General features: G+C 37.9%; 11 protein-coding genes, 3 long non-coding RNA genes and 1 other non-coding gene across 21 annotated transcripts in view; 8 read left to right on the forward strand and 7 right to left on the reverse strand.

The window, feature by feature from the left end:
• The first annotated feature begins 9,422 nt into the window (after positions 1–9,422).
• LOC147504582 (uncharacterized) lies at positions 9,423–10,143 on the forward strand. Its single transcript, XR_015220422.1, has 3 exons — positions 9,423–9,545; positions 9,772–9,876; positions 10,061–10,143. It is a non-coding gene; the product is annotated as an uncharacterized LOC147504582 (long non-coding RNA).
• A 17,580-nt stretch (positions 10,144–27,723) lies between these two features.
• LOC147504583 (uncharacterized) lies at positions 27,724–31,543 on the reverse strand. 2 transcript variants are annotated; one of them, XM_086557388.1, is made up of 4 exons: positions 30,550–31,543; positions 30,068–30,205; positions 28,397–28,636; positions 27,724–28,006 (listed from the first exon to the last, which is right to left on the reverse strand). In XM_086557388.1, exons 1-4 carry the CDS (start codon positions 31,390–31,392, stop codon positions 27,917–27,919), a joined length of 1,311 nt encoding a protein of 436 aa, XP_086413514.1. In that variant the 5' UTR covers positions 31,393–31,543; the 3' UTR covers positions 27,724–27,916. The 2 variants fall into 2 exon arrangements, with proteins under 2 accessions (XP_086413514.1, XP_086413513.1); XM_086557387.1 differs by lacking the exon at positions 28,397–28,636 and having other exon boundaries at positions 30,550–31,535.
• A 14,630-nt stretch (positions 31,544–46,173) lies between these two features.
• On the forward strand, positions 46,174–50,539 carry LOC147504584 (Leucine-rich receptor-like protein kinase family protein). The gene is made up of 2 exons (XM_086557389.1): positions 46,174–49,517; positions 49,827–50,539. The coding sequence occupies exons 1-2, from the start codon at positions 46,664–46,666 to the stop codon at positions 50,207–50,209; spliced, it is 3,237 nt and encodes a 1,078-aa protein (XP_086413515.1). The 5' UTR covers positions 46,174–46,663; the 3' UTR covers positions 50,210–50,539.
• A 1,468-nt stretch (positions 50,540–52,007) lies between these two features.
• Positions 52,008–56,968, forward strand: LOC147504585 (nucleolar protein). The gene is made up of 3 exons (XM_086605275.1): positions 52,008–52,274; positions 53,183–53,254; positions 56,661–56,968. Exons 1-3 carry the CDS (start codon positions 52,061–52,063, stop codon positions 56,870–56,872), a joined length of 498 nt encoding a protein of 165 aa, XP_086461401.1. The 5' UTR covers positions 52,008–52,060; the 3' UTR covers positions 56,873–56,968.
• Positions 56,969–58,697: 1,729 nt separating this feature from the next.
• LOC147504586 (uncharacterized) lies at positions 58,698–61,285 on the forward strand. Its single transcript, XM_086604074.1, has 4 exons — positions 58,698–58,823; positions 58,897–59,167; positions 60,015–60,281; positions 60,903–61,285. Exons 1-4 carry the CDS (start codon positions 58,773–58,775, stop codon positions 61,106–61,108), a joined length of 795 nt encoding a protein of 264 aa, XP_086460200.1. The 5' UTR covers positions 58,698–58,772; the 3' UTR covers positions 61,109–61,285.
• A 260-nt stretch (positions 61,286–61,545) lies between these two features.
• On the forward strand, positions 61,546–61,617 carry TRNAQ-UUG (transfer RNA glutamine (anticodon UUG)). The gene has a single exon. It is a non-coding gene; the product is annotated as a tRNA-Gln (tRNA).
• Positions 61,618–62,027: 410 nt separating this feature from the next.
• LOC147504588 (uncharacterized) lies at positions 62,028–63,208 on the reverse strand. The gene is made up of 3 exons (XR_015220423.1): positions 62,904–63,208; positions 62,456–62,556; positions 62,028–62,316 (listed from the first exon to the last, which is right to left on the reverse strand). It is a non-coding gene; the product is annotated as an uncharacterized LOC147504588 (long non-coding RNA).
• Positions 63,209–81,980: 18,772 nt separating this feature from the next.
• Positions 81,981–85,613, forward strand: LOC147504589 (polyadenylate-binding protein 8-like). The gene is given in 7 exon segments (XM_086557390.1): positions 81,981–82,094; positions 82,097–82,755; positions 82,842–82,919; positions 83,186–83,275; positions 83,729–84,016; positions 84,555–84,740; positions 85,030–85,613. Coding segments are annotated over 7 exon segments (1,692 nt in total). The 5' UTR covers positions 81,981–81,991; the 3' UTR covers positions 85,318–85,613.
• A 1,017-nt stretch (positions 85,614–86,630) lies between these two features.
• LOC147504590 (GNAT acetyltransferase (DUF699)) lies at positions 86,631–100,585 on the forward strand. 2 transcript variants are annotated; one of them, XM_086557391.1, is made up of 26 exons: positions 86,631–86,932; positions 87,013–87,104; positions 87,176–87,347; positions 87,435–87,557; positions 87,664–87,891; positions 89,210–89,320; positions 89,443–89,576; positions 89,671–89,764; positions 91,244–91,342; positions 92,378–92,514; positions 92,710–92,819; positions 93,715–93,838; positions 93,922–94,009; positions 94,093–94,192; positions 94,290–94,342; positions 94,973–95,149; positions 95,239–95,276; positions 96,626–96,719; positions 97,115–97,294; positions 97,406–97,514; positions 97,595–97,664; positions 98,120–98,264; positions 98,549–98,677; positions 99,475–99,600; positions 99,868–99,933; positions 100,033–100,585. In XM_086557391.1, exons 1-26 carry the CDS (start codon positions 86,825–86,827, stop codon positions 100,252–100,254), a joined length of 3,129 nt encoding a protein of 1,042 aa, XP_086413517.1. In that variant the 5' UTR covers positions 86,631–86,824; the 3' UTR covers positions 100,255–100,585. The 2 variants fall into 2 exon arrangements, with proteins under 2 accessions (XP_086413517.1, XP_086413518.1); XM_086557392.1 differs by having other exon boundaries at positions 100,036–100,585.
• Positions 100,586–102,045: 1,460 nt separating this feature from the next.
• On the reverse strand, positions 102,046–103,443 carry LOC147504591 (uncharacterized). 2 transcript variants are annotated; one of them, XR_015193066.1, is made up of 3 exons: positions 103,305–103,443; positions 103,122–103,191; positions 102,046–102,185 (listed from the first exon to the last, which is right to left on the reverse strand). It is a non-coding gene; the product is annotated as an uncharacterized LOC147504591 (long non-coding RNA). The 2 variants fall into 2 exon arrangements; XR_015193067.1 differs by having other exon boundaries at positions 102,115–102,254.
• Positions 103,444–108,906: 5,463 nt separating this feature from the next.
• Positions 108,907–112,724, reverse strand: MGP1 (MALE GAMETOPHYTE DEFECTIVE 1). Of its 2 annotated transcripts, none has more exons than XM_086557396.1 (7): positions 112,434–112,724; positions 111,978–112,071; positions 111,551–111,695; positions 111,148–111,258; positions 110,843–110,989; positions 109,842–109,964; positions 108,907–109,239 (listed from the first exon to the last, which is right to left on the reverse strand). In XM_086557396.1, the coding sequence occupies exons 1-7, from the start codon at positions 112,473–112,475 to the stop codon at positions 109,176–109,178; spliced, it is 726 nt and encodes a 241-aa protein (XP_086413522.1). In that variant the 5' UTR covers positions 112,476–112,724; the 3' UTR covers positions 108,907–109,175. The 2 variants fall into 2 exon arrangements, with proteins under 2 accessions (XP_086413522.1, XP_086413521.1); XM_086557395.1 differs by having other exon boundaries at positions 111,978–112,074; positions 112,434–112,651.
• A 3-nt stretch (positions 112,725–112,727) lies between these two features.
• Positions 112,728–117,124, reverse strand: LOC147504593 (DUF1995 domain protein, putative (DUF1995)). The gene is made up of 9 exons (XM_086557394.1): positions 116,740–117,124; positions 116,565–116,652; positions 115,921–116,034; positions 115,490–115,572; positions 114,778–114,892; positions 114,060–114,151; positions 113,571–113,636; positions 113,365–113,458; positions 112,728–113,010 (listed from the first exon to the last, which is right to left on the reverse strand). Exons 1-9 carry the CDS (start codon positions 117,027–117,029, stop codon positions 112,900–112,902), a joined length of 1,053 nt encoding a protein of 350 aa, XP_086413520.1. The 5' UTR covers positions 117,030–117,124; the 3' UTR covers positions 112,728–112,899.
• Positions 117,125–119,241: 2,117 nt separating this feature from the next.
• Positions 119,242–122,553, reverse strand: CPISCA (chloroplast-localized ISCA-like protein). Of its 3 annotated transcripts, none has more exons than XM_086557399.1 (3): positions 122,334–122,552; positions 121,142–121,357; positions 119,242–119,570 (listed from the first exon to the last, which is right to left on the reverse strand). In XM_086557399.1, exons 1-3 carry the CDS (start codon positions 122,506–122,508, stop codon positions 119,428–119,430), a joined length of 534 nt encoding a protein of 177 aa, XP_086413525.1. In that variant the 5' UTR covers positions 122,509–122,552; the 3' UTR covers positions 119,242–119,427. The 3 variants fall into 3 exon arrangements, with proteins under 3 accessions (XP_086413525.1, XP_086413524.1, XP_086413523.1); XM_086557398.1 differs by having other exon boundaries at positions 121,142–121,360; positions 122,334–122,551; XM_086557397.1 differs by lacking the exon at positions 119,242–119,570 and adding an exon at positions 120,274–120,594 and having other exon boundaries at positions 121,142–121,360; positions 122,334–122,553.
• A 16,871-nt stretch (positions 122,554–139,424) lies between these two features.
• LOC147504595 (uncharacterized) lies at positions 139,425–140,351 on the forward strand. The gene has a single exon (XM_086604075.1). The coding sequence runs from the start codon at positions 139,457–139,459 to the stop codon at positions 140,231–140,233; it is 777 nt and encodes a 258-aa protein (XP_086460201.1). The 5' UTR covers positions 139,425–139,456; the 3' UTR covers positions 140,234–140,351.
• Positions 140,352–142,824: 2,473 nt separating this feature from the next.
• Positions 142,825–144,179, reverse strand: part of LOC147504596 (ras-related protein Rab7) — a 3,841-nt gene continuing 2,486 nt past the window's right edge. Inside the window, exon 7 of the mRNA XM_086557400.1 lies at positions 142,825–143,190. Within this exon, the coding sequence (XP_086413526.1) occupies positions 143,124–143,190 (67 nt within the window). The 3' untranslated portion in view covers positions 142,825–143,123. The remainder of the gene's footprint in view (positions 143,191–144,179) is intronic.

Genomic DNA, 144,179 nt, shown 5'->3' on the forward strand with positions numbered 1-144,179 from the left:
TCGACCTACTCTATACATTGTTATGTTCCCCCCTTTTTAGAGTTTCGTTGGGTCCATGGCTTGCTATTACATGTTAATGAGGGGCAATATTTTTTGGACACTCCTAGGTTTGTAGAAGTGATGCTTTTGTTTCTTAAAGTGTTTCAAAGCCTTCTTGAATAGCTAGATAGATAATTTTTATTGTGGTTCAATGTGTTGTGTAGGGTATAAGTTTGATGGAGGGAAAAATAAGAAGGCCAAAAGAACAACTCCCTAATCAGATGATCATGCTCACGTCAAGCTCCTCATCAAGGTAAAAACTTAAAATTCCACCATCCATTTTCTCATTTGTTCAACTTGTTACTTCCTTTAGGTGGATTTTCAAAATTTTAATTAATTACATGAGTTTAATTAGTAATATTGTATTTCTGAGTTCATTATTTGTTTTGTGAATTTTTAGGAATTAGATGGACTTTGTGGAGCCCCACTAGCTAAGATTTATAGTGAGTGAAGCCATCACTAATGCTTGGTATTGCAAAGATTCGGGATTGCTTGGAAAACCGTATCAAAATTTGTAACCCTTCGTTATTATTTGTAAATATGAATTTGTAACTCTTAGAAAATATTTTGAAGTTATACTATATATATGATTCAACGAATATCCTACATGTTTCAGCCTTTTACTTGGGCTTGCTATTACTTACTTGCAAGGTAATGGGGATATGGATAAATTCATATATGGATTTGAGATGTTTATTTCAATATAGAACTAGTAGTGTCATTTTTGCAGGTTAAGGGCGTCCCAATATAATGAGAAATATGAGAAATTATTTTTTTGCAGGGTTTAACAAGAGGGGCATTTTTTTGCAGGTTTAGCTAGTTGCTACAAAATATGAGATTTTTTTTTATTTGCAACCCATCAATAACGGTTCATAATCGTTACAAATTAAAAAGCGTTGCTAAAGTTTTGTACGAAACAGGCATAACTAAGCGTTACAAATAATATTTGCAATGGTTAAAAACCGTTGGAAATTTTTTTTTGCAACGGTTAAAAAGCGTTGCAAATATTTCTAACACTTTACCCACGCTATATTTGCAACGCTTAAAAAGCGTTGCGAATATTATTAGCAACGGGTTTTTGCTGTTAGTAATAGCCTGTTATGGTGTAATGGATGTGGTTGCCATAGATGAGACCGAGCTTCAATTCCCATAACCAACAAAATGTTTTTGAGAAATTAATTATAATATTTCGGACTTGGGCTAGGAATCGGTCATATCAACTGAGAACACTGATATCTTGGGCTAATGAGAAAAAATCATCACTGATATTATCATAAACCAAAGTTGCCCACGACTGAATGCCCTTCGTCTTCTCCTCTAAAAAAATTCAGAAAGAGAGAGTATCTAGATAGCCACTAGAGGGGGAAGAGAGATAGATAGAGAGAGAAAGAAAAAGAAAAATAGAGAGAGGAGGAGTTGCTTCAAAATTGACGAGGAGCTTGGCGGCTTGGAGGGGTTGAAGACAATAGAAAATTGGAAATTCTATTATAAGATTTGATGTAGTGCTACCAAGGCCAGTTATGCAAAACTAAATACATTGGGTATTCTTTGGTACAAGAGAAGCTAAGGCCCATTTATACTCATTTATGTTAAGACGGTGTAAAGGCAGTAGCTAAGGTCCATTTGTGCTTGTAAATTGCTACTTTTACATTAAATATTTGAATGAATATGGGATATATTATGTTTTACGTACTAATTGTTTCTTAATTATTATTGGACTTAATGTTGGTTACTATTCTATATTTTGAGGTATAATTGTATATTTGTATATAATACTATAGAGCCGATTAAATCACCGATTAACTGATTAATCGCGATATAAACTTCATAGGCCGATTATCGACATTACGAAAACCGATTTTAATTGAGACATAAATAAGGAAATAATAGTTTTATTTCTTAGTCGTTGTAGTATATATGAAGTTTGTGAGTACCTTCACTGGAAAACTCTCACGAGGCTATAACTTGTCCACTAGGGAATTCCTAGTGGTTTAAGGCCTTGTTGCATATGGTCAATGCAATTGCACTCGGTGAAACGAGATTAGTAGAACTCTATTTTTGGTCACTTATTCTAATTTCTCATATTTGCTTGAGGACAAACAAACTTAGCTAATAGAATAGAAATGAACTCTGATGTGGGTCCCACTAGAAAAGAAAAAAAGGAAGTAGAGAGAGAAAAAAGATAGTATTTTTTTTGTGTGGCCCTACGTGCAGATGTGCAATGCACGTGCTTTTTGCTAGTAAATGAAAGTGCACTTGTAAGTACTAAAAACAAACACCCTAATGGCTACAACCAATTTTAGAATTTTGGGCTCCCATAAACTGGAGGGTCAGTAACTTCGCCTAATGAATTCCAATTTTGTCCTATAATCCCTAGAAGATCATTTATCTAAAAAAGAAGTATTATGGTTTTTTTATGTTCTGCCGTCCATGGAATGATTACTTTTTGTTTTCCTTATGATTTCTACTCGGAGACCTGCCAAGGTGGGCCATATTGCTCGACTTTAGTCTCCTTCAATAGACATTTGAATTAGGTGTACCACAAGCCAATCAAATTGATCTGATGCACCATTTTACTTATTTGCTAATCATTTCAAGATGAAAAAACTAACATAATTAATTTAATCCATTGAATTTTTATCCAAAATTACCCAAAAAAGGTTAAATATATTTACAAATCACAATGATCTCAATGGAATTACATTATAACATAAATAAATAAAAGATAAAAGTAAGACATAACAAAAGAAATTCGTGCAATGTGTAGTGCATGCACACAAACTAATACATGTATCTAAGTTATATTTTAATTAGAAGGTTTGGAAATAAACTTTTAATCTATTAAATATGTAGATTATCCTAATGTTGTGCAACTGGAATAAACATGATCCGTTTTACCATCCCCCGCCATCAATATCAAAAAGTACATCATGATGCGCCTTTTTTCTCATGATTAATGTAGAACGAGTAGAAATTTAGAAGAAAGAGATGCAGAAATCTCGATTAGAAAAGAAGTGAAAAAGAAAGATAAGAAATATAAATGTATTAGAACAATAAGTAAGAAGATGATGAAGCTTTAGAGTAGAAATATTGATAATACCAAAGATAACTCAATTGAGAGATTCTTGAATAATAATCAAATCATAATAATCATAATGGGTTGATTCTTACAAATACTAGAGAAGCCATATTTATAGATATGGTTTCTTGAACTTTAAGCAATGCAATATAGCAACTACTTCTAATTCTAATTCGACCACAAATAAAGAAATAACTTAACTACTAATTAGAACTTTTCTAGAACCATATATAGGTATCCTATCCTACATCATTCTCTTCTTCTTTGAAACAACTCGTCTTTGAGTTGAAGTTAAATTGGAGAAAACAACCCGCGCGTTTAGAAATTAGGTTCTCACAATATTTTTCTTTAAAAGAACTCGCCCTTGAGTTATGCATGGGAATTATGAGAGCTTCATTCCTAAGATGCTTAAAAATTATGTCTCTTTGAGCTTTCCATCTCTTCTTGCATCTTATTTTCTTTTCCTTCTTGGACAACCGTTCAAAAAGTTTAAGAACATGTGGAAGTAGAATTCTAAAGTTTTGAATTTGAAAGTTTGATCTTCCAAGAAAGTTCTTGATATCACCACTAGTAACAACCAACTTGTTGCAGTATTCAACAAATGGGTCTTCAAATACAAGATGTTTCGGTACAACTTTAACCATTGTAGTCTCCTCTTCAAAAAAAGAACTTGTCTTCGAATTGTCATCATGCGGTGAATCTCTTTGTCTATCAATATCCACTTCAAAAGGTTTCTTCTCAACAAAGTTTTGATTTTCAATAAAGCAATTATGGACATATTTCTTAGCATCAACAGTGATTGCAACGATATATTTAGAGGGTGGAGGAATTGGGTTGGAAATTTTAGGTGGTGGTGTAGGTGACATATAGGTATCGATATTGGTGGTGGTGTAGGTAATATAAGTGTTGAAATTGGTAGTGGTGTAGGTAATATGAGAGTTGATATTGCTAGTGGTGTGGGCAATATGGGTGTTGATATTGGTGTTAGTATTAGTTGTGGTGTAGGTAATATTGGTGGAAATGTTTTGGGAAGCGGCGGTGGAGGCTTAAATATACTAGAATTTTCAGCTCTAGAAAGAAAACACATCTTAATATATCTGTCATGCGATGCCAACAATAAATAAAATTATATCGATTATTGTTCATGTTAGTCCAAGCATGTCCAACAAGAAGTTCATTAACAATAATTGTTTTGGATTTATCTTAACAGGGTTTTTGTGACTGTTTTAAAATGTTATTTGTGATCGTTTTAATCAAACGGTCACAAATGGCGAAAAAAAGTGTTTTGTGGATTTGTTTTAAAAGTTTTTGGACGAATGGTCGAATCAGAAACTGTCACAAATTTTTTTTTTCTAAGTAAGGGCATATGTGTGGAGTAATATTTGTGACCATTCTACTAAAACAGTTACATATTCCCCCCTGCCTTTATGTGATGACCCATCCATTTTTGGTCCCGCCCACAACTCCAGCTCATTAAAAAACTACTTAAAAAAACACGCCCACGTTCACTCTCACTCACTCTTAGGTGCCTCTTATGAACACCCAAAAAAAAAAAACCTCAATCTCTCACGACTCTCTTTTCACTCACCCTCCATCGATTGAAGCATTCTCTAGTCCACGATCTACATTCTCAAAAATGTTCACTCACCACTCTCAAAACCGAAGTAAACCGCTCTCAATCCAAAAACTGTATCATCACATCTTTAATTGATCCCTCATTTTACTCCCCAACCAAAGAAGAACTATCATCATCTTCAGTGTGACACTACACCATAACATGATATTTGTAACACACATCTTTTTTTGTTTTGTAACACTCTTTTGTGGTTGGTAAGCGTCTCACGCTAGTTGAGTGTTACTTTAATTAGGTTGATTTTCTAAAATTAATTTGTAACACTTATTAATTGCACCAAACCGTGTGGAAAGGGTTGCAAATCCAAAACCCATAACAACTTCGAAATTCGGAGAACACAAAATCGCTCTATTAATTATTTTCTTGGACCGGATCTCTTTCTCACACTTCTTCTTCTAAACTTAGGTTTCCTTCTCAATGGTCTCTTTTTGACGGATTTGTTCAATCTTCTCTCTCATCTTTGCCGATTTAGTAAGTACCTATTCGAATCTTCAACTTTCACTTTCGAATTATGTTTTCCGTGATCCTAGGGATTCCATTGCTAAACTAGGGTTGATGCCAATTCGATTTTAATTTTCTTGCTTCAAAGGTGCAATTTTTTATTTTGAATTTACTTGGTACTGCCTTCATTCTATTAGTAATTAAGAGTCCTTTTTGTCGATTCAAGCTAGAACAAAAGGAAATATTTAACTATACCCAAAATATATTGAATGTAACCATAACTAATTCTTGGTGGTTCAAGTGGTGATCTTTGGATCCATCCTCACTGTGATTATGAGCTTCACTATAGAATTTACGAGGATCATTTAGTTCCTTGGGGTATATTCCGGACTCCAAATTTGCTTCGGATTAAAATGGTAAGCCTTCCTTCTATGGTTGCACTCAAAGACAAGGAGGACTACCAAACCGATGGAATTCGTTCATACACAGTTTTGTGGTTCCAAATGAGGTTGGGTCGCGATCCATCTAGGATCGAGGGTAACGACCGATTATCAATTGGAGTTTGATTCCTTTGCAAAGCCATCCTACATTGCTCACACCTACTACCATTCCCTTTGAAACCATTTCGAGGGTGACCAAGATTAAGCGGAAAACCACCACTCTCACTAGGTATTGTTCCAATTTGGAACCAAGACCACATTATCGACAAAAGGTGACCGATTATCAAATTGTGGCTGTGGTTGATGACTAAATGACTGCCTCCATATCCTCCTCCGCTGAAGCCCTATCGGTAAACTCCCCAAATCCCATACGATATCGACCCGGAAGGCGGAGAAAGTTGAAACTTCGGGCACACGCCTCGCGATCATGGCTTCACCACCATGATGCCTAGGCGAAATAATACCCGAGGACTCGAAGGAGCTTCCATTTCACTATACCTCTCGACTATGAGGTTGTTGAATTTGCCTGAGACCATAAATGCGGAATCCTAAAGCGTAGAATTAAACTAAGGCATTAGGAAACAATTTAGCTAGTCACTTGCTATGGGTGTATTACGAAATAGATTAACCTACCATTTGAGAATAGGGAAACAAAAATAATACAAAAATGAAAGAGGTAAAATATGAAAAAATAAGTCTTTATCATCACTATTCCAAGTTACTAGCTTGTTAGATTTTCTTGCAACATGGTTTATAATTTATTCTGACTTTCTAAGGGTCTAGCTTTTTTACTCGTAACTGGAGCTAAACTCTTTTATTGGTTCAAAGGGTGTATATCTTTGTTTTATGTACTTTCGCATGAGACCAAATTAGAGGGTACTATAATAAATTCAAATTCTACCAAGGAGAATCTGATGGATGTATTTGTAATAGTTACATTGTAGGCATATGGTCCGATATAGGGAATCACGAACTAGCTTTCGGCAGTCTTTTGGGCTCTTTGTCTTGTTCATATCCTTCATGCCTTTATCATGTTGTCGGGCACTTGCATTCTTGACACTATTTTTCCAAATGAACCGATTATTGCTACCTTTGTCTCCCCTCGTCTATATCTTTATCATGCCTAAAGTTGCAATGAGAAATAAGCACCAGCTTTGATTCAAGTTTCATTTCCCTGATTACTTTAAGAGATCTCTCATTGGTGACCCATTAATTAAGTTTGACCTGGTTCATGAATGTGCCTGAATTGGGCAATCAAAATTCTGTAAAACATATAAGTTCAAGGAGGAAAGTGATGGAGAGAGTTTGGTGCAATGACTAATTCGTTGCTACCACAACCTTTTTATCGTGCATGCGGCTTTTCTTAGGATCATGCCATTTGGCACCCTAGTTCGTCTATTGGTGTTCCTAAGACAAACACAAGAAGTTGAATTTGTTGAAGTAAAATGAAGTGTTAGCAGGAAAACCTTGGAAAGGATGGGAGGTTTGAATCACAGAACACGATAAGCGAGATGTATAATTTGTTACCCTTCCTGTATATTTTGTTGTTCGATCCATTGTCGGTTTAAAGAAGAGATGTTTTCGGCTTCCTTCCGTTTATTGGCTCATGACTTTGGATTCTGATCTCACTTTCTAGGTCGTCATTTGTTCATATTTCATTTACCTAATTTAGTAAATATATTAACAAGGACTTATGTTGGGTGCAACACCGATATAAGTAGCAATGTAGCCAAATCAGAAGTTACGGAAACCCAACTGCAGTGTTATGTTTACCTCTACAGGTGTACATTTTTTATTTTTATTTCTTTTAATTATTTGTTGTTATTCATATCTTCGCATAGATTAATTGGTGTTAAGGATGCAAATGTGATTGAATGGACTTGATAATTTGATACACATTACATTCATAAGAAAGTCTAATAGAGGAACTGTTAATTTATGAAGACATTAAGGGCCCTGTATTTACATTTAAAGTAACAATTCTTTTGGGAATGAAAATATTGATCTATTTCTTTGTAAAGTCTCTTCTTTTTGCATGCCTTTTTGAGTATCTTTTCATTGTGCTCACATTATTTGACCCCCACTATTAATTAATGCATTACAATTGTTTTTGAGTAGCTTCTCTTTGTATTATGTTAGTTTTAAAAGTCAGATTACTACCTTTTTTGTTCAACCGACGGGTTCCTCGAGCAAGCTAGTCTTAGTGTGTCATTTGGGATGGGATTTGTTTCAAGGGAAAGGAAGTTTAGGACCGGGTCGACATTGAGCTTTTCCCGTAATTAGTGAGAGTCGAGCAAGTGATACATTGCTTAGGTTTTTGATACTTGTGCAAGCTACAAGGTACCACGGTTTAGAGTAATTTCTTTTTTGGTGAGAGTGATTACATTCTAATTTAATATAAGCAAATTGGCTCTAAATTCATTTGTTTAACCTAATCACATAATTGCGAGGATTACTGGGGAAAAACCGGGAACCCCTGCGGTTGAAAACTGAAGGAACCTATTCTAGATGAAGTTACCTCGGCTTTTGAAGCGGTACCACTTAATATTACAAGACATGAGACTTCTTCACTTTGTGGTTTACGTGCAAGCAAGTGAGTTAACATATAATATAGGTCTAGATATTTACGACTTTCATTAGCAAAAAATTGTGCAAAACGGATGTCTTATTTTTCTTCTTCCGAATCTAGGTAAATGAACTATCATATTTCTAGGCTTCGTTGTAATGTGCCATACTAACCCCTACGTTTCTCCTTTGACGGGAAGCATCTTTGTTGAACACAAACCATCGAGCTTGTGGACTCCATTTTCCCCCTTTATGAGGTATCCGTATTTGACAAGGATATTTATTTCCATTTTGTGTACCACTTGTTTTTTTATCTTTTGTTTGTTTGTTTATTTGTTTGTTACTTTATGTTTCTTTTTCTTTGTTGTCATACACTTTGCTTCGAATGAGCATCCGAATCGAAGTCTATTGTTTTCAAAGCTTGGTGCGTATCACCTAATATTGCATTGAGATCTGTCATTTGGCGAGCCCTTTTAAGTCTCTAGGTTCGCTACATGGTGAATTCGTGGTCTTTTCAATTTTTCCAGAACTTACCTAGCTCATGCAACTTGGTGTATTACCTTAGTCCTATTTTTTTTGGCTGTTTTGAGATTTGGTCTGTACCTATAAACCCAGCTACATTTTCAGTTGTCTACTTCAGTATATACTATAGTTTTGCAATTGTGCTAGATTGTGTCATTGAAAATAGAGGCTTCATTCCGGTGGATTCTTCTTTGATTCTTTGACTATTTTGTTATGTTCCTTTTGTTGCCATGTTGAGAGGCTCTCACCCTCTTTGAAAGGGCAGATGCGTAGGCCCTCCCTCTCTTTCTATTATCAAATAATTTTTTGTCTTAATATTGTTTTTCTTTTCATGAAAATGTTTGTGCATAAAAATGGCATGATAGTAAGCTCATTCAGTCCGTATCGTCAAAAATATATTTATTCATTCAATACGTATTTCGTGAATGGGGTTCTGGTCGTCATCGTAACGTTGGTTATTTAGTATTCATTTGATAGAGGCAAGACCCTGACATGAGCATTTATGTGCTGTTGTTCATGCATTTTGGTTCAACTATTGAATATCACTATTCTTTCTTTTGCTTCTCATGTCTCATTTATTGCTCCTTTTTTTGTTTAGTTTTGTATGGGCTTATGCTTAGTTTAATTGTTTTGAATATTTTTCTTGCTTTTAGTATATTGTCGATGAGAATTCGATGAATATACATATTTCTCTATTGGAGTGGGACGGATGACTTGGAAGTATTTATATTGAAGGGTTATGGGAAATCAATAAACTACCACATGGGATTACCATTGCTTCAAGATGTCGTTAGATCCATGGGGCAAGCTATAAAGGCTAAAGAAGGTATTGTATGTTGTCGCAGATTGTACGATTATCTTAATAGGAAATGGATAACAACTTTCCCCACTTTTTTGCAATTTTAAATGACATACCCAAGTGTAGTGTTGCGTTAAGGCTGTGTTTAGGCATCATAGTACCATGATCTTGTACTTTGTTTTTGTGTACATTTGTTTATCCACAACGATAGAAGAATTGCTCATAGCTGTTTTTCCTTTTCTTGTTTTTGTAGAACACCATACTCCAGGATCTTATGAAAAGGCTAGACTTTGATTTGCTCATGCTGAAACTGTTGTACCTTTCTCTTGTCTGCTTGGCCTCTTTCTTGATGGAGCTGGTGAGCTTTTATCATGTTTGGCTTCTCATGTGTTCTGTTTGTACGTAGAAAACATGTTGACATGCATGGTTAAGACTTGCATCTCCTCTGCATCTACTACTGCAGTCTTGAAAATGAGATTTAGTTATAGTTTCTCTAGAAGTATAAATTTCTTCCTATACTGATGTATACTTTTTGAGTTCAGAATTTGCACAAATACAACGGGATGAGGCTCTGGAATTACCATTAAAGCCTCCACACAAAAGAAATTGGAGGGAAGCAACTTTGTGGCACCTTTTCTTTGGGAATAATATACTTGTTCTGTAATTAGCAATATATATGAGTGTTACTTGAAATTTAATGGATTATATTCAGATATGTAGTTTATGAGTGTTTGCAGGGCCCCAATTTTGGAGGTTTTTATATATATTCACGTATTTTTTTTTTTATTTTTTTAATAAAAGAAAACAATATATACATATCACTGTTTTATCCAAACCGTCATGACTAATTGTGCTTTTTATGACCGTTAGAAAAGATAAATGCGTAACCGTTTATTTAAAACCGTCACAAATTATATGATTTGTTGTGACGGTTTTTGAGCAGTTGTTACCGTTTTTTATGGTAGAGAGAGGCTAGTCTAGAACAAATATTTGTGACGGTTTTGGAAAAAAAATAAATGACTCTCACTCCGTCACGGTTTTGGGGAAAAAAAAAACAGTGACAAAAGACTTTTTGTGACTGTTTTTAACAGTGATATAAAGCCTTTTTTCTTGTAGTGAAGTAGAATTCTAAAGTTTTGAATTTGAAAGTTTGATCTTCCAAGAAAGTTCTTGATATCACCACTAGTAACAACCAACTTGTTGCAGTATTCAACAAATGGGTCTTCAAATACAAGATGTTTCGGTACAACTTTAACCATTGTAGTCTCCTCTTCTTCAAAAGAACTTGTCTTCGAATTGTCATCATGCGGTGAATCTCTTTGTCTATCAATATCCACTTCAAAAGGTTTCTTCTCAACAAAGTTTTGATTTTCAATAAAGCAATTATGGACATATTTCTTAGCATCAACAGTGATTGCAACGATATATTTAGAGGGTGGAGGAATTGGGTTGGAAATTTTAGGTGGTGGTGTAGGTGACATATAGGTATCGATATTGGTGGTGGTGTAGGTAATATAAGTGTTGAAATTGGTAGTGGTGTAGGTAATATGAGAGTTGATATTGCTAGTGGTGTGGGCAATATGGGTGTTGATATTGGTGTTAGTATTAGTTGTGGTGTAGGTAATATTGGTGGAAATGTTTTGGGAAGCGGCGGTGGAGGCTTAAATATACTAGAATTTTCAGCTCTAGAAAGAAAACACATCTTAATATATCTGTCATGCGATGCCAACAATAAATAAAATTATATCGATTATTGTTCATGTTAGTCCAAGCATGTCCAACAAGAAGTTCATTAACAATAATTGTTTTGGATTTATCTATATATCTATTCTTTGAAAACTATTATTCAACTATTATTCAAAGTATGAAAGCTTGAATTTTGGATGTAGTTGAAAACCATTCCAATATTGATTGTCCTTGAATTTTGCTTGATCACAAACAAGATCTCTATGTAGACGAGGTTGAGTGACAAAAGCATTAAAAATCTTGAAGTCATGCTTAGTGTACCACAAATTAGGGTGTGATAAAGAGTGGGTAGGAGAAGATTGTGGTGGGATAGAAGAACTCATCTTTATTTATTTTTTCTTGCCAAACTCGAAATCAGTCCAAATCTAACACCTTGGATGAAAGCTGATGTATCTTTTGACTCCAATATCGAAATGTCAATTTTTTTTTTTCTTAGAAACTAGACATCCATATATTTCCAATGGTATATAACACGACGTCTAACTCCAAGTATTGTGATCGGTATACTTTTCGAAAAGATGACATTATTTGTGGGGATTTTTTTTTTTTTTGTAAGTGGAAGGGGAAAGTGAGCGGAAGCAATTTAATGATGAAAAAAAAACTAATGGTGTGATGAAGTGGTGGGAAAATAAAAATAGGGTGGTGATGGATCACTTTCTAGATAGGAATCGAGAAAGTGTGGCTCTGAATACCAATTAATGTAAAACGAGTAGAGATTTAGAAGAAAGAGACATAGAAATCTCGATTAGAAGATAAGTGAAGAAGAAAGATAAGAAATATAGATGAATTAGAACAATAAGTAAGAAGAAGATGAAGTTTTAGAGTAGAAAGATAGATAATAACAAAGATAACTCAATTGAGAGATTCTTGAATAATCAAGTGAGCGGAGCGAACGTTTTTGGAAAAGGTGGGGGGTACGTGGCCCAAAATGTAGTTTGGTAGGTTTCTGTCTGTCTGTCCTCAATCTTTCGCCTTCCCTCTCTCCCTCTCCCTCCTTCATTCTCCGCCACTTTCCTTCTCGCTCTCCCTCCTTCACTCTTGGCCCCCCCTCCTCTTTCTTCTTCTTCACTCGCTCAACCCTCCTTCTCAACCAAACCCAATTCTCTATCTCCTCACCCACACAAACCCATCTCTCCCTCTCTCTCTTCTCCACCCTCCGCTCACGCCCCCACTGCTTGCAGTTATCTAGTAATCAAATCATAATAATCATAATGGGTTGGTTCTTACAAATACTAGAGAAACCATATAACCATGCATATTTATAGATATGGTTTCTTGGACTTTAAGCAATGTAATATAGAAACTACTTCTCATTCAACACAAATAAATAAATAACTTAACTACTAGTTAGAACTTTTCTAGAACCATCTATAATATAGTTATCATATCCTACATCAATGATAAACCATGACAAACATAATAGTCCAACACACGTAAAATGTAGCCCAAAATGAAAAACACATCTAATGAGAGCAGAGTTGGCTCAAGACAATTTGGGATTCTGTGTGAAAGTATAAAAAGCTTCTCTTCCAATAGGGATTATATTATTTCATTTAATGTAGCACTTCAAGGATAAAATAGGCCCCTTGGGTGTTCAAAACTCATTAAACAATCGATTAATATTAAATCATACTTTTTATATATAGTAAACATTGAAAAACAAATTGGGTCTACAAAAGGGAAATAGGTACGTGTTACACTTTTGTAATGATCGGACAAGATGTAAGTATGGGTAAGATTATCAGAACATACTGTGAGCTCATTTCCAGATCAACTCACTTCTTACGGAATGGAAGTGAAACTATAAGAGGAGTTACTAGATCTTCACAAGTGAGTACTATTGCAGCTAGTCCGAAACTCCACTTCCTAGATATGTGTCAGTACCCTCCACTCTCAACCACTCGTGGTAGACCTCGTGTCTAGACTACAAGGTGTCGTGCATATGACCTAAGGTCGTCGTCCAAACGACCCAGAAATCTAACCATTTGCAAGCTAGTCAACAACATCATTAATGACAGATCATTACTTCATAACGGAAGGAGTAAAAGCAAGTATCAAGACAACGCAAAGGGGGATCTACTATAAAAGGAGGAGTCTTCTCCATTCTCAAATAGGGGGTTCACATTCTCTCCATCTCTAACTCAATAACTCAAGATGAACCACGCCCGACTTGATTCAGTTCATCGAGAATTGGATAAGTAGGCAAACTCGAACACCGACTTGAGTTGAGTCCAAACATCTTATACAAACCCTATTTCTCGAGATTGTAAGGTCATGACTAAAATGTACCTCTACATTAGCACCATCTGCGGTTTGTTTTCTTGAGAAAAACATTCACACCATTTTCTCAAGCCCACCTAAACTTGGTAAAACTACTATGGAAGAACAAATAACATTCTTCCATTCAACTATCAATGGCGAAAGAAACGAAAAGTCAACGTTCTAAGAGATAAGTCTACATTCAACTATCCTTCATTTATACTAATCTTTAATCTTTTGATCAATTCGGATAATCTGTGCACACTTCTATGTTGCAAGATATACTTCATACTTACAGATCACTTGAAGTCGATCCAGTACCAACCTGAGGGCTGCAACTACCACCATGTCACACGTTCCTTTACGGCAAATTGGTGACAATACAGATTCAGAAATCTAGCTTACAGGTCGCTCCTTACTAGGTCAACTAAGGGGTTGGTTCAACCAATCTCAAACAGAAATTTCAGAGCATGCTAATCTATGGACCTATATCAATGAGGAGAAGCGCACACCAGCACAACTCATCACAGAGCTATATCAAAACCTCAACCAGATCTCATGCAAAGACCTCCGCCAAGTCGTCCATCAGCCTTCCATTAGTCATGTCTTCCATCAACCAGGTCGTCCTAAGCCAGGTCATCCTCAGCTAGGTCGTCCATCAGATCAACGCATCATCAACTCAGGTCAGACAAAAATAGAAAAAGATGAACTTGGAAGGGAAAATAGTGGATTTTTACCTCAAAAATGGCCACCAAGGAGCAAAGTTAGGTGGTGACAGCGTGCGTGCCGCCGAGATCTTTTTGAATTGGGCTCACATGCGTGATTCTGACAACTGTAACCAAAGTTATGGTTAAAATACCGAAACGCATCCAAACTTACTCTAATTAGCTAAAGATCACGATTATTTGCCATCTTTGCGTTGATCCACCAACTCATGATACTTTAATACAATCAATGTGCAATCTGAAAACTCAGCATCAGCTTATCCTCAGCTCAGGCCATCCTCCAGTCAGGTCGTCCTCAAGTCAGCTCATCCTTAGATCAGCTCATCCTCAATTCAGTCGCCCATCCTTACCATTCAATTCAGTCATCCTCAAGTCAGCCCATCCTCAGATCAGGTCGTCCTCAAGTTAGGTCATTCTGAGATTAGCTCATCCTTAGATTAGCTCATCCTTTGATCAGGTCATCCTCAGGTCAGGTTTTCCTCAGGTCAGGTCATCCTCAGATCAAGTCATCCTCAAGTCAGGTCAGAGAAGGTCTACAACCTGGAAGAAGTAACTAATATTCTAACTATCAGTTCAACTCGAACACAATCAGTATCAGTTCAGCTTGTACACAGGTTGTCATCAGTTCACTGGAGCTTGAATGAACATCAATATTCTAGGTCGTCCCAGACTGACCGCACCGCAAAGCTTGCATCGATGATGTCAATCAATCTAAAAAAGCTCGCTCGCCATGGAGTTATACCATGCATAAAAAGTTGTCAGCATATCCATCATCAATTGAAATAACAAATCAAAGGGAGACAATACTTTGTCTAATCAAGGAATCAACAATTCCAAACCGAGAAGCATCCAAGTGTTCCCGAATCGGATATAACAATTCAAAGCACGCTAGTTCCTCCTCCTCGGCCGGTTAAGATATACTACAAACCAGTGAGTCGCTCGAATTGCAAAATGGAATTAGCTCACTCCTTTGTAGTTTATTGCAGGCCAATCAAGTTGGGGGCTAGCCATAGCCATCTTTGAATTGGGACAAGTTATTGCCATCTAAACATGTCAACCAAGCTCTAACACTGGGGCTAAATAACATTAACACCCACAAAGGGTTGCTTCTACTACGAACTGGGGGCTAGCTATAAGCACGCCAGCTCAAGGCAACTATCAATCATAGTAATGCTCCCAAAAGGCTTACTATCAGCCAACCAAATTGGCATCTACGATCATGGTAATGCCCCCAAAAGGCTTACTAATCAGCCAACTCAAATGACATCTACAATAACAATAGTGCTCCCAAAAGGCTAGCTATCAACCATTGTGACGCTCCCAAAAGGCTAGCTATCAACCATAGTGACGCCCCCAAAATGCTAGCTATCAACCATAGTGACGCCCCAAAAAGGCTAACTATAAACAAAAATGTCCCCAAAAGGCATACAAATCAACTTAACACTAACGCCAGGGTTAAGCTTGATTCAACTGTAATTACCACTCAATGACTAATTATCAGTCAAATCCAATCCACAGTACCCCCAAAAGGACCACAAATCAACTTAAGGCCTCTGATAGGGTTAAGCTTGATTCAACTATAATTACCACTCAAAGGATAATTATCAATCAAATCTAATCTACGAACTACGATCTACACACTACGAGCTATAATCTGTGTACTGCAACGTAGGATCTACCACGTCAACTCCCAACAAAGCTCTAAGCAACAAACGACATCGAGCCTACAAATACAGAAAATTCAATTCCAGCAATCTCCATTTTCAACCAAGTAAGACCGCATTTGTCTCTTTTATTATCTTTCTTTTACACCACTATTCTACAAACGGTGATATAAAGAAAGGGGCTATGTCAATACCCTCCACTCTCAACCACTTCGTGGGCGGACCGTGTCAGATTAAAAGCGGTGTCGTGCATACGACTCTAAGGTCGTCATCGTCTAAGCGACCTAGGAAACGTAACTGCTACAAGCTAGTCAACAACATCATTAATGGCCGGATCATTGCCGTTCAGAACGGAAGGAGTAAAAGAAATCATCAAGACAACTTGAAAAGAGGGATCTCGCTTTATAAAAGGAGGAGTCTTCTCCATTCTCAAAGGGGGGGTTCACATTCTCTCCATCTCCAACTCAATCACTCAAGATGAACTATGTCTGACTTGATTCCAGTTTATCAGAGAACTGGATAGGTAGGCAGCTCAGAACACCGACCTAAGTTCAGTCAAACATCTTATACAAACCCTATTCTCTGAGATTGTAAGGTCATGACTAAAATGTACCTTTACAATATGAATTCTAAATACGAAACTATGCATCATAGTTAGTTAGGAACTCAAAGTTCAGAACTCTACTTCCTCTATGAGAAGTCTAAGTTCGGGACTTTACTTCCTAACTAGTCAAGAACTCCACTTTCCAGTTAGGCAGCAAGTACGTGCAACTCTAAAAGACCACTTCCTAGTTAGGAAGTTTGAACATCTACTACATAATTCCAAACTACTTCGAAGCTCTAACTCCGGATATGATCCAAAGAATGTTTTATATATTGATGTTTAAGTCAATGTAGGAATCCTTACTCATAAGGAGACCTATTGACTCAGGAAACATTCTTCTAGAAGAGTTTAGATAAGACTTAAAGAAAGATGGTTACCTAGTTCATTAAACACTAATTACATACTAACTCACAAGTAAGTATGGGAAACCTAATCTATTCTTATAAATAGATCTATTGAGTTCGAGTTTTGAGTTTGATTCCTCTACACAAGATACGTAAGCCACCATCAAAATGTGGTTCAACTCATTATTGTCTACTTCTCTTCTTGATTAAATACTTCTATACTCCTTTGATCATCAACAAACTATTTATGTTTCTAGCTTAAGTAAAATCATCACACAGGCTCAATAGAAGGAAAAAAGATAATATAATAGTACACACGTCATTAGAGTTTTAGGAGTTTGAGTTTAATGGGGAATTGTTTCTTGAATTTCAATGGGATTCTAATTGTGTTTCCTAATAAATTGACATTATTTACAGGATTCTATTCTAGTTTCCTTAAAATCGGCTTTTTCTATCTATCAATTTTGTGCATATGTCATTATTGGAAATTTATGGAGATTCTAATAAATTTGATGTGGAAAAATGTTTATGATCAGAATAAGTTTAAGTAAAATGCTCTAGAATTATATGGCTTAAACAAGGATTTGGTTAGAGTACTTATATGCATGGGATGACTTTCTAAATTGTACATATTAGTATATCAGATTTGATTAAGAAACTAGCTTGATGTAATAAGTACATAGTATCATCCTATCACAAGGCGACATGTGCCCAACCTTTCATCTGAATCTAATTAAGTATACAACTACGCCTTGCATGAGCTTAACTATGCTCTAATTGAGCATGACGACTTACGTTGTTACGGTGTCTCATATCTTAATCTGTCCCATCGCTTGCCATTCTCATTCAGATTGTCTAGAACTTACACTTCTCAACAATTAATGAAGATAATCGTTACAAGATCCAACATGCATCCAACATTCTATATTAGGCACAATAATTCTCCAGACCTCATGCATCTGTTACAGATCTACTAATTAATGCAATCGAATACATTTCATATATGGCACAACGTGTTACTATCTTCTATTTATGACAGTCGATCTCCACCCACAACTCACCTATAACATGAGACCCATAACTACGTTGCCTTGATTCCACTCTCTCACACAGAATGGATATGTAGGCATCTTCTGCACTGAAGAAGAACTTTCATTCCCTCATTTTCAACACCTTCTCTTCAATCTCAAATCCACCTCTAATCCTTCAATAGTGTAATATAAATTACGCATACAAGTCTTAGAAGCGAGAATCGGTATTTACACTTGATAACTTGAGCAAAGTGGTGGATCAAAAATTTTGTGTTCAGCTCATTCTATACAAGTCTACTCAAACTAAATGTTATCCTATTTTTTCTTCACTAATAGTTAAAGTTTCTATGTTTACTATGAAAATGGCACTTTTATTATCTTTTTCATTTTTTGATTATACATTTACAAAAGCAGCAAGCATCATCGAACCAATCTTTGGACGCATGGTTTATGTGTCATGTATTTATATAACCATGGGTAACTTTAGTGTTATGCATTCAATCATTTGCTTGTTCACTTGTAAATGCATTGGATCAATCAAGTGTTTTGCATACATTCTTTTGCATGGTCAATTGTTGTACATTACATCAATATAGTGTTGTAGTCATGTGCATTCATTCATGTGCACGCGTTCACTTGTAAATGAATTAGATCAATGAAGCTAGTGTTGTGCATTCATTCTTTTGTTTGTTCACTTGTAACTGCATCCAAAATTTGAGATTCTACTAGTGCTTGATATGATACTTAAACTTTAATTGCAATTTGATGTTTTAGCCTATTCATTTCAAAAGGCTACAAAACATTGATTTCAAATAAGTTAATCCATGCAACTCAAAACAATAAACACACAAAAAAAATCTTTGTATAATAACTGATAAAACTTAAATTGAAGTATGTTCTCTTCAAATCCAGCCCACCTTACACTTACAACAATAGCCGACTCTGGTCGTTGTCTCTTGCACCTATAGTCCTCGAAGCGGTTACCTGCAAAAAATTCGTTTAATTTGGACAACAAGAAAATAAATAATAAATCTACAACAGTCAGTGGCTCATCCACACAATTTTTGTGCATACAAATTATTTGCTTTAGTAATTTCACATATAGGCATATAGTACAAGAGACTGAAATTCATATATGTTAAAAGCACCTGAAACTAATTAGTTATTAATGGTGTGCTGGGTGTAACTATTTTGCTATATTAGGGCACCCTACAAGAATGCTTAGGTTTATTAGAGATATAGAGAGCATCCAAAGGAACTCCGCATAGGATCGAAACCTTAGATATGGAGTCATTGCACACTCGATAGTGTAGAGCTAACAACCCCAGCATATTCATAAGTATTCTATCCATTATACCTTCATTCACCTAAACATGAACATGCATGAGCTTGAAGGCCAATAAGTCTTTGTTTATGTTATCACTATATCCTGCCTTATACAACTGACCGTAACACAAGTGAATACGTTATATACCTTTGTTTCAAGACAATTCCTATTATAGAGATATGTATAAGTAACTAGACATCATTCATATTTGAAGTCCCATGCAATCATTTACGCTTCTCCACACTGACTAGCTTTATGAGCATTCAAAAAAGAGGTCAAATGAATTTTCCTTTTCATTGTTGTCACACAACCAACATGATGCACTAGTTTATATATATATATTGCTAATATGACCTGAGTAGGCAATTTCCAAGTAGTTGCCACGTTGTAAAAGAATGGATGGGTACTACCCGACTTACCCCATACTAGCTTAGACCATCGACCTCTAAGAAACCTCATAGCATTGTATGCAGATTTGGAACTTAACTTACCACTAGGGTAGACTCCAAACTACTTATATATAGGGATATAATCATTCATATCGATCAGTTTCAAGGATTTGTTGCTTTAATTTGAGGATTGCTTGGTTGGTTCTAAGCCTTTTCATTCCACATTCCATGAGTGATCAACTCACTCACCTTACCATTTAGACGTAATTGAATGCCATTTGCTTCAGACATTTTGAAAAAAGGATAGTCTGAACTCCATAAATCATACCACAACCATGTTTCATTTCCCAAAGCAATGTTATGCCTTATAAATCTCCTTGCCAACTTCCTAATATCCAAGATATTTCTCCATACCTACGAGTAGTCATTTGCAGGGGTCTTTATAGTCCAAAACTCTTTGTTTTTAATATGCTCCACGTCCAGTTCACCCAAAAACCGCACTCACTTCAAATAATCTTGTACACAGGCCCACAATAAGTAGATTGGCTCCAAAGTCTTAGATCCAGTATGCCTAGTCCACCTTCTTCAATTCCTTTGACAAAGCAGTGGTCTAACTACGTACTTACATGGTGCATCTTTTTCTCCATCGCATGCCCACTCCATAAAAATATGTTACATATGATAAGAGCCCAAAACTGTAGTTTTAACCCCTTAACAATCATACTTTTAGACCAATTATGTGAGTAATAAATAAGAGTTAACACTGATTACGTGTTTTTATGTATTTCAGGCAGTAAAGTCAATTATGTGCAGAAATGTGCTACTTTGGCGAGATAAAGGAGCAAGGATTGGTTGCTAAGAAGTTCTGTGATAAAGGCCAAGATTCAAGGAGACAAAGCCTTCGTAAAGCCCGGTCAAAGCTGAAAAGTCAACGAGGGAAGCGATTATTGCCAAGTCGGCAGAAGCTTGAAGACCATATCTTTGGACTCGGACCACCGAATTGGGCCTACCTTATGCCAAAACGACCGGATCGGAAAGAGCTTTCCAATGGTCAAGCCTTGGCCAAATCAGAGGAGCAGAAGTGGACGAAAAGTCTGTTGAAGCCAAATCGGTGAAGAGCCCTTTTCGGTTGAAAGAATTGGATTTTGGGCCCGATTTTAAAATTTAAAACATGGCTCAAGCCCATACACGATTTTTGGATCTGAAGCATATAAAACAAAAGTTTAGCTTTTTGTAAATGGTAGCTAATTAGACCTAAAAATATAGATAATTCTAGATCTAGTTTTAATTGTTTTTAATTAAGTTTAGTTTCATTTCATTCCTTGTTTTAGATTAAACCTTGAAAATATTGTTATTGCTTGATTAGATAAATAAAATAGTAGATTTTTGTTCATTTTGATTTTGTCATTTACAATTGTTTAGATCTAAATTCCTTTATTACTTGTTATTCATTTCCTATTTATTACACGAGATTTCAATTATTGTTTAGTAAAATTGCATAAGATAGAAGTTTTTATATGATGTCTAGTTTTAATTCAATGGGAAATGATAGTAGTATGACTCAAGGCTAAGCCTCCATTAGAGGGGGTTGAAGAAGCATTGATGAAGCTTGATCCTTGTTAACTTAGAAATGAGGTGAGAGTTTATTCCACTCTAGAAGGTCGTTGATTAAGCCATGAGAATGGGTGGACTGACCTCACATGCTAGTTATTGTTTGTAGAGATGCTATGTATAATTAGGGATTAAATTACTATTTTTGATATCGAGAAGCATTCATTGATTTGGATCCACGGACAGTCTTTGTTAGTTGATTAAGTCGGAGTTAAAGGTGGATTCAATTCCCTTTAATTCTTTATCTAGATTCAAAACCCTTAGCATTCTATCATTTAGTTATTAAGTGACTTGTTAATTGAATTCACCTCGTAGTATAGAATTCCCCTAAGTAAAATCTCATTAGACTTTGGGTACGATTAGTTGACCACGAAACCATCATGCTAAAGAACTAGGAGTGGAGCGAATCATTTACTCCCCTATATCTCAATAGGATTGAGAGTAAAATTATCTTTGATAAATCTAGTAACAAAGCGTTTTAGTTTTACTTTGGTTTTAGAGTTTCATCTCTTTATTCATTAGTAAAACTATTCATTTTCACGATCATCAAATGGGCACGCTGCATCTTAGTTCCCTTTAGCATTGGTTTCATTAATAGAATTAGTCATTTTAAGTCCCATTAAACCCGCGCCCCACCCTTGTTTGATTCATCTTTGTGGTTTGTCCATTTCAGCTTAAATTTTCCTCGCGAAAATACATGGAGGCGCGCTGCGCCCAAATAGCGCTACACATTATGCTCAAACTCCCGGAAATTCATTTTATATGGAGCGCACCTGGCCCAAATAAGCCACCTGTGCTCAAAACACGGACATCGGACAAGTCTGGCGCAGCGCTGGCGCCAAAATGAAGTGCCACTGTGCCTAAAGACACGGAACTCGAGTTGTCTGGCTGGCACCTTCAAACAGCGCACTGCCCCCTCTCTGCTGAAATTGCCCAATTTCCTCGAGGGTTTGTTTCAAACTTTCCATTTCTTCAAAGTTTTAGGTGTTCTAACTTGTTATACACCTTGAGCTTAGCGCGTAAACAAGGCGTTATTATTAAAGCGAAGTAAGGCAAGGAGGCATTCTTTTCTTCTTTTCTTCCACACCTCTCATCTCAGGTTAGAGGTTTATACTAGTATATCAAGATTGTGTGGAGTGTTGTGGGTGTTTTAGACTTACCCTTGCATGAGATTGAAGTGCGGTGGGAGAAAAACACCGAGCGTAATTAGTCGTCAGCGTCAACAAACACATCTATCTAGTATACCAATCACTACGCCTCTAGCTACTATTCCACACACCACACGACGACATAATGGCTGAAGAAAAGAGGCTCCTCTCTCCGACTTTTACAAAGCCTTAGCGATAGCCCTAAATCTTGCATCGTTCTAGACCTGGTGGGGGATTTTCGACTCCCCAAACATATTTAATTTGTTATCGCACATGTGTAGGATTGAACAAGTCTTTACAACATTCCACCATCCTACGGTTGGTGCGAACAAATTAAAAGCGAGGGTATTTCCTTCACACCTTAGCGATAAAGCGTCTTGTTAAGCGCCTTGGCGCCTAATTCCCTGTGGACTTCGTGGGCTAAACTTGTTGTTTGTTTATGGAACATTTTTACCTACCCCTAAAGGCGGATGAGATGCTTTCAAGATTCATTTCTTTCGACAAAATCCTCATGAATCATTTTCAGAGGCTTGGAATCGTTCACCCGATCTCCTTATAGAGTGTCCCCATTATAACCTAGCGAAAGGCACGTTAGTTCGTGCCTTTTCAAAGGACTTCTACACCACCATAAAGAAGTCCTTGACATAATGAATGGGGTAGTTTCTAAGTAAAGGAGCCACCGGAGGCTTACAAATTTTAGAAGATCAAACTAAAGCTTAATAATAATTGGGGGTAGTGATGATATCCCCATTTCTGCTAGTTCTTCTTCCCAGATTAAAAGGCCGGTATGTTTGAGATGAAACCGATCGAGAACTTAAAAATTTGTCGAATCTCTAACTAAAAGGTAGAGGCTATTTTTGTTCAACAAAGCATATCCCGTCATGAATGTCAACTCCAATCCATGTAATTTTGTTTGAGTCGAGCACCCGACTCCTATTGTCCTCTATGAACAACAACAACAATCGAGCAAGATAATGTTTGCTCCATTAATAGCTATCTATTCCTAATGCCCCATGGAGACAAAATCCAACTTCAGTTGGGCGAAACAATCAACAAGTTACACCTCCGGGGTTTAATAACCAAAATGTTAGGCAAGCAAACAATTATAACCAAGCTCCACCTAGGCAAGGACAAGGACAAGATTTGGGGGGAATTATAATAATTATAACAACCAAAAGCGCGCAACCCACGACAAGGTCAAGCACAAGGTCAGGGTAATTATAATAGTTATAATACCAATAGAGGTATCGTTTAGGTTAACGGTAATAACTATCTGACCGCCCATAAATAATCAATGTGAGATAGTTCGATCGCACCACCACGTGACTACTACACCTACACAACCAGGATCGTATCAGCCTTTTATACAGGTTACCCAACAACTTTTCCAATCAATGACTCAATCGAACCAACAGATCTTAAAATCCGTGCTTCGGGGCATACAACAGTTAGCCCAAGAGAAATCCCAACTAAAAGCGTGTTTCGGGCCAAAAGCGATACCAAATCCTAAAACAGCAAAACACGACCTTTGAGGTAAGCGGTAATACTGAATGCGGAAACTACTGGCCGTAGGTGAGCTAAAATGCCATCACCACTCTCCATTACGGTAAAGTGGTTGATAACAAAGTAACTATGCCTATAGTTATCCCACCGATAGTCCACACGGGGATGTCGAACTAGATACCTAAATAGAAACCGAAGAGCCTACCGCGTAGAGGTACCGGTTAAACTACAACCTAAGAAACGAGATACCTAAGGTTAGACATCGGTTGAGCCACACGCTAAATATAGAGAGAAACCACCGTTCCCAGAAATTAGCCATGCTAACTAGGGATACAAACTTTGAGGAGATTAGAAACATTTTCAAAAATCTAACAATAAACCTTCCTTTTCTCAAAGCTATTAAAAGCTACCTAACCACGCTAAGTTTCTAAGAAGTTGTGCACTACTAGGTATAAGACCAACATACCTAAAAGCCTTTCTAACTAAACGGTTCCCAAACTTTATCGAGAAAATAATGGAATTGTTAAGTACAAGAACCCTGGTCATCCCATTTGAAAATGCACTGAGGGAGATTCCTACACGACAACCGCTTTATTAGACACGGGGGTGAGTGTTAACTTACTCCGCTTTTTATTTGTATAAACAAATAGGTCTACAGGAAAATGCAACCTACAAAAATGGCGTTGGAGTTTAGTGGACGGAGTCATAAAATATCCTAAGGGTGTAGTGGAAAAGCGTGCTTGTTAAAGTTCAAAGATTTCTACTATCACGCAAATTTTGTTATCCTTGATCGTAATGGAAGCTTCTGTGCGCATCATCTTATAAGTCCCTTCTTGGTAACTGCCAACGCTTTATAAATTGCGCTGATGGTAAGATGTCCTTATCTTTTGGCCATCTTTTCTGTTGAGGTAAATATTTTTAAAATGATGAAGCTTGATTACGGGGAATTGTCTATAGATGGGGAGGTTAGCATGATCGGGAAAGCTTAGCTCAAGATTATTTTAACAACCGTTTCGAAAACCATATGTATAAATTCCTTTCTTTTGGAACTTCAGATTTTGTAAATGACTCCTACTTGAGGAAGTCACCACCATCCTTGAGTTCACACTAATTGTAGACCCCCGGTTTGCTCCATATATCGAGTATGAAGACTTGCTACCTAAGCAAGTATTCATTACATAAGATAAGGACCACGATGAAACATCTATTGACATTCCTTCCACCCGATTGCTTAAACCTCTTCCCCAAAGTTGTTCAAGGATCGTCGTCCCTAGCCGCACATTAAGGAATTGAATTTAATGTTTGCACCTCATCAGATCCATAGGATAAATATGTTTGAAATTAAATTTTTTATGTCTGGACAAAATTTGTAAACCCTAAACCCAAACCCCAAACCCCCAAACTAGTTTATGATTCAAAATTTGAAAAGAAAATTAAAATAATAAGTTTATAAATAAAACAAATTATTATTTTGAATAATTAAGTAAAATTTGTTAGCACTAAAATTTGTAAAACAACTCGATCTAAACCCTAAACCCTAAATCTCAACCTAGTTTATGATTCACAATTTTAAAAATAAAATAAAAAATAACAAGTTTAGATATAAAACAAATTATTATTTTCAAATAATTAAGTGAAATATGTTGGTACTAAATTTCTAAACCTTTTGAACTCAACTCTAAACCCCAAACTAGTTTATGATTCACAATTGAAAAAAATAATAATAATAACAAGTTTAGATATAAAACAAATTATTATTTTAGATTTTATAGCATGTTTGATTACATGTAGCATGTTTGATTACATGTTTTAACTTGGTTATAAAGATACTATGTCATAACAGATAAAGAGTGTAGAGTGCATGTAGTTTTATTGATGTAATTGTGTTGTTTCTAACCCAATTTTTTAAATCGGATTTCAATTTTTCTAATTCAATTGAAATCGGTTTGAGTGCATTTGGAATCGTTTGAGTGCGTGTCCATCGTTTTGAGTGTACACTCAAACACGCGACCAAGTCGTTTGAGTGTATACTCAAATTACATGTCCAAGTCGTTTGAGTGTATACTCAAAAACTACATGGACAAGTCGTTTGAGTGTTACTCACACTAACACACAAACTACGCGGCCATATCGTTCGCGGCCATGTCGTTTGAGTGTACACTCAAACTACGCGGCCATGTAGTTTGAGTGTACACTCAAACCACGCCGCCATGTCGTTGAGCCGCACACTCAAACTACATGAACCCGCCGCTTGAGTGTATATTCAAACTACATGAACCCGGCCGCTTGAGTGTTACTCACACTAACACTCAAACTACGCGACCATGTCGTTTGAGTGTACACTCAAACCACGCCGCCACGTAGTTTGAGTGTACACACTCAAACTACGCTGCCATGTCGCTTGGAGTGTACACTCAAACTACATGAACCCGTCGTTAAAGTGTTACTCACACTAACACTCAAACTACGCCGTTAAAGTGTACACAAACCATACATGGCCGCGAAGTTTGAGTGTTAGTTGTGTGAGTAACACCGAAACTCTGCGGCCATGTCGCTTTGAGTATACACTCAAACGACTTGGTGATGTAGTTTGAGTGCACACTCAAACGACATGGCCGCCAGAAGTTGAGAGGTACACTCAAACGACATGGACGCCAGAAGTTTGAGTGTAAACTCAAACGACATGGACACGAAGTTTCAGTGTTAGTGTGAGTAACACTCAAACGACTTGTCCATATCGTTTGAGCATACACTCAAACGATTGGCAAGTTACGTAGTTTGAGTGTAACTCAAACTCAAAGTAACACTCAAACGACATGGTCATGCCATGCCCGAAAGGTAAGACTCAAACGACTTGGCCAAGTCTTTTATGTTTACACTCAAACGACATGGAAACATGTCGTTGCTACATTCAAACCATACCACCATGTCATTTGAAAGAAAACGTAAAAAACTTCTGGCCAAGTCGTTTGAGTGTACACTGCACGCATTACGGCCGCGGCCGCTTGAACAGAAACGTAAAACGCACGGGAGGGTTCGTTTTGGCGATACCGGTTGAATTGGTTGCTGGGCTTGGGCTTTGATGGCAAACTTGTAATATGGCAAATTTGTAAAAAAATTTTTTGAGAGGTTGCCCAATCCAATTTGATGAGTTCCCAATGGAATCACCAAAAATAACTAACACCTTTAAAAGAGGTGAAATTATAATGATTTGTCCTCTTGTACGCCAACGTTAAAAAGACACGGTCTTCTAAGTAGGCAACATTTGCTAGCCAAGGATAGTCAGAAAAAAAAAAACATTTGCTAGCGATACAATAATTCGAACCAAAACCATTAGTAATATCTATTTGGCATTGGCAAAAATAAGCTAAATTGAATATGTTTAACTTTGTCACCACTAGTAATATCTATTAAAAATGAACTAAATTAAATATGTTTAACCTTGTCAAAAGTTAGAGAGCAAATTTATAAACAAGCATAGAAAACATTTGCTAGCCATACAATAATTGGACCCAAAACCATTAGTAATATCTATTTTTCATTGGCAAAAATGAGCTAAATTGAATATGTTTAACCTTGTCAAAAGTTAGATAGAAACAAACATAGAAATGTTGTGCACGAGCTCACTCATCTCAATAAAAAAAACTACACATCAGTTTATCATTTTTTTTGCATTTTTTTTTCTTATCCTTTTTCTTTTAGCAAATAAAAACAAAATGAAAAAACTTTTGTTGACACTCTGTCACCAGTCTCCCCAAAATTATTATGAAATTTTAAAAATCAGCTCTTGAGACAACCGAAGAAGAAATCTTCTTCTCATTTGTGTGATGATGATCTCAATTGTGTAGAGAACATTTCCACCAAAAACCAGTTTCTAACTCATTGTATTTAGTGGTGGAATAACTTTAAGTGGAGTTCATATAACCATTCTCTGTGCATACTTCAATTTTCAAGCACCGGTGGCTAGCCAAACAACCTTAGATATCTTAGAACAAGATAAATAATATCTGTATGTGACAAATTGAAAAACACATTATGATATCGCTACTAAAGTGAATCTCCATTGAAAGAACTCAAAGAACTTATTATAGATTCATAAACTTCAATTCCTCTGGTGTACACAAAATCCTTTAGGAACTGCACAAAAGATGAACAATTGACATCAGAAAAAGAAAATTGTTGGTAAAACATTTGGGTGATGATACCAGAAGTATGGGGTTTAAATACAGCCAGTACCAAAGAGTTATTGATCTTGTTTAAAACAGACTTGCCAAAATAAATAAATAAATAATAGGGTTAACTAGTATTACCCCCACTAGATGAGCCAATTAGGATTTCCCCAACAAGACGGGAAATTAGGGTCTCCTCCCAAGCACACACAAAAAAAAATCAACTTGGGTTGACCGTGTTTTTTTTGTGTGTATTTGCGAAAAGAGACCCTAATTTCCCATCTAAATAGGGGAAATAGTGAGGATAATACTCGTTAACCCAATAAAAACTACTGAAAACACAAAATAACTTGCAAACCTCATTATGATCATGAAGTAAGATTGGAGTGTTTGTCATTGGAGAGAACCCAAGAGTTGGAATTCCCATCTGCCTCATGTATCGTGCGTCAGTTGTTGAGGCCAAGATTTCAGGTTTGGCTAGTCTTCCTCCAGCTTTCGTAATTGCTTTCTCGAAAACAGACCACCATGGGTTTGAATCATTTGTTGCAGTCATTAGAGGATGCCCCTTGTAATCTCTAATGGGGCCTTTCTCACTTATCTTCCGTATGATTAGAGAAAAAAATAAAAAATAAAAAATAACCATTAGTTTTAAAGACATCTTACTGGTCACTACAATTCAGCCTGGACGGTATTATGGAAGATGTCAAACATATAAGTAACTAACACTTCCATGTTATATAAAAACAAGGAAGACAATAGAGGGATCTAGTATATACTGTGATGATATGATCCTCTATCTGAGGAAATGAGTGATCTTGTGAATCACAATGTTGTTGGAAGAACTTTGTACTATAGGATGTACTGAATCACTAAAACCAGTAGTGGTCGGCCTAACCCCAGTTTGCACTTGCAAAAACACACACACACACACACTTCCATATTGAGGATAATAATGCAAAATTTACTATCAGAATCTCTCCTAAGTTCTAACAGATGTTTCTTGGAGGGTGCAAGAGAGTTGGAATGCAAAGCTCAAATTTGAATTGAATCACTAAAACCATTTTTAACCCCAGTTTACAGCAAAATTTACTATCAGAATCTCTCCTAAGTTCTAACAACATCATTTCCATACATTCTGTCAAGAGAGGTGGTCTGTGAGTGCCAGATTATGCGATTTTTCTCATCCTACTTAAAGGAATCGATTGTGCCACCTATTACCTATCTAGGATGTGTCCTCCTTGGAGTGATGGCTGTGTATACTGGAATTATCTGCTACAGAAGGGACTCTGCAGTATTTTCTGCAGAGCACAAATAGTAACAAAGAGATTATTTTTTCTATTTCTTCTGTGATAAACCTTTTCTCTATCTTACATCTAAGTGTATAAAGCTCGATCTGAAATGAACAGCAGAACTACAATAATTTCCTTTCTGCAACAAAAGTTGAATCATCGACCAAACATACACACATCCAAACCCGAGATCACAGAGGACATTCACGTGATACCCTATGACTCTATGAGTTCAAAACAAATGCATTATTTGCTTATTGCTCACTTTCTTAGAATCTTAGTTACAGTACAAAAGTATTTCAGTGTTTTTGCAATTCATACTACTCGTCAATTGGACAAGATACAGTCTGGGCTCTTCAAATGTTTCCTGGAAACCTCCTTTTTTGTTCAGAATTATGTTCTTCCAGTGTCAGTAAAGTGTTGAATTATTGAGAAACTATTCCCTAGATACTGTTGTTCTTCGGTAAACAGAACCTTTGCATTTGACTTACATTTAACTTCTGCATTCCTATGAAAAGTATATACACATTCTACAAAAAATAATCGTAACAATTTCACTGAAAAAATAATAAGATGGCTTGCATCTTAAAACAATATCAGTCAAGTAAAGATTTTGCTAACAGCCTAACATCATGTATCTATACGACTATACTGAGGTTCACAGTATTATTCTATAGGTCTAAGAACATATCTTTATACAAAACTGAATTTGTAAATTGTAATAATGGTGAAACTCTCACCTCGTATGTCATGTTCCGAGTAGCTGGTGCCCATTCATCAGCAAATCTCCTTTTCAACAAATCTGGATCAGCCGTAGGGGGAAGACGGACATCAAACCCTGCTTCTGCTTCTGAAGGTTGCATATTCATCACAAATCCCTGCATATCACCACTATATCATTATTATAAATTGTCTCATAACAGTACACATTTAAATCTTTCTAGCCAGTAGCCACTTTTCATGCTAAACACGTCTAGTTAGGAAACTATACGGAAATTACCACAGTTGCAGGACAATACGACTAGTTTTGGACGATTATATTTTTGCCACATATCTCCCTCAATCATTTTCATTTACAATTATATTTTTGCCAATTATTGTACGAACTTCATAACTAAAACCACAATTCATTTACAAATAATTGCCACATTCAAACTTGCAATGTAGAGTAAAGACTAATATAAATAAAACATTACAAAATAAATTGGGCAGTTAAACTCACAGTGGGGGAAGGAGTCCCAGCTTTGAGATAAACCGGATTAACCGAAATAACCTCAGAATTAGATGCCAATCCAGCCTTAACTAAATCAAACTGATTCTCTCTAAATCGCGTCATAACCTCAACACTCTTCATCAAATTCTCCATAGCACTATTATCAAACAATTTCGAGCCATGTCCCGGCATACCCAAAGCTTTAATAACCAAATGCCAAGGTGATCTATCAGCATAAAAAACTCTAAACTCATCATTCACCGACGCCTGTCCTTCATCCAACATAAACCCAACATTTAACTCCTCAAACTCTTTCGATACAACAAACTTAGCAGCACCATCAAACCCACCAATCTCTTCATCAGGAACGTAAGATATATGCACTGTACGCACTGGTACAAATTTTCTATAATGTTTCAATCTCCGAATGGCTTCTAAGTATTGCATACCAATACATTTGTCGTCTTGGGCTCCTCGGGCATATATATTTCCGTCCGAAGATCGGACAGCGGAGAAGGGTGGGTGTATCCATTTCGATGGTTCAGCTGGTACACTATCAAGATGGGAATTGAGTAGGATTGAAGGTAGTGATGGAATTGAACCTTGCCATGTTATTAGTAGAAGGGGTTTTGAGGGGGTGAATTCTAAGGTTTGAGTTTGTAGACCAATGGATTGTGCTTGTGTTTTGAGATAGGATACTGCTGATTTGTAGTCAGGGTTTGGATGGGCTGTTTTTATTCTGAGGTAGTTTTGGAAACGTGTGATTGGGTTGTCTTGTTCTTGGGGAGTTGTTGGAGAGAAGAGTAGTAAGAGTGTAAAGAGTGCTGTGAGTTTCAGGTGAGTGGTGTACATGGTGCTACTGGAAGTTGGCGACTTCGTACTAGCTGCTTAGTTTGGCACTGCTAAAAGTCATTCGGCATGATAACAAATCTGTGAAACAGTGAAAGTGAACACTCGTTTTTTCAATAAAAATCAGAAAGCAAAAACAGAAATACTCAACTGGAAATTATATTGGGCCAGGACTGAGCATTGTATGTTTAACTAGACTGAATGATTGATATATATCGGTTGTTTTGTACGATATCGATATTTCCTGTTATCCTGCCGAATATAGAACCCCGATTTGTGTTGGGTAGACTTCGAGTATTTACGATATATGGGACCGGGACCATTTTTAATATAAACCGATATTTTCAATATATTTATGATATTTTGATATTATATGTCCGATATTTCCGATATTTTTTGAACCATACACCCCCAACCAAATCGATATTTTGGGACTTGTGTTTAAAGATTGAATGATTGATGTTGTCCTGCAATCTTTGCCAGACCTGATTTGTGTTAGATAGACCGAAGTTGGGCGGGGTCTCCCATTGTGTTAAAGCAAATTTGAACCAAACACCCTCCACCCAAAACACGAACAAAAAAGAAAAAAACAAAAAATTGGCTTCGTCAAATTCACAAAAAAAAAAAAACCTACCAAAACCAAAAACAAAAATTGGCTAGTCAATTCACAAAAACCTGTGTTCAAAATTCTTTGTGCTCTCCCTCGACAGGACCCCATCTTCCAGGTGAACTCCACAAACTTCTTCTCACACTTTCAAAGGCATTTTCTCTAAAAAATTAGTTTTTTTTTTATATTTTTGCTAGCATATTATCAATCGATCGTCTTCTTCACTTGCTAATTTAATGCAACCTAAAAAATACTTTCAAAGCTCTTGTATTTCGTCTTCTTCAATGCAACCTATTTTAATCACCGCTCGTCTTCTTCACAATTTGTTCTAACAATTGCCTACCACAAATACTGGTTCGAGATCATGATTTTTGCTCTCCCTCTTTAATGGAGATGAATTTCTAAATGAAGCTGAACCTTGTTTCCAAGAAGCAATTGGTCCATCAAATCGCACGCACCACCCACCTATTTTTTGAAATGGTGGGTGATAGAACTATAGAAGAGCGAAGATATGTTTTATGACACTGGTTTGTTTGTTCCTAATGATGATTGTACAACAAAGAAGCAAAATAAATGACCATGATTAAAATAGTAGAGTTGATCATATCTTCATAGAAATTAGTCAAATTACACATTTTTATCTGTCAAGGTTCAGGAGGTGTTGAGACTATCTTTGTCACTTGCTACATTTAGATGTGCATACAATGAAGTTTCATCAATGTATTGCAGGAAGTGAGCCACTGGGAAAAAGGAAAAATAAGTTGGCCATCTTTGTCACAACTCCTAAAGTACAAATAAATGGAATATCTTGTCAGTGATATTTTAAACTTTTAATTGTTGGACTTTCTTGTTCATATTTCTTGGTTACCACTTGCCAAGGTTTAATGGTCAAAGTGGTATCACAAAAAGAACAAGGAGACTGAGTTGCAGGACTTGCACAGGGTGGGATTGTGGGACATAGAAAATGTGTGACCTCTGGAGTCTAGGCCTCCAGGGTTTCAGTGTTTCACTACAAGATGAATATGATTTTCTACCGTGTTTGTTTCCAATTTTCCATCCTAAAACATGCGAAAAAGTTGTGGTTAATATGATCGAGCCACATATCTAATGAGCTTCCAGTGTTTTCCTATAAAGCAATAAACTATTCGTGGAAGAAGCAGTTGGTCCATCAAATCCCACCACCCCACCTATTTTTTTCAAAAAATAAGGCAACCTAGCTTGGTCTTTGTGGGGATATAGAATGAGACCTATGATGCTGTTTTTGTTGTCCATGTTCACTACTAAGTTTTAGCTGTGACATTTCTTCTTTGAGACTTGCATGCATGCCCAGTTTCTAAGTCATGGATCTTTTTCAATAACTCCTCTGTTGGTGAGGCATTCATGTTTTTGCATGAATTGAAAACCCAATGAAGGTTTTTGTTTGAAACTTAATGAACTATGATGGCCGACCTTGTATATATGTTGTTTGTGAACTTTACAAATGTTTTATGATATTAATTTTTATTATTTCTTTGCTTCTTATCATTCATGGTCCCTATTTTATGGTGATTTAAAGTGTATCGGTTGTCTTCTTTATCTAAAAAAATATTGACAGTAGTTCATCTCATCTTGCAAGTTGACAGTAGGAGTTACCTCATTGCTTTCGTTGTTGCACAAGTAAAACAATGTTGCATGTACAACTTGGTGCTCATGTAGACTCTCCCCTTGTCACACCTTAGAACCTAGTTATGTTCCGAGGAACAACTCATAGTGTGAATATGCCTTTTTACGGCCCTTTTAACTATATTACAATGAACTAGTAAAGTGCTTTATCTACTTGAAAAATTGATACTTATAGTTCTATGCTCTTATTGCCTTCTCTTTGTTGTTTTTTTTTACTGAGTTTCCTTAGTTCTGACTACTTTCCTGTTTAGGTTTGCTGTGAAGCTATTGTACATGTGCCAATGTGGATTTTACGTAACATTGCCAATTTACTTATTATTCATTTATTTGGGTACTTTGTAGCAATGCCTCAAACAAAGAATGTGAAGAATGTAGCAAAAAGTGTTTTCACATGTGCTAAGAAGTTGTTAGGTGGGGGGAGTAGTAGTTCGGGTCGCAGTGACCCACCTGAGAAAAAGAGAGGAAGGGGAACAACCACCTCGGCATCAGTTCGTAGAGGGGATCGGAAAGCGGATGATCCCAGTAATGTAGTTATAAGTGGTGTAGAGTTAGGAAATCTAAAAGAGAAGAAAGGAGACAGTTCCGAGTAATGTAGATGTAAATGTAAATGTAGATTTAAATTTAGATTTAGATTTAGATATAGATTTAGATGACGATGACATAAATATGGATCGTGGGAAGAGTGTAGTTGTAAGTCATGCTGATAGTGAAGAAGATGACGAAGAGGGTGTTGATGATACAGAAGATGAGAATGACGAGGAGGAGGAAGGAGGATGACGAGGAAGTCCCTGAAGCCCCTGTACCTGTACCTCCAGTGAATATTGTGAGAAAGTCTAACAATGACTTGGAGTTCCAGAGAGGTGTTTATGGAGGTGGCCCTCGTGTGCCACATCTATTGTATGATTATGCGGTGCACGTGGCTCGCGATGTTTCGGAGGGGCAGGTAATATTATCATATAGTGTCTATTAGTATTTAAATTTTGTATTACGAAACCTTGTGCATACATTAATACTGAGTTTTTATTGTTTTAGGCGGAGCGAGGGGTGTTGAAGTGCCATGGGCACCTAAACAAGTTGGTACAATGTGATATCATCGGAGAGTGTTCAAACTGTTCTAATTTTCACGTAGAGCTTCAAAGGACCGGACTTATGTGCTCTGGTCTTAGGTGTATTCAGGCATCAGGATCATGTGTTAGTCTCTGCATTTGTGGAGAGGTGGCATCCATAGACCAACACATTTCATATGTCGTGGGGCGAGATGACAATCACGATGGACGATGTTTTCCAACTCTTAGGAGTTCCGATCAGAGGCAAAGTAGTGATTGGGGACACTAATTTGGCCTTGGAACAGACAAAAAGACTCCTCCACAAAGGTCTTGGCATACCCATGGACAAGATAGATGTAGAGATGAAATCCAATAAGTTCACTTCCAAAGTTAGGATGGATTTCTTGATGAAGCAGTTTGCTGGGAAGGTAACGGATGAATATTTACGTGATGAAAATGAGGTTGTTGTGAAGAAGGCGTTAACCCAAAAAGAGTTGCAGTTTGTTGTGAGAGCTTATCTATTATTTTTCTTTGGATGTACCGCCTTCACCGACACGTCTGGAACTGCAGTTCCCGTTTGTTATTTGAGACTACTTTTGAAATTTACCGAGATCAGAGACTACGCGTGGGGTGCAGCCTTACTGGCTTACTTGTACAGGGGTCTTGGGACTACCACAAGTGCCAAGGTGAAGGGTGTTTCAGGCTATTTCACTCTCGTACATGTATTAGTTTTTTTGTTTTTCTTTTCAATGTCAATTTTATCTATCTATTACAATGTTAACTGGGTGTCTATATTAATCTAGGCATGGATTTATGAGTACTTTCCGTGTTCAGGCCATTCCCAAATTTGGACTATCAGTTGAGCATGTCGCGTGCTCATAGGTACTCAGTCTTTTTATGCTAGCACAACAGTTGCATTGAAGCATACCCGAGCGGTGATTGATAATGTGACTTGTACCGATATAAGCATTTTTGTTTGTAAATAGTTTTATTTATTAATTGATATTATTAGTATGTGGTTAATGATTAATTTCTTCGATCATATGCTATTTGACAGGTTGAATGGTATCCCTATGCTAAAGTCCGAGCTACACGCCCGGTGGATGAAATAGCATTTTTCGAGGGATTTATATGCTTTCTTGATGATGTCGAGCAATATAATGTTTCGAGGGTTGTGCGTCAGTTGGGTCATATGAAATTTGTACCCTCAGATCCCCAAGACCAAAGACCTCGACGTGAACTACTTCCGAACGCGGGTACAATGTGAAATTTAATATTGCATCTTCCTACTGGAGTAAATGGTAGAATCACTTGATACAACTTGAACATCAAGGACCCATTCCGTCTTATCCATGGAGTGTGTTAGTAGATACATGAGTTGGTACGAAAATAATAGTCATATTCGAATGATAAACCATGATCATCCTAATCACTATTCCCTACAGAGTCTTCCATATCATAATCTGGTGAGTTAATACCTTACAACGTTAGTTTTTGTTTTGTTTTGATATTTTATAAATGTATATACTAATGTAGTTTTTTCGTTTTAATTTTGACAGCACCCCATCGTCGATGAAATTTCTCGCTTGCTCGATCAAGGCCTGCAATTGGGTGGGACTGTGATTCCAGACGATGCACGGAACGAGTTCATGGAGGCATACAATTTGACCCGGTGCAAGTTCATTGGCGGACAATATTGTGAAGAAGCATAGGTGAAGAAACAACTTATTCTTGAGCATTGATCCCAACTCTTGGAGTTCTAGTAGTATAGGGCTGTTTAGGTTGCTTTTTGTAAAGAGTGATGTTGTGATATATGTACCCAACTTTATGAATACTTGATTTTGTCGTATGTTATTTCAAAATATTATTTGATGTTATGTGATTCTCCATTTTATGTGTTTGGTTTTGAATTTGGAAGTGTAAGAATTGTTGGAATATGGAAGTTGAATTTGGAAGTGTTAGAATTGTTAGAAGCTAAGAGTCCTTGTTGGAATATAGAAAAAAAGAAATCGAGGTTCGCCAAATTTCAGTCCCAAACGACTTGGCCACACCATTTGGGACTTAGTTCAAACGGTGTGGCCACACCGGTCAAGAGGCCAAAAAATAGAACTTCATATTTTTTTCAAAGTTCAAATCTCAAACAACATAGGGGGACTTAGTCCAAACGGTGTGGCTATGTCGTTTGGGATTTGAACTTTGAAAAAAATATGAAGTTCTGTTTTTTGGCCTCTTGACTGGTGTGGCCACACCGTTTGGACTAAGTCCCAAATGTCTTGGCCACGTCGTTTGGGACTTAGTCCAAACAGTGTGGCCACACCGGTCAAGACATTATTTTAACAGAAGAGTCTCCATAACATGAATGTTACCTTGTACGCTACCAAGACATTGTTTCTCTTCATCTATGTTGGTACAGGGTTATGAGGCCATGGTGAGTCAAGTAAACATGCATAATAATCCTAATCAACCTCAAACAAGCCATACATCGAGTAGTCGCTCTTCCGAGTCCCTTTGAAGCTAAAAAATGGGCGACAAAAATCCTCCGTGACAAAAATCCTAGTGTTTCTCAAACTACTATTGTGAAATTACTGATTGTGATGGAGATTGAGAGATGCCACACTGTTTTTGACTAAGTCCCAACGACATGCCATGTCGTTTTTTGGAAAAACTAAGTGTTTTTGGCCGACATGTGTGGCCACACCGTTTTGGGACTCCCCAAACGGTGTGGCCATGTCGTTGGGGTCAAGAGGCCAAAAATAGAACTTCATATATTTTGGGATTTGAACTTGGAAAAACATGGAAGTTTTTTTTGGCTAAGTCCCAAACGGTGTGGCCAAGTCGTTTGGGACTCAGTCCAAACGGTGTGGCCACACCGGTCAAGAGGCCAAAAAATAGACTTCATATTTTTTCCAAATTCAAATCCCAAACGACATGGCCACACCGTTTGGACTAAGTCCCAAACGACATGGCCACACCGGTCAAGAGGCCAAAAAACAGAACTTTATATTTTTTCCAAGTTTAAATCCCAAAAGACATGGCTGCACCATTGAACATCCAAACCATCCAAATCAAACAAACATACATCCATACATCAAATTCGACCAAAGAATACCATCAAATTTAAGAAAATTGTATCAAAAACCAAATTACAATTCCAACTACATGAATATTAATTACATAGACTTATTCCTAGTCAACATCTATTATTGGTATTTCCATCATTAGTGTGCTCGTCTTCCAATACTAAATTGGGAATGTTTAATGTCGTAAATTGCGCTTGTCTTGCTTATAATGCAGTATCCCAACTATCTGCAATTAAGTGTCGAGCTCTACACCATATTCGCATCGGTTTTGGAATCGGACAATCATCAACAAGTTCAACATGGACAAAATGACATCCCTGTACGTAAGCGGTACCAAACACTTTCTTTACTCTTCAGGATTTGCTTGGGTTCTCAGTGGCAAGATAAGATGGCAGTACGTATTTCCTAAATGTATGAGGACGACATTAAATCTCGAAGCAAATAGATATCCAACAAAGGGCATGGTCATCCACTTATTATAGGGTGCCCAACCATATGTATGAGAAATTGTAGGTTTCATAAAACTAACCTCACTGTGAGTGTACAATGTACATTATAGGGGGAGGTTGTCATTAAGTTCTTGTAACAACTCATTTCTCATCCACGGCCACTCTTCCTGACTTCTTCCCAGTGCAATGCACATTGTTCTATACCCGCAATTGCCATCACCCACAGGGTCATCCACTTTAACAATATATTTGTGCAGTTCTTTTGGAATATCCAAACCGTAATGTTTCGACCCCCTCAGGATGCCAATGTCTAACTTTTGAGGTGATTTTTTAGAAGAGTTATTCCGTGGTGTGGTTGTTTTAGGTGGTAAAGGTGATTTTTGAGAAGAGTTATTCTGTGGTGTGGTTGTTTTAGGTGGTAAAGGTGATTTTTGAGAAGACTTATTCCGTGGTGTGGTTGTTTTAGGTGGTAAAAGTGATTTTTTAGAAGAGTTCTTCCGTGGTGTGGGTTTTTTTTTTTGTGACAAAAATGGTTTCGGAGAAGACTTCTTTGTAGGTGGGTTTGGAGAGCATATATTCGATGGTGTAGGTGTTTTATGAGAAGGCTTATAATTTGGCGTACATTCCGATTGTTGTGACGAGACCCACTTTTCATGGTCACGTTGGGAATGTTCAAAACCAGATGAATCTCGTTTTGAAGAGTTCTCATCCTCGGTTGAAGCTTTCTCTTGCAGTTACCCTTAGGCCGACCTTTGGTTTTCGCCTCCTCATGAGGTGGTTCTAGCCATGTACTTTATGGCACAACAATCTCCATAAGTTTCCTAACCATAACTCTCTGCTCTTCTTCATAAGCCATTTCATACCTTTGCATAAACATATCCATCGAAGGTCTACAATCGGGACCAACACCCACCGACACACTTGGAAAAGCAGATAGAGTTTTCCAAAAGGGATCGATAGCACTCAAAGATATGGAACGTTCTTGCTTTTTAAAGTTCAATGATTCGCGGAGCACATGACAATCCATGATCAGCGCAAATAACACCCACAAATGAACTCAAAGTCCTTAGCAGCACGTCTTACATGGGTATCTAGTTCTTCATAAAGCAAGTCCAAACATTTTCTTGAGACCAGGTTTTTCTGAGTTCATAAAATAAATGAATCCGGTGGTGGTAATGGGTTACAATTAGACTCTTCTCAAATGTACCCCTAATCTCAGACATCTGGATCTTTAAAATCGGGTGGATCAAGTAAAACATACTTAGAAAATCATGTCTGTTTGTATTTCCTAGAACACATTTCACCTGATCGAGCATGAGACCCTTCGACTCTATTGGTTGTTGTACTCCCAAAGTGAATGTGTTGATCTATCCAACAACATATGAATCGATTCTTGTAAGGCAACCAAGTCTCTTGCAGATAACTAACAAAATTGGAGTACTCAACCCTATAATGTTTTTCCAAAGCAGCAATTATACAGTTGAAGATATCCTCAATCCTCGATTTCACTACAGTGTTCCACGAGAATCGGCCTTTATCTACAAGTTCTGTGGTGGGAAAAAAATCATTGCATTTCTAAAGGACGCACATAGAGATATGCCATCTACAGATATGCTTGTGCGCGTCAAAAAACACAATATCAACGGCACTCATCAAGGCCAAGTCCCTGTCAGACACCATCACAGATGGCCTTTCTTCACCCAACAAGCCGTTAAACTAACGCAAATCCCACTCATAGTCTATCGCTATTTCGGATTGAAGCAACACTTGACAGACCGTGAAAGACTTCCAGGTTGAAGTCACCCCCACAAACTGTACAAAAGGCCACCGATACTTATTGGTTTTGTAGGTGGCATCTATGATGGAAACTTTTGGAAAAGTCCGAGCTATTTTAACACCATCCGGATGGGCCCATAACAATCCCGTTATCTCATCCGTATTCGTATCCTCTCTCACCTCCTCGAAATAATGGTTTTCTACTAACAACTCACGCAATCTCTGCATTTATGAGTGATCGTTCATATCCAATGTCCTCACCTTATGCCTGGCATTGTAGACTTGACATATGCTAGATAGGTTATCAGGAAACCTATGTCTGATGGACTTCAAAACTTCTTTAGGCTTAACTCCATTTTGAGTCATCTCTGACAAGAACTCGAATTGTAGAACGGTTATTCGAGTAGCAAATGCATGTCTTTCAAGGGTCTTCGCCAATGGATTGTGAACACCATTGAGAACGGCAATTTTCCAACTATCAACAGTGCTGCGTTGGAAAATACATCTTAACTTAAATGGACATCCACGTTTCTTGGTTCCCGTATTTATCTTATTAGCCTTCTCTATCTTTTTGTGTGAACGATACACGCCTGAACTCTCGCAAGCTAAATCCAACCTTGGTACTCGGTTCCCGTTAGCATTCTGTGATTTTTCAATTACCACAACCACATTACATTGTTTTCCCCGAGCAGTTGCCCAACCAATTACGTCATTACGCGCGTGTATAAAATACCTAAAGATATGAAAGAAAACAACAATCAATAAACTAATATAATTTCATTTAGAAAATAAAAACAAATGAAAACAATGCCTACTATGTACCTCTTCCGTAGTAAATATTTTTGTTGTATCCATTGAAAATGGTTGAACATCATCCACGTCATTCGAGTTTTCAGAGTTCTCGAAACACACCGAAAGATCCTAAATGAAGAACATTTGTTAATTGATGTCTTATGGACCCGAAAGACATAGCCACACTATTTGGCTTAAATACCAAATGCCACAAACACACCGTTTACCACTGTTTGTGTTTTTCTATGTTCAAATCCTAAAACGACATGGTCACATCGTTTGGAATAAGTCCTAAACGGCATGGACACATCGGTAAAGAAGCCAAAAAACAGAACTCTATGTTTTTCCAAGTTCAAATCCCAAATGACTTGGCCACACCGGTCAAGAGGCCAAAAAACAGAACTTCATATTTTTTCAAAGTTCAAATCCCAAACGACATGGCCACTAAGTCCAAACGGTGTGGCCATGTCTTAGTCCAAACGGTGTGGCCATGTCGTTTGGGACTTAGTCCAAACGGTGTGACCACACCGGTAATTTTTTTTTTTCTAAGTCCAAATCCCAAACGACATGGCCACATCGTTTTGGACTCAGTCCAGACGGTGTGACCATACCGTTTGGTGTGCAATACGAACGACCTAGCCGGGTTGTTTAAGTCTCGGGTGTTCGAATTTTCTCTTTCAGTCCTATATATCACTATACACATGCATAATTACTACATGCATAATTACGTTTAATTTAAATTTACCTTATTCTTATTAAATGCATCATCATCCATTCTTTTATTTTCTTCACTTTGAATTTGTTCTACATTTTCTTCTTGAATGAGGTTACTTGGAACTTGTTCTATATTTTCTTTTTGAATGGGGTCATAATGCATTACATTTTCTTCTTCATCTTCATGTTCTAAAATGGGGTTGGGCTATTCCATTAGTGTTTAATGTTAATGTTAGGATATAATTTTCTTTAGGGTTAAAGGGTTTAAGGTTTTTGATGGTGGAAGAAAAGAGAATAAAGAGAAAGGCTGAAAAGGTTTCAACAAATAAAATTCACGTTGGTTTGGGAGGTGCCTAACACAAAACAATTTTTGGGGCCAATGACACATTTGTAATAATTGTTTTTGTTTTTGGGGTCTGCCCAACACAATATGAGGTCCGGCAGTAACGAATACTTGCTGTTATCAATAGAACCCATAAATTGATATCTGGGCAGATGTTTTACGGTTTGACATGCCTATTTGTAAAAGAGTTCATATTTCAATTGCAGAAGTTGCCATTGCATTTGGTGCTTGGATGTTCACCATGCTTAATACAGAACTGTTACAGGAGATCAATTTGTCAAGTACTGTTATAGAGCTCAAGAGAAAATTGGAGATACAACCTAGTAGTATCTTTTCTTTGTGTCAATTGTGAAATGTATCTTCAGTTTTGTCAGTGGTACTGGGTTTTATTTTGCTAACAGTAATGTGTTCAAAGAAAGACAATCAGTGTTCCTAAAACGAGCTGATATGCTGCTGACTGCTGCTGCATTTGGCATTACTAGCCTTTTCATTTGGAACCCATATGCCCGCAGCCCATTATTACTCAAATCTTTAAGTTTCACTCTAAGATAGTGATTTTGATGAAGCTTGACTTAACAGTTTCTGAAGAATGAGTTCTAGACCACAAACTCAGTCGTGTTTTGATTTTGAAGGGACGTGCATGCATTACTTGTAACTTTGTAAGTTCAAAATCTTAAGAACAAAAGTACTAAACTGTTTGACCAATGCCAAAAATGAAGCCTAATATAGTAATATGTTATAAAAATGTAGTATATATATAGTATTCGGGTTTTGGACTATAATCAACAATATGATAACATTATCCTTGTGACCTTATCAAGTATTGCTCTGTTAAGCTTCATAACTACTGACATCTAATTCAAGAGCTAGTGTTGCAACTTGCTAGTTGCTACTGCCCAAAACCAGAACACTAAAATATCCCAACACGTAGAGTTGCTGCCTCAACTTGAAGGGATCTCTCTTTCTTTGTCTATATCCCAAGTTTCATATTACTAAACTCACTTCAGGAAGAGACAAAGTTGATTTCCTGAGAAAACAAATGAAGAGAATCTGAGTGGATATATTAAACTGTCCTGCAAGGCTGCAACTCATAAACATAAAGTCTAGTTTAATGTTTGGGGCTCCATGAATTAATTAACCTAACTAAAACATAATGGTCTGAAAGACACTGATCGAGAGGGTGGGCAACTTAGCTTATGATAGTAGTCGTAGTACTTCGTAGACCTCTGTGATCATTAGGGGGGGGATTAGGTTCAGTTCATTGATTAGTTCCTTCTTTTAAGCGATGAAATGGGAGTGATGATGACCAATTTCAGTTTTTTATGTGACTAAACATTAAAGCACCAGCCTCAATTTTGTCGTAGCACTTTGAACCTAAGCGAACGGCTTGTCTGCTTAGGTAGCTAGGAAAATAGAAAAAGAGAAAAACACTCACACCCTAACCAATTCAGGCCTAGTCATACACTCTTAGCATATCATAAATACTCTCTAGTTTCCACTGAACAGGTATTTAAGCATTCTACGGCTAATATGGCCACTCAAACTTGAGTGCATGCATGTAATCCTAGTGACTTCATCATAACTTAGGCCAAATTGATTCGGTTTCACTAAAAAGGAAGCAACAATGAACTAGTTTGGGCGGAAACGGTGGATCAAAAATAAAAAATGTAACGAAATAGAACTATCAAATTCAGTTAGATCTTGAATAAATGTAACTCAAAATCGGATCTCACTCTCTAAAATTCATATCAACGATTCAAATTTATTTTAACCAGATGTGATCCGTTTTCTGTGTGTGAAAGAGTTGTACTAGATTGTGGATCCATTTTCATAATACGTTTAAAATAAAACGGACAACCAAAACTATACACTTGCAACTTAGATACCTTTACTTCCAAAGACCTAATTATTTTTTCACTTAAATAACACATAAGATGGCCGCAAGATTATTTACTTTGGTGGCAGACATAATACGTTGCGTTACGTTACTTTAGGTCAGGGCGAAGTGTTACGTAATTTGAACACAAAAAAACAGACATATCCCATACAAACAGGTCCACTCTAATACTCTATAATTCTGATATCTTGGCAAGTTAAGTGCGAATCCATGATACTTGTACCTTAAGAAATGCAATCTCATTAACCTTAGGGTTCGATTTCATTAATCTTAGTGCAGTAAGTTGGCCATAGTCTTCTTGTTCTCCTTATACAAAAATCAGTATTTACTGAAGTACAAGTAGTGGCCATCCTTACCTGATCAAGAGATAGATACTTCGAGTTCCATACACTAGTTCGATGTTCGATTAAGTCCACAAAACTTAAATACTCATTTCTAGGTGTGTTCTACGTATGTTTTATATTCGTGGGCCGCCTCATTTTGATATCAGCTAGTTCTTCATCAGAAACCCCATCTGTGTACGGCCCAGTTCTTAGTTGGGTTGAATCTTTTGTTCAAATTACGAGCCATTAATACCAGTTTTGCTTAATTTCTTGGTGCTCTCCAGCAGTGATTTCTGTTGCGTGCCATCGACTAAGGTTATTACAATAAATGAGCTAACTATTAAACTCAAAATTGAACCTGATTATTGCCAGTAACTTTTTGTGGTCCAATATCTTGTAATCTAATCACTAATCATACATGTGATACCTCAATATTAAAGTCTATCAGCAAGTCAATCTACAGTCAAAACAACTTGAGTGTTTCCTTTTTCTCAAGTTCTCATGTGTTTCCTCCTCATCTTTGGGACAATGATAAAGTTGGAATAGAATTGCTACATTCATGTTACTTGGGAGGAGGAGACAGAGAGTTTTACATTCACTCCTTGATTACCATGGACGATAAAACAGAACTCAAAACCTCATCCACACTCTCAGAGTCCTTAACGAGTATAAAAATATCATGGGCCTACAAAGTTTGCTAGAGTATGTTGGGGTCCATATTATCCATCACTTTGACTAAATGTGTTGAACAGAAGCCCATGAAAACATAAACTCAACAGTCAAGAGTCGAGATAACATTTTTTTTTTAAGCGAGGGCTTGGATCATTCTAATGACCAAATCAACATCTAAAATTCCATGGAATTGATGAGAACGTCTCGTTTACAGATGATCATGAGAATCAGTCAAACCCTAAAACCCTAAATAAAACCTTCACAAAACCCTAAGTCGTGAACTGTGAACATAATTTAATTCGAACTCATGTGTCTTTAACATTTTCTTTCTTCCCAACTCCCAAAACACACCCACCATTTCTTCCTCGGTAATATAATAAGTTAATCTAACTATTTTACCACCTAACAGTAAAAAACAATAAAAATTTAACTAAAGCTGCATGTACCAAATTTACCCTCATAAAATGTATCAATAGAATCTCTTGTAGATTCACAAACTGCAACACTAATCAATACTTTAGTCTTATAATCATGTTTGAACATAATTTAATTCTGTGTAGTTTTAGTTTAGAAAGAAAAAGACATTGGAATTGGTTAACTTTCACACTCTCCTAAGCTGCCTCACTCTCATATCATCAAATCTACTCTTCCCTAGGCATGGTGCCAGCACCCTTTTCAAATCTTATATTTGGATATTATCTAACACACTCGAACCCGGAAACTGATCCACACATCATGTTGGTCATGCTGACTATAGTCTGACTTACTCGAGTTTTTGGTGCTGAAATGTATTTTTGTTAAGAGTCCGGTTCTTCTATACCCATACACACATTTGTGGAAATACAGAACTCGACTTTGATATATGTGTTATGTATCTCGGCACAAATTTAACTGTGTAATAACATAAATTTATCTCTGTACCAGGTTATAGAGAAACCGGACTCTTTCGTTAGTACGAGCAAAACTACTAGCTTCCAAAAACACTAGGTGAATTTTTGTTGCCCGATCCATTACTAAAAGTCTAAAATTGACAAAAATACGTATGAAACTGTTACAAATTTTACGAATATGCGGTAAAAATCCGTGTATCCATATTCAAAATATTAATGTCGCGTACCTGAATATCCGATAGATAACAATATTTTCGGCCAAAAAAAAAACAACGATATTTTCGGCCATTTACTCAAGCTTACATGCTCTATATAATCAATCATTCATCACACATCATCAATCTTGAACTCAAGAACATCTGCTTTGCCGGATCTCAGGAACACTGTGGGTCCAAAATAAAATTGAGTTGAATTTTCACATATGTACCCCCCAAAAAAATGAGATAGGAAAATACAAGAAGAAAAAATACAGTCACAGAAAGCATATTTAAATGGTACAAATTACAAATGGTCACAATAACGACAGAGAACTTAAAACCAGAGAGCTTAAAACCTGTAGCTTTGTTGCTCTATACTTCTACAGCCTCCCTCCTCTCACCACCACCAAGCCTTCCAGCATAATTGCTCCAAATCATATCTCAGTTTATTGGTGAGCAACTGAGCATTGTAAACCACCTTCTCCCACAAGTTGTATAAGCAGAACTGTAAATCCGGTGCCACACTCCTACCAGCTAGCTACCACCACTATTTTCACATAGTTCTTAGCAAAGGCTTCAAGTAATAAAGGTAACCATATTCAGACTTCGCCACTATCATCAAACTACATGCACTGTCTCCACTATATTCATCACAGATTTTTAGATTTTATTTCACATGTTAACTTCTACACTTAGTAGTGTGAACTTTAAGCATCACTACCACCCATATCTCCTTCACATGCATGTTGTCCCTTAGAGTGGACTTTAACCATATCCACCACCACCATTTTACTGATCTTCATCAACACCCACATCAGTTTCTCAAATGGAGAAAAACACTTTCGTATTCATTGTTTCTCTTTTCTTCTTGATCTTTAGCGCTACTCCTTTTGTTTTCTCTTTGTCTTCTGATGGACAAGCTCTTCTTTCACTTCTAGCTTCAGCTGATACTTCTACTAGTACTTCATCTTCATCTATTATTTCTTCATGGAATCCTTCGCATCAAACACCATGTTCATGGCAAGGCATAACTTGTTCACCCCAAAACAGAGTTATTTCACTCTCTCTCCCAAACACATTTCTAAATCTCTCTTCAATACCTCCTCAGCTTTCTTCACTAACTTATCTTCAACTACTCAATCTCTCTTCCACCAATATATCTGGTCTTATACCTCCCTCATTTGGCCACTTTACCCATCTACGCCTTCTTGATTTGTCGTCTAATTCTCTTTATGGTTTCATTCCATCCGAACTTGGTTCACTCACTTCACTTCAATTCCTCTTCTTGAATTCAAATCACCTTTCTGGTCGTATCCCGCAACAGCTTGCTAACCTTTCCTCACTGCAACTGTTCTGTATCCAAGACAACATGTTAAATGGCTCAATACCGTTGCAGTTTGGTTCCTTGGTTTCGCTTCAAGAGTTTCGAATTGGAGGCAATCCTTATCTGACTGGAGAAATACCAGCCCAGTTAGGCCTACTTACCAATCTCACCACATTCGGTGCTGCAGCCTCTGGACTTACCGGAGTTATACCGTCTACGTTTGGGAACTTAGTTAACCTCCAAACGTTGGCATTGTATGATACTGAGATATCCGGTTCGATACCACCTGAACTGGGAATGTGCTCAGAGCTGAGAAATTTGTACTTGCACATGAACAAGATCACGGGTCCAATTCCACCTCAGTTGGGTCAACTACAGAAGCTTACAAGTTTGCTTCTCTGGGGCAATGCAATATCAGGACCTATACCAGCTGAGCTCTCAAATTGTTCATCTCTTGTAGTTCTCGACACATCTGCCAATGATATATCTGGTGAAATCCCTGGTGACATGGGGAAGCTAGTGGTTCTTGAACAGCTTCATCTGTCTGACAATTCGCTCACGGGTTCAATTCCGTGGGAGTTGAGCAACTGCACTAGTCTCACTGCTCTTCAGCTTGATAAGAATCAATTATCAGGTCCTATTCCATGGCAGGTTGGTTATTTGAAATATTTACAGAGTTTCTTCTTGTGGGGCAATTTAGTATCAGGAACTATACCATCTTCTTTTAGTAACTGCACTGAGCTTTACGCTCTCGATCTTTCAAAAAATAAACTTACTGGGTCAATCCCAGAGGAACTTTTCGGCTTGCAGAAGCTAAGCAAGCTTCTGCTTCTTGGGAATTCATTATCAGGTGAGTTGCCTAAGAGTATCTCAAATTGCCAGTCATTGGTGAGACTGAGACTTGGAGAGAACCAGCTCTCTGGGAAGATTCCTAAGGAGATAGGCCAGTTGCAGAACCTTGTCTTCCTTGATTTGTACACGAATCATTTCAGCCGTACATTGCCTTCCGAGCTTGCCAATATAACAGTTCTTGAGCTATTGGACGTGCACAACAATCACATAACTGGAGAAATCCCATCTCAGTTAGGGGAGCTGGTAAATTTAGAGCAGCTGGACCTCAGCAAAAACAGCTTCTCTGGTGAAATTCCTTCAAGCTTTGGAAATTTTAGTTACTTGAACAAGCTTATTCTCAACAGCAATTTACTAACAGGAGCTGTCCCAAGATCAATTCGGAACTTGCAGAAACTAACTCTACTTGATTTGAGCTTCAACAGCCTATCTGGTGCAGTCCCTCCTGAAATCGGTTATGTGACGAGCTTGACAATTAGTTTGGACTTGAGCTCAAACGAATTCACAGGAGAAATACCCGAGGCAATTTCGGGCTTGACACAATTACAGTCACTCGATCTTTCTCGGAATATGCTCTATGGAAGTATTGAAGTTCTAAGTCTTCTAACGAGTCTCACTTCCTTGAACATCTCCTATAACAACTTTTCAGGTCCTATCCCTATAACTCCATTTTTCAGGACTTTATCTTCAAACTCTTACGTGGAGAATACAAAACTCTGCCAGTCTCTCGACGGGTTAACTTGTTCTTCTGGTTCTGCTCGAAGAAGTGGGCTAAAATCTGCCAAAACGGTAACCTTAATCTCAGTTACTCTTGCTTCCTTTATAATGGTTGTTCTTGCTTCGTGGATAGTTATAGCTAGAAACAGGAGGTACTTGGCAGAGAAATCTTTAAGTTCATTGGCCTCTTCATCAGGGACAGAAGATTTTTCATATCCATGGACTTTCATCCCTTTCCAAAAGTTCAACTTTACGATTGATGATATCTTAGCCTGCCTTAAAGATGAAAACGTGATTGGGAAAGGGTGCTCTGGGATTGTTTATAAGGCCGAGTTGCCTAATGGGGAATATATTGCAGTGAAGAAACTCTGGAAGACAAAGAAAGAAGAAGAACTAGTGGATGCTTTCGCCTCGGAGATTCAAATTCTTGGACACATTCGTCACAGGAACATTGTCAAGCTCTTAGGTTATTGTTCAAATAGAAGTGTTAAGCTCCTACTCTATAACTTCATCTCAAATGGGAACCTGCAACAGCTATTGCAGGGAAATAGGAATTTGGAATGGGAAACCAGATACAAGATTGCAGTAGGGTCTGCCCAGGGTCTTGCTTATCTTCATCATGATTGTGTTCCGGCAATTCTTCACAGAGATGTAAAGTGCAACAACATTCTTCTGGATTCGAAGTACGAAGCTTATTTAGCAGATTTTGGACTGGCCAAGCTCATGAACTCTCCAACTTATCACCAAGCAATGTCCAAAGTTGCTGGCTCTTATGGGTATATTGCCCCAGGCAAGTACTTGAAGCTACATCTCTTTACTTACAGTTATCTCTTCTAAATGTAAATAGATACTCGCGGGAACATTGGATTATTTGAACTTTGCTGCATGAACTGGGAGCTTTATATGCCTAACTTGTTTGAGTTCCTATAACAATTCAATACCACCCTGTGCATTTAATTAGATTCTGCTGCTAGTGACAGTTATTTGGTCTAGTTTAGGTTCACTTTGTTCTTCACAGTTGTTATGCAATAGTTTGATATATTATTTCGTCTTTATAATAGTACATTACTAAATTGTGACTCTTTTTTACGATTTTCAGAGTACGGCTACACTATGAACATAACAGAGAAGAGCGACGTCTACAGCTATGGGGTGGTGTTATTGGAGATCCTCAGTGGCCGAAGTGCGGTTGAACCACAGATTGGTGATGGACTCCACATTGTTGAGTGGGTCAAGAAGAAGATGGGAAGCTTTGAGCCCGCCATATCGGTATTGGATTCTAAACTCTGTGGCCTGCCCGATCAAATTGTTCAAGAGATGCTCCAGACACTTGGCATTGCCATGTTCTGTGTCAACTCATCACCGTCAGAACGACCAACCATGAAGGAGGTGGTGGCGTTGTTAATGGAGGTGAAAAGTCCGCCTGAAGAATGGGGGAAGACATCTCAACCCTTAATAAAACAGTCATCAAACCAGAACTGAGAATATATTTCTTTCTTTATTCCACTACAATCTCTCAATGAAAGGTTTACTTTTCTCTGCCAAGAGGAAAAAGAGGGAGCACATTTAGTGGATGGTACATGTGAGCTTTGGGTGGTTCAATTGTTGGGTGTTGATGCTGGTGTGAGTTTGTTGTACAGATCATAACAGGCTAGTTAGTCGTTTTGCTTCATTTTTCTTTCCCTTCTTTCTTGTTTTTCTTCATTGAATTAAACCCTTTTCACCATTACTTTTGTAGTAGTGAAAGATAATAGGCATTTGAATAATAAGAATCAATAACGCAAACAGAATGACACGTATTCAAAAAAACTATTTACAGGCTTGTGAAGTCATAGATAAGAATGTAGCGTCTGCATTGTGTAATCATATAATGAGGCCTTCAAGATAACACGATACATGCAAACTGAGATAGTTGGAAAAATAAACATCAGCTTGAGAACCAAAGGCTAAGAAAGCAACTAACCTCATATCTGATTTATAGGCCATGCTTTGCTAGTTAATAAGAGACAGAAAACAACACACCATGCTTCATCTCCCCTAGCCACATGCATTACAAGATACTAACTTGTCCCTCTCTTTGAAGACAAATCTTCATTTGGCCCATAACTTACCCTTTTGAGACAATAAATCGTTGACCAGAAAAAGATTTGAGATAGATACAAATTGGATAATTCATATGTTCCTTCTAACAAGTCATTATAATGTCCCCATCATTTCTACTATCTAACAATATGTCCATTTTCTAGGCAGCATAGAGTCTAAGTACAGAGCATATATATCAAGGTCCCTAGCTCCATGGAAGTAATTCCAAAAAAAGATAAACATGCCATGGTCACAATATGTCACGTCCTTTCACTCCTTTCTAATTGTTCACTCTCAATTTATTCAAAAGAGTTCCACTCATTTTTCTCTTTCAATACCTTAGAAGATATAAAATGAGAGGCAAGCTAAAAAACACGATATATAAGATATCCACATTCATATGTATAAGGCTATAAGCTTAGTTACAAACTTACAAGCCATGGAGCAAGCCAATGGAGATTAACGGGATTCTTGGAGAAAGATGGGCTGAATGTTGGGAATTTTAAAGAGTTTGTAACTTTGTGGACTGGCGCACTCGATATGCCAAGATCCAACAGTCATTTGGCCCATGAACAATCTCCATACTCCATAGGCACTAGAAAAAGATCAGCTGGTACTGTGTAGGTGTGTAGTGTGTACTACTGTGTAGGCTTGTAGCTAAGCAGTATATTGTTGCTAAAGTTGTAAAATGAAACTGACAACATATATGTTTCTTCATTACTAATACTTGCATGTAATTCAATTAAGATGGTGTATGTTTTGATTTGGCAAGTCAAAGAAAAAAAATGTAGGCTCGTGGCCTCTTTCAGATCTAATTATCTTTGATTAGCTAGCAAAGATCATTCAGTGGTTTTTTTGTATACGATTCTCCAGGAGTTCAGTAAGCCTATGCAAATCAGTATATCTATCTTTCTTTTAGACGTAACGGCTGTGTATTTCTTTCTGAGCCATATAACCATATTGGTATCTGCTTAAATCATTCTCTATCATCGACTTTCACCTGATGATCATGAATTTATTTATAATTTTCATATCTTTCAAGCAATTTCACCTACTTTATGGAGGTTTGGACTACCGAATGCACCATATAACCCATGTCGTATAATTTATAATACAAGAGTTAGGAAGCAAGGCAAACTTAACCCCAAAGTGATTCAACACCCATGACCCAACCACTCCATTTTCAATGAAACTGACTACATAAGGCAGAAGTATCATACATGAAAGGAGTACCATCTTTAGAGAGTTGTCATGGTACGCTATATTCACTTGTTGCTCCCCCAAACAAGCACAACCCAAATTGGCCTAGGCACCACGACCCTATTTCTATGTGTCATTGCGCTGACCATGTGTGCCTCTCATTCTCTCAGATGGCGTCGTTGGCGTGGATGTGGCTCGTCGTCATTTGAACCTATCATACAACTCAACAATGAAGGAATGGTCCTAAGAGCATCTCTAGGTGGACGTATCCGTGGTCGCATTCTTCAAATTTGAAGAAATGCGTCCGAATTTCCCCGAATTCCAACTCTAGGTGGTCGATTCGTGGTCGTGCATCACCGCTTGTTCAGATTCTTGTTCACAAATTTGGCAATTTGATGCGGATGCGGGCGACAAAATAATGTCGCGCGCCATTACTAATGTCGCCAACTTTATTGACTTTGACCATTAAACAAGGAGGGCCTGTTTGGCCGCCGCCACTCTACGCTAATCTAATGGCAACGGGCAAAATGATTTCTACCTTCTATATCTACACTCATCTCCTTCTTCATTGTACACACACTCAACTCAAACATTTGTATCAAACAACTCAACCATTTCACATCAATGGAAAAAATGGATCATGAAGTATATGAGATATACTTTAAGTCTTCATCTTCATCTTCATCTTCATCGCCGTCTTCTTCTTCATCTCCTCCAAATGGAAGACTTCGGTAGATAGTCTTGATGAAGAATTTGTTAATGCCATGCCTCTTATGAAACACACTTTTTTTGTAATACTTGCACAAGCACGCAAGTACATGCTCAAGGCACCACATGGTGGTTCAAAGAAGGGTCTAAAAAAATTAAACATAGAAAATATGCTCGACTTTGGAAATCTTGAAGAACAACTACTTGCCGATCGTCTCATCTTTCCGAAGAGGATTTCAAACGGCGCTTTCAGTGATGAAAAATCTTTATTTGTTCACATCTTCAACGATATTCAAACTCATTTTAAGTTTTTCAATTAAAGTTAACAATGCCGTAAAAAATATGATTTTTGCGTGATTCTTGGTTATTATTCCGATCAACTTGACGATCAATTATACATTTCGAGCAAAGTGGAAACCAAAGGTTGAGGCATTTTTGATGCAATTATCAAATTGTACGGTTCAGTCTACTTGCGAAGGCCAAATATTGCAGATACAGAACGCTTGCTTGCACATTCTGCCACACGTGGATGGCCGGGTATGTTGGGAAGCATTGATTGTATGCATTGGGAATGGCATAATTGTCCAACCATATGGTGTGGATTCGAAAACCATCCGTTATTCTCATTTGCAACCGAAGACTTGTGGATATGGCATTCTTTCTTTGGGATGCCAGGATCACACAATGACATCAACGTGTTGGACAACTCGCCGATATTTGAGCACGTGATCAATGGTACTTCTCCACCTATTTCTTTTGATGTAAATCAGCATAACTATAATATGGGTTATTATTTAGCTGATGGTATCTATCCTGACTATGCCGCATTTATACAAACAATTTCAAACCCTAATGCTCTTAAGACGAAGTGGTTCGCAACGATGCAAGAAGCTGCAAGAAAAGATATTGAAAGAGCTTTTGGGGTTTTGCAAGCTAAATTTAGTATTTTGGCAAAAGCTTGCAAATTATGGCATGTGGAGACAAATTATGAGAGCATGTATCATATTGCACAATATGGTAATCGGAGCTAAGAATAAAAATTATGAAATGAGGAGGTACATTCCTGATCCAGAAGGGCAACCACAGATTCCACCTACTCGGGAACACTACATTGAAGGGACTCTACGAGTTCAATCAAAGACTATGCATGATAGACTTAAAATTTACATTGTCGAAAGCATCTATGGAGCATTAGGGGTGACCGACATTGATTGTTGTAATCTTTTATTTATTTATTATATAATTAGAGTAACTCTAGTAGTATGTAATAAGGGTGATATGTAATAGTTATCTTTTATTTATTTATTTTTATTTTATGTGTTTGCAATCATGTATTAGTTGTCGTTCTATTAATAAAAATTGTAATTCATTTGCTAAATCAAATGAAGTAAACACATATGAATCACACAACATAATAATAACCACACAACATATCACACAACATAATAATAATGACACAACATATCAAAATGATCAAATGAACAATTCTAAATCACACAACATAATAATAATCGTTATACAACAACCTCCTAGACTATCCTACATACGCCTCCTCTGCCGTGAACTCCTCCTCGACCGTCTCTTGTCTTTGAACTCTCCGCCTGTCGTCCATGCCGCGGATGAACTCACCCTTAATGCGATCAATCTGAGCTTTAACTCATCCGTTGCAAATCGTCATAATCCACATGAGCCGGGAAAGAAGTCTCTCTCTCTCAACACTGTAGGCGAATACCGATTGCGCAAGCCATCATTTACATTTAATGCTTGTCTCATATCTCATGCGTAGGTCATCCCGAAATAATTATTCATTAATAATTTATGACATTTTCATAATAAACCAAAATAATAAAACAAAACCAATAAAAATAATTACCGAGATAGATGTCCAAGGTCGCTCTAACAGACGACGAAAGTGGCATCAATAGAAGAAATGGGCTGGTAAATCGCCCGCCACTGGATCGCTTCAAACTGAAAACCCAAGGCCACTCGACCGAGGGGATTGTCTTTGGAACAAATGTGTGCAGGTCCATGCTGAAACGGTCGGTTGACGGACGGCCGGGCTAACTGAATTCACGCCCGACACCCAAATTGCTAACCGTGATGAATGTTGCAGTCAGACGACCCCTACCGGGAGCAAATGACCAATAGACACCTCGAACCAAGAACGGTAGTATTGCTTCATAAGTCCGCAATGTAACTAATTAAGTCCAATGCACGTTACTCTCGATGACTTGCTCTAAGGTCATGTCCTTAGCCTCGATACATGGGTAGCGGATCGGGAGGGATACCAAAATTGGTTGTAACATCTATCTCCTAAATACCACTCCATATCACTCCCCACAAGTGAATACCATCCTCCTATGAGAAATGAACAATGCATATCTATACCATTCGCCTAGCATGATGTCCTCCAAGGCCTCCAAACAATAGAAGTGTGCTAAGCTCGACCGGGTTCGGAAGTTATGTTATGATCGATCTGCTTTCGACAAGGTCCGTGCCAAGCCCCGAGCCTAGGCCTCTCATCGGTATACATATGGAGGATAGGATTTGCAAAGACGGAAATACTCATAAAACCATACCTCTAAGAGAATGACAAACCCTCCCATCGGGGACTACCGACAACACCAAGATGTCGAGGACCCTATCTAAACAACGCAACAAATGATGAGATATGGCTCCACCAAAATCAATACCGCCCAACTCATGCAAGTGCTCAAAGTTAGCTAGAAATCCCAAGTTAATCGTGGAATGGCCGAAGGAAAAAGAAGACACCCATCAAATACATACGTAAAGCTCTTACATACTCATCAACATGTGTTTGACCATCATCGAATCAAGTGACAAATAATCTATCAAAAACCGCAACGAATCAAGAGTCAACGGTGTAATGTATGCAGCCTTGATACCGTAAAATCCTAACACCAAAGATCGGCCATAACGACTTGGGTCGGACAAAGGGAAGAAAGTCATCATTTGGGCACAACTCGAATTCATTGCTACATCTCAACGGATTACCTAATCCTATACTCAAACCAGATATCATGCAAAAATCTAATGGAGTGAAGCCCAACTCTCCTCGAGGGAAGTGAAAAGTATGTGTACTATCCCACCATCTCTCAACTAAACCATTAATAACTCCCGAATGTCGGGTCTTTATTGTAAGGGATGTCAACTAGATGAGCAAAAGGAGTCGCTAAAATTGCATCTCTAACATGGTCAAGTGCACCGACTTTCTTAATATCATCCCACCACTTCCTAAAACGTGGAGTGCAATCAACCCGATACATAACACATCTCGATGTAATGCATAAAATGAAACTAAAATTAAAAATAAAAATAAAAATATCGATTGTATTGAACTACTAAAATTAACTACTACTACTACTAATTTATGAAATTAAAATACATACCGTTGTTCAAGAACAACTCTTGAGACATGCCTTTCATGAAACCTCTTAGACACCGCCTAAGATGGTTGAAATCAATAGCCTCCGCAGAAATTCAAAATCAACTTGTCGATATTGAATCAAGAATGGATCGTCGACCTCGACTCCTTGATTTCCAACTCCGAAGTGGTTGGTTCATCATCTAGATCACCACTGGGATTATCCCAAATGTATGCACTGTTTTTTCTTCCTCACCGCCACCACTCCATCGTGGTTTGGTTATTATAGACGGATTCGTAAAATTCCGGAACTCATTTTTTCCTACTAACTAGAGTGAATGAGTTGAAAAAAATTGTAAAATGACAAAGTCCGATCGTAGCGACATTAAATAAAACAAAAGACGCCGACATTATATTAGACTAATGTCTAATGTCGGGTGGGTCCCCAATAAATTTTATGACCATTTAATTTGCACCACCTAGAGTTGGTCGAAATTTGCTATCAAATGTTGTGGTAGCATTCTTCAAATTTGAAGAGTATGCTACCACCACCTAGAGATGCTCTAACAACTAAAAGCAGGGAGCACCAAAATGAGCAAAATAGTGGTGCTATTGAAGGAGGGCCTGTTTGGCAGAAAGGCATTCTCATGGGCAAGAAATGTCAGCTACCGGATTATTCTGGTATCATTACATACGATGCTGATGGAAATCTTACAAGTCAGATGGAAAATTCCAAATTAAGACAAGAAATAGTCATTTGGAAAAAATAATTTTTTTTTATGTGTATATCAATTTTCATGTATGAAAATATGAATGGCCGTTGATTATTATTATTATTATTATTATTTCTTTTTTTGTTTGTGAGCAAGAGGGAGTTTGCTCTTAAAAAGGGTCGACTCCATAAAATTACAAAATTACATATTTGATGACAACTCAACTAAGGACCATACGTGCTGAGAGCTACCTCTAAAAGCAACAGAGTTTAGAGTCCTACTAACATAATATAGTAAAGTTCACACTCAACTAATTTAGCTAATAAAGAGTATATATCATGAGTTATAGATGATGCCCCAGACCTCTGGTATCATCACCCAAAAATTTTACCGACTTTGCTAGTCGGCACCTGCATACAGTCTGACAATATTGCTACTTTATTAATTTGCAACCGCTGTACTAACTTCAATCCTTCAAGGATAGCTCTGGCTTCAACCTCTTTTGTGTCCCTAGCTTTAGCTCTGTCATGTCCTGCACCAATGCATACACCAGGAGAGTTCCATAAAGCAAAACCAAGGTCTGTTTCGGTGTAATTGTTCACCCAAGATGCATATGTAGATATATAAGACAAATTTGAGCCTATGCTCGGCTAATTGGTACTCCTGATGATAAGTGGTTGGTTGTTCTTGGTGATGTAAGTACTTGCCCTGAAGAGGATAGCAGTGATAGAAGTTTGCTTGTTGTTGAAGGTGAGATTATTCCGGTTGATCCATATGGAGTACATGGTTGTGGCTACATAACTAATCATGTTTATGATATCATGCTTATTATTGTATCTATTGATAAGACTACTCAAGATGGAGCTAAGATTATCACTCGGGTTCCAATTTTTAGTTCTTTGGCCAAGACCAGAATCATACCAAATACGCTTGAGCATAGTACATTGGAATAGAGCATGGGAGGTTGACTCCACCTAATTAATTATTACATCTCGGACATATAGATGACTAGACTATATTCCGGTAACTCAAAAAAAAATTTGTCGACAAGACATTTTTTATTGCTTTCCATAAGAAGAGCTTTACGAGTTGAGCAGTGTCGAGGTGTCAGATGTAATTCAAAAAAAAAATGTGAATTTTCTTGGTAATCACTGCTAAGATACACTGATTTAACTATGAGTTCACCATTATTCAATCCCAACCATCTGATAGCATAGTACAAAATATCAGGATATGAGTATTTATCGATATTCAATTTCTGGATATGTATCGTGGATATATCCTCCTCTTTGGAGATATTTGACATTGTTTCATATGCAAATATCGTAGATATATCCAAAATATCGACAAATATTATGGATATTGGATATTGTGGATATTTATTGATATATCATGATACATTATTTATATTTATTTAAAATATAATGATAAATATTAAATAAAATTATTATATACATAAAATATCACCAAATATCTCTAAATATCACAAATATCGTCGAAATATTACCGATATTTGCAGTCGTATATATCTCTGAACATATCGTGATATTTATATATCTTTTTCTAAAATCTGGATAGATATTCCCAAATATTACAATATATCGGGATATTTTGTACTATGTTTGATGGTATCGTCATGAACAGTCTGATTGAGTGGGATCTTAAGAATTTCGTCTGCCAGTACGGATATGAATAACTCGTTTATAATATCCAAATTCCATACCCTGGAATGGCCGTTGATTGATATAATTTTTTTAAAAAAAAAAATGGCATATGACAAGTGGAATTGACATTCTAACAAATAGGTGGGCTAAAATTTCAGGCCCAGCCCAAAATGAAAATAAATTTGGCGCCAAAAACTCAAAAGAAAAAAATTGGGAAGAAAATTTTCATTTCTTGTATCACAAATCGAAGAAAAAGAGGGGAAGGAAAATTTGGAAACATTCTGCAACGAAGAATGCAGATCGTCTTCATCGCTTTACAATGCGTTCAATGCTCAACAATGCAGGCATCTCTCTTTTTATATAATTATCTCACTTCAATGCTATTTGTTTTATTAATGAAGTTAATTGTAATTGCAGGTGAAGCAGCAGAAGAAAAGTAGTAATAAATGGACATGTGTGATTTGCAACACGAAACAATCAGTAAGGAAAGTATTTGCACGAGGGTATCAAGCTAATGATGTGAGGAAATTTGTTCAGGGTTTTAATATGGCTAGACAAGTTGCTGATGAAACCCTAGTTTCACAACAAGAAGAAATCAATGTTGATGTTGATGAAGGCAATTTTCATAGCAATAGTAAGAGAAGAAATGATTGGACTGAGTATTTGGATTTAGAACAAGAGGGGAATGGTATGTTTAGTTCAATTTTATAATCCCCAATTTTTAGATTATTGAATTGTTCAATTTAACTTCTATTACTGAATTATCTGAAAGGAGTAGCTGGTTATGATTTTGGGCTATTTTGATGATAATGGAGAAAATTGCCCACTTCACATATCAACTAGTTTCTGGATATATTCAAATTTAAGTGCTAGTTCTTATTTTGTTGGTAGATAAGATTTTTTTTTGTTTTTCTGCACCGACTCACTGTGTGTGTATATATTATTGTATGGAAGAGAGGATAAGTGCATTGCGATCACACATTTTGAATATTATTTCTACCTTAGTAATAGAAATTTGGAAATTGTAGTGCTCAACTGAATTTATTTATGATTGCTAATCCAAGTAGTGTAATTTAGTCCTATGTAGTCTCAGCCTCTCAGGCTCACCAAGGCTCTAGACCAACCCCTCGTGCGTGCGTTACAATGCGCTTAGGCTCTCTTGCATAGCCCTTAAATACCTTAGCCTAAATGTTACTTTTGTTACTGAAATTTTCATGGCATCACACAGACGAGTGGAAGTTCGAAAAACTTATGGCAACATGAAACACATGGATAGTAATTGACATGTACAGGATGCGGCGTTCTCCATTATTGTATTTTGGGTGAACTTCAGGGAAAGTATTTGGACTTATGTTGACATACCATCACAATTCACAAGATGAAATGTTGAATATTGCATCCTGTATATGTTTCTAAATGAAAGTACTCCACTTAGATTAGTTTCCTAATGCCAAAACTTAAAATCAGTAGTGTAGGTTAATTGCCTAGTTTATACTTCCTGCTGCAATGTATATCAATATACTGTTACTACACAGGAGGTGGATATGAACCAGAGATTGCCACAGAATTGCCTAAAGAGATGTTTAAGAAACCGAGACTGAAGAATTACTCCACTGGAATGAATAAGTCTGGGGGAAAGAAGCTGTACAGTCCCACTTTTGCAAAGAGAAAGACAGATAGCAAGCCAAGCAACTCTCAAGTGAAAAGTTACTCTGCTGAACTGAACAAGCCCAAGGAAACGAAGCTGTATAATCCCACTTTTGCAAAGAGAAAGAGCTTTAATAGTCCAGCCATCACCCAAGGTAATCAAGCTTGGTCACGGTTTCAATCTTCAGTCTTTTGTGCTTGCCATATGATTTACTTTCTTGTGGAGTTATTTCCCTTCCCTTCTATGTACTGAATAGCTATTTTTTCGCGATTTCAAAGTGATGTTTGAGTTGTGTATATTAGATTCAGTGTTTGATAGGTTTCTGGTTGTGCATTGGCTTAGATCATGGAGGTGGAATCCATCAAAACATAGTAACTAATTGTGTAGTTGTTTTACCCTTTACTCTTGGCAGTGGGCCTTCTACCATTCTACCAAGACATGACAAAAACCCTTTTGTTTCCAACACAAGTAACCCAGATTTGAATCTTTCTCAAGTCTTAACAAAGCAAGGCCAAAATTTGAATTGCATTTGTCAGTTGCACACTTTTTTGCTTCAAGCTGGGCAATGTAATCGCATATTCTGACCATTGTAACAAGTCTAAAGTCAGCATGGCCTACATAAAAGATTGGGATGAAACTTGATCTGTATAGTTTTACTAAAAAATCAGTTAGTCAAATATAAGAAGCTATGCAGGCACCTTTTTGTTTTTTGTTATTAAATTGAATTAAGTAAACTGCAGCATTTTACTCATGATGTAAGTTTGGAAATTTGCAGAGCAAAAGGGAACAAGGGAATTTCAGCCAACTATGGCACAAGGACCTTCCAAGTGGAGTGATTACTTGGCAGAAGATGAAGATTATTTGTTGTTTGGAACAACTGGAAGTTTGGATGATGCTCAGGCTCCGTTCAACCATAACATGTTCGAGACCAATTTCAATGATCAAAGAGTAGAAGATGAAGTCCACCCTGACTTTCATTGATAAGTTCTCATGTTGATATGTTAGTGTTCAGTGCTGTGATTCAGGTTTATGATTTTTGTCATTACAAGTGCTTGTGTTTGTAACTTTGACCAAATTACATTCTAGAACTCTCAAAAAAACCATGCGGTAAAAAGCAGGAGCTCTGGATAAATAAAACTTTGCTTACCAATTTTATGATGTAGTTTCTTGAAATTTTAATCTCTATATGGAATTTTGGCTAGAAAAAATAAATAAATAGGCACTGTGAAAGTTATAATAATTTTGATTTTTGAAAACTTTGATGGTGAAATGGCAGATACGCAATACTCAAAAATCAAAATCATTTGCTAAAGTGCGTGGGCTCGTGGAGGTTCGATTTCTTTTCCAATGAATGGCAAATGGATTCAGATACGAAATGGGTACGTAAATAATATAATGTGTTCTTTAGATACCAAATGGGTTCTATGGTGTAGTGGTTAGCACTCTGGACTTTGAATCCAGCGACCTGGGTTCGAATCCCGGTAGGACCTCATTGCGTTTTGCTTTTTCCCCCTCCATTTCTTCTTTGAGTGCCCCAAATTTTAATAAGCTAGAAGGAATGCATGCCAGGTTTGATAAAATGTATTGACATGATCATTATGTGGTATTGGTATTAGACATAAAATTCTGCTAGTTATACAAATTAATTTTCTGCAAAGTCTTTGTAGCGAGAGTGATGAGTGATCAAAAGTTCAACTTTAAAATTGTTTTATCTATTAATTTTGTCATCCCAATCTTAACTACGCTCCATAGATAGTGATGATGCGATGAGCATTTTTGCATCTCATTAGGGAATAATCTAGGTATAGTCATGCCGAAATCAACACTTTAATAATCAAAATAGCTTTATCTTTGTTGCATCAATCTTTAATTATAGAGTTAAGTAAGAAATGCTGCTATATTGGCTTTTATTTTGAACTGTAAAATTACACTTGTAGATACTATGGTAGATTAAAAGTAAAAGAGTTTCTGTGATGTTGGTATGTTCATATCTGAGGGCTCCATGAACCTAACGGAGACTCTAAGTTGCCTTCTCCGGCCTCTGCATAACACACATGTTTAATATCGTCTCCTTTGGCTTTTCAGATAGCGAACCGGAGGAGGTAGATGTCTGCAACCTCTAGGTGTACGATCACCCGGCCCATATGTTTGTAAGAATTGCAGACGTAGCTCTTGAATTCCTCATAATCCTACAACAAAGAAAAACAGTTAAATTGAAATCTTGATGAACTATGAGACTGGACGTACTGCATTTCTTGTCAACTGGTTGTCGACATGGAGAAGAATAAGAATTTCAAATTAAAGGATATATTGATGAAGCGAACAAACCTGTGCTGCTGTGCAAGTGGTTGATCATCGGAGATAACCCAAGGTACAAACCTATGAGGAGGCTTAAGGCTATCAGTTTCATTTCCATATTGTCGTTGAAGCTACGTACAAAACATATATGTTCAAGCTTATGCAGTTATGCCAAACCAATGCAAGATCTATCATAATAATGGAAAACTATGAAGATGCCACTAATAATATTAAGTTACATTTCACAAAATTTAAACAGGAAGAAGATTGTATATATAAGATATGCTCCAATTCATTTACAAGGAAAATTTAACAATTTGAGTCACTTACAGCTATAATTGCTTGAGAAGATTTTTTTTTTCTAAGTTAGCAATTGCCGTATTCATATGAAAAAGGTATGTGTTACAAGAGGTTGGTTTAACTAGCTAGGAGCAATTGCTTGAGAAGAAAGTGCATAACAAAATTGTATGTAACAAACCTCTTTTCCTAGTCCACTGCCAAGGCAATCATCAATAGGTTCCCGGGATAACCCTGTTGTCACGATATTGAAAATGAAATTACTACACCCAGGACACAGCGTTTCCTAATACACTGCAACCTTAACTTTCTTAGGAGCAGCTGAAACATTGAGTAATATAAACAATGCAAGGTAAGCCGGAAGAGTATGTACGAATGTAACCAAGCAATGATTTTATTATGAATAAAACAGGGTAAGGGACTTCTCAAAAACCCTGCTTGCCTTTCAAAAAAAAAAAAAAAAATGAATGTCGGAGGAGACCATAAGAAGCCATTCGAATTAAGCTTAGAGTTTTGAGTATAGTGTTACTTGGATGATTAGACATGTGAATATGTGATACGATTGAGCTTCCTTAAACTACAGTCTTATATACTTCCAACTCAACCGCCCAAGGGCCTACCACGTACGTGGTTGTTTTGAAACTCAATATGTACATACTATTTTGATCTTATTCAGATGAGTCTGGTTTCTCACCTTGTCCCATTTGTAGACAATTGTTTATTACCCATCATTTTCAGTTCCCATACCTTCAAAACCAAGACACTCTCGTGTGAGTGTGTAGACCTCCAATATTTTATTTTGCCATCTCAAGAAATAGTATCAGAGATGTGATTCGTGTAGGGGAGTGATATTCTCTATCCAGCACACGCTTAACATGGTGGAACTAATGCACCGACCTATGGTCCCAGGTCGCATCCATGAGCCAACATCGCGCCACAGGACAGATCGCAACATCATGCGAACTACGCCAGGCAGTGACACAGACCCCCTATCCATAAGCAATCATGACTGAAGGTGTACTTGCACTCATCCTAACTGTCAGTCACTGGTCACGACGCCAAGCTACTTCGCCGCATCGCCACTCCTCATCATCACGCCAGACCTATGTAGATATTTCTCGCGTGCTCCGACGATCCACACCCCACGTTGGTGACATCCTTTACGTGGAGGTGAGGATACACTTTCAATCTCTATAAATACCACTCCTATGAACTACGCCAGACCTGATTCTACTCTGACCCCGAGAACCAGAGTAAGATACGTAGGCAGTTCGCTCCAAAAGCCGAACTCGGTCTCACCCATCCATCCATATCAGTCCCCCAGAGACTGTGTGTAAGGGAATATCACATCACACCTTTACATTGGCGCCGTCTGTGGTCTCGATTACTTGAGAAACCAAACCACTTTCACACTAATCAGTAACAAAAACCAAATCAAAAAGATTCTCAAGCCCACGAAGCATGGTAAGCCTCGGCTCAATTCAACACTTTGGCCGGCCGGTAGGAACAATGAGCGAACAGATTGCCCAACTTCGGGCAAGAAAAGCGTCACATTCGTGCACAAGTAGATACACAAAGCCCACTAGTCGGGTAATGGCAGACGGCGGCGTCATCAGCGTCGGTCAGCGGATCACCGAGCTAAACCAAAGGCTCGACAAGAATCGCGGTCAAAAAGATTCTACCCGGATAGTGCGAGAAAATGTTGAAAACCTATCGGCAGATCTCCATTTTCTCTTGAAGTTCTTCATAAGATCTCACCTCCAGATTTTGTCCAACCACGGTTTCCATCAGATGATGATGACATGCATGCCGGGCCGATATAGCACGATATGCTCAAAGCCTCGCGCTCTACAGCGCGCCAGAGTTCGACCATCTCCGCTGCAGACTCTTTCCAGCCAGCCTAAAGGACGGCCCACTCGACTGGTTTTTCTCCCTCGAGCCCGACTCCATACGAAGTTTTTTTGAGCGACTCACTTAGGCACGTTCGCGAAACCAAGACGATACCACAATGACGCGCAAGAAGGGTGATCTCAATTCACTCTTCCAGCTCACAAAGGCGGGAGGAAACCTCTGATTCTTTCTTCTTTGCCGGTTCAAAACAGAGCTCCCGGACATGGAAAGCGGCCTCAAAGAATCATTTGCGCGGTGGCTTTCACAACCGCTGCCGCACCCGTGAAACCGACCTAACCTGTGTCGCTCTTGAAAGACCAACCCGAACGTTGGCGGTATGCGCTTTCGAGTGGATAAATACATCAAGCTGCAAGAAGCTTTGCTAAAGCGTAAAGCGAGAAGAAGAAGAAGAAAGCCAGAGGGACAGGTTTACGGAAGTAGCATCATCCTCTCAGGAAGGCGACCGACAACAAGGGCAACCATCCGGATCCAAAACCAAGAAATGATCGAATTCGCCGTGCTCACTAGATCTCCTAGTTACATACTAGAAAAGATCAAAGCGTGCGGCGTGATTCTACCGACCGAGATAAAGGCAGCCAACGGATCGCCGGACACCCGCCTACTTGCGCTTTTCGCGGCGCCAATTGCCCGCGAGGACCGGCGTCTGGCTGGGGGCTTAAGCATTACTTGCAAGACGATCGAGCGAATTTGGGCACATCAAAGCGTTACACTAATATACGACGGCGACTGCGCCACAAACTCATAGCTCGCGGGGATACGGCGAGTCCCCACCCGTGACGGAGCGCCTCGAGGTCTCAAAGTCGCCCTCACAGCGAGGGCGCTCGAGCGTATCCATCAAGATCGCCGTCCACCGTCAAGAGGTCGCGCGAGCACGGAGAACCATACACATGATCACTCTCCAAGATGATTCCGTCTCAAGCTCACGGGAAAAGAAGCGGCGTAGTGCCCCTCCATGAAGTATACAATTTCTCTTCACAAGCCGCGGCCAGCACGCATTCAGGTATTAAGAAGAGGAGATATCACCTTCTCGAGGTCGACCTCAACAAGGTCTGCCTCCGCGATAACGATGCACTTTCGTGGTCCACGCGTCAAAATCGATTATTTGGACCGGACCGTCAAGCGAAGTTTTGATCGACCGGGCGACTCTTGCGATATTTTGTTCTACCACACGATCCAAGAGATGAACTTACCAAAGTCGGTCTTCATAGACCCCATTGCACCCTCTTCGGATTCAAGCGGTTCCAGAGCCGATCCAATCGGAGATATCATCCTCGATCACCGGTGGGATCGGGAAGACAAAGTCGGCTTCAACACGCGGCAAGCGTCCTAGATACCAAGTCGCCCCACAACGCCATTCTAGGGCGGCGTTGGATACATCGGATCGCGAGGCCGTACCATCCACACCGCATCGTCATCCGTTTTCCGGCCTAGAGGGGAATGATGGAAACCGAAGCAACCCATTTCGAGGCCCATCATTGTAACGGATCATTGCGGTGACCAAGACCATGCAACCTCCCATCTCCGTCGAACGAACCTACCAACTATACAATGGCCAAAGATTTAGTGGTGGAGGTGAGAGCTAGCAAAACAAAAGCGAGGGGGGGCAAAGAAGAGTCTCCACTCACGGGCCCGATCTCACCCACTACCGGCAAAGGCGAACCAACCGGTTCAAATAATGGAGGTCGCCCAATTGAAAAGCATCACGAACAAGCAGAGTCTCGTGATACCACCACCGCCTCCCCTCAACGGAAGGATGGCGGGGAACTACCGATTTCTGTTGTCACGCCTAACGCGGTCATTTCGACCACGTTGACATAACCACGAGGAGGGCGTCCAGTTCATCGACTACTCCGGCCAACCCGACATACCCGGCCGCAAAGTCGGCAAAGAACAACCCTCCGAGGCGCCGAGAGCGCCACGAGAGCCAAGCACCGACTCAAGACAAAGCGACAAGTGAACCTCGGAACCGAAGGCGACCCTAAACTTCGTCTATGTGGGGAGCCAACCCTCGACCCACACTTAAGGCTCAACTTGTAAATTTTCTATCCATGAATAAAGATGTGTTCGGCTTTGGTCGTATATCGATGTGTACGGTATAAACCCTAGTGTTGCATGCCATCGTTTAAACATCAACCATGGTGCCAAACCCGGTTCGGCCGATCTAGAAGATTGTCCTTACGCTTTCAAAAAAGCGATCAACGGCGAAGGTGGATAAGCTCAAACAAGTAGGTTTCATCCGGAAGGTCGACTACCCAGTGCCAGCTGGTCGCCAACATAGTGGCGATCGAAAAAGAATGGCCGCGATCCGTTTATCGTCGACTTCACCAACGTCAATCGAGGAAACTCCGAAGGCGGCTTCCCCTACCAAGAATCGACCAACTAGTCGACCCGGGCGTGTGGAGCACGAGCTGCTATCATTCATGGGCGATATAAGCGGGTACAATCGGATACCATTAGCTGAAGAAGATCGAGGAAGACATCGTTCATCACCGAACAAGGAATTTATTGTTACAACGTTCTCCGTTTGGACTAAAGAACGAGGGAGCGACCTATCGGCGGCTAGTAACTAACATGTTCCGGGACATGTTAGGCGATACCATGGAGGTCTACATAGGCGATATGGTAGTCAAGAGCAAAAAGCGGTGACCACCTCACTCACCTCGAGCAAAGCGTTCTCGGACTAAGGCGAACCGGAATGAAGTGAATCCGAGAAGTGTCTTTTGGAGCGTCCTCCGGGAAAAATTTCACCGGATATCGGTCAAGCGAGGCATCGAAGCAAATCCGGACCAAATTGGCGTTCATCGACATGCCCGACCATCAAGCAAAACAAAGAAACAGATACAAAAGTTGTCGGGTATGGTGGCTGCACTCAACCGATTCATATCTAGAGCATCGGACAAATGCCGGCCGTTCTCTACAGATACTAAAAAGAAGGGCGAGCAATTCTCATGGAACGATCAATGCCACCAAGCATTCGCCACCCTTAAGGAGTACCTCATTAACTCCTCCCGTCCTCGCCAAACCAACCGGCGGAGAAACTCACGGGGCTCTACGGCGGTATCCGATTCGCCATCGGTTCGGTCCTATTCAGGGCGAACCAATTCAGAAAGCCGATCTACTTCACAAGCAAGACACTCACTCCGGTGGAGAAGAACTACTCTTACATAGAAAGAGCCGTCCTTGCTTTGTTATACTTTCGGCAAGGAAATTCGACCGTATTTCGGGCTCATCCAATCAAGGTGCTTAGCGATCTTCCTTTGAAGAGGATTACGCACAAAGAAAACAAGACTACAAGGATGGCATTATGGGCGAAGAGTCGGGCGAACACCACATCGACCGTCCCCGCTGCGATATCACGGCGGGGGTCAGTCGCGGGCAGATTTCCTAGCTGATTTCCCCGGTCGGCGACCTAATTGGGGTCAAACAGGTCGCACCAAGAAAGCGAGCATGCATTAATCACGGTCTCTATCGTCGATGGTTCCAAAGAACCACGGAGGCGATGGTATGGGAATCGTTTTAGTCTCCCCGAGGGAGCTATGGTAGAGAAGGCGGTTCAGATAGATTTCGCGAACGCCCAACAATGAAGCGACGAAGCACTAATAATGGGAATCGCGGCGTTGCGATCCATTTCGGAGTAAAGGAGATCCAAATCTTTAGTGACTCGCGAACGGGTCGTTAGCCAGTTGCAAAAGAGTACACTACCGGGAAGGTAACCTCTCCAAATACCTTCAAGTTGTTAACAATTTGCTTCCGCCATTTATAGAGCGACGATACACCATTTTTCGCGTGGCGAGAACCGCCACGCAGATAGCTTGGCATACTTAGCCACTCGGACGCGCGGTCCCCTAACAACCGATTATCGAAGTAGTAGACCGACACGCTACCAAGCGGACCAAGTCTTGACAATTAGCGACTGTTCCCTCTCTCGAAGATCGACGAAGTCGCTCCCGGATGCGACCTATTATACAAGATATCAATCGACGCGCACACTCCCGAGGGCGCACTAAAGCCATGAAGGTTCCACACCAAGCACGTAGCTATTGTTTGGTGAGCGGCAGATTATTCCGCGAAATCCGCGGGGACCCCATCCGAGATGTATCAATCCGAGCAAGGCCGGCTAATTTATGCTTTGAAATTCCGCGAAGGAGAGTCGCGGCAACCACGCTGGAGGTCGGTCACTAGCCCACAAAGCGATCTCCCAAGGGTACTTCGGCCTCATTATGCGGATCGATGCTAAAGCGTATGTCCTCAAATGTGTCAAATGCCAAACATTTGGTCACAACATCATACAACCAGCTCGCTGAACCGATTAACATCGCAAGTCCTCGGCGTTCCACATGTGGGGCATGGACATTATGGGACCATTCATCCACCGGAAAAGAGCATCGGCTTCCGCTTCGTCGCTGGCGCCCAGATTACTTCACTAAGTGGGTTGAAGCAATTCCGTTAGCACACGTTAAAGAATCACATGTCGAAATTTCATTTGGACTCATATCATCACCGGTTTGGCCTACCGTGATATAACCGGTGATGGATAATGGCTCAGTTCAAAGGGCAAAAGCGATCAAAGAGTTTTCGCCAAATGGAAGATCGTTCATGCATTCTCTACACCACAAGACGCTTCAAAGCAATGGACAAAGCAGAGGCCAGCAATAAGGCCATTCGAGAATTTGAAAAGAAAATTGAAAGAACAAAAAGCCCGGTGGCCCAATCAATTTGGAGAACATACTCCGGGCTCATCGCGACTACTCGCTCAAGCACGGGCGAAGTCACCATTCTCCTATGCTATAGCGCGAGCCGTCATACCCACCGAGCTGACAATCCGACAACCCGATCTGAACTTGTCACACCTCGAATTTCGTGAGTCGAAAAACCTTTATTTGTTCCCGACTCTTCGATTTCGAGGTGTGACGACTCTCTACTCCCAAAAGCCCATAAACGGTTTAAAATATGCAGATAATTAAAACCAATAAAAATTTTAACTTAAACAAAGTCATCTTCATTATAAAACAATTTACAAATGAAAATGCAAATAATATTATCTCGGTGAAAATCTATATCACCTCGAGGAAAACAAAACACAACACGAGAGATGATGCTAACGCAAACCACAAGCAAAGAACCAATCTTCTTCATCACTAAACTGTCAAAACTTATCAACTATGTTCATTGAATGAACACACCCGATAAGCAAACATGCAAATCGAGTTGACATTATAAACAATCCGGGTGTGGTAGCCCTAAAATACAACATATAATTACACATATATATACACAATCCATAAGGCGGTTAGTTCCTCCACCGAGGCCTTTTAACTTTCAACGACTAATACAACATTCTTAAAGTACAATAATCTAGGCGGTAGTTCCTCCACCGAAGCCTCTTTAACTTCCCACTAACCACACAACAACTATACTCATAATAAATAAGGCATGTAGTTCCTCCATCGAGGCTTTTAGGTTCTAACTAAACTATAACCATCCAACCATATACAAATCATCTATCTAGAGATATATCATTTACCAACATATTACCATAATTAGATTATTTGGGGCTTTCTTTTTGTGTGTGTCCCTAAAATCCGTCAGTATCTATGTCTTACCTAGTTTCCCGGCTACCACAATCGCGAACCCAACGCCCGAACATGTACATCCACATGCCTCCCCTTACATAATGAGCCACTCCGTGCGTAACCACCTGGCGGGATGCCGACACCGTAAATCCTCACACGGAAGCCAAATCTATGTAAGCAGCGCCACTATTCGGCATAAAATATTAGCATCATCGTTCTATTTTTGCGAACGGAATAATCAAAGCCACTATTCGACTCGCCCGGGGAGGACGCCGAAGGCCATTCAAATTTTAAGCTGAACGCGGAAGAAGAAGAAGGGGCGAAGGCCATTGGATTCGCGAAACGCCCGGCGGCCAATCACATGAGTTGTGGTAGTCGGGTTCTAGGATTTTTCGTTATGTAATTTATTCGGTGTCATACATTAATGACTCATAAACATTTCTACTATATCAATGCAAGGGTCAATTACCTTATTGCACTAAGCCATAATATCTAGAAATATCTCAATTATATCTCATAGTCACTTTCATTCTTTCCCGTGCCAATATATTATCGTGACAACGCCACACTCCGTGTAAATGAAATATTCACCGATCTATATACTAGCATCTCACATATAAAATAATGGAGTGTATATACATTTCTCCAAGATATTGCATCAATATATTATAACGTATTATATCATGTCATGTCACAATGCTTCCGCGTGATCGCATACATTATTTATTATAGCGATATTAGAATATAATGTCTCCTAACATCTCAATATCGTCACGTGTCAAAAATACACAACATCATCATCAAATCTTTCTTAGGCGGTGACTAACCAATTATGCGGGGTTTCCGTACCATTTTATTTTATGGCTTGTCCATACAATATACAACATAAACGCGAAGACAATTAGGCGGTCAAAAAAGTCTACAATCAAAGCCCAATATTTATATACTTTACACACTACTCACGTCAAATCTTAATTAGATAATGACCAACCAAGTTATATAATATCAACAATATTTTCTTACTATATATATCCATATGATCAAATATGTGAAAAACTGGAAAAGTCAACGGTCAAAGTCACCGTCAATGGTCAACGGTCAACACGTCATGGTCAAGGTCAAAGTCCACATGTCCTGGTCAAAAGTCAAAGTCCACATGTCCTGGTCAAAGTCAAACTATCCTGGTCAAAGTCAAACTGTCCTGGTCAAAGTCAACCGGTCCTGGTCAAAGTCAACAGGTCCTGGTCAAAGTCAACAGGTCCTGGTCAAAGTCAAACTGTCGTTTTCGTGTTCGACAAGTCTAGGGTCATAGCTATGGTTCATGGCTTGAGTCGAAAAGTACATGGCTCGTGGGCTCATGACCCGCGGTCCCTGTTCGACCCAGTGGCCAAGCCCAAACCTTAGAACCCGAAAGTCTAAAAGTCCACTTATTTATTCTACCTGACCCAATTGGATCTATTTTAAGTCCTATGGACTGGCCTCAGACAATATTAGAAACGGCCCAAAATAGTTAAGTGATCGGGCCCAAAGGAAACTAATCAAACTGGTCCAACACACAAATGGTTCGGCCCATCAATTTAACTGAACTGGTCCACAAATTACAAAACAAATAGAAATGGCCCAACCACTTAAATTAGATTTCGGCCCACAAAAATTAAAACTGAAATTTCGGAGTTCCTCCATCGAAATTTCGGCCAAGCCACTAATAGAATTTGGCCCAAACCAACTTAACCTTGCTAAGACCCAAGGCCCAAGCCCCCAAGCCTCAAGCCCGATTCGGTCCACAGTTCTTCTTCTTCCCTAGTTCTCCTCCTCCGACCACCAATCTCCGGGCCACCACCATCTCCCATTCCATTAAATCGGTTAGACTCCCAAACAAAACCCTCTAACATTAATGAAAGCGAAAACGTAAATTGTTCCATCCAACCCTCATCAAACTAGATCGAGAATATTCCGACCGCCATTAATGGCTTCCACCTAGCTCTAATCGGCGACCCTATATACATCCCCACACTCACACTTTAACAAAACAATCAACACAACAATCAACAAAAGCAGTTCAACACGAAAACAAAACAAAAATCAATCCTTCGATAGAATACGGTAATGGGCGTTTTACAAGGGGAGGAGGTTTGGGCTCGCGCCTCCCTTTCTTGCCTTCCCAAGCTCCCCGCGGCCACCCCCCGACCCAAATCACAACCCAAAAACGAGTTCAACCCGCCCGCCCGATGCGGTTTCACCCACCACCATCGATGCGGTTTTAAAAGCGAACGAAGCTTCGCTTTGACGCGACATTATTAAGCGCCATTAGCGCCTATTGAGCGTGAGCAGAGCTACCACAGTCAAAACCACAACTATAATAAAAATCGGTTAAGTTCATGGAGCTCGCGCCTCCATTAACAGAGCTCAAGCTTGAACCGTTCAAAGGTTTTAATCAAGCGGTTTAACAGTTTAACCAAAATATAAAGCGTAAACCTATACATCGATATACAAAACTATAACTTTCGGTGAAATAGCAAAATAGCTACTCACCTGTATTTATGAGAGCTCCTACGAATTTCTCGAGTCCGATTAAGGCGCTCCACCCTCCAGCAAACCAGCTTCTCTCTCTGCCTCCATTTTTAATATATTATTTTTCTCTGAACCCTATTTTCTAGAAAAATGTGTTTATATACTTGGGTCCGAAACCCAAGCCCAACACCGACTCGGGCCCAAAAACCAGGCCCACGTATCCCGAGTCCAATCCGACGAATTTTGAAAATAAATAAATAATTAATTAATTAATAAAATAGAAAAATAATATTTAAAAATCACGAATTCTGGCGTTACAGAACTTGTCGAAACAGGCCTTAATGACTCAGTTCTAGCTCGAGAGATCGACCTCCTCGAGGAGCAGTAGCGACCTAGCGGCCGTCCGAGTGGCCGCTTACCAATGAGTCCTCAAGAGATCTTACAACAAACGAGTACATCCACGATCTTTTCAACCGGGGATCTCATTATTGAAGAAAACTCAAGATGACGCTTAAGCTTCGCACCAACGTGGGAAGGCCCTTACATATTAGGGAACGTCGTTAGGTAACGCTGTATTGGATTAAAACCAAGAAGGAAGGATCTTTGCCACGACCATGGAACACATACTTGCTAAAGCAATTTTACCAATAGTTGTATTACGGCTTTGTAATTCTGTTCCCGTGCACAACAAAGTTCAAATGAAAGAAACTCAAGATGGTATCATAAATGGCGGACCTACTCACATCTCCAAACCACACCTCCCCATACCTAAATACCTAAACACGCAGCAAAGGCGCGCTCTCGGGGGAGCTTTTACGGGCTCAGCGCCTCTCCGAAGTCTCGCTAAGTTGAGGACCTATACTTCTAGGATCAACTAGGGCGAGAACGCTCTCGAGGAGAAGCGCTCGGGGGCTAAGCAGCCATCATGCAGCTAAAGGCGGCTCGGGGAGCTTACAGGCTCAACGCCTCTCCGAGTCTCGCTAAGTTGAGGACCTATACTTCTAGGATCAACTAGGCGAGAACGCTCTCAGGAGCAGAACGCCCTCAGGGGCTAAGCACGCGCTCATACGCGCAAGACGCTCTCAGGAGCTTACAGGCTCAACGCTTCTCGAAGTCTCGCTAAGTTGAGGACCTATACTTCTAGGATCAACTAGGGCGAGAACGCGAGAGCGTAACGCCCTCGGGGGCTAAGCACGCTCATACGCAAGGCGCTCTCGAGGAGCTTACGGGCTCAACGCCTCGAAGTCTCGCTAAGTTGAGGACCTATACTTCTAGGATCAACTAGGCGATAACGGCTCACCGAGAGCGCGCCCTCGGGGGGCTACTTGGCGGCCATAGCGCAAAGCGGCTCTCGGGGCTTTACGGGCTCAGCCTCTCGAAGTCTCCGCTAAGTTGGGGCATACACTTTTCGATTCAACTAAGCGAACGCTACCGGAGGAGCGAACGCCCTCCGGCAAACTCTCATCCGAAAGCGGGACGATCTAGAGAGCTTAGAGGCTCATAGCCTCTTTCATCCTCACTAGACAAGGACCGATACTCCTAAGGTTAATCAACGAAGAGCGGCTCGGTGAGCACCATAGCCCACGAACTTACACGGGGGCAAAGCCCGTTTTAGATCCTAAAAGATCAAAACGCTTACATAGCGTGTTCCCATACATTATCATAGCGATAACATGTAGCAAGAATACATTTCGGAAGCAAAATCGCATTACAGAATCAAAGCCATGAACAAGTCGGACCAAAACATATCGGCGATTGTCGGTGTTCACCAAAAGAAGCACACATATCGGACCCGGTGAAATCATCTCGGAGCACCGACTCTTTGGTCTACCCGAGAAAATCCAGTCGGTTACCAAGTTACAAAATACCAAATGGAACGAAGCGCCACTTTCGTGGAAACCGGTTCTCCAAATCAATAGAAGCCGGTCGGTTCGGGCAAGCAAGCCGAAAGGGCAGCTCTAATGTTTAACCCTCATAGGCAAAGAAAACGCTAGCGGTCGGATCAAACAAAACAAAAACATATCCTCACTGATAAGGCGGAATCGGCATCGCGGGCGACCACATGTTTGTCCTCGGGGGCAGTCTTTGGTTGGGAACATGTCTGGCGGCAAAATGATAGCAACACGCATATCGGCCTCTTGAGCACCATCCCTTCTTCCCGGTGACAATATTTCTCGTCCGATTTAAGCGTACTCACTACTGAGGCGAGTGGTATCGCGATTTCGAGAGCTTTACGAGCAACCTTCGGCATTGCCCGGCGTACTTTCGGTCACCTCCGTGATCTCCATTTGCAGATCAACAAAGGACGCAGCAAGTTTTTCATTTTTCGCAAAGCAGCCACGACATTTAGCCGACATAGCTTCCGGCCTTCTCTTGTCACTTACGGCGGCTTCGCGGACATCATTTCGACTTCGGGCATCAACATCGATAGAGAAGGCGTTACCTGGCGTTCTTCAACTTATCATAACCCGAAGAAACCGCAAAGTCTGAAGAACAATAAAAATCAATGAGAGAACGACGGGAGAAATTAACAAAGGCGTACTTCACCAAAAACATTTCGCCATGTCCATGGTCCCCGGGGCGTATCCATATCTTCGATCCTCAACCTCGGCTTTGTCCCGTCGCCCAACGATACCCCTCGGAAGATCGTCGCTATAGCGCAGAGTGGAAGCTGCGGTCGAGCTTTTTTAAAGACGCTTCTTCCCCGACCTCCGGCGTAGAAGAACTTCGCTCCCCGTCGCCAGTAGCGAACTCGAACTCAACTAAGCGAAGTTGCCCCTTGCCGAAGTCGTCCATTCGGCGGCTCGAGGGACGCCGTCCTCCCGATGGGGCGACCTGATCACCTCACCTCCAGTGGGGCGCCACGACCTCCGGGGCCGTTTAGCTTTTTTGGACCCCGATGCCACCACCTTCCTCTTGCCACGGTCATCGTGCACATGCGGATGGAACTCCATTTCCTCCATCAGTAGAGGAGAGCTCTCTCGTAGACTGCCTTCTCCCACACCAAAAGCGTAGCAACGAGCCATAAGAAAAGCTAAAGCAAAAAGAACAAAACAAAGGCAATAAGGGAGAGATAACACCTCTACAATCATGATCAGAAGAATGAAAGAACAACCATACCTGAGAAGATGACCAACAAAAGCAAAGCCGTTCGTAGGCGAAAGGCAGCAAGAAGGGAAGTCCAAATGCCATCGCTCTCCCGAGCAGGTTCTATTTATGCAAAAAAGCGTCTCTTCCGAGGCAGACTCATTAAGGCATCGAGACGCCAAACGCCAATCCAACTGGCAACCATCATTTCATATTTCGCAAACCGTTCATATCCGGACACGTGCCAAGCACGCACTGTAATGGAAGTGACCATGGCTCACAGGACGCTCTAGTCGTACCAATACTGAGTAACTAGAGGACGCTAACACCGTCTACACGCAAAGCAGTTCAAAGGCCCGACACAAGTCGACCAACCCAAGGGCATACAAATCAAAGCGGACATCTGATGCAAGGAAGAAAACAACGGATAAAAACATAAGCGTTAATATAAAGCGGTTAGCAAAGCGAAGACCCACGATCGGCACCGAAGTCGCCGGATAAGCCGAAAGCTTTGGTCTACCCAGAAATCCAGCCCAACTAAAACATCGATTATCATAAAGGCGGACAAAGAAAAACGAACCGCCCGGGTAACCCCGGAAAACAGCTCTTGTTTTAGGGAGGCGGCTTACAAACACAAAAACCGGACATTCAACTTTCAAACTACATCATCAAAGCCCTTCAACCGGAGGGGCGTCCAAAGACTTCGGGGAGCATTTCCGGATCACCGGGGAGGCATACTTCTTGCGCCGGTTAACGTCCCACCCGGACCGCCAACGACGGGAGGTTGATCCATGAACCACCTCACCGGCGGAGTAAGAACGACCGCGGGACCAAAGACTACCGACCTCGAGGTGAATCGACACAGCCGGTCTATTGCGGTCCATGAGCATGCACCACCGGGCGGTCGTATATCGCCTCGGTTCTTCTATTTCAAAGACGGATAGCAAGATAGGCCTCCCTGCCTCCATCGCGGTAGCTTTACAACGGGCGTGGCGTATTAGCGGCGGCGGCACTTTTTCTTCTTGATCTTCGACCTCATACCTCGGCCCGGCCCGCCTCGTTCACGGCCGACGCGTCTTATCGAGCGGCGTAACTGGTTTGTGCCTTGAGTATCGGCTCCACCTTCTCCGATTGAGCTATCGCCGGAGATCGGAGACTTCGAGCCTCAAGGACTCAACCTCCGACTTCTCCATCTCAAGCAAACAAGGCGGTATCTTCAATTTCGGTACCGGCAATCGGTACGGCGGCTTCGCATATAGTACCACAAACAAGCGATGAGCAGCGATTATGTACAATAAGTAATAGTAAAAATAAAGTAACAACACGACCACCTACCCGGACAAATCGCCTTATCCACCCTCTCGGATTCGACTCGGCTCCTTGGCATCAAGGTCCTTCCTATCACCATCAAAGCGTCATCCCTCCAAAAGCAGCGCTATGGGTGCGGACTTGTAGCTGCTGATCCGACCTCTTCACAGCGCTTCTTCCCGTTTGTCGTCAATGTACATCGGGTTTGCGGCTCCATTTCGTCCTTTCGATCTTGGGCGGCGCCCCTTACCGCGTCTCTTGAGCCAACCTTCCCCTTCATCTTGCACGAGGCATCTCAACAACACGGGTCGAGCGACCTCGGGACAACCTCCGGGCCGCCCTCAACCGGAGCGAAGAAGTCGGGCATCGCCACCGACCTCGGGTTCGCGAACGCCTCCCACCCATTCGCACCCACCACCACCGCAATGCGCCCGGGCCACCCTCGCGATCTTAGCGGTCGGTAGATCTCGGAACGTCGGAGGTCGCGTCCTCCACGTCGAGCGGAGCATCCTCCCGACCCATCCCCGACCGGACCGGAGGCCCCGGCACCCAGGGGGTCGCTTCACCCGATCGGCCCGGTTTCTATCCTCTCGGTCACCGGATCAACGCCACGCGCTTCTCCATAACACGCATTACTTTGGGACGCTCCCTTACCACGAGCCCTACTTTTACGAGCTTCCCTTCTCTTCCGGGCAGCCAGGCCCTCCCGCTCCTTAAAGAATTGGCGACCTCACGGCAACCGCAATTTTCGTCCGTCGACCCTTAGCTGAAGCTCGATCGGACACTTTCGGTTAAATCTCTCATGCGGGACGGTTATCCGTACAAATGACAACATAACAAATATTAGATCAATACAGGATCAAAGCGTTATCGGCATAAAACCTAAGAAAACGTCATTTGGTACCCACCGCTGAAATCACACGTTTTCTTGTCAACATGAACCAGCTCGCCCGCGGTAGTTACCCACTAACGGGGAACGGTCTTTTATCCCAAGACTCGTTACTCACTCCATCGAGCGGGTGTGAGTAGCTTCGGGTTTGCAAGCTAAAGTTATATGCCCTAGATCGCTTCAAGGTGAAGTGCTCAATAATATCGGCGACCGATCCGGTATTCACCGGGCGCGTTCAACAGGTCGAACACCTTCAACAACCGCCACGTGTTACCAACGAAGCTGCCAGCGCTTTGCCGCGATGGTTCAAAATTGACAAAACCAACCGAAAATGGTATCGTCATATCGCCCTCATTTGCCTGCCCATGCAGACGATCACCCGTATGGCGGTGGGGCGTACCTATCGCTAAAAAACGATGCGCCTCGATCGGTTCGTGGATCTCGGACCCTATTTCTGGTTATACCATATCTTTTCCTCGGATATGGAACGCCCTCAAAGCGTGTTTATCCACAGCCCTAGTTGGCGGCTTCATTTCGAAGGCGACCTCTCACCGCGTCTGAAGTGCCAACGTCGGCAACCACGAAGCGGTCGAGCATCGCCTTCCTCACTCCGCAGCCTCATCACCTCACCCGCAAGATACCAACCGATTCATCCGTCTCCTCCTCATCCTCCCAACCAAAGGGAAACTTCCGCGGATCTCGTTCGAGCGAGTGTCATCGAATCGACATCTTTCTCCTCTAAACTTATCAAATTTAGCTACTAGTATCTAGCAGAGTACCCTAACAACTCTAGCACGAAGCTTAGCACCAAACAAGGGAAGCGGGTTCAAAATGGCGAGCACTAACACGAAGATTGATCGCTAATGAAGTTCTCTCTACCAACCGGCGACAAAATGAAGTCTCGGTCACGCAAGTAGGATTTTTGAACAACCGCCCTCCGGTTTCAAGGCATTATGATTACACCCTAGCCCTAGCCATCCACGACTTCAAGTAAGCTGTCTTGTCTTTTCGCGATCCCGAAAAAGCGGCCCGCGTTTTTTCTTCTCTGAATGCTTTCGGATCATCGCGTCTTTACGCACAGCGTCCACACGATCATACTAACTAAGCGACGCGGTTAACACCGTTTATTACAGCGATCGTGGCGGCTTCCCCAAATATCACATATAATGCAGCGTGCCGCCCGTTCTCTCGGTAGTCGTTACCACAACCCTCCGGAGGGGGGTAAGGGGAGTGATATTCTCTATCCAAAGACACGCTTAACATGGTGGAACTAATGCACCGACCTATGGTCGAATTCGCATCCATGAGCCAACATCGCGCCCGCAGGGACGATCGCAACATCATGCGAACTTCACGCCAAAGGATGATGACGGACCCTATCCATAAGCAATCATGGTGAAGGTGTACTTGCACTCATCCTAGCTGTCGACCATCGTCCGCGCCGCAGAAGCTACTTCGCCTGATTGCCCACTCCTCATCATCGCGGCGGACCTATGTAGATATTTCTCCGTGCTCCCACGATCCACACCCCGTTGGTGACATCCTTTACACGTGGAGGGTGAGGATACACTTTCAATCTCTATAAATACCACTCCTATGAACTACGCCGGACGATTCTACCTCTCGACCCCGGAACCCGAGTAAGATCGTAGGCGATCGGGCTCCAAAAGCGAACTTCGGTCTCACCCATCCATCCATATCAGTCCCCCAGAGACTGTGTGTAAGGGAATATCACATCACACCTTTACAATTCGTTTATGAGTAGACCATTAATATATATATTAATATTAGATCAGCATATTTTACCAGACTTTACTTGAGGTACATGTAAAATTGTAAGTACATCAACAATATGGCCGGTACGGTCTTTGAACAGGGAAATCAACATCTCACAAGTCACAAAAATAATTGTCATGTATAAGTTCAACAAATTAATTATAACAAAGCAACATACGAGGTGACAAAAATAAATGCATGTGAACAGAAAGCATTAATCAACCATGAAAGTTACACGCAACCTCTAATCATTCTCTTTTAAGACAATGTACGTGAACCATCGAAGAAGCCACCATCGAGACGTTGGCACTTCTGTTTTAATGGTGCATTTGTGAGGATCTCTTAAAAGTCTCAAACTATGAGTCTATGAGCACCAATTGTGTAGCACTTATTACTGCTGCGCATTCAGACTCAATTATGCAATAAATGTACAAAATTATGTAATTGGTTTTTATCCTGCATAGCTCACTACGGCAAAATAAAAAATCAAACCCAGACCAACAGAAGAGCAATAGCTGTCAAAAGGGACATTTCCGTAATTAAAAAAAAAACTTCCTACCCAAGTATCAAAAAAGAGCACGTGCTATTCTCACCCACTCTTTCCTCTTTCTACAAAAAAACAACACACACTCTGTACCATCAGCTTCTCTTCCCACAGAGAGAATCACACCCTTAAAACAGCCTACTCCTCACTTCCCCATTTTGACCTCACCTCCTTTCTTCAAACCCTAACCCTACAAACTACAACAACAAGTAGAAAAAACTAACTTTCTTTGTTAAAAAAATGACTAATACTACTAGTAATGCCACTACTTTACCAGCAGAAAAGCCATCTTCCTCTGGAGTGATTAAAGCTGATTTGTTTGAGAAATGTTCATTGTATGTAGGAGATTTAGACGAAAATGTAGAAGAAGGATACCTTTATGACTTATTTAGTTCTGTTGTTGGCCCTATTGCTTCTGTTAGGGTTTGTAGAGATCAGAGCACTAGAGCTTCTCTTGGTTATGCTTATGTTAATTTCACCAACAATCATGATGGTTAGTTTTTTCTTCACTACTTGCTTGAAATGATTTTTTTTACTGCTGTTGTTCTGTTTCAGTGATGCATTTGTTAGACTAGGGTTTAGAAGTAATTACTTACGTTGTTTTATGTAGGACAAGTATGGCATTTAGATTGATGGGTATGTTTTGTTTGTTTGGATGTCGTATGGAGGAACATTATTTTATTTGAGCTTATTTGCGTCGAGACATATTTGAGTTTACTTACAAATATTAATATATTGGTATTGTGCGTATGACTCCTTATTGGATTTATTTGATGTTGTATTTCCATGAAGTGGTAAATGCTCATATCAAACCCGAAAGCACCCTCTGTTATGCTATTTGGATATTGGATTTTGTTGAGGATTGTTGGTCTTTATTGAACTGCATTAATAGATATGAAACTAGGTTACACCCGAAATCCCCCTCTGTTATCTTTCTTCAATTATTGACCAGGAGGAGAGTAAGGCGGGTGAAATATGGACGTTAGTTTGTGTGAATTGCATGTAGGAAAAGGTTGGAATAAAGAGACAAAAAAACATAGGGAACCTTATAGGACTTGTCAGTTGTCACTTGTTACTTAGTGGGAGAGAATAAATAATCAAGAGATAATGGTATTGAATATGTTTTTTACAATATACTCCGCCCACAGGACCTGTGTTGAGCCTAAGCCTCTTTTGTGGTATCAATTTTCTCATCTGATTGGGTGGTTTTTAAATATGGGAATTTGATGGTGGATTGTGTATGCAATTACGCGGATGTGTGTGTGTGTGTTTGGGGGGGAGGGAGCTGTGTGTTGTTTCGTGTTGTTCTGCGAGTCCGTTCTCAATATCCTTCATTCCGCGGTACTTCATCAATCAAGAGAAAAACAAAGATAAAATCTACATGTTTATATTTATCCTTATGTTAGAATGATATGATGTGTTTCTAGATTTTTTCTTCTGCTGTTATTGCCATTTTTTTTTTCCATTTGCTGTTTCATCTTTAATATCCTTAAACTAGTATATGTTTTCACCTAGAAACTTGGTAAAACCTTTTATTTTATTTTATTTTTTTATTGTTACAATAGCAGATGGTAAGATCATGCGTTATCACTGCCTATTATCTGTGATCTGTTGTCATTTACCGCATTTTTAACTCGCTTATGATATTGTAATATGCAGCTAACAAGGCCATGGAGCTTTTAAACTTTACAATTATCAATGGGAAGCCTATCAGAATCATGTTCTCCCATCGAGATCCCAGTATACGGAAAAGTGGACTTGCTAATGTTTTTATTAAAATTTGGATACAGCCATTGATAACAAGGCTCTGTATGATAAGTTTTATGCCTTTGGTGCTGTTCTTTCTTCCAAAGTAGAAAGAGATACCAATGGTCAATCGAAAGGATATGGGTTTGTACAGTTTGAATCGGAGGAAGCTGCACAAAATGCAATTAAAGGTCTAGATAAAACGTTGATAAATGATAAAGAAGTGTATGTTGGTCTTTTTGTTCGTAGGCAAGAGAGGAGTCAGGCGGATAGATCATCAATGTTTACTAATGTCTATGTGAAAAACTTGTCTGAAACTACTAGTGATGAGGACCTTAAGAAAGTTTTTGGCCATTATGGTCCTGTCACAAGTGCGGTTGTAATTAGAGATGGTAATGGAAATTCGCAAGGGTTTGGTTTTGTCAATTTTGAGAATCCAGAGAATGCTGTTGTTGCTATTGAGAAATTGAATGGAGCCACTGTTGATAACAAGGTGTGGTATGTTGGGCGGGCTCAGAAAAAAGCTGAAAGAGAGGCTGAGTTGAAAGCCACTTTTAAACAGGAAAGAAATGGAAGATTTGAGAAACTTCATGGGACTAATTTATATGTGAAAAATCTTGATAGCAGCTTTCATGATGGTACTTTGGAAGAGCTATTTTCAAGATTCGGCACTGTAATATCCTGCAAGGTGTGCTTCATAGTATATGGACTTTGTTGTCGGTAAAAAAAGAGTAGAGTTATAATAAGTCTCTAATTGTTTTTGGTTTTACCCAGGTTATGCTCGATCCATTTGGGCAGAGCACAGGTGCTGGGTTTGTTGCATTCTCCACTCCAGAGGAAGCAAATAGAGCTGTAAGCATTATATATTCTCATTTGTCTGAGGGTCATTATAATGAAACTAGTGGATTGCACATGTTTATGAAATTTAATAAATTAACCGTTACATATTAAACTCTAATATATGTACTTCCTTAGGTAGTAATGTGTTGCCGTGTTGGTTTAGGAAGGGTTAAAATGGAAGGAAACTATTACTGATGAAAATTAGGCTCGTTTTTTATGATAAAAGTAGTAGAGACATAATCATATAATTCCGTATATGTTGGCATATGTTTTTTCAGGTGAGTGAAATGAATGGGAAGGTGATTGGATTTAAACCTCTGTACGTGGCTGTGGCTCAACGCAAAGAAGAGAGGAAGGCAAGGCTGCAGGTGGTGTATTTTACAAAGACTATATGTGTTTTGAATTTTAAACAAAATTTCTAAGCTAGCCTGATCATGGGTTCCCATTAGGTAGCTCTGAGAAACTGGCTTGGGTTTTAGACTGTCAGTCTAGTGTAAGTACCGCATGTTCGATTTGGTGTCTGATACAGGCAGTCCTCATCTAAGTTTTATTATGGGATGTATACACCACCCTCAAGCGCATACACACACAGTCACGATAAATATAGTTTTCCTCTCCCCCCTAATCAGTGTTTGATGGATATAGAATTTTGTGTTTCCCTGTCTTTATTTTATGTTATTTGTCTTTCGCTAATCGTTGTAGGAGTTGGTTTTTGTTGTGATCTGCAGGAATTTATTCCTGATATTGTGTTAAACAGATGTGATTTTCCTTTTCATACTTAGATTCGTCTGTAGTCAATTTTTTGTTGCCTCCCTCTCCAGGAACAATTTGCTCAGATTCGAGCACCTTTTAATGTGGCACCAGTATTATCAGGTATGCCTGGTTTTCACCCTGGTGGACCAAGGCTACCCCCTCCACAGCTGTATTTTGGCCCAGGTGGTCCTGGCTTTTTGCCTCCACCGGCTTATGGCTTCCAGCAACAACTGTTACCTGGGATTCGACCTGGGATTGCCCCTAACTATATAGCTCCATACCCTCATCAGCGACCAGCACAGCCTGGACAGAGGATGGGTGCAAGGAGAAGTAGAACCTCCCGACAGATGCAGCAGGTGCGTTAGCTTTTTTGTTTTCGATTATTTTTTACTTTTTCGTGTTGTCAGTTGTCACAAACTTGTGTGGGGGTTATAGTGTTATACTGTGACATTGAGAGTATTATTCTTGTTCTGCACAGGCTGTTTTTGTTGAAATCCAGAGTACAATATTTTCTAGAATGGGAATTTTTTCGGGTAAAATACTCTGTATCCTGCATTCCTAGTAATTAGATTGGCTTATAGGGGCATGTGGATGTGTGGCTTTGAGATTATTTCAAGAATGGGAATTTTTCAAAATTAAAGACATTTTGGTTTGTTGCGCTGTATAGTTAAATTGGTATATCAGTACTGCTGATTATATCTGATGGGTAGTGGGTGTACCTGCAAAATATAGCTTGAATTACCTGTGAAATGTTGAAGATGGTTTCCACTATGCATGTGTATCATATCGCTCCACCACCCAAGGTGGAAACCAGAGTTGTATTTGTCATGATGGAGGTTTTTGTAGTCCATATTTTCATTAGTCTCTCATATGTGGGTATGCCTTTGGTTTCAGATGCTAGTTCGTAATGCAAATCGTGAGTTTAGATACACACCGAACGTGCCAAACACGGTAGGCCCATCTCTGGTACCTCAGCGTCTACCATTTGATGCTTCTGTTCTGCCTACTACTCTTTGTGAGGCCCAGCGACCAACGCTTGCCTCAGCCTTAGCTTCTGCGGGCCCAGAACGTCAACGTGCTGTATGTTGTTTATTTCTCCTCAATTTAGAAATTTATGTCAGTATATTATCTTTTGATGTAAGGTGCTTTTTCTCCTATTGTTAAACGTGGAAATTGCTTCATGACGGATTCCATGTTTTTATAGGGGAAGTCTGGAGTTACTATGATATCGAATGTGCTATTTGTTTGTTTATTTGCATGGATCACTGACACTTCTTATAACTGAAATGCGGATCTAAATACTAGAATCATGGGTTTGTTTTGCTTCTAAGTTGCTAAATATTTTTGTTGCTTTGTATAAAAACTACAGATGCTGGGAGAACAGCTGTTTCCGCTTGTTCAATGTTTTGAGCATGCTCTAGCTGCAAAAGTCACAGGAATGCTGCTGGAGATGGATCAAACAGAAGTTCTTCATCTCATAGAGTCCCCAGATTCTCTGAAAAGGAAAGTGAATGAAGCCATGGCTGTTATTCGGATAGTTTCTTCGGGATTAGAGTTCCCAGATGCTCTGAAAAAGAAAGTGGAGGATGCTGTTCGGCTAGTTTCTTCTGGATGTGATGCTGCAGATCAGCTTGGTACCTTGTCACTCAAGGACTGAATTTAGCCTAACATTTTTGCTGAATACATTTATTTTATGCTTAGTAGTAGTGGGGGGACCATTTTGTCATTGGACCTAGTTTTTTTGGTGTTTCGTAGAAGCTATTTTCTGTGGTTTCGTTTCGAGAATTATACTAGCTTTTAGTAGTCAGACTTGTTGGGCTTCATTTATCTGGCGAGAGCTATACTAACTTTTAGTAGCTAGTCAGACTTGTGGGATTTCTGGTTTGGAGGTCGAACGATTCTGTATTTTGTTTATTGGGTGATTATAGTTGGAGACTCTTGGATTCTGCTTTATAATTTGCATGGATAAACTTGGCACCAGTCTGTTCCACCCAGCGTTTTAGTAGCATGATCTGAAATAAAAACTTCTTACTTCAGTTGACAGTGAGAAAGTCTGCAGTCTGCACGGCTGCACCTGTATACAATATGGTCTTGTGTTGTATACACCCAAACAAAACAATCGGTACTGAGATGGGAGATTCTGGCTGGGTTTGGTGCTGCTGTGATTGTATGCACAAATCATCGTATTAGATGTTAAAAAAACATAATGCCAATTCAACACGTCTAAATATGCTAGGTAATCTAGCAGTCTCAGTACTCATGGCAAGAAGTTGTCGCGAGATCGTACAATCCACAGTATCGGATTGCCGCGAGATCCCATATCTCACGGAAAGTGGTTGCCGTGGATCTTTTTTTATTTTAATTTTTTTTTAATAGCCACCGTAAAAAAAAGTTAGTTGCTGCGAAATAGTTGTGTTTACTAAAATGGAGTTTTTGATTGTATTAATTATCAAAACTCTTATTCATTAATTTGATCACAAGTTTTTCTTATAACATTTGAAAATATTTGCCGTGAGATAGCAAAATTATGCTTCGATTGTACATTTTTTTTGTCATGGTTTTAGTGTTGTTCTTATAGTGTATAAAGAAGAGTTAAAAAAGAAAATAAGGTATACAAAAATGTTCCGCAGCAACTGTCTGTTGTAGGATATGGGATCTCGCAACAACCCGATATTGTAGATTGTGTAATCTCACGACAACCCAATGGGCCGTAGAACTATCGAGCATGTAGAGTGTAAAAGGACATATATCTTTAATATATAGAAAAACGAGGACGAGTGAATAGTGAATGTGTGTGGATGTAGAGGCATTTTGGTCATTTCATATTTTTATTATTTTTTCAACTTTTGAAAGGTAAAATAGTAATTTAAAATTTATAAATTCTAAAAAAAAGTATATGGTACCCACATATACAGTAACTAGTTAATATATAAGGAATAACTATTATTGTTTTAGTTTTTGCTGCTAAATGGGTGCCAATTCCATAAATTCGGTTCTAATAACCGCGCCCCAAAAATAAGGCTATATATAACATAAAACCTTAAACCACAAAAACCCTAAACCATAAAAGCGTTTACAGAGAGAGAGAGAGCAGTAGGCTTAAACCCTGAAACCGAGAGAGAGAGAGAGCAGTAGCTTAAACCCTGAAACTGAGAGAGAGAGAGATGGTGAATATAAAAGTAGACCCACGTATAACAGACTTAATAAAAAACGGTGTTGAGAAGAGACACCGGTCCATGTTCGTTATCATTGGTGATAAGTCCCGTGACCAGGTTATCATTTATTCTTCTTCTTCAAACAACCACTTGTTGATTGATTATATTATATTTTGTTTTGATTATTGATTTTGCAGATAGTTAATCTCCATCATTTGTTAACAAAAGCAATGATGAAATCTCGTCCGTCGATTCTTTGGTGTTATAAGAATAAACTTGATATTAGCAGGTTTGTCCTTCATTTCTGTCCCTCGATTACTTATTTGTTGTTAATGTCATACCTCTGTGTTGCAATTGCAGTCATCGGAAAAAACGTGGAAAGCAGATGAAAAAAATGATGCGAAATGGATTGTTAGAGCAGGAGAAGGCTGATCCTTTTTTACTTTTTGTTGAAAGTGGTGGGCTAACCTATTGCATGTATAAAGATTCCGAAAGAGTTCTTGGTAATACATTTGGCATGTGTATTCTTCAGGTAGAGCTTTGGCAACCGTCGTCTTTTATTTTCTCTTTAAATTGTGGTTATCTCACCCCTTGACTGTTTATGTGCCTAACTAATTAGGATTTTGAGGCACTGACACCAAATCTTCTTGCAAGAACAATTGAGACAGTAGAGGGTGGTGGATTGATTGTACTGCTACTTCGTTCCCTCACCTCACTCACCAGTCTTTACACAATGGCAATGGTACGTCTTCTTTTCCCTAATTGTATCTGCTATATGCTATCCCTCGCTTGTAATAAAATAAATAAATAAGAAAAGTAGAGGTCAGTAACAAACTCGCTTGTTTCAGGATGTTCATGAGAGGTTTCGAACAGAATCCCACTCTGACACAACTGGACGCTTTAACGAACGCTTCTTATTATCTATCGCATCCTGCAAGACATGTGTGGTTATGGACGATGAGCTACATATCTCACCGATTTCAGTTCATGTAAGAGAAACGAAAGAAAAAGGAGCTGAGCAGGGTTTGTCACTTTCATCACATAATCGGTCGGATGAAACTGAAAATGTTACGGAGGTATGGTTTCATCCTCTGTCAATGTAATTGACATTTGGTTTTTTTTGGTTTTTGTGTGTGTGTTTGCTTAACTTCCAAAACCTTTACATGCACACACGTGTCTCTGCTAGCTGGTAGTTTCACACATTAGTCTGTAGTATGTCTCATGCAAATTCTTATGCTATGAAGTTCACTTTGTAATGTGACTTAAAAAGACCTTTTTGACTAAATTCTACTCACTCTATTAAGAATCCAAAAGTTATAGAAACAAAATAACTAAAGTTTGCGGAAGATGTTTTGACTTTCCAGGGTCTTAATATGGTGAGTGGATTCTTGGGTAAATCCTGACCCAGTACGGAAATTACAGAGTACATGTCATGGTATGAAGTTACCTTTGGTACATTTCTCAATAGTTGGTTTGAGGAGAAACCGGGAGAATGGTGCAATCTAAGGTTTACAAAACCTCGTTATCAACGTCAAATTAGCATCCATGTTTTGAGAATTTCTAGATTTAGTTTTATTTAGTATTTTAGGCTATTTAGGTCATAGTTGTTTTTAGGTAAAAATATCACTTACAAACTTTACGTATTATTTGCTTTCCTGATTGATATTAGAATATAGCTTGTAGGCATTTTCCATACTTGACGAGTATGAGAATTGTGTGTTTGAAAGATTTTTTCTCTGCGTCTCTGTTTTAGTGTGTGATTACAGGTTGTCAAACCCTAAAATCGGAAAAAATTGGGTCCCTAGATGACCAGATAGCTAGATTGCAAGCTCGTTGTAGTGTTTCCAATGATATTCATAGGTGGCTAGGAAAAGAATTAGAAACTCAGTGCTAGTTTATAATCATCATAATAGAAGCATGTAGATTTTGACGTAAAGGGAATGTTGATTAGTTTGTTTTTAATTTCATATCAAGAATTTAGGGAACATAATAGAAGCATGAATCTTATAAAGGTCTGGGCTGTGGTGCCCGGCGTTCTTGTTTCATTTAGGGCCTGTTTGTTTTTTTTATTACGTGTAAGTGCTTACTACTTATAAGTGCTTGCTACTTATAAGTTTATGTAATTCAGGTTTTCCTAATTACACTTTTGGCACTTATAAGTAGCAAATTATACTAAAATAAGGGTCTACCACTTATAGGTTCTAAGTAGCTGAAAAAAAACACCCAAAAAAAGTGGTCTACCACTTGCAACTTAGAATAAATGGTAAACTACTTCTAAGTACTTAAAACAAACACCCCCTTAGTCTTTGAAACAAGTATTTTGAACCAAATGGTAGGAGTAGGGTTATTTTGTTTATGTTAGTTTTACTCATGTACCTATTTTCTTTTTTGAAGGACTTTGAGGGGCTTTCAGAATCACAACGGGACTTGAAGAATCTAAAAGAACAACTAAATGATGATTTTCCTGTTGGTCCCCTAATAAAGAAATGTTGCACGTTGGACCAGGTATCAGCTATACTCTCTTGACACGAGTGAAGATCTTACACTTGTATCAAGTAGCTAATTACTAGGTGGAATTTTTTAATTATCATCTAACAGCTCTTAGTAATCTTGGATGTCTTGAATAGGGAAAGGCCATTGTTGTGTTCCTTGATGCAATTCTGGATAAGACACTTCGAAACACTGTTGCGTTGCTTGCAGCTCGAGGACGTGGCAAATCAGCTGCACTTGGTCTATCCATTGCAGGAGCAATTGCTGCAGGGTGATATACTTTTTTAGTTTGATGTGAATATTGCTTCCTTCGACCAATATCCATTTCCTTCTAATTAGGCATTCTTTTGCATTTGTTTTCTCAGGTATTCAAACATTTTTGTCACAGCACCTAGCCCAGAAAATTTGAAGACCTTGTTTGAGTTTGTTATTAAAGGTCTTGATGCGCTTGAATATAAGGTCTACTCTTTCTCCTTGAGTAAAACTTAGTATGAAAATATTGTCTTCTAAGTCACTGAATCATTTTTTATTATTATTTTTTTTTTTTTGTAATCAGTTTTAGGTTTAGGCAGACCCCCTAGTGTAGAATGTTAGCGAATGATAAAATGCCAAGTTAAATTGACACGGGTGTGTCCGTGTCCGATGCGAATTCAAAGTGTCTGACATGCCGAAATATAAAAAATTGAGGTATATCACATACAATGTGTCCGACACGGACACGTGGATATGTATCCGACACGGATTATTTTTAAAATATGGCATGTTCATGTAACATGGATAAAGTGTAAAATGTTACTTGGACACTTGTGCACAAGACGGAAAGATAGACTCTTAGACCTAATATAGCATTTACGTACTTTACATGGACATGGTGCATTGGCGCCTAGTGGAAAGACATCACCCTCATAACATGACGATGCGATTTTCTACTGGCTTAGGACCACAAAAGAGTAAATTGAATTGAATTTACCAAGGTCAAGGATGCTTTTGGAGCTTAATTCAATTTAGCAGTGCATTGTGGAAGACTTGGAGCAGATACTTGTATGAGGCATTATCCCTGATGACAGCTTGACACACCATTTGAAACATTTTTCTCAGATGGTTCTGTTTGTTTCATTTGATGAGTCGAATAAATTTGCTTTTACTACAAATGAAAGTTTAGTACAGGAAAATCGCATTTTTTGGATGGATGCATTCCCCATCATTCCCATGTTTTTACAGAAAAAATCATTACCAATAGCAGTGGCGGAGGGAGAGGGAGAGTGCTGATGGTTAGCAAGTGCCCCTCCATTTGGATGTTATGGATGCAGGAACAATTTTTTATAACGTTAGAGAAGGGTCAATTATATTTTACTCAGGCTGTGACACCTGATACAATATTGGGTATCATACCCGTATCTAAATTCTGACACAATTGGACACTGATACTGGTCAGATACTGATCCTCTCACTTGGCAGAAAAAGAAGAAGGGAATGAATAAACATTTTTATTGCACTTTGCGCTTTTAGACGCATTGTGAATGCGGAACACGGGGCCATGAAATATTTTATTATAAAACCCTGACTTGTATCTGTGTTCTGTGTTTCTATTCTTCCGTGCTTACAGTTGTTCAGAACCCTTGTCTTGGGATCATGTATGCAACGTATAAAAATATAAAATAGTTTTTATACGGAATAAACATGTCTTGAATCGGTTAGCCGATTTCACTTTCCTTTTTCTACCAATAGATTGCATAAGGAGTAAACCATGTGCGATTTTTGCTTTTTTATCCGTGTTTTACTTGATGTTCTGTTTAGCTTTTTGTGTACAGCCTAATGACCAGATTTTAGTTCTGCTTGAATTAATTGATGGAAATCGTATTTTTGAAATTTGTATCCTCGCTACGCTTTGCATGTTTGTGATGTTTTGTTAGCCAACAAAGATTTTGTCTTATGTAGGAGCATATAGACTACGATGTGGTGAAAAGTTCCAGTTCCGAATTTAAGAAAGCAACTGTGCGGTTAAACATCTTCAGACAACACAGACAGACAATTCAGGTATCGAGCAGACCTAGTTTGTGCTTCTTGGAGACGATTAAATTTTGGATCTTTTAGTATTACCACCCTACTAGATGAGCCAATTAGGATTTCCCCCAACTAGATGGGGAAATTAGGGTCTCCCCCCTGAGTACACACAAAAAAAAACATGGTCAACCTAATTGTACTCAGGGGGGAGACCCTAATTTCCCCATCTAGTTGGGGGAAATCCTAATTGGCTCATATAGTAGGGGGGTAATATTAGTTAACCCTTAAATTTTTCTTCGCAATCTATGATAGCCATATGATGACTTACGGAGCTCTGGGTTGGCATCCTTTTTACATGAAAAATGAAAAATGAAAAATGAAAATTTGAAGTATCTGGATTATGCTGCAATATAATTTGCGTTGTATAACTTAGTGATGGTGATTTAGATCTTAATTGCCAGAAGCAACACTTACAGAAATCTACACATAAAAAGAATATTGAAGAACCCGAAAAGTCTCTTCTTCATTATTTAGTCTTCTTAATAAGATAAACTAAACTGTTTACCGAGTCACAAGCCCTTAAATAAAACTAGGTTTTCCTTACTAGCCAAGGAAACCTATTAAAAAAATGCCCTGTGCTGCAAACACTTGTACAAATAAAATAAAACAAAAATAACAAAATAGAATGAGGACGCTATTGCCTGTGCACCTTTGGGCTCGACTAAGATGTCCATATCAGTTGGGTATTTAACTTTTGCGATTGCAGACTATCCGCCAGAACCTATTAAAGAACCACTTGTAATATTTTGGCATTATAATTTATTTTAATGTTTCTAGTTATTCATGATTTTGAATAGAAATAAACCTTGATGTTATACTATTTTTTTTGGAATTGAAATTGTTGGCAAGTGAAATTGCCATTTATTCTTGAAACATGTTCATGATAAATACTATGCTTTAGCCTTATTCGTAGTGCAATAGTCTTAAGGTTGAGTTATACTGGGATGAGCTCAAGTTTTTCTTCTTGATTTTGAATATAGTTGTAAACTTGGTATTGGTTATCTACAGTATATCCAACCACATGAGCATGAGAAGCTATCCCAAGTTGAACTGTTGGTTGTTGATGAAGCAGCTGCGATTCCATTACCTGTTGTGAAGTCTTTGTTTGGTCCTTATCTGATCTTCCTCTCATCTACTGTTAATGGGTATGATATTTTGGTGTACTACTGCCAACTTCTTTTTTCAACTTATATGTTACACATGGCGAAAACAGAAAAAGAACATGTGAATTTGTTTCTTAAATTTGGAATTTCCATTTCTTGTCATGTTTGTTTACTTCATTGAAATCTTGAGACTAATCTTCATGCTTAGTTACTATTGAATGTATTTCTTGCTTGCAGCTATGAAGGTACTGGCCGCTCTTTGTCATTAAAGCTTCTGCAGCAGTTAGAAGAGCAGAGTCGGGCTCCGAATCAGATGCAGAACATGCCTGTAGATGGTCCTCTTTCTGGTACGATGTTAAATTTACTCTTTGGCCTCAAACACCATGCCAACTCTCCAAAAATGGCAGCAATGAAAAAGTCGATTGCGTTATTATTATATTTGTCATCAAATACGTGTATGTATGTGTATATGTGTGAGTGTGTAGCAAGAATAAATTTTTTTGAGTCTATTATGCTTTGTCCACTAAGAATGTCTGTGAAATGTAAAAACTACATTCAAACATCAATAATCAGAAGTTCAGAACCATGCTCAGCAAATACAGTATTAAGACCGGTAATCATTAACATTCTTACTTAAAGACCAGAAATGCCTTTTCCCTCTTCTCAGACAGATGCCCAACTCTAGGGAAAAGATCTTCAGAAACTGCATTCCTTAGACTAAAATACTGAGCCATCCATGAATTTAGCCAGGTTTTCTGTCGAAGCTCCAATAAAACTGGATATTAGTTGATGTTCAGGTGCATATTTTGAAAATGACTTCAAACTCAGAAATCTTGTGAGGTGCAATCTAGTGATGTTTCAGGGTGGACCAATTTAGATTTTGTATTCATATTGGAGAATATCTTGTGATAGTAGAAGCAATTTCTTATGTGCATTTCTCCATCATTAACCCCTTTAAGCTCCGAGCGGACACCAATGTCTCTGTATTTGGTTTCAGTTTAATTGCAAGTTGTAGTAGAAGCATATAGTTATACAGTGAAAACTTTCTGAATGTGAAGTAGTAGTACTTAATGCGCATAACATGTTGAGATAATTATAGGATAGAAGCATCCATACCTTACCGTTACCAGTAGCGTGTGCTGTGTCTCTTGCTTGACATGTTATTCAGACACTGTTTTTCTGAATTCTAAATGTTTTTCCACTTGTTGAAGTTACTCGCTTCTTTCATGCCTGTGGATGTAGGCAGGATTTTTAAGAAAGTAGAATTGAGTGAATCCATCAGATATGCTTCTGGTGATCCAATAGAGTCTTGGCTTCATGGTTTGCTTTGCTTGGATGTTACAAGTTCTATCCCTCCTATTCGCAGGTTAGCACTTAATTGTTAGGAACTTGGGATCTCTAGAAACTGATGTTTCCACATCCTGTTAATATTTTATGTATCGTTTCCAGGTTACCTGATCGAAATGAGTGTGATCTCTATTATGTTAACCGAGATACACTCTTCTCTTATCACAAAGAAAGTGAAATATTTTTGCAGGTAATACTTTTATTGATTTTAAATCTTTAGTATGTTTGTTGTATTAGTTTATAGTTGACTCCTGTACTTTTTTTTTGTTGCAGCGTATGATGGCCCTTTATGTTGCTTCTCACTATAAAAATTCTCCAAACGACTTGCAATTAATGGCAGATGCACCGGCTCACCAGTTGTTTGTCTTACTTGGTATTTAAATCTGTTTTGGTTCTCTGCAAGCTTTGGCTCTTGTAAAAATGTTATACTCGCTGACTATTACATACTCATTGACTATTCCTTTGTGCAGGTCCTGTAGATGAATCCAAAAACAACCTTCCTGATATTTTGTGTGTCATCCAGGTTTGTGCCCTGATTTGTAACTGTACAAACATAATGATCTGTTGCAACATATTACTTATAAGCTCTTCCTTGTAATCAGTGTTCTTCATCATAAAACTAAGCGTATTATACTGATGTAGTCCTTAACTGAATTTAGTTGTATTCCATGTAATAAAACACACAAAGAGGCAGATTCTTTGGTTAGATCCTGATAATGCAGGACATACCTACATACCTACCTGTACATGATAGTGTGCTTCCGTCCTGTTTAGATGCAGTTCTACGGGTGCAGTTGGAGGAGTCTGTATATTGCAGTTTTTGGATTCCTACTTTACATCAAAGTATTCCTCAAATGTATACACATGCATATTCCATTTGATCATAATAAGTACACCGACGACCCTTCCCTCATCATAGTTTGCTTCATATGAGTGTATCAGTTAGATGAGATCCATTTTTGTAATAAAGATGTCTATGTTTATTAGAATGACAATTGGTGGTTTTGCTTTTTGCTTTCTTTTAATTTGTAGGTTATCTCAGTCTACTCTTATTCAGAACAGTTAAATTACTTACCCATAACCCCCCTCTCTCTCTCTCTCTCTCGCCTCTTAATATGATATTATTAAAAGGCTCTGTATGACTTCTCTTCAGGTCTGCCTTGAAGGGCGGATTTCCAGTAAGTCTGCCTCAAAAAGTTTAAGTGAAGGGCATCAACCTCATGGAGATCAAATTCCTTGGAAATTCTGTGAACAGTTTCAGGACACAGTTTTCCCAACTCTTTCAGGTGCTAGGATTGTACGAATTGCTGTCCATCCAAGTGCCATGAGGGTAAATGCTCCTTTCTCATGTTTCTGAAATAGTGTTAATTCATTAAGTATTTGTGAGTAAGTATCTAAATATTATCTCTCGCTTTGTAGCTTGGATATGGCTCAACTGCTGTAGAACTCCTTACAAGGTAGATATAAACACTTGTTTTTTTTTTGTGTCTGCTTGGAGAGTAGGTTTAACAATTAAGATTTAGGAACCAATAGCTATCCGCTGTGGAAAATGGCTAGGACTTAGGAGTAGGACTAAGTTGGTAGGAATTGTATTTGAATTTTTTTAGACTTGGTGTCGACTGTCGAGACTACTTATGTAATCCAAAACTGATTGTTGTTGGATTACCATATTTCACCTCTTTGACATCAACGTCATAGTGGGAACCATTCTGAGATTTGGTTGTGGAGTCTTCTTCTCGTTAGAAGATGTACTGGTAAATTCTGGAGATTAAATCAATATCCAACTACTTAAACCCAAATAGAAAATGTTAAAGAAAATTCCATATAAATGAAAGCAAAAAAATGCAAAAATAAGAAACTGGCAGAACCACAAAATGTGCCACCAGGCCTCGGCTATCTGTACTGCCACCCTACCATTTTACTCTCCTCACAGCACTAGTCTCCTCTCTTTAAGGGTGTGTTTGTTATGATGGAAACACAATAGAAAGGAAAGGAAAATAAGAGTGGTCCACATTTTCCATAGTTTTTAAGGCGTTTGTTTATCCATGGAAAGGAAATAGGCTTTTCCATATGGAAACAAAATCATGGAAATGGAAAAGGGTTTGTGTCCTTAGTTAACCCCTGAAAATTTTGTGGAAAGAAAAGGAAAGGAAATAGATAGATAGGGACTTACTACTAATACACCCATGACCCAACAATACAATTATTCCTTTCCATAGCTTTTGCAAACAAATATGATTATTCCTTTCCCCAGTTTTTACTTTCCTTTCCCTAGTTTACCAAACACATACCATTTAAAATTATTTCTTTTCCATTCCATAGTGGACCACCCATTTTATTTCCTTTCCTTTCCATGAGTTAAAATTTAACAAACACACCATAATATAAACTTCCATCACCCATCATCCGACCTTCCCACCTCTTTACCAGAATACTCGAACTGTCAAAGTTAATTTTCTCATCTTCATAGTTCCCGTCTCATTGATCAAATTCAGGATTTTGCCTTTACTGACATTTGTGTTCACTATTCAACATTTCCCTAATTCTAATACCCTCTCCTCATCCACTCTCAACTTGTTTTCCTTCTTTCATGGACTTCTTTCCCAAACCAGGTCATGCCTTATAAGCTAGAAGAGCATAATAATAATATTAAAAGGGCTGATTTCAAGCTCAAATATTACTTTCCATCTTAATGCTCGTAGAGTCTCCATCTATCTAAGATAAGCCATGTATGCACTTATTTCCAAGCATGTTTGCCATGATCACAATTAAGTAAGACAGTTCATTCACGGGTTGATGTCTGCAGGTATTATGAAGGACAGTTGACTCCCATAACAGAGATGGATGTTGAAGAGGTTATGGAGAGGCCTCCTGTCAGAGTAACTGAAGCTGTGGAGAAGGTATTGTAGTTTCAGTACTGGCTTATGATACTTTTTGGTTGAAAGCATAAATATGAAGTATTATTATAGGTTGTTGTCTTGGCTTGTCTCAAGCATAAAATAGTTCTGGTGTTCTTACAAATTGGAAAGCTTAATGTAGCGTGGCGTCTTCAGTTATCTAAAATAATTATGGTCTAAATTGCTTGCTAACTGATCTGGTGTTGTCAGCCCCTAAGTACTTTGTTTGATGTGTCACTTTGCTGTCGTAGATCTTGAATTTATAAAAGAAGGTCCATGTGTTTGTATTTGTTAGGATTTTTCTCAACTAGCTTGATTTTTAAAAGTTCGTCTCACATTATAGTCATTTTCCAGTACGGCTTATTGAATTCTAACTTAATGGATTTTCATCTTTGGAGGGTTCACTGTTGAAGGAAACCATAAAGCCAAGAGCAGGCCTTCCACCTCTTCTTGTTCATCTTCGTGAACGAAGACCAGAAAAGCTCCACTACATTGGCGTCTCATTTGGACTAACCCTGGATCTATTTCGTTTTTGGGGGAAACATAAATTTAGTCCCTTCTACATTGGCCAGATTCAGGTTGAGTCTTGTCTTTTGTATTTCATTTTCATGTGCTGAGGGTCATTTAATGTTTTCTATGATATATTTATTGAGAGAATACTATTTCTTGGTGTTTTTTGGATGTTTTAGAGTGCAGTAACTGGTGAACACACTTGTATGGACATTAAGCCATTGAATAATGATGATGTTGAAGTCAAAAAATCAGAACACTGGGGATTTTTTACTCCATTTTATCAAGGTCAGTCCAACCTATACTGAGACAAAGTTTGCTGCTTAATATCTCATCAGTAGGTTGTCTCACCAGTCTGGTATTCTCAGATTTTAGGAACAGATTTTTGGGACTCTTGGGCTCAAGTTTTAGAGCAATGGAGTACAAGCTTTGCATGAGGTTAGTAAAGTCACCCAAAATATATGAATATCGAACACATTTTGCAATGCACCCCTAGTGCACCCTACAAGATGAATTTACAAGTGATATTTTGTGAATATGATTTTCTGCCATGGAGTTCATCTCTACACAATACTAGCTCAAGAAAATTTCTAACATTGCTTAAAAGAGGATTGCAAAGTCAAAATTTGTTCTAATCTACAAATATTAAAACGGACAACACATTTTTGGAAAGGTTAGGAATTTCAAGTTGAGCCTACTTATAATGGAGATTCTCTCCATGTTAAGAAGATCGTATCCACAAAAAAACAGCCCATATTCATCTTGTTGGGGTGCACTATGAAGAGGTGTAAGGATCCATTTGTAAAAGTGTTATGTGTGTCTCACGTTTTGTCTGTGTCTTCTAGTTATTTGTGTCTGCATCCAGTATACTCATTTTACCTTTAATGCTCTAGTATATTGGACCCAAGGATCGACTTCAGAGAACCTGAACCTACTACGTTGTCCAGTGGATATCTGACCTCGTTGAGTGGAATAGTGTCACCGCATGATATGAAGCGACTGAGAACATATACTGACAATCTTGCCGATTTTCACTTGGTAAGACTGCAGTCCTGCTCAATGTTTGCCTTTAGATTCATTACTTCGACATCTTTTTCTGATCGTCACTTTTTCCCCGCTTTTCTGGTTTCTAGTTATGTAATGCAAGTCTTTAGAATTACTGAAAATATGGTGGATGATCTACTAGGCTACTTCTGACTCTAAATTATTATTTGAGGGCGTGCATTCTGTTGAGATTGATCTGCATTATGCATTAAGATTGCCTCTGATATCATCAGTTCCCAAGAAATAATGTGTAATGATTGTTTTTTGAAACTTTGCAGATTTTGGACCTTGTGCCAACGCTTGCCCATCATTATTTCCGAGAGAGGCTTCCAATTACATTGTCATATACCCAGGCATCGATTCTACTGTGCATGGGATTGAAAAATCAAGACATCACTTGCATTGAGGTTTGTTATTCAATGTCTCTAATAAAATATTGTTTCTACTTGAAGATTAAGATGTACCGTCTCGACCCACTGATTCATTTTTATCTGATCTTATTTCTTCTGGTGTCTCTGAACCAAAGTATTAAATTTATGGGTTAGTTAGGTTACCGAATTGCGTTCTTTTCATCTCTGATAAATTAGGTTATCAAAGATGTTCTTTTCATATCTGATACAAATTTGATAATTATTTAGTCAATATACATACTAGAGTCCATATTATTGTCTGATTTACCATTCTTCAAGGAGACGATATACTTTCAGACTTTCAGTTCAGGTTAACCAAATCATAAGCTTGATTGAGAAACTTTTAATACTAGTATTTATCCCCTTTAGCTGATAGTAGGTAGTAGCAAGTCAACCTGCACTAGGATCAGTGTCCATGGCCAACCTATTTGAGAAAAAGGTTTGTATACTCCTAGTCAAATGTTCGAAAACATCTAATGAAACTGTTTTTTGTAATGGTTCACACATTGGTCGTACATAACATATTTCTTGATAAAAGTATAGAACTTACATTAATAAATTGTTTTCCCAATATTATACCAGCTTTGAGTTATTCATTTTGGTTTGATCTTGATTGATGTCTGCCATGCTATTTTTATGTCCATGTAAAGTAATGAATCTGTTTAGCTGCTATTTGATGCATCTTAGTATGATCTGAACCTGATCTATTAGTTGTTGCCAAATATGTGTTTTGTCACCGTTGATTGTTATGAAAACTCTGTAACTGAGGATCTTTTGGCGTCTTGAATTTGCAGAGAGAGATGAAATTAGAAAGGCAGCAGATATTGTCACAGTTCATAAAAGTTATGAAGAAACTGCACAAGTATCTGGACTGTATCGCTTCCAACGAAATTGAATCAACACTTCCGCAACCAAGAGAAGTAAGTACTAGTGGTAGTTTAGGATTTTTACTAACCATTCAAAAGCTGGATGGTTCTTGATATTCAACAACTTTGGGTGGTGCTTCCAAAAAGAAAAAAAGAAAAAACAACTTTGGGTGCCATATGCCTTATTACTCATATAATTCTGAAGTGTTGTTAAATATTATAATATGTTCCTTCCTTTAGCTAATCAGGATAATATGATCCTAGTGCTTTATTTATATATCAGTGCTAATTATTCTCTGTGCTATGTCATTTTCAATTCAGCGTTTGATGACACCTCACAGTGTATCTGTGGATGATGATCTAAATGATGCTGCTAAAAAAATAAAGGTTTGCAAATTCCCTTTGCTATATTGTGTGTAGTCCTTTATCGTCTTCTTTTTATACTTAGATGTTTATTGCAACTAAGGAACTAATATTTATATCTAGGAGAAAATGAAAGCAGAGTCTGATGGTTCATTGGATCAAGAACTGCAAAAATATGCCATTGCAGAAGAAATTGTATTTGAACAAGCTCTGCCGAATGGAGGGCCGATACCCTCAAGTGGTTTAATCAGTGTGAAGGGTAAACTGAAAGAAAATCAGAAAAGTAAGGAGAAAAAGAAGCGTGATGATGGTTCATCACGTTCAAGCAAAAAGAAGAAGCATTAAGAGATGCAGTATACTTCTTCTTCGAATAGGACAGTAAGGATAGCAGCTGGTTTTGAGAAATTAATGACCAAGTAATTTAATTTATGCAGAAATTCCAATCATGAAGAAAATGGGGTACTTAGTTTTGCTGTTCTTGATTGATTCCATGTTAAAAAGTTTTGACAATAGACTGGATTCGTACTCTATAGTTGATTTACCAACGTTTTTCAAATGATGTAAGAGTTCTTTTCAAATCTGTTCCGAATTCCTTTTATTCGTAGCGAGGGATTCTGTGAGATTCCATACCGGTTAAACATTTATGATTTATCTATGCAAAATGTTGACTGCTGAACATTCCTTCCTGCGAATATCGTATCCGTGCACCCCAACAATTTATGAGATTTTTGTGCCAGAATGGAGTGCAAATCCTATTGACTTTGTTTTTAGTTAACGATTGCCATAATATATCCTCAAATTTATGTCCTTCCAAACTCCAAATGCTGTCAGATCCCAAAAAAAATGATCTTATTTGCTACCAAACACGGAAAAGTTTCTGTTCAAATACTATTTCATGAGCGAAATGAGTTATAAGTAATCGTGGTTGTAACACCCGCCATTTGGCATTTCGATATAAAACCTCACAATAACCTTAGACTTCTGCCCAAAAATCTCTGATTTTGGGATGGCTAAACTCCGTCCAACAAGAGATATCAACATTTTATCCTGGGTTGGGGCTCAAGAAACTCCAGATTATATTGCACCTAAAGTCTCCTTTAGAAACTTTGGAGGGGTGTCTCACATGTTGGATGTTTATAGTTATGGAATGATGGTGTTAGAAATGATAGGTGGGAGAAAAGAGAACATGAGCGAGATTTACTTTCTGTAGTGGATTTGTAATTATCTTAATCTATACTTAAATGTCGAAGGATCCTCTGAGATGTTTGAGGAGGAAACGACACGCCCAACAAATAGGCCTTCAATGAGCGATGTGGTGGAGATGTTAGAAGGAAACAATGAAGAGTTGCAAATGCCTCCAAATCCTTCAGTCTTCTTCCTCATCTTCATAAGAGAGTTGCTCTACAACCGAATTCGATTTGTGCTACTGAAACTGCTACATGTTGCACTTGTGCAGTTGTGCTTGTGCTTTAAATTTAGATATGAAGCGTCTAAATCTGCAACCATTCAGTAACTGTAGAGATATTTTAGTGTATATTTTCTTCCATGGCAAGATCTTCATGCTCCACTGAACTCTTTTTAGTGCTGGAGGGCATTTCTAAACCATCCAATGCCAAACTTAGAGAAGCAGGGACGTCTCACTAATCAAAATTTAGAACCAAAATACAATAGGGTTAAATGGTGTATTAATCAATGCTGGGGATGTCTCGGAAGTCCCTTTATTCGAGATGGCGAGAAACTTCCTCTAAATCTGACGTAGCACGCAACTCCAAACCACTAGTTTACAAAAATATCTAACTTGATTTCAGTCTCGGCCGCGTTGGACCAGGAAGCAAACGAATATAGAGGACACTGTAATGATAAAATAGTTATCTTTTTTTTTCGAGAATACAAATGATAAAATAGTTCTCATGGGCTGATTTGGTCCATTGTGTTTTTTTTTGGTTGCTAAGCAGCTGGGCCGTCTCTTCTCTGTTCTCTGTATTGATGCTAGATGGGGCCACCTACTGAGTTCACTAGCGACGGTGAATGAAGCAGACGTGATCACACACCTTCAGATTGGACAAACTCCACTACGTAACTGTCAGCCTTACTAAGTTTCTGCTGTAACTTCTTTATCTAGTCACGTAGTCTGCTAGTCGTGCAGTAGCAAAGTAGTATTTAATCACGGCCACAGAGTCTGTTTCCAAGTCTTAGGCTTTCACAGCATAACAAAATATGTTCCTTCTAGGCCTCAACACACCGTTGCGCTTCTAACTTAACTTATTACCTACATCCTGAGGACCACATGGGAGTTTGAACACTATCTAGTAAGCAATCGAACAAGTGACGAGTCTAACCAAGATCTGACAAAAGAACATTACATGCAGCAGCCAAAACAGTAAAGTTAAATCCACCACAAGTGACGAGTCAGGTGCAGATATGTCTGCGGCACAAAACAGCTAACTATGTAGTATAGCATGCTTCCAGCAGCCAAAATCAGTAAAGTGTAAAATCCACCACAAGACACTTGATAAAGAAGAACAAACAAGGTCATACTAACTACGACTAACATAAACAGAACCAAAGATATCAAATCGCCTGACTTATCATAAGTAAAGAGTAAACGACAAACCGCAAAAGGGCATGCAGTAACTCCGTGTCACAATTGATGACAGGAATTAACAAACAAAGGAAAATCAGAATATAGGTACATTTAAAGAAAGGAATGTGTGTAAAGAATTTGGGGCTGTTAGATAGTAGGGAAGAAGTTTTTTGGTAAAAAAAAGACTTTGTACAAACAAACTTTCATGAGTTAGTGATTTCTCTGTTTATTTTTCATTTACCCCTTGAAATTTCTCCATGCCCCTCCCTCTATTAAGTTTCCACAAAATTTGATGAGAGGAATATATCTGCAAAATACTTCCAACCACACGAAATTTGTCGAATACAAGGTGAGACATAGCCATTAATATTCCTCTACACTATCAAACACACCCTTCATTTTAAAATAAATAAGAAGTAAATTTCAAAAATTCAATTTTGAAAACCATGAGAAACCCTTCCCCAAATATCGTGAAATATATATCAGAAAGATAAAACAAACAATACTAATTAGTAGAATGTGAAACAATAGAGTGTGAGATAACTATATTCACTACCATTGCAGCCAAGAATCTATACTGTTATAGATGTCATTAAGTAAACAATCCAAAAGGAGACAAAATAGTTACCCATGATTCCCACGAAGTATACTTCTGAGTCTAAGTAACTTCTGTTGTAATAGCCAATAGGAACATCGTGCTATAATAAGCATAGTCCAATAAGAGCACAAAACACAGAATAAAGCACACTAGCAGCATCAGTGCTAAAATAAACCGGTGTTTAATAAACTCCCAAAATTGATAAACATTTACCATTGCTCAAGTAATATCGAGGCTTTTAGCACAACACCTAACAACTGCAGGCAAAATCCAAAAAGGAAAAACCACCACAAGATAACACTAGACAAAGTAGAACAAACAAGGTAACAAAAATAATAAGAACTAAGGATACATTAAAGATTACCAAAGGTATCGACTTGCCTAACTTATCATATGCAAACCAAAAGGGCATGTACCAACTTCATGTTCCGATTGTGCTCCTTGCCTTCATAGTATCACATTATATATGTAACCTCAATAAAAAAAGGATAACATCAGCGTGTGATTGGACAAACACTGTCAATTAAAAATTGCAACAGGTCCATTTTGTATAATAAGTCTAACTAGAACAGTGGAAAAAAAAAAGAATAAACAGACTATATAATAGCTAGAAGAGTACGAAAAGCTTTTTATAAAAACAAAGAAAAATCAGTTACAAAATTTTGGGTGTTAGATTGCAACAGAGAATTTTCACGAGTAAGTACATTTTGTACTTTGTAGTAATAGAATTTTTACAAGGTAGTAAGGTCCCTTTTTATTTTTCACTTTCCCCGTGAAAATTCTAAATGCCTCCCTCCCTCTATTTAGTTTTCCACAAAATTTGTAGAGGATGGAGAATATAATTGCAATATACTACTTACAAAATAAAATATGTCGAATACAAAAGTGACAAGTAGTCGCTAACATTATCTCATACTAAAATATGTCGAATACAAAAGTGAAACGTAGTCACTAATATTCTCCCACGCTAACAATCACACCTTTCATTAACAATTTTTCAAAAATTCAGTTTTTAAAAACCCATGTGATATGTATGATTGTAACATTGTTAGACAAACAATTTTTAGGCAAACTAATGAAGAAAACCGATGCATGCAAATAATTTGGGTAGTACAATCCCCACCATGTTGTACGCAACTTTCCATGAGGTAGTACAATACGACTTTAGGTTTCACCTGCACAGTAAAATTCATCCACACCCCTCCCTCTCCCACAAAAATTCTTGAGGGTGGAGAATACATGTCAGAATAAATTTCGATACCACATGAAAATTTAGCAGACAATAAAGTGAAAAGAAGCAGCCATTAACATTCTCCCCATACTATACACCGCACCCATTTTTTTTAAGTAAAATTAAGCAACAGCTTTCTGTATTTAGAAAAAATGGAGAACTTTGTGTGGAAAAACATGAGAAACAAACAAAACAAAAGAGTTTTGAAATCTCGAGACTCATGAAAAGGGGATTGTGTAAACAAAGTAAGCCCTAGAACATATTTGAAAACAAAAAGTTTTGCTTTGACAAACAATTCGAATATTTTAAAAAAAGTAAGTCCTAATTTTTAGTAAAAAATAACATATATATCCGTATGTAATCTAAATATTAAATATTAAATAAAATTGTTACCTAAACAAAATATCACAAAATATCTCCAAATATCGATAATATCGTATATATTATCAAAATATTGCCTATATTTGCAGTCATATATATCTCTAAATATATCGAGGTATTTATATATCTTTTGTTGAAATCCCGATATTTATTGCGATATTTTGTACTATGGACAATAGTACCCCTAAAACTAAATAGGAACCAACACATCCAACTCTCATCTCCACTCTCAAAACCAAAACCCTAATTTCCAAAATAATAAGAAACTCATTTTTTTTACAATTCTAAAAACCCAACTCTCAATGGAATCTCTTCTCCACGAATTTCTAGTTGAAGATGAGATTGTTCTCTTCAAATTTCTAATTAAAAATATAAGATTAGATAATCAAGTTTTTGTGGTGTTCATTTTGAAGAAATTCATCTCAATGTCAAATTAGCTTTAATTCTTTGTAAATATTGTCGTGAAGAAGAAGATAATAGAGATCAAGAATATAGAGTAGAAGATTGTAAGAGATCGAGAAGTGAGTTTATCATGTTTTGTATGCATATGTGTCTGTGCATACTAAGCATCATGTATATTGTCAGAAGCAATTGGTATGCACAGACGATTGTGCATACCAAGTATCACGAGAAATTGTATGCACAGGTGTCTATGCATACCACTCCAGGTATCGCATCTAATTACGCACACCGAAAGCATCACGAAATGGTATGCATTGTGGTGGCTACATACCACTTTAGGTATGCACAATCGTCTATTCATACCAAACATCACAAGAAATGCTACCACCTAAGGTATGCATGGATGTTTGTGCATACCAAGTATCACAGTAAACTTGTATACACGGTTGTCTGTGCATACCTTCATACTACCCCAACAAACTTGTATGCACAGTTGTCTGTGCATACCTCATAATACCTAACAATAAATTCAATCTCCAATTACTCAAAAAACTCAATTCTTTAACGAACCTAACAAAATCTAAGTTAAATTGAGATGAAATCCAACAGAGAAAGTAGAGTTGGGTAAAATCTAAGCTAAATTGAGATGAAATCCAACAAAATCTATTAAAATATAGAGAAGGGTAAAATTGGAAAGAGTGAAATATAAAAAAGTCGAGTCAATTCTTATTAATAATTAAAATGTGAAATTAGGTTTTTCTAGTATACCTGAAAAAATGTCCTTATCAATGGCTTCAAAACCCGACTGTCCTAAATTATGTTTAAAATTGGAAATTGAGCATTTTGGTTTATTTCTTGTTGTAAAAGAAAACATTCCATACTTTTGATCTTGTAGCAACTTAAGCACTTGTTGTGTTTTTATGGAAGTTTTATAAACATTCGAACATATTTATATTGGAGTGCAATAACAGAAACATGAGAGTTTCACATTACAATTAAGGGCGTTAGAAAGGCAAGAAGGTGAATATTAGCATGAAAATACTGAAGCAATGAGGAAAACCTCAAGCTTTACTCGATCAAATAGTTAAATGTGTAACAGTGTCAGTACCAATCTGTCATTTGCATAAACGCTTCCGAAGTCAAGAAGGCGAAAATGGTGTAGCTTAAAGTGATGAGAAAAAAGCTCAAATGAGTTTACTTGATTGGGGAAACAACTAAAGTTAGAGTCAGGGTAACGAAACTGACATCCATGTTTGCAACCGCAACCGAATGTCTGAGTTCATATAAAAGGCTATGGTGGTGAAATGGTCCAGGACCAGTCTTCAAAACATCTAAAAATGAACTGTGTGGCGAGCCTTGAAAACATCCAAGAACGAACTGTGCCTGAGTATGCAATCATTGATCCTTTGCATGGAAAATGTGTACTTCCAAGACTCTGAATATATCACTATCTTAAAGGAGAAACCAAGTCTAGTCACTCAATCTAGCTCTGTGTCATTAGCGATATTTCCTAGTTCACAACTTATCTAACAGAGCAATAGATATGCAGACAGAAAAACAAAACCATTCTTACTAAGATAAATTAATCTCTTCAGCTGATAAATTTGATCCGACATATTTCTATAGGAAAAGTTCACGAACACCACCTTCGCCATTACTTAATAAAGGCAGTTAAATAATTATCTCAATTCATAATATCTAATTAGGTATTCTAGTACTAATTGGTGGAAGAATTTATATCCTCGACAAAAACTGTAAGAAACTATCTTAAATCCTCGTATGGATTTACTAGTCATAGGTTGATATGTTGTTAGCTCTAGTCTTATCATTCCATGACAAAAAGCTATGGAAGAACTATGGGGTATATATATCAACTTATGCTTATAGATAAGGAAGTGAACCTCACCTCACGTCAACTAATCAAATTAAGTCTGCATAATCAAATGCTCAACGATTTTAAGCCTATTAGCGGAACCCTCTCTAGTGCTGCAGTAGAAGCAAGTTTCATAAGAGGCATCATAAAGGGTCTAATTCCATCACTTTCTTGATATTCCCACTCAGCTGCAATGGCCTTAGCAAGTGCAAGTGTAGGTAGCTTGAGAGGTCACTTAGAAGGAGTCTTGAGCGATCTATAATCAAGCATTACATTCCATCCATTTCCATCTTCAGACTCCCTTGTAGAACCTCTTCCCTACAATCGATCCGACATAGGCATTTTCTCTCTCGTCTTAACAAAGATATTATCATCACCACTCTTCATCTTATCAAATGAAAACGTAAACGACGAACTAGACTCCGGTTCCGATTTCTCAACCAAAAGAATTAATTAATTTATAAGTCATCTGAAGAATTGTTGCATAACAGATTTTTGCATCATAGTCACGCTTATTTAGATCGAGTATTGACATGTGAACATTATGCAGTGAGATATGAGACTCGTTGTTTTTCAGAAACCTTATTGCCTGGGGTTAGTGAACTTTCAAATGGGGCACTGCCACCTTGATCCTCTCTGCAACTGACCACTGAGTGTCTGATGTGTTACTGATTAGAGAAGTCCAAAAGAGGGGGGGGGGGGACTGTTAAAAGGGTCTTAAATTTAGAAAGACTCAAAAAGCCAGCCAAAATTATGACTTTCACCAGCATATGCTATAATAAGTTCAGGAGACAGACGATATAGTTTCTGCCGTCTGTGTGTTAAATTTCAACGGACGGCATAAACTGTGTCGTCCGTTCAAAAAAAATTCAAAAAATTATGGACGGACGGCATAAACTATGCCGTCCGTATCATTTAGCACATCAAAACAGAAAACGCAATTGGATTGGTTTTTTGATTTTGGAGAGCCAAATTTAGCTGGACAAGCTAAAAGGCCTATGTGGCACTTTTAACATCTCTCCATTGGACTTGCTCTTACTGAGACTAGATGGATGCCCTACTGCGGACTCAGTTTTAGACAAGTATAATCTTTGGGAGAGTTGGGGCATAAAAAAGTTGATGGTCGGGAAAGACAGACACCGCTTAAAAGTATGAGTGTCTATATTTTTTGAATTCTGATCCAATATTTTTCCGAATTTGGCAATGCTATTTGTATTATGAAATTTCAATATCCAATTTTTCCGAAAAATAATTAGATCGGAATTGGATGTGTTTTCAAAATCCAATTTTTCCGAAAAATAATTAGATCGGAATTGGATGTGTTTTCAAAATCCAATCCGATCCAATTTCCGATTAATTTCCAAATTTTTAACATGGTCTATTTCATATAGTTACTAAATTAAAATTACATATAGTTTACAAACCAAATAAAAACCCTAGAGAAGTAAAACAATCAATATTGTCATTCTAATACATGTCTCAATTTATCTAATTAATATACTAACATAAAAAAAAAAAATTGTTGAAATGAACGTGTTAAAAAGTCTAAATTGTTTACTGAATTAATACATTTCAAAATGATTGCTAAATAAATGTATTAACTGGATAAAAAATAATTATTCTAAAAGAAAATCTGATTATATAATTCAAATTTCCGATTTACTTCTATATTTTATAGATTCCGAAATTTCCAAAAAATTTCCGATTTTCAAAACTTTCCGAATTCAGAAAAAAAGTTATCATCCAAGAAATAATTGGATCGGATTTGGAAAAGATATTGCCATCCCGAAAAAAAATTGGAAATTTTTCCGAAAGCCCTTTATCCGATCGGAAGTCACCTACTTAAAACAGATAATCTGTCAAAAAGTAGCACAGCACAACACAATCTCCACATATTTACGTATCAGCCATTTCCAGATCTTGGTAACTAATAAAATGAGCAAACTCTCTATAAAACATCCTCCCTTGCCCTAATAAGATTTCCATGGAAACAGGGGAACCAAGTTATCAGTACATTTAACAAGCTGATTTGTCCTTATTATTAAGTCAATGAGACAATCTTCCACAGAAGAAGGGGCAGCCTCATCTTGACAAGTTGAATTACCCGCCAACAAGTGTAGCATTTCTTAGGAATAACAAGAAATTGTCAAATTGTGCCTAAAATTTGCAGAACAGGTAATATAAAAAAAATTCAATCTTAAAGGAAGTTCCGGATATCCAGCGACTTGACGTCAGGCATTTCCTCATCTTTGAACTCCTCACTGAAATACATAAAGAGGATAAATTAAATACTAAATAACAGAATAGCACATCACAGAAGCACACCCAAAAAAGGTGTCTCAATGATCACAAAATGTCCAATGGTACACAAAAATGTCTTAAATCGCATGCAAAAGACATTGCATGAACGCCAAAGCTTAGAAAGGAAGTGAACCTTTACCAATGTTTATAGCCCCAGTAATGAAATTTAAAAGTGCACATTCTTGATAATTTATGAATAGCAATGTCATGAGTGCTAATTTATAATCAATTAGTAAGGCTTTTGTAGTGGTCTTCATCTAAAATAATATTTCCAAATGAAAAACCCATGTTGATCACAAAGTGAAAAAACGGTACAGTTGATAATAGACAACATTCTGCTACAGCAGATGCTCTTTGACCTCTATTACTCATTGTCAGTTGTCACTCAACACGTTGACTGATTGAAAATGAAGGATAATGGACTAGTGTTTAGTCTATTTATAAAAAGATAGGCATCGAAAAAATAATGTGGTCTAGCACAAGTTCAAACAAGAGCAGTTACTCAGACCATTCCATTGCCAAATTAGAAAATATTGAGCAATATACTGAAAAAGAAACATACCGCTTCTGCTGTGTGTCCATTGCTTCAAGAGCATCCTTCTTTAACTCTTCCAACTGTGCCTTTGCAATTTTGAGCTCAAGCTGTTCTTCATACTTGGGAAGGTCTTCCTTGCGAATGCCAAGCCTGAATTAGGTGCAAAAAATGCAAGAATGGTAAGTTGCAATTCAGCTTCTAAACTCTTTCGGAAGCAACAAGACAAACATTTAAATTCTGAAATAAACATCCTCAAATTTATTAATTTTTTTAAAAAAAGGACAGATACTTCAAATTTACTAAAACATGGATTGGCCAAAACCTGCTGTGGGAGTATTAATTGACAAGGCTATTATATAAAAAGCATGACTTATGAATCGTAACCTTATGCAAATACTTCTGCATGGAGCACATAATTTCCTATCTAAGCTCCAAGTAAAATACTTCAAGTAAGTTGGAGCAATTTTTTCCAACGACTAAGCTCCACATGGAATTGTTAGATTTGACTCATTTAAATTTATCCAGTCTGTTACCCTAAATAACACGTCAAAATTAGTATACAAGCGGTATTTCCACGATGCAAGAAACATACTAGCAAATGAAAGAACAAATGTGTCAATAAAACTACAATACTCTTAACAAAATTTTGGGACATGAAGAAAACATGCCCATGCAAAATTAGAGAAATGAAAGCTGCAATGATGACTGCTAAGGTCTTAGGGACACACACACGAGACAAATGAATGCATTTGAATTCTGAACCTAGCACAAAGATGGGCATTATCAAACTAAAAGCAACACGCATTCTGATTCTGGTCATACAGGAAGAGGCCAGTGTAAGGATTGATTGGTGAATCATATTAGTACAAAAGGGAAGATTTGAAAGAATCTGGAACGCAAAAACACAGAACGAATATGCTTCTTATCCAATGATTAATTATGCAATTGGTTCCTAAACATGTTAACTTGTTCAAGCTACTTACTATACAAAAAATAATAAGAAAAAGAGATAAAGTTTGGAGTAGTACTTCTTGTTAATTTTATCAAACTCTGCTGTAAGAAGAGCCATTCCCTTCTTGTCTGATCTCAAAAGTGACTTCTTGAGCTCCTTTTCAACTTTCTCCAATGCATCCATCATCATAGCCTCTACACCAAGGTCATCAGACAGACCTCTCCTGCAAACAAATAACATTAAGCATATACAAATTACAAAATCTAAAGAATTATGCAACTGTAGTGTCACATTTAAAGGGGGAGGGGGGATTCAAAACCAATGGTATTAGTGAAACTAATAATAGTACAATAAACTTCATGAACTCCAAGTAAAACATACTTGATCCTTATCTCCTTTAAAGTTAGTAGATATGTTCGAGCATCTGGGATATTTTGTGTCCGTGATTGAATGGTATACTTAATCCGCTCAGATTCTGAGAGCAAACCTGCTCTGCAAGGCATCAAAAGGAAACACACACAGATGCATAAGTGCCACTATAATACTCACAGAATCACGACAATGAAATTAACCAGTAATGGAACTCTGACCAAATACTTCAGGTACTACGATGTTTTCCAATTCATGCCCGTGTTTAAATAAGTCCCTTTTTTAAAGAAAAGTAAATCACAATATGTATGTCACATGAACTCTATTTTGGTTTGATGAGATGCAAGTATGTAATTATGCAGTTATACATTATCCTCTCTGGAAGCCAAAAAGAAGAAGATAGATGGTTTCTTACTTTTCTCTAACAGTCTTCATGACATTTGTATATTGAGTTACTGCAGCAGGATCCTCTGGAGCTATAGTAATCTTCTCCTTCCGTAGCACCCCAATTGCAGTCTCAAATTTGTTCTTCACCTCCAGAAATATGTTCTTCAACATCTCTTTTAGTCCCCATAGAAATGCAATTGTCAGTAACAATATATCATAGGAACCAATATAGGCATTAAAATCTAATTGACAATTATTAATATAAGGAACCCAAGTTCACAATATTCGGTTATCATATTTAAAAAACTAAAAATAAAGTAATAAGATTATACCATGTAAAAATATATCATAATTCTAATTTCTTTGAAAGAAAAAAAACACTGAAGTAAAATTGGGTTACATCACTTAATACAGTAAAAACTTATGCACAAGGAGAAGAAAGTGCAAAAACTCACCATCTCCTTTGAGGGATGGGCGTGCAGCTTCTTTGGCGAAAAAACGAACTTGTGGCATATGCTGTTGTTGTAGAGTGATCTGACCTCTAATCAACTGCTGCAACACAAGAAAACAGATAATTCTATGAGAAAACACAACCTCAAAAACAAGATACTCATCTGGGCCCAAAATGTTGTTTCGTTGGTTTCTGTCTCTCTTCTCTTCTTCTTCGCCCCAAACTCACCTTTACTCTCCACTGCTAGCAGTTATACTAGTACCCCCATTACAATGCACTTGTTTAAACAGAATGCCAACGATCCTACTACAATCACTCAAGTAGTGACATTTATCTAGCCATTTCTAATTTCCAAATCAATTCAATTAAGTCACAACATATAGAAACAATAACATTAAATCCCAATTAATATAAAGCCCTAATTTGAGAAATGAGAATTGAGAATAAACCTCGTTTTTACCTGTTTGGATCGGGACAGTATACGGCGAGTAGCGAAAGACATGTTTCCAGGATCCGATTATTACTACAAAACCAATTCTTCTTTCTTTTTAGAATTTGAGGTCTCAGCTGAGAAGAGCAAGAGAAAACTTATAAATGGAGAGAGAAATATTCCTCGTGATCTAAAAAAAATAAAGACAACGTGGACGGCTGAGATTGTCTTGTTTTTGTTGGATAAATAGAGTGTGATTTTTTTATTGTGAGTCACATGTGGGCCCATTATTGTCAACACTATTATTCACAAAGTAGTTTACTGTTTACGTATTCAACGAGTTTTGCCGCATGCACTTTATTTTTTCTTCGTGGTGTTAATCAAGTATGATTACAGAATTGCAGATTACATTACACAGTTACATTGTGATGGGGCCTAATTCACAAGAGAAGCTGTAACTACCCTTTATAGAATCCAAAAAAGAAAACAAGGAAGATCATCTTGAGATGACTTTCATGAATCGGTTTACTGAAGAAAATATCCCTGCTGCTCTATCCAACAATGAAGGGCCATTGTCTGATTTCTCTTGTACGTCCCCAAATATTATCTGCGTAAGTATGAGAAAGAAACACACAGATTAGTGACATGATCCAGCCACGTGACTATTCAACATTACCATCTTACATACTACAAAACCAGTGAGACAACCACACACCTGATCCAGATAAAAGACAAGTAAAGCAATCATGGAATGATCAGACTTAATATGCTACCTAGCTTTACTATCAAACCTGTTAGATAATTAAGCAGTATGTAACAGCTCACTCCCATTGCAGGGGAGCCATAGTGCATCATATTGTAGCTCGTCTCTATGACTTTTTTGTTTTGTTTGCTAGATATATTAACACCCTGGATAGCATCTAAAAACAGCACCAGTAGGGAATTATTTTGATTAACTAACCTCCAGGTCTTCAGCATCTGGACGGCTAATTTGTTCTTTCGCCAGCAAATATCTATTTGGTCTCTCCTTGTCATCATAGAACACCTTCCACAATCTAGAAAAAAAATGGTAAAACAAGAGAATCAGAGGAACTGAACCTGTATAACTCAATAATTGATCACAATAGCATATCGTCCAGAACATAACAAGTGTTTATCGGTTCTCACCCTGGATAGCATCTAAAAACAGCACCAGCAGGGAATGGTCTCATCGAGTATACCGTTGTAAAAGTACTGCAGAGTATTATCCAAAAAAGTTTAATATCAGCAATGGTCAAATTGTATGTACTAAGAACAAAGATGCCACTTTGAGGTATATAGATGAAACGTGTTCATCGTTTGTCATAATTTCTCATGGCTTATCTTCACTACCTGGGAGTCCCACAAGCCAATTATCATATTCATTTTGAGCATCTCCATTTGATAAGTTACATCTTCTTTTAAGGCATGCTTGTTCAAATGTTTTTCATATCACTATAGTCAGTATTACACCCACTCTCTTAAAGACTTCAACCTAATTTGCTCCATTTTACGAGAGCTGTTTTACAAGGCATGTCCCTGTTTCCTTACATCCATCGCAGAAAAAAGATAACCTAATCAATTTACTTTTCAATATCCAGCGAATAAGACTGGATTGAAGACAGAAGAATGGTGTACCTCAAAAAATATCTACGCAGTTTTCGAACATTGAACCCAACTCCTACATCTTCACTGATTAGACGAGGGTTCCACATGATGAGAGGCCTTGGCTAACAAAACAAAAATCAATATGTAGTGTGAGAAAAATCATTCTTCCTACTAAATCACTGTACAAGCAATGTTGCTAAATAAGAAAAGAACTGTAAAGGTCTTAAGTTCTGGAGCATCCAACTCCCTGCGATTTCCGCAAGGAGTGGAGCGGCCCCAAGAGTTTGTAAGTGCATTCCTAGAAAATTTCAGTATTGTATGAGGCACGACACATCGATACTTCTAGGTTGTGGCATCAAAATCTTGGTACATATAAGGTGCGTGTATGAAATATGACTTGTAAACGTCTATGCTTGTACCTTTGTGCATCTCCATGAGATACAACCAATTAACTAAAGCAACTTGTAATGATCTCATTCATCAAAAACTGTACATTGATAGGTCCAAAAACCAGAAACTACCGAAGGACATGAACCTTTGACTCCACAGTTTACTGAGTTTAGCCACCATGTTATCATCTTTCAAGAAGAAACAGAAATTTATAGATGAAGGTACACACATATTTGTCCATATATAAGTACTTTACCATGAACTTTTTTTTTAAGTAACAAAAAGAAATCATGAAAAGTAGCATAAAGTTCCTCTATACATTTTCTCCTAGAGAAGAATGAGGAGATTAGAAGGATACCGGATCATCTGACAGATACTTTGCAATTCTCTCTACATACTCCAACATCTGATAGTCAGGCACCACCATAACAACTAGTTCATCTTCGCTCTCTACAGGCTTACGGTCGCTTAGGCTGCATAAGAATGGATATAGATAATAAGAAACGAAAGAAACACAAACCATAGACAGTCAACTTTTTCATACATTGGGAAAAAGAAAGGCAGCATTTGAATCTGTAAGTATTACAAGGTTATACAAAATTAAACTTTTAAGAGTGTTAATTTAGTGAAATAGAGCTACAGATAATGACACGTGAATCAAGACTACATAAGCAATAACTGTTGTAGTGCAAAGCAATCGAAACAGATATTCGTCAGTGGTCTAGGCCTCTAGGGAGACCAGATCATCAATTTGTCATGGTCATTCCAAGCTCTACTACTTATATAAGAGTCCCACTTGTATAATTCCCTCTTCACAATACACAGAATTTGAGGGGTAATTTACCTAGATGCTCTGTTGAAGAAATGCTGTCCCATACCAGGTCATTCTATTGAGACTCAAATACATATTATTGATAAAATCATTTGACAGGAAAGACAAAATATGGCCATTACCAAGTCAGCGTCTCATACTCTCATCTAACACGATACACAACTCGCAGTAAGTATAATTCTCTACAAACTTAATACCAGGTATTTGCAGTTGAACTTTGTGACATTTCAGTGATTACCTAGCAAACCCAAAAGCTGCATCTTTCCACTGATATTTCAGAAGTGCAGCCGCTCCAGCATCAGGAAATATGGCTTTTACTCTCTACCATGAAAAATTTGTTAGAACTTGGCAATAGCAGTTTTAAGTTTAGCATTCAGAATTCATTTTCCACAAAGAGGTTGTCAATCTGACACATTTATTAATTGACAAGGGCTAATGATTCCAAACAATCGTTGGTGTTTTTATAAATTTAGCTCACTTTAGTTGCAAACTAGTAAATCCAGTAGAAAAACACAAAGAGAGTGCCAATCTGATTTCTTCATTAGTTCACTGAAAGTCTCTAATTGATGATGCCAAACATCTCTAGATGTCAGAAAATCAAGGAACGAAGGAATAGGTAGAAGTAGAACCCAAACACTATTAGAATCTAAAACAACGCTTTCTCCTGACCTGACATCCTGTTTCTTTTATAAGTGTCTCCAAGAATATCCTCGACAGTCCCCATAGCTCAGCTTGGGCCCCTTCATCATCAAGAAACTGCAACTGTGGGATCAAGAGCTCCACCTACAAGTAAACAATTGAAAAATAAGTACAACCTAAAGGTGCAAGAGAATTTCGAATTTTATAGTAGTAAGTACAAATTTTCAGTATAAAGCCTTATGATGGGAAATGCAGAGAACACAAGCAGAAAGAGGGGATAGTTTATGGAATTGTACCACGAACCTTTAGAAAACCAAGACCTAAACACCTCCTACTTGCAATCCAAGTACTGCAGCCTTATTTACTCTAGGCCTCAAGGCAGAATTAAAGACATTTTGATAAGCGAATTGTTAGCAACCAGCTTATTTTATAATACTTACTGATTTTTTATTGGAGGTGTCAAGCTGTCAAAATTCATAAAATCAGTCTCATGATCAGGGTTCTTGAAACTGCTAGATATTTTGTGGGTGGCCCTAAAATTAATCACGATTGCACTATGATATCCGCCACTTGTGATATCGATTACTTCAGAAATTAATAAATCAAATACAATGTAACAAGTTTTTTTTTGTAATAAGCAAATAATACATTTTCACACAAGAAGGAAGACTTACAATGGCTCTCAAGCCTCCGGAAAGGACGAACGTTGCAGCTGCTTCACTTGATTGTCTAACTGCACCCTCCAAGTCAGATGGTAAACAACTGTAACATCAAAACAAAACATAACATTAACCAACACACGTACAGTGGCAAGTCTGTAACAAAAAATATAAAGAAAGAAAAAGAAACCTGTCATCTTCTTCTTCTTCTTCTTCTGTTTCAAGTGTCGGTTGTTCTTGAGTATCATCATCTAAAGTAGAAAATGATGAAGCAGTTTCATCATGAGTTTCGAACTTGTCAAATTTAGCATGGGTACGTGATAGTAACTCAGCATGTGAACTTTGCAACCGGATGTCTTGGGACCCACTTGGAATAGAGGGAGAAAATGAGTATGAGAAACGGGGAGTGGTGAAGGTGGTGGTGCTAGTAGTAGTAGTAGAAGGTGGACAGCCCCTGAAGCTAGGGACAGAAGAAGCCATAAAAACGAGTGGAACACAAAATGATTCTTATAAATACTTCCTTTCTCTCTCTCCTTATCGGAATGCCTTGGGTCCCACTTGATTGAATGGACATGCATGCATTTTGATAGGTGGTCTATAGATTGAAAAATGTCTTGCAATTGCAATTTTGTTTATTTCACATATGATTCTGAATTTCTGATGGTTATTAAAAAGAATATATTTCTTACAAGATTATCTTAGATATTTAATAAACAGTTAATCTAGATAGTTATATATATTTATTTCTATGGCTTTCATTTTAAAATATCTTCTACAGTATACTTCACCTCCTTACTCTATAAATATCTCAATTCATGGAGAGCACTATTGTGTTATTTTCATTAGAATTATGGCAAATATAGATGGAGATATTTAGTCCATAGTTGCCTAGCTATTGTCTCCCTCCTTGCTAGTGTTTAGACCAAATTGGCAGCATTGTCCAGCCAAGGGGAAGAGAAGAAAACTTGAGATGAATAGCAAGAGAAGGGTCTAATAAGTTTGGGAGAATGTAATGTATTTGTTGTTCGTTTAGTAAATAACCTATTGGGTTCAGCTGAAGTTATCACCTGCACTTAGTGAAAACTCACCTAATGTTCTATTCATCCATTTATACACATTAAAAAAGGGCGGAAGAGTATGAAGATATCACAACTCGTTAATTTCAGCGGCTCAAAACTGGGTGTAGAAGGAATGGAAGGATTGGCCTTAAACATGTACATGTATTGGAAAGATTGAGCCTTACACACTTATCAATAAAATCGTTTATGTTTTACATTTAAAACAATGAAATTGATTGAAGAAAATGTTAAGCAACTTACCAATATTGTTTGAAATTGATTGAAGAAAATGTTAAGCAACTTACCAATATTGTTTGAAAGATTCAACTAATATCCTAACAATCTCCTCCAATGTTTGATGTTCTCCCAGCGTACTCTAATTTAGCTTGAAAATGACATGTGCAACTATTTATACTTCTAAAGATAAAATGTTGATCTTCTGGTTCAGGATTATATTATTTTAGGAGTGATACTTGCTTTAGCCTATGCTAAATTGCTAATGCCATCATTGAGACAGATTCACAATACCTCCTCGACTCTCAACCAGTGCAATGGAAAGCTTATGATCTTCAAATGGACATTAAGCACCGTTATTGGCAGCTCCTGAGTTTCAAAGGGCCCTGCGTACATACTTCATTTGGAACTATCAGAAAATTGAAATATAACTATTGTGAATCTTTCACTGTACGTGTACGTATACATCCATATAGCTATATCACCCTCCCCCTTTCTTTAGTAGTATTGTTTCAACAAAAAACAAAGGGATTATTATATACTCTCGACCATCTTAGATACGCTCCAATCAACAAATACTAATGATCAGTAAAAAAAATGGTTTAAGAATTAGCCAAAGGGTTTTAAAGTTTCTTCGATATTCAAATAGTGGATTTTGAATGCTAAGAAAATGAGTGTATCTGCCATTAGGGACTGGAATGGAGGATGTATTACTGCTGGCCTGCTGCTACCCAACAGAGTAGAGCTTTATCAAACATTGAAGCACACTTGTTAGCATTGGACTTCTGCTACCCAACAGAGTAGAGCTTTATCAAACATTGAAGCACACTTGTTAGCATTGGACTTCGCCACGCACAAGCATCTGTCTGGAAGCCATGTATTTAGAAGAGAGACCCTAATTTCCCCATTTAATGAGAGAGAAATCCTAATTAGCTCTAGTTAACCCAAGACAGAGAAGAATTCAAATTAGCTCATCCCTCTTTAAACTCTTTTGAACCACTTCTGCAACTGGAAACTCTTGGCCTATGAGTCAGGCTGACTGGCTAGATCATATGGACCTAAGAACTATTATATGTACTGTCCGGATGCAATTATGCATGTTTTAATATGAATATTATCTATGGAGTTTTTATCAAAAAAAAACAAATAGTAGGATTTTTTTTTTTTTTTGGGTAACTACATAGTAGAATTTATGAGATCAAAATTTATGAATAGAATTGAAACCCACCCTAAAGCATGCGTGGTACACCATCACAATCACCATCACCATCACCTGCAATGTGAATTGTCCAATTGCAAAATACGGTACCTAGCAGTTCTGTCGAGGGCAAAGTCCACCAGAGTGCTCAACTGGTTCAAGATACACAAACCTAAAATTCCAATTAGATAGGCAAAGAGGATTTGTAGCAACTTGGCCAGCTTTTCTGATTGGAATTCTGGAAATTGCTTAATTCAAAATACATGGATATGAAACAGGTATTTAACAAGAAACAAATAGAACATTACTCCAATTGCCAATCTATAAAAGTGGGATATACTAATTAATGTTACAAGTATATATGGTTTCTAGTTCTACACGTATGATATTACATTTCAGCAGTAAATGATTTACCGCAACCACAAGTCTGTGTAGCATTGGGATTCTTGAATGAGAAGCCTCCACCAATGAGCGCATCACTGAAGTCTAACTGCATTCCATATACGAAGAGAAGACTCTTTGGATCGCAAACTGTACACAAAAGGCAAAAAAGGAATGGAAAGGCATGAAAAATGCAACTCTTCATCGGTCACTGCATATAGATATTATCATAGTATTTCCTGGAGGTGAATCTTATCTGTAATATCAAGTAATCAATCAATTCATATCTTAAGCTCTAAAAAGAAAATGATAATCATATCCTGTTGATTGAATACCTGTTGTATACAATATAAAAAATATACACTTCTACAACGACCGAATCTAGGTCGAAAAAGAAGACATACATAGTAATTGTCGAACAAAATCCCAACACAACAACACACGGATATAGGCTTATGAGTGTGAAACATGTTACCCATCTTTTTTTTTTTGCTCGGTTCATGTTACCCATCTTCCACTTCCATTGGTCACAAACCCAAATAGTAGAACTGTGAAAAAAGAGAGGTCCAAACAAAATTGGCAATTCCCAATCTTTGTGAGCTTCTACGACAAGATGAAACATGAAGAACATTTCCAGCTGATTAAGTTCAGGCAAGTAATCCAAAAAGAGTGTACTTACATAAGTTGATAAGAGTATAAAAATAGTTATCTTTACAATACATTTAAAAATCTACAAAAGACTGGAGAGATGGTTGCTTCCTAGAATGACGTGAAGGAAATCCATGAAATGGAAACAGGCTAAAAAAGGAAATAATGATGGAGGATGTCACTAACGACAGAAAAAGAGGCCTACAACATAAAGGATAATACAAGTGGCCACAAACACTACGAGCATATGCATGGAGGCAGGGAAGGGATATAACTCAGTGGTAGAGTGTCACCTTGACGTGGTGGAAGTCATCAGTTTGAGCCTAATTATCCCTAAATCCAATGCGAGTTTTTCTATTTTGACTTGTTCCCCCACCATGATCGAATGAAAATGGATAAGAGGCTCGTGGGATTGACGTGAGGGGGTAGAAATGGATATATTTCTGGGAGCAACCTCCAGGCGAATATGAAGCGCATGGATACAAGTTATGCCTTGGAATGAAAGACAATTCTGAATCTGCTTTGTCTACGAACAAAGAAGCTATAAGTAATGCAAGTTTTCACAATTTAAACGAAATAAAGGACGAATCTATATTATTTTGGTTACTTTATATAAAAAAGAAAGGCCATCATAGATTTGATGGCATAGAAAATATTTGCCGAGTTTGCTCCTTTGAGACAATTCTCTTCCTAAGCTATAATCTTCATGTGGAGTTACAATTTGGGTGCTAGTCATTAAGACTTGTGCATTAATCAAATGGTAGGTAATACCTACATGATCAAAGCCATAAAATATAAATAGTTTGGTGTCATCTGTGTGGTTACTGGAATACTGGCAACAGCAAGGTTGGATGTGTGATTGTACGCCTACTCATATCTTGCAGAGAAATATACCAATCTAGACAAAATATGGAGGAAATTTATTTTAGTTTGCAGGTTCCACAACTTTGAAAGGAAGAATTGAGTCTTCTAGAAAGAAAGAATGTGACTGCCAAAATAAAATCTATAATTACTCATGTTAATAGTGATCCTTCTAACTAAAGCTCCTCTAAAAAGAAGACAGAGAGGCATACCAATCACAAAACCGTTGTATTCCATTACAGAATCATCACTTCTTGCATTAGCTCTATTCTCAAACTCCATTGAATACGACATGCCAGAGCATCCACCCTGTTTAACTCCAATTCTCAGGCATAAATCTTCATTTTTATCAGATCTCATCTTATTCAAATGCTTCAGTGCATTTTCAGTTAGTGAAATAGCGGGTGCAAGTGCTTCTGAGGTTGGTGCTGCTGAAACATTAAACGGGTCCATTGTAAGCACAGGAAGACAGCATTATTGTTTAAAATATGCCTTGAGACAGAAATGTATGATTGTGAATTCACTTGACCAAGCTTGTGCTATACGTCTCAAATAAACTTCAGGCTGTATGATATAAGAAGAGAAGGGAATACACCTTAAGCTTGCCAACAAAAAAGAGCTAGAACTCCAATTTTCCGGAGGCTTTTGCGCCAGATTTATAGGTCAAGATATTTGCAGATTCACTGTATCTACCTAATTTTAGGTTTACATAATCTATTCAAAATCACTAAAGTTGTGCTAGTCTACACTTAAGCTGGTCAAGATATTTGTAGAGGTTTATAGTGTTTACCTAGTCTTATAGGTTTACGTAATCCATTCAATATCAGTGGTGCTAATCTATACTTACGCTTTATTCTTGGAGCAAGGCTTTATGTCATCCCTATTAGTTCTATTTTCATTTCATTAACAAAGTATCTCTCCTTTTGGAGGTGTTCTCTTCCTCTAAACAAAAAGAGGTCATTAAACACGGGGAACATCCACTAATGTCTTGCAATGGATGCATTCTCACAGTCATGTTAATTGGATCTGTAAGTAACACCAAACTTCACATCCCACGTTTTATATAGCCATGTTTACTCTTCTCAATGTTAACAGACACGAGTTTGGGAATCACTATTGTCTAACCGATAAAAAAAAAAAAAAAAACTAATTACCAAGTCTTCATTCTCCTCTCTTCCTAACACAAGGCAGACTAAGCTTCAAATTAAACTTATTACAATATAAAAGAATAAATGTTTACACAAATAATCTTACACAAAACAAAAAAATTACATAAATTTCACCAAGGTGGGAAAATTGCAAGAAGGGTATTGTGCAAATCAAATTAAAATCAACAAATACTTAAGAAAAAACAAAAAAGAATGAAAATTTCCAAGAAATTTAGAAAGAGAGAAGAAATATTACCAGCTACAGAAGAAGAACGAATAGAGATGGAAGTTGTAAGTTTGAGAAATCGAGGTGAAGATCGAAAAGAGAGAGAAAGTGAAGATTTAGGTAAAGGTAAATAGTTTCTGATGATTGGACAGTTGAGGCGAGGAGAAGAATTAGTACTTGTTGCAGAAAGAGCCATGAAAGCCATTGGAACAAAATCTGAAACAACAAATAATAATAATAATTAGACCTTCGTGGTTTACTGGACTATATATATATATATATATACAAAGGTTTTGGTGGGTCCATGTTTTCAATTTTGACGGTCAGTATTATTCCTCAAATTAACAGTTCAAATGGACGAAACTGCCCCTGCGTATTCTTCATCTTCTCCTCAGACTTTCTTCTCCATGTTTTTGGCAATAAAATAAAAATAGTGGGGAGACTTTTTTCTCCGTGTTTTTGGTAATAAAATAGAAATAGTAGGAGTAGTATAGTACTTCCGGTAAAGAATAGTTGATTTATTATTCTTCAACTGGCGCAAAATGAAAAGAAAACGAAGATGCTTCTTTACTTATTTACACTAGATAACTGCTAAGCAGTGGGGCATGAGCGGAGAGTGGAGAAAAGAGAGGGAGAGATGGGTTTATGGGTGGGTAGAGAAGGAGAGGGAGAGGGAGAAGGAACTAAGGAGGGAGAGAAAGGAATAGGTGAGGACAGAAAGACAGAAACCTACCAAACAACTTTTTGTCCCACTTATGACTTATCCCTCACTCCTCCCAAAAAAGTTCGTTCCGCTCATTTGACTACTGTTTTCCGTTTGAATATATTTGTATAATGAGTAGTTTTAGTGTACAATTTTATATTAGTATGCATTAAATTATTCATGTTTTCCGATAAGTACACACATAAGTAATAACGCATCTAAAGAGCACTCGACTGAAGTCAATATAAAGACTGGTCAAGCAAGGACACATCAGAATTCTAAAACAAACTATGTAACAGAATGACAGCTCATTTTCAGTTTGTAACTGTTTGTAACAATTTTGTAGTTTTGTATAAATAGAAAACACATTGTAATAAACAATTAAGTAAATGAAATAATCATTTTCTCATTTGAGTATTCATCTTATTTTGGTATCAGAGCATTTTTCTCACCTTCACGGTGCAAATCGATCCAACAATCAAGTTTGAGATCAATCAAAATTCATTCAATCCTCATCAAATTCATCAATTCATCTTTTTTTTTATCATTCTCAATGACAATAACAAATCAAACTAATCTACCTTCTTTAAACCCTAACTCAACCATTAATGGAGTTGAAAATCAAATCACTCCTCAAATCAATCGAAGTGAAGATCAAATCAATGATCAACATCAAGTTAATCCTCAAATCAATGTCGCTGCTATCTTTCCGACAAATCAAGTCAACAATTTCAATGCTGCAGCTTCTATTACAGCAAATGTTTCACCAAATATTTCAAATCAACGTAGTAATGCCTTCCATGATACTGGTTCAATTCCAGCAACTTTCGCTCAATTCTCACAACAAAATCAGATTCCTCAATCATTCTTTATGCAAAATCAAGGTTATTATCAAGATTTTAGTGCAATCAATGGTCTTCAATCTACAAATTAGAATCAGAACTACAACTTCACAAGCTTCAACGCTCCAATGGTAGTTCCACCAATGAACACCTCTTTCTCCATTCAAAACATCTCAAATATGATCCCTTTAAAGCTCAAACGTGATAATTACTTGATGTGGAAACAAGTCTTTCTACCACTTCTCAAAACACATGATCTGATGGGTTTTATTGAAGGTACTAATATTTGTCCACCCAAGTTTCTTATGAATAATGCTGGAATCTATTCAACTGTTGTTAATAATCCTCAATATGTAGTATGGGTTAAAAGCGATCAAATGCTCTTAATATGGATTAATGCAACATTGTCAGAAGAATTACTTCCTTATGTTGTTGGAGTATCTACTTCAAGGGAATTATGGTTAACTTTAGAAAAGAGGTTGGGTAAGATTTTAGTAGCACATGTTATACGGTTGAAATCACATTTACAAGAAATTCAGAAAGGTGATTCAACTATGGTTGAATATCTTCAGAAGATTAAAATGATATCTGATAATTTAGCTGCATCTGGCTCTCCTGTTGGTGATGGTGATCTCATTTATCACACTTTAAGAGGGCTACCTACAGATTATCATTCCTTCACTACATCAATCTGTACAAGGTCTATTAATGATCAAGTTCAACCTGAAGAATTACATAGTTTACTTTTAAATGAGGAACTTACCATTGAGCAGAGAAATAAAGGAATGCTTAATAAATGACAGATACATCAAGCTTTTGCAGCCTTCAATATTTCAAATAGAGGTGTTTATGGTTCAAATAGAGGTTTTGGTAGAAATGGTGGAAAAGGAAATCCTAATGGTAGAGGAAATGGATATTATAGAGGAAGGGGAAACAATTATCAAAGTTATAATCAAGGACAGTCTTCAGGTCATACCAATTCTGGAAATGACTATAACAATTCTAGAAATGGTTATCAAGGTTACAATTCTGGAAATGGTGGTAGTTTTAATAACAGTGGTACTCATTACAAGAATTCAGGATACAACAATGGAGGATCTTCAAGACCACAATGCCAAATATGTAACAAGTTTGGCCATATTGCCTTAGATTGTCACAATAGAATGAATCACAGTTATGTTGGAAGGATTCCACCTACAAAACTTGCTATGTTAGCTAGCTTCAATGACACTGGTTATGCTGATCAGAATAATGACTCACAATACTATGAAGCTCAATTTTCTGGTTCTAATACATCCAATCAAGCCTCAACATCTCGGTGACCAAATGACTCTTTTTTTTGGTATCGATATGGAGCTTCTAATCATCTTATTGCTAATATCAATAATCTAGTTGCTCACTGCGATTATAAAGGATCGATAAGGTCTTTGGTTGGCAATGGACAAGGTTTGCCCATCTTACATTGGTTCTACTATATTCAATGTTTCAAATTCTACTCATAAATTTCATCTTAGAAACATATTGCATGTCCCTCACATCAAACACAACTTGCTTAGTGTCCACAAATTTGTTTCTGATAACAACTGTGTTTTGATTTTTACTCCCAATACCTTTTTTGTCAAGGACATAGCATCGGGGAAGATGTTTTTTCAAGGACAAACTGAGAATGGATTATATCCTCTGCATTTCTCAAGTCAATGCCTATCTTCTCCTACTGCATTTTTGTCAAATAAAGCCTCAAGTTCTACATGGCATGGTCGACTTGGTCATCCTGCTGCTCTTATCTTACACAAACTCATTCACGAAAAATGCATTGATGTTAATTTAAATTCAAATAAGTCCTTTTGTACTGACTGTGCTATAAGCAAAATAACAAAACTTCATTTTACTTTGTCAACCTTGTAAATCTACTATTCCATTACAGTTACTTCATATGGATTTATGGGGTCCATCTCCTATTATTTCTGTTAGTGGAAATAGATTTTTTGCTACTATTGTGGATGATTACACTAAATACTATTGGTTCTTTCCCTTACAAACAAAATCTCAATTCTATCATGTCTTCCAATCTTTCAAATCATTTATTGAAAACTTCTTATCCTACAAAATCAAAATAGTCAGAATTGACAATGGAGGGGAATTTGTTAGTGATAAATTTGAAAATTTTCTGTATGTTTCTAGTATTTCTTATCAGTTCACTTGTCCTCACACTCTAGAACAAAATGGAGTGGTGGAAAGGAAACATAGACACATTTTAGACATGTCTATAACTCTAATTTCACAATCCTTCATTCCTACAAAATATTGGGTTGATCTTTTCTCTACAACAGTATATCTCATAAACAGATTACCTTCATCTTCCTTGAACTTTATTTCACCATGGGAGAAACTTTTTCACAGAAAACCCAACTACTCTATGCTTAAAATATTTGGATGCAGCAGTTACCCCTGGTTAAAACCCTATACTTCCAATAAGTTGGAATTAAGGTCTAAATCTTGTGTGTTCATAGGTTATTCTCTAAATCATAAGGGTTATAGATGTCTTCATATTAATTCTGGTAAAGTCTACATCTCCAGGCATGTCATATTCAATGAAACTGAGTTTTCTTTTAAATCTTTAATTTTACTTCCAGTTTTCCATCTTCCATTACAAGACAAGTTACTTTAAATTCTACTTTTGCGCCACAACCTTTCATTCATAACTCTGTATCAACATCTGAAAATCATGATACATCCATTTCTCATAATTCTAATTCAACTTCTGAAAGTCATGACACTTCCAATCCTTCCACTGACCAAATTCCTTCCATTTCTAACACACACACCATGCAAACAAGAGCCAAACATGGCATTTTCAAACCTAAAGCTCTTCAAACTTTTAAACATCCATTACCTCATGCTCTTCAAACAACTTTATCTTCACTTCCTCCAACTCCTACTTGTTTTTCACAAGCTATTAAAGTTTCAAATTGGAAAGATGCAATGGTCAGTGAGTTCAATGCTTTACTCAAGAATAATACTTGGATTTTAGTTCCACCATCTCCATCTCAGAATTTAGTGGATAACAAATGGGTCTTTAAACTCAAAACAAAGGCAAATGGTACTATTGACAAACATAAAGCAAGACTAGTAGCCAAAGGGTTCAATCAGCAATATGGAGTGGATTATTTACAAACTTTCAGCCCTATGGCAAAGCGAACAATCATCAGATTAATTCTTTCTATTGATGTACATTATGATTGGGAAATAAGGCAACTGGATGTATCAAATGACTTTTTACATGGCCACTTGAAGGAACAAGTATTTATGAAACAGCCACAAGGATTTGTTGATCCTACGAAGCCTCATTATGTGTGTAAGCTGTTAAAGTCTATTTATGGCCTCAAAGAAGCACCTCGTGCTTGGTATGAAGAACTTTTGCAAACTTTACTGTCCATTGGTTTTACTACTTCTGGAGCTGATCACTCTTTATTTATAAAGAGACTCAAAGTCGATCCACCTACATTCGGTCTATGTAGATGACATCTTGATTACAAGAAGTTCAAAAGCAATCTATTCAGATGTTATATCTCAACGCTAGATTCAATTTTTGCAATGAAGGACTTAGGTCTTCTTCATTATTTCTTGGGCCTAGAAGTTCGTGAGGAGTAATGAGAGGGATTTTCTTATGTCGGACTAAGTACACATATGATCTCTTTGCAAAAAGCAAACATGGTTAATGCAAAGCCGGCTCCTACGCTGTTTCATCTAGTTGCAGATTAGATTCACATTCGTGGGGAACTCTTGTCGATCCTAGTGCTTATAGATCTCTAGTGGGTGCATTGCAATACTTAACTTGGACAAGACCGACATTTCTTTTGTTGTTAACTTGGTGTGTCAATTCATGCATTGTCCAAGAGTATCGCATCTTGCAGCAGTCAAAATGATTATAAGATATTTGAAGGGTACTATAAGCTATGGAGTATGGTTTACCAAAGGAAACTTCAATGTACATGCAAGAACGAAACCACAAGGCGAGATATGCTTGTGTGTATGGGCAGAAGATCGATCACATCTGGACTATGTGTATTTCTAGGTAACAACCTTCTCTCTTGGTCGCAAAAACAACAGTAGCTTCGTTCACTCACAAAGAATGAGTATCATTCTCTAGCTCAACATTGTTCTCTTGTAACTTTATTGGATTTGTATACTCTTAAAGGACTTACATATTTCTCTATCTCATCCTCCTTTAATTCATTGTGACAATATTTCTCTGCAATTGCTTTAGCCAATATTCCGATTTTTCATGCTAGAACAAAGCATGTGGAAATAGATTATCATTACATTAGGGAACTTGTCATCAACAAGGTTGTGGATTTTACATATTTATGCACCAAAGATCAGCTAGTGATCTCTTTTTACCAAGGGTCTACACGAGAGGTTCAATATGCTATTATCCAAGTTTTTCTGTGATTCCATCTCCTTTCAGCTTGAAGGGTGGTAATAACGCATCTGAAGAGCACTCGACTGAAGTCAACATAAAGACTAGTCAAGCAAGGACACATCAGAATTCTAAAACAAACTCTGAATGCGGCTCATTTTCAGTTTGTAACAAACATGTGATTTTGTAGTTTTGTATAAATAGGAAACACATTGTAATAAACAATTAAGTAAATGAAATAATCATTTTCTCATTTGAGTATTCATCTTATTTATAAGCTATAAAATCATTTATCTCAGCCGTAGGATAATTTAGTCTGAAAAAGTTCAATTGATCATTTTAAAAGATGTTTATAGGCTATTGAGATTCTGCTTTTTTTGTTGACGATGGTTATCGACAATGCAACGCTATGTAATCCTATTTGGTATTGATCACATCCGATCGAGAATCCGAGATAGACATGTCACATATATATACTCCCTCAATATATTTCTGATATTCTTTTAGTTGTGGGCGAATCTGTTCAAGTTATTAGGCCAAGTATGATACAAATGTTACTGATGCAAAAGTTTGATTGTTTGTGCTGTGAAGCTTCCTTTTAAGGCCAATCACACATAGACAGATTTATCTCCGTTTCTTTAAACTATATAAGTGTATACGACGATGCTCAGGCAGTCAGGCGCACAGGAACCATGCAGAATACAAGGATGAATGTTAAGTATGTTCTCTCAATGTACAGAAACTATACCCTAGTTTAAATTGTACTTGTTTAGGTTGATTGCCTCTCTAGCTTACAGTATTAACAACTTTCGAGCTGTCACCAAAATTGAAGAAACTCATCAGCAGTGACTCTGTTCCATTTCTCAAGTGTTGTAGGGGAAGTTTTAAATCTATCAAGCAGTCAAGCATCATTAGCCTTAATATGTATATTTTTTTGAAGTTTTTTCAGCATATATAGTCAGCGGCTTTACACATATATATGGCTTTGCACCATTCGCATGTGAAATTGTGAACACCAATGAGATACAAAACCAAGAGTAACACAGGTCAGACTATTCCATTATTTTTCACGCATGTTCATAGTTTATGTTAGGAATATACAACTTAATTGTACTTACTCTTTACCAATTACCAAACTATACAAACCTTTTGTCTTGTAAGTGTCTTGTACTTCTTAATTAAATCCGAGCCTAGTGTAGATACACTATGTCCTTAAGACAGATTTTCCCCCTCACGGTGCTTGAAGGTTGATGGGAAACTATCTCCCAAGATAGAACGGATTTCCTTCTATAGAAAGCTAGCACTTCAATTCTATAGACTCGCGAACACAACATAGTATTTGACTAAGAAGAGAGAGAAGAGAAAGATCGAACTCGCGGTGATCCGGTGTATTTTTTTCTCCAAATTCATCCACTATTTATAATAGGTGGTGGTGCCTTTTTGAAACAACACGGTGACTCTTGGGAAAAAGTAAGCAACTCTTTTGAAAAGTCACATGTTTTGAAAGGACACACCATTTCGGCATATAGCCTGTTACCAACCGATTGCCTATTTGAAAAGGTTGCACCTTTTCGGCATGATGATTTTTTTCAAACCCGATTGCACATTTCGAAGGTCGCGAAGGACCTTTTCGGCATAATGCCATAGTCCTTTCAAACAAATGCATCATTTTGAAAATTTTTTTCTCACATTACCATCTTGTTTCAAGAAAAACCCATTTCATCTTAATGGGGTAACTTGGGAGACAAACTACTCATTCATATTTAAATGGATTTGAGCAAATCATTTTTCTAACAATCCCCCACATGAATGAAAATTTGGCTTCTTCTATCATAAACATCGGATTTCGTTCTTTTACAAATGAAAAGATACCGGGTCGTCAAGTAGCATGGGAGGCCTTGAACTTGCCTTTAGTGAAAGACGATCGGATTTAATTGGACGATCGGTAGACTTCAATTAATGTCCTTGATGATTTTGGTACCCGTTTGTATAAACCTAGACAATCATCTTCACGCAGCATTCGAGTCTCGAATCATTATTGGTTCTCCGTTTGTGTTCATTTTGGCCTTGAACACTTCTTGGTTTCAAATAGTGCTTTTAAGACATTTGTCTTTAAAATTCTCACAGCGGCCCCACTTCGTATCCCTTTAACATAGGTGATTTCTATAAATAGTATCCTTCGCAATACTCCACTTGGATAACATAACTTTCCAAGATGTAGTAAATCATTAAAAGCTTGACTTATCCAGTTTCTCGCAAGCAGATATGCACCGCCTTATATAGGAATGGGTTAGAGTATAATATTACTCTCCGGTCTAACCGAGTCACTAACATAATTCAGGTTGGCCCATTGAACCTAGATCTTGGGATCTCCAAATCAACTAGGTTGGTTTTTCCATTATGATGACTCTTGGTTGATTATCTCAAAAGCTTTAAGCCCATTCCCTTGATAATCTTTCTACTTAAACTCTTGTTAAACCTTTTGTAAGCGGATCCGCAATGTTATCTTTGACCTTACATAGTCGATTGAGATAACTCCATTCAATTATCTATCGGTATTATGTCTACGGCGTATATGTCGAGACTTCCGTTATACATGCTACTGGCGGCTCTACCAATAGCAGATTATCGTCACAAGTGTATACACATCGGCCGGGTAATGTGTTTAGCCCGGTTTGGAATATCCTCTAAGAAATTTGAAGCCACCCTCTGCTTCTTCTCGACCTTGTCCAATGCTATGAATTTCGATTCCATAGTGGACCTCGCTATATGCACGTTTGTTTTGAGGATTTCAAGATGAATGAGACCTCCAAGTGTAAAGACATATCCACTTGTGGACTTTGAGTCTTTTAGTGTCGGATATCCAATTAGCATAATCAGCATGATTTCCTCGAACGGCAATTTGGATATCTTGTATAGTGCAAACCAAAATTCTGAAAGTATACTTTAAGTATCCCAAAACTCTCAATATGGCTTCAATGATCTCGCCGGGATTACTGGATATCGACTTAGTTTGCTCACAAGTATGCTATGTCGGGCCTTAGACAGTTCATGACATACATTAAACTACCAAGTATCACGAGAGTATTCTAGAATTGAGATATGCTATCTCCATATTTTTGGCTAAATGAAGATTCATTAACAAATCGGTGACCTTTTTTGTGTGATGTTATATTTCTTGAACTTGTCAAGAATCGTCTCAATGTAATGAGATTGTGATAGAACAAGTCCATCCTCCATCCTAGAGATCTTAATTCCTAGGATAACATCGGCTGACACCACCTAAATCTTTCATGTCAAACTTACTAGACAACATTTGTTTGGTAGATTTTATGACATCCATATTACTACCCAAAATTAGCATATGCTCGTCTACATAGAGACAAACAATGACACATCCTATTGGGCAGTGCTTTTATGACATAGACACACTTGTCACAATCGTTTATTTTGAAACCGTTTGACAACATTGCATTGTCAAATTTCTCATGCCATTGTTTAGGTGCTTGCTTTAATCCATATAAAGATTTAACAAGCTTGCAAACTTTCCTTTCTTGTCGGGAGCAATAAACCCTTCCGGGTTGTTCCATGTATATTTCTTCATCTAACTCACCATTCAAGAATGCCGTCTTTACATCCATTTGATGTATCTCAAATCCATGTATTGATGCTTTATTGCTATTAGCATTCTTATGGAAGTTATTCTTGTAACCGGAGAGTAAGTGTCAAAATAATCCAATCTTCTTTTTTGTCTAAAGTCTTTGACCACAAGTCTAGCTTTATACTTGTCGATTGATCCATCTTCTTCTTAAATTTCTTTGTGAATATCCACTTATATCTCAAAGTCTTGGAACCTCGGTGGTAAATCTACCAATTCCCATGTATGATTTTGCATTATGGAGATCTGCTATTTATTGCTTCTTTCCAATAAGTATATTCACGGAATGACATTGCCTCCTTGAGCGTTTGAGGATTATTTTCCAACAAGTATTTAGAAAATCAGGTCCAAAAAGGCGTTGGCGTCCTTGACCTTTTGCTTTCTAGGTTCCTGAACCATCAACCATCTTTGTGTAGGATGGTTACTAGTTGTAGCATCTAAAGTTCTCTTTGTTGAACTTGACTCTATACACATGTTATACACGGAAACATCTTTTCAAAGAATGAAGCATTCCTTGACTCTATAATTGTATTAACATGTATATCTTGAATCTCTCATTTATGAAGAAAACGATATGCACTACTATTGTTTGCATATCCAATGAATACACAATCAATAGTCTTGGGTCCTATCTTCACCTTCTTAGGTTTAGGGACTTCCACTTTAGCAAGACACCCCCACACTTTTAAGAATTGTAGGAAGTCCTTGACCTTTCCAAATTAGGTTGGTGTTTTTAAACGTCTTCTTGTTAGGAATCTTGTTGAGAATGTAATTGGCAAGAAAGCAAAGCTTCCCCACAAATTCTCGGGGCAAAACCGAACTTAACAACATAGCGTTCATCATCTCTTTTAGAGTTAGGTTAAACTCAAATACCGTTTGATTGAGGTGAATACGTAGTTTGATGAATGATTCCATGTTGTGAGTAAACCTTCAAAAGGTGATTCATATTCACCTCCTCTATCCTTATAGCCTTAATCTTTTTTGCTTAGTTGATTTTCAACTTCATTTTTATAATGCTTGAACACTTCAATTGCCAATATCTTTACTTCTCAACAAGTAAACATAACTATATCTAGTGCTATCAATAAAAGTAATGAAACAACTTTTTACCACCTCTAGTTTGTATATACTTAAGATCACATATATCCGTATGTATTAAGTCTAGAGGTTGAAGACTTCTTTCAATGGAATGAAAGGATGATGGTCAACTTGGATTCTACACAAGTTTCACATTTATGGTGTGGGTCTATTTTTATCTTTGGTATATATTCCAAATTAATTAATCACTCACAAGGTATCATAATTAACATGTCCTAATCTACCATGCCATACATGTGATTGTTCAATCAAGTAAACAAAAGATTCTCTTTATTGGTTTTGGAAATAGTAAAACAAGATATCCTAAAGAGTCCATCCCGAAGATAGCAAAAACCAAAATACATCATTCTTAGTTAGTACAAATTTATCATAAAACAAAGACTAACTTAAAGCCATTCTTGCTTTCGAAGCGACCTTAAAACCAAATTCTTTTTTAATGTCGGCACATAGAGCACCTCATTTTAGAGTTAGTTCCTTCCCGTAAGTCAACCTCATCACCACCTTTCCTTTGCCTTCAACAGGGGAACTCTAGAAGAGTTCCCCATAAAGCTTGTAGATTCTTGGGTTTCCACTTAACTTGACAAGTGGTGAACATTTGAACTTTTGTTGTTAACTTGGTGTGTCAATTCATGCATTGTCCACCATTCGCATCTTCATTTCAAAATGATTATAAGATATTTGAAGGGTACTATAAGGTTCATGTCATTATGGTTATCCAAAGGCGTGTCCATTGTCACATTTGCATACACAGATGCTGATTGGGCTGCTTGTCATTTAGACAGAAGATCATTCACTGGACTTATGTGTATTTCTAGGTAACAACCTTCTGCTCTTGGTCTGCAAAAAACAACACACAGTAGCTCGTTCAAGCACTGAAGCAGAGTATCATTCTCTAGCTCACACTGATGCAGAACAACATTGATTTTTGCTCTTAAAGGACTTGCCATATTTCTCTATAGGCGGTTCCTCCTTTTAATTCATTGTGACAATATTTCTGCAAGATTCATAGCCAATATTATGCTTAAGATGCTAAAATCCAAAAGATGGTGGTAATAGATCAATCATTACATTAGGAAAACTTGTCATCAACAAGGTTGTGGATTTACAGACCGGGTACTTATGCACCAAAGATCAGCTCATTTTGAAATCTCTTTACAACTAAGAATTTCTTCATCTATCTTACACTTGAGGTTCTTGTCCAATTATCCAAAGTTTTCTGTGATTTGATCTCCTTTCACATTGAAGGGTGGTAATAACGCATAAGAACATAATTTCTACGACTGAAATCAACATAAAACCAAGTCATCCAAGGACACAAAACCTTCTAAAACAAACTCTGTAACAGCTCATTTTCAGTTTTATCCCTGAAATTGTAACAGTTTTGTAGTTTTGTATAAATAGGAATCTTTTGTAATAAACAATTAATTAAATGAAATAATCATTTTCTCATTTGAGTATTCATCTTATTTATAAGCTATAAAATCATTTATCTCAGCCGTAGGATAATTTAGTCTGAAAAAGTTCAATTGATCATTTTAAAAGATGTTTATAGGCTATTGAGATTCTGCTTTTGTTGAGCGACGTATCTGACAATGCAACGTTACAGAATCCTATTTGGTATTGATCACATCCGATCGAGAATCCGAGATAGACATGTCACATATATATACTCCCTCAATATATTTCTGATATTCTTTTAGTTGTGGGCGAATCTGTTCAGTGTTATTAGGCCATGTATGATACAAATTTTACTGATGCAAAAGTTTGATTGTTTGGAAACTATCTCTTCCTTTTAACGGATTTCCAATCACACATAGACAGATTTATCTCCGTTTCTTTAAACTATATAAGTGTATACGACGATGCTCAGGCAGTCAGGCGCACAGGAACCATGCAGAATACAAGGATGAATTTTCTCCAAATTCATCCTCAATTTACAGAAACTATGGTGCCTAGTTTAAATTGTACTTGTTTGGGGTTGATTGCCTCTCTTTGAAAAGTATTAACAACTTTCGAGCTGTCACCAAAATTGAAGAAACTCATCAGCAGTGACTCTGTTCCATTTCTCAAGTGTTGTAGGGGAAGTTTTAAATCTATCAAGCAGTCAAGCATCATTAGCCTTAATATGTATATTTTTTTGAAGTTTTTTCAGCATATATAGTCAGCGGCTTTACACATATATATGGCTTTGCACCAGTCGCATGTGAAATTGTGAACACCAATGAGATACAAAACCAAGAGTAACACAGGTCACAGACTATTCCATTATTTTTCACGCATGTTCATAGTTTATCAGTATGGGAAATTGGGAATAGTTATAGACCTATGCAACTAAGCTAATGCAATCCAATATTGCTTCAAGGATATAGATGATGGCGGCTGAAGGGAACATGGAATACAACCTCATGCAAAGTTGCTTGCGAATTGAATATCAGCTCAACTTGGAAGGACTGCAACTATGAAGCTGTCAGATAATGTACAAGTAAATTCACATAAAATTCAGCACTAACCCTTGATTAAAATACGTCCTATTCAATTTCAAGGGAACTAATCAGAATTGCCATCGAAAGTTAGAAACTTGTTTTTAGAACTGTTTTCAGTTTTCACAGGAAGTTATCAATTTACAGTATAAGCTGCCAAATACAAATGTCTGCAGCGTCATACCTTGCAACCGCAGCTATATATCACTGCATGTCTGAATGAGAGTTGAGATTTAATTTAGTTGTTTGTGAATTACTTAAAGCAAAACTTCCATGCCAGTGAGAATCAAGTGCTTTAGTAGATGGTGAAATTACAAAGTCAAACCCTGCAACAATATTGTCATTTACGTATGTGAAATGGACAATCCAAATTTGTCATTTTATTTCAATTCTATAACTTTAAACCTTACCTGCACTATATTTTGCGACATGTCTGTAGTTGTATATATACATTCAATTCAAATCAAGGCTGCTTATTGTTGTGGTTTGCTAGCTAAGCTATGTTAATTTTATATATTAGTTTCAATTAATTGATTTAATTTTGAAATAGTTATGGGTTTAGGCAGAGCCTAACCTGTATTCATAAGAAACATGAGTTCCATTATAAAACTGAAAGAGTATTAACTCATTAATATTGGTGAAAAGAAAAATCTAGAGAAAACACCCTCAAAGATGTTCTTTTTTGTATCGCCTATCGGTTTGTTTATACACTCATAAATATGAAAAGATTTCGTTCCTTCTATGAAAGATGCAAAATTAAATGGCTTGCCTATTATAATCTCTCTATCTGAACCATAAATGGTGGAAAGAACATCAGATGGACAAAATAGTGTACTAGCTTTCAGTTGACATGGAAGGACAAGGCGAAAAAGCTTCCTATCTAGTTAAGTCAAACATTTCAGCCCTTCATGAGCAGGGAAGGGAAGAGCTCCAGGGGAATAGTGAAGAAAAGAACAAAGAAGTAGTAGTTCAAGCTGAAACTGTATCTGGAAAGGGAAGCCTTGTTCTTAAGCTCTCAGATTTTGATGATAAGGGAAAGAAGAAAAAACTTGAAAGCAAAAATCTTAGGCCAAGGCGTAACCTCAACTATAAAGGCCCTTTCATTGTACGCACTGCTAGACCGAAAGTATATTATTGCAACTTCTGCAATTACAAATTTGAGACTCCCCAAGCTTACGGAGGGCATCTAAATAGTCACAAGTATGAGAGGGATTCAGCTATAAAAAGGGCAGAAAGTAAGTTTCGTCCTATGGACTATCACCCCTACTATCGACTTCTTCCTAATCATCATGGAAATACTGGTTGGTCCTCGGAACCAATTAACCCCCAACTCGAAGTTCGTCATGGGAGCTTTTCTAAGTCTATTGTAGGCAGAGTTTGGGCAAATGATATCGCAGGGATTCTGAGGAGATATTCTTTGACAAGCCCTTTGGAAGGCTCTTCGACTTTTGCTAAGGACTTGGTTAGCTATCCTCCGGAAGATGAAAATGAAGGAGAGACAAAAATTCGAAGAGGAAGAACTTGATTTAACTTTGAGGTTATAAATGTTTCAGCCTTAAATTTTGATTCTGGCGTTACTTTTGGTCTAGATTTGGTGTGTTTTTGCTTTTGTCAGTTGTTAGCCTCTGAGCTTGGGCATGTTCTTGTCCTTTGGCATAGCTTCATTTAGAATTCTTGAAATTTCCTGTTGTGCTTGCTGGTAAAGTCATATTGGTACTTGAGAGTAATCTTGTTCAAAGTTAACTATTGTTCTTATTATTTCCAAGCTTAATCTTTTAGGGGGCGTTTTGCTAAAACTGAATTTAATTTCTGCCTGAACTGAAGTTTTGTATGGAGAAATATTTTAAATTCTGAACTGAACTACAGTTTTGTATGCAGAACTAAAATCCAGATGAAATATTTGGTAAACTGTCTGAAGTATGAACTTGTTTATAAGTTTGAACTTAAATGTTCTAAAAAGTGACAACCTGCATATAATTCCAATTAAGTAACTGGAACTGGATTTAATTTTCTTCCTCTTATTTAAGAGATGCTAAATCTGAATAACCTACTAATGTCATTTGAGTTAGTGGACCTGGTCGGGTTTAAAAGCCGAAATGTTAAAGCCTCTTTCACGATTAGAGATATATTACAGTTAGGACAGGCCCTGCTTGTGAGATGAACAGCTAGAATACTTGGGCCGGCAAAGTAGATTAAATTGTGGATAACCCAATCTTGGGCAACAGTTATTCTTTCTTTTACAGTCCTGAAGACAACAGTATGAATTATTATACAGTAATAGTATGAATTATTACTTAAGTCATATAAATGATCATGTATTCTTGTTCACGACTACCGTGCTAACTTGATCATAGTACAAAAATCTAGAGTTGAAAATGTACGTTCAACGATTCAACAAATTTGGAATATGATAAATATTTTGTGTACCTACAGATAAAAAAAAAAAAACCCCGAGGCATTTTTTCTGTGAGTTTCTGGTTACAGAGAGTTGAAAATAATACGCTAGAGTTGAAAATTATAGAGAGAATGATAGCCAAAGACCGGTTTCTGATTATATAGATATCTCTGTGTTCTGAAAAGATGTCAACTTAAAGACACAGGTAGCTAGGCCCTCGCCTTCAATGTTTGATGTACATATATCTTAGAACAAGCTAAGAATCACAATCCATATAATAGGGGAATTTGAGGATTTGGCAATGACGCCTTGTTTTGTGTATTATGGGACTGGAGTTAGCACCAAGACTGCAGGCCAGAAAGTAGCTTAGTAGCACTGGTACTGGCGAAAACTATAGTTGCTAGCTGTTTTGGAACTTGGAGAGAATTCCGCCCTATTCTTCTAGAGAACCTCTATCGCTCATGATATATATTAACTCTCTTTTTACATTTCTGTATAATTGTATCTTTCTCTTACTTCTATTAGGATAAAAACTTCTTTGCTCTTGACTTAGGGATCGGATCGGAACAGAGAGATTCCACTGGTTGCCTCTCTACTTTTGTCTAGACCAAACCTAGCCAAGTGCCTAGTTAATTTGTCTATCAGTACTTACTATTAGGGAGCCCGTCTGAGTCTGTTGCTCACCAAAAAAGGGACCTAACTGTGCAGTGACTGTAATCTGCGCTATTATTTGCTATGATCATACCAACAATATCCGATTAAGTAAAAACCGATAGATAATAAATATACTATAAATTTTTGGAAAAAATGTATTTGCATTTGCGTCCATGAGACTTGGCAGATTAAGTATGTCGAAAAGATGACTTTTCTTACTAAATTGACAACCTCGCAACGGTCTGGAGTTCGACAAAAGATTTCAAACAGTGTGTAAACACGCCTTTCCCTCGTTTTATGAATCAAAGTTAAATATTTTAAAATTTAAAATTTAGTACACATTTAAAGTCATAATTGTTATTTGAGTTTTTATGGTAAGACTAATATCATTAGTTGGATAGAAGGTACACATATGCACTTTGTGAAGACATATTAAGTCAGATTGAGATACATGAACTTTGGAAGGAGCTTCCTTTCATTTAAATGGTTCAAAGCAAAAGAAAATGGGATGACTCATACTATCAATCATGTAGTTACCTTAAACAGAGTCATGAGTGTATGTTCTTACTCAAAATGTTTATTAATAAGAGATTTCTTTCCATCGATGGAAGATACAGAATTTATTTACTCCATCCTTGTTATAAAGTGATGTTCATTATCTCTCTTTGAAAATCAAGCCTTTCATTCTCAAATTAGTGAAACACAATACAAGGAGAGAAGTCTAGTTTCAATATGGAAGGACAAGGGGAAGAAGCATGCTATTCAACAAAATCAAGCATTTCTGCAGCTTCTAATGAGTCTGGAAGCAAAGATGTCCCAAAGAACAAGACGGAGAAGAACAAAGAAGTTGTGGAGGAAGTTAGATCTGAAGACGGGCTCGAACTCAGGCTATCAAACACAGAAATGAATCTTGAGCCAAATAACAATCTCAACTTAATTGGTTCCACAGATGCAACTGGTTCTTCAAAAGCAACTTCAGAGGCTAAAGCTTATTATTGCAATTACTGTGGTAAGAAATTTTATAATTCTCAAGCTTTAGGTGGCCATCAAAATGCTCATAAGTACGAGCGAAGTTTGGCTAAAAGGAGGTCCGAAATGGACTTTTCGTTTATGGGATACCCTCCCTACTATTCGCATGCGTATGCTGGCATGCCAACATTTGCTGCCCATGGATCTATTAACGATCCCCTGGGAGTTCAAATGCACTCTAGGATTCATAAGCCCTACTACCATCCATGGTCCCATATTGGTTCCAGATATGGTCATGGTGGGTGGTCAGGACAAAGCTATAATCGAAACCCTGCAATCGGTCATTTGAACCCAAATTATTTCCATGCCAGCAATGGAGGCTTGCCTGTGCCAGGAACTGGTAGAATTGATAATAATGTGTTGGTTCGCATGATGGGATGTACTCCAGTCACAGCAGCTAATGACGAAGGAACTAATATCCTTCGGAATCAACTGATGGGCGGTCCTTCGGCTGGCATGACAGGAGGTACTCCTATTGCAGTTAGTGATGATGAGAACAGTGCACTTGGCGATCAAAGGACTGATGGAGGTTCTAGTCACGCAATAGGAAGTACTTTGGATGTTGGCAGTACCCCCTCTCATCTGGAAAGTGGCGAAGAAAAGGAGTCAAAACCCGAAGGAGAGGAACTTGATTTGAGCTTGAAGCTCTGATGAATGTTCCAGTCCTTATGAATTTATGATCTGAAAGTTGTTCCATTGTTTGATTAAATTTGTTGTATCATTGAGAACAATTCATATTGTTATATTTTTTTCCAGAAATAATAAAGCTTCCTCCCTCAGATTGTTCTGGGGGTAAAGTGAAGGTGTGTAATGGAACACTAGTTACAGTGATAAATTGAGAATGCGAGTGTTAGAACTCTTGGACTGATTCTGTTTTTTTTTTATGTCATCTGCGCATAACTTCATATAAGAACTCACTGGAAGATTTAAAATAATCTAAATTACCATGATTTAATAAATATGACTAGATTTTTTTTTTATTAAGAAAATAAGAAGGAAAAAGGCTGTCATATTTCTTAGCATATCCTCAGTATATGACGTGAATTTAATTAGAGAAAGAAATGCCGCATATGATTTAGCCAATAAGTCTTCAGATCAGCCGCAATCACAAAAAAAACTTCTATTGACTCTAGCAATTTTACCGTGTTTTACCGATTTAACAGCATTTTTAGTCATTAACGAAAACATTCTAAATTCTCCCGTAAGCGTGTTCCAAGTTATGTGGGATTCAGAAGATATTTAATTCAAATCATAGTTGAAGTACACCTATTCGTCTGGTTTTTATGGTAACAATTTGTTAATATTAGTTGGATGTAAGATTAGTGTACGTTGTAATGATATTCCTTCCATTTATGCTGGTAACAAAACAAAAAAGAAACTTCATAAAGATTTGACTCTCATTATAGTAAGAATGGTTTTTTATGGTAACACTACATTGAATATTAGTTGTATGTGGGTACACGAACTTTGTAAAGAGTTTACTTCCACTTACATTGCTAACGAAAATAGGAAATTTAGAAAAATCTAACTTTCAGAAAGTTTCAATCTTTGTACGGAGTCAGTATTAGTGTCAGAAGTATATCAATAAGCAATGAGATAATTAGGACAGTACATAATTCCATATGTGGAAGATACAGAAATAACTTTTACTTATTATATAGTGATCTTAGTACTATAAAACCCGTTGTTTCATAGTTCTATTCACAAAGAAATAGTACACACAAGTAGGACTTTTTATTCTTTTTTGCAGAAGCCTTTATTTGATATGGATAGTGAAGGAGAAAAAGTTTTGCTCAGCTTCAGCTTCTACTGATGAGTCGGCATGCAAAGATTTCCGAAAGAGCGACGAAGATATAAAGGAACAAGTGCCACCAATGGAAGCTACATCTAACGAGGCGCTTGATCTTAATTTCTCTAATAATTTTGATTCGAAGCCGAAGGATGAAGCGAAGTTATTTGGTACGTTAGACCTAAGTAGTTCTAAAACATCCTCCGAACCCAAAACTTATTTCTGCAGCTATTGTAGGAAAACGTTTCTTAGTTCTCAAGCTTTGGGTGGGCATCAAAATGCCCATAAATATGAGCGGAGTTTAGCAAAGGAAAGGTCAGGGATGGACCTCTCGACGTGCCTTGGGTATCCGTCCTACTATCCACGCTATTATCCTCAATCCCCATTCAGGCATACCAACATTTCCTACCAATGGATCTAGTAGATATTTGGGTGTTAGGCCGCATTCTGGGATTCAAAAACCTTACAATCGATGGTCACTTGCCGGTAGATGTGGCCATGGTGGGTGGCCAAGATCAGGTATCAACACGCAACCCTTACCAAGTGATTTAAGAAATGTTTACCAAGCCAACAATGGAGGACTACCAGCCCCGATAAGTTTCTACTGCGCCAACAATGTGGGCTTATCAACGCCTGGAGCAGGTATGTTTGATGACAATGCTTTTGCACGCAAGGAGTATACTCAGCCCATTACCATCGGTGATGGTGACACGAATTTACTTAAAAATAAGGGGATGAGAAGTGATCTGGCTCAGGTTGCCAGAGGTACTTGGATTGCTGCAAACAATTCTTTCGACAGTGATCGTTTACCTTGGAAAGCTGGTCAAGCAAAAGAGAAGACAACTGAAGCAGAAGAGCTTGATTTAACCTTGAAGTTATGACTATTCCATTCTGTTTATAGTCGACTGTCATGATTTTTTTTTTCTCTGTATTTTTTTATGATTATTGTTTTCATTCAAGTTAGTACTCCCTTGAAGATGTTTTCATTTTTAGATTAGTTACTAAACAAATTCTTTATACTCTTCAATAAAAACTGCAATGTTACGCCAGTCTTCTTTTGGCCTTTGTTAGCAAGCTACTGTAAGTTTTCAATAAGATCTTTAGTACCGTTCATTCTCCATTGGAACAGGATTCCCTAATATGAAAAGGTTGAAACCTATGTGTGATCTTGATTCCATAAAAAAACTTCAACACGGAAACGTGATTAGTGATACCATGAGGCATAATTGTTCTTGTCACTCCATGGCATTATTCAACTGAGACTAATTGAAATTTACCTTTTCTAGTTATGAAAGGTCCATTATTACTGTCTAAACAAAAGTGGTGGCAGAAGGCTTTGGCGACTAATGTATTGGTTAGTGAGCAGTAATTTAACAGCAAAATAAAGTCATGTTTTTCAGTAGCCCAATAGTAAAAAAGATGAACAGCATGAACTCATGCTAGTGAGCAGGAATTTAAAAGCAAAATCAGCAATCAATGCTTTCGCCACCATGTTAGACATTTTGTATCTAATTACATGACCAAGCGTCACCAGCAAAGGTGAAAATCGAGTTCTATCTATACCAGATTCTCCAAAACAACAATTATTTAACACACGGCAGACTAGTGCTATTGATGAAGGTATAGCTTCATATACAAGTATTAGGAACAACAAATCGCTACAAATGATGGGACAAACAAACCTGGAATTAATCAATTCAAGAGGAAGAATACTAAAAAAGAGCCTAACCGAACCTCAAGGGGCAAATGATTTCAACATGCACAGCCTCCACCTCTTTGCTCAGATTCAGAGACTGCCTCTGGAATGCTCTGGAAGTATCTGCAAACATAAAAATACAGTCAGTCAACTTAGTGAAAACATAAAGAAAAACTTAGGCTTACATAAATTGATGTGTTAAATTGATGCCTAAAACAACAAAGTCCTCTCACATGAATGTAAAATGGCAAGTTGATTGAAAATTAAGACCTGCTAGTCAGTTAATTATACATTAAATTAAACTCTATGCCGATTATTGATAAAAGGCAAAACATGGAAGTAAATATATCAATAAGACAATGCATTCAGCACCAGACTTCCACCATCGAAAATCTGAAGGCAGTAAAAAGAAAGTAGGAGTGACCTTAAGAAAATTAGTGTCCAAAATTTTACAATGTCCTACAAACGTATTCTAAACAAGAAAATATCACAAGGGGGTTAAGTTAACATAATTAGGAAACTTAAGTTCATCTGTGATAAAATCAAAATAAAATGAATGTAACATAATAGGACTTTCCGAATTACAGAAGTTTAAGAATTCTGAACAGGTCAATATCATTAATAACATCTAATTGCTCTATAAAGAACGTTAAGAAGATTTCCAAAGAGAAATGAGCAGACGATTTACTTTAAAATAAATAGAGAAATCCCAACTATCTCAGGTTTTATATTTCACTCATTTGCGCAGTTAACCTATGGCCATCCATTGTATCAAAAGAAACCATAATGTTAATTTCACCTCATCCAGCCATCCAAAAAGTTATAGCAACTGCTTCAAGACCTACAATACGGGACTTCTCAGACAACCAGGACTCCTAGAGACCTCAAAGTTTTCAAGTAAGGGAGTAAATATTTTTTCCAAATGTCTGAGCTTTTTATTTCTTTCTTCATGCATGACTGATCACATTCCAGATTGCCTATTCCATTTCCTTGCTAGTGTCAGTGTGGGCATGTATACATCCATCCAAACTTTATCTGGCATTCTGTTTTTGCAACTCTTCTAGATATCAAGGGTTCGGTACCAAAATTTTGAGTTTGAAAACACAATAATC

The sequence above is a fragment of the Coptis chinensis genome, chromosome 4 (genome assembly GCF_015680905.1).
Source record: "Coptis chinensis isolate HL-2020 chromosome 4, ASM1568090v1, whole genome shotgun sequence".
Classification (NCBI taxonomy): Eukaryota; Viridiplantae; Streptophyta; class Magnoliopsida; order Ranunculales; family Ranunculaceae; genus Coptis; species Coptis chinensis.

Coding starts and splice junctions, on each gene's coding strand:
- LOC147504583 (XM_086557388.1), bottom strand. CDS start 31,392: ATGTACACCACTCACCTGAAACTCACAGCACTCTTTACACTCTTACTA. Junction 30,206..30,549: donor CTGGGACTCCTTCCCCCACT/GTGAGTTTAACT, acceptor GGTGATATGCAG/GGATTTGTGATGAATATGCA. Junction 28,637..30,067: donor CTCGGAACATGACATACGAG/GTGAGAGTTTCA, acceptor ATCATACGGAAG/ATAAGTGAGAAAGGCCCCAT.
- LOC147504584 (XM_086557389.1), top strand. CDS start 46,664: ATGGAGAAAAACACTTTCGTATTCATTGTTTCTCTTTTCTTCTTGATC. Junction 49,518..49,826: donor TTATGGGTATATTGCCCCAG/GCAAGTACTTGA, acceptor TACGATTTTCAG/AGTACGGCTACACTATGAAC.
- LOC147504585 (XM_086605275.1), top strand. CDS start 52,061: ATGGTACGCTATATTCACTTGTTGCTCCCCCAAACAAGCACAACCCAA. Junction 52,275..53,182: donor AAGAGCATCTCTAGGTGGAC/GTATCCGTGGTC, acceptor TGTACGGTTCAG/TCTACTTGCGAAGGCCAAAT. Junction 53,255..56,660: donor TGCCACACGTGGATGGCCGG/GTATGTTGGGAA, acceptor CACCACCTAGAG/ATGCTCTAACAACTAAAAGC.
- LOC147504586 (XM_086604074.1), top strand. CDS start 58,773: ATGCAGATCGTCTTCATCGCTTTACAATGCGTTCAATGCTCAACAATG. Junction 58,824..58,896: donor TTCAATGCTCAACAATGCAG/GCATCTCTCTTT, acceptor TTGTAATTGCAG/GTGAAGCAGCAGAAGAAAAG. Junction 59,168..60,014: donor TTTAGAACAAGAGGGGAATG/GTATGTTTAGTT, acceptor GTTACTACACAG/GAGGTGGATATGAACCAGAG.
- LOC147504590 (XM_086557391.1), top strand. CDS start 86,825: ATGGTGAATATAAAAGTAGACCCACGTATAACAGACTTAATAAAAAAC. Junction 86,933..87,012: donor GTGATAAGTCCCGTGACCAG/GTTATCATTTAT, acceptor TTGATTTTGCAG/ATAGTTAATCTCCATCATTT. Junction 94,010..94,092: donor AAAGTGAAATATTTTTGCAG/GTAATACTTTTA, acceptor TTTTTGTTGCAG/CGTATGATGGCCCTTTATGT.
- MGP1 (XM_086557395.1), bottom strand. CDS start 112,475: ATGTCTTTCGCTACTCGCCGTATACTGTCCCGATCCAAACAG. Junction 111,259..111,550: donor ATGAAGACTGTTAGAGAAAA/GTAAGAAACCAT, acceptor GATGCCTTGCAG/AGCAGGTTTGCTCTCAGAAT. Junction 110,990..111,147: donor TTAAAGGAGATAAGGATCAA/GTATGTTTTACT, acceptor ATTTGTTTGCAG/GAGAGGTCTGTCTGATGACC.
- LOC147504593 (XM_086557394.1), bottom strand. CDS start 117,029: ATGGCTTCTTCTGTCCCTAGCTTCAGGGGCTGTCCACCTTCTACTACT. Junction 114,893..115,489: donor GCAGCTTTTGGGTTTGCTAG/GTAATCACTGAA, acceptor ATTCTTATGCAG/CCTAAGCGACCGTAAGCCTG. Junction 113,459..113,570: donor GTTTTTAGATGCTATCCAGG/GTGAGAACCGAT, acceptor TTTTTTTTCTAG/ATTGTGGAAGGTGTTCTATG.
- CPISCA (XM_086557397.1), bottom strand. CDS start 122,508: ATGGCTTTCATGGCTCTTTCTGCAACAAGTACTAATTCTTCTCCTCGC. Junction 121,361..122,333: donor TCGTTCTTCTTCTGTAGCTG/GTAATATTTCTT, acceptor TTAATGTTTCAG/CAGCACCAACCTCAGAAGCA. Junction 120,595..121,141: donor ATACAACGGTTTTGTGATTG/GTATGCCTCTCT, acceptor CTTTGTTCGTAG/ACAAAGCAGATTCAGAATTG.
- LOC147504595 (XM_086604075.1), top strand. CDS start 139,457: ATGAATCTTGAGCCAAATAACAATCTCAACTTAATTGGTTCCACAGAT.